Below are 144,179 nucleotides of genomic sequence, written 5' to 3'. Positions count from 1 at the left end.
ACACAAGACAAGAGAGCAGAAACCCCCAGCGTGCTGTCGAGAAAGGGGGGCCTCGGAAGTGTCTGAATTCCGGGTCAGATCTTGGCGCTGCTCCTCGTAAGTAGTTCGCACATCCCATTCCAAACTCCCTGGCAAAATGCCCACTTCTTTTCGGAAGCGCGTCCAGTTCCATCTCCCGTTTTCAAACCCCGGTACCCCCGAATGAATGATGTCCCACACCCTAGCTGGTAGCCATGCCTACAATTAGAACGTTAACGATTTTTTAAAAGTTTATAGACGTGTTAGTGGATATTAACGAAAATGCAGCGGTCTGAAGAATTAATATTTAAAATGAATGTCGAATCTGATTTGGCAGACCGGAAATAACGCAAACACTAGTGTAATTCTTGCTTACGGCTAAAATCCGAATTATAACCCGCTTCTTCGCCTTTAACAGTAACCTGGGTGCGGTAGGAGTTGTTCCAGCGCAAGTTAAGGAGGATTGCAGTCTGTCGCTGAAAGTTTCTGCTAACAATTTCCTGCTTGTTTGTAACTCCACATTTAAATCATGAACTGTCTGAAACTCTCCACCGTCCTCCTTGTCGCCTTTGTGTTCCACCTCAGCTCGCTGGACGGAGTACGGGCTGTCCCAAGCAGGTCTGTGTAATATTACTACCTCTTTTGGATTATGTATTGATGGATGAATACAATGCAGGTATTGATAATCACACTGTAATAGTAACTTATTTATAGAGCGCTTTTCATACAGACGATGTAGTTCAAAGTGCTTTACAATGAGATAAAGTGCAAACCTGAAAAAGTGAAAGACAAAAGAAAAGTTAGTTAAAAGCTTTGTTAAATTTTAAAAATGAGCTGACATTTAAAAGTATCACGCGTCTGCGAGAGTGGAGGTTTTCATGCTACTGTGCTGGGGACCTACACAGTGATTGCTCAGAAATTTGTTCTTCATTTACAATGCCAATATATCCAACTTGCTCCTTGTACCTGTGCCAGCTCAATGGTAGCATCCCAAAAGAGGAGGCATGTGCTGGTTCAAGTGTCCAAACAACTGTCATGTCAGCTTCCAATGGATGCTGTGGCACCTATCACCCGTTTAAAAAAAAGCCTTGCAAATCTCCTTTAAATTTCCTCCCTCTAACATTTGTCATCTTGTATTTGTCATTTCTGCCCTAGAAAAAAAAACACTCTGGCAGATTACCCTATCTGTGTTTCTCTTAATTTTGGACATTTCTATCATTTTGCCACTCGGCCTTCAAAGCTCAAGAGAAAACATTCCAATTGTGTCTAATCTCTTGCCTCTGCCACAATGCTTAAGCCATACCCCATGTTCAACATTTCAATGAGTGAGTACTTCATTGACAGAGGTCATGAACTGGGTAAGGTTTTAAGCACTTCCTGCCCTCCTGGCTGGCTTTAAAAGACTCCAAGGCACTCTCAAACCTGGCACCATATTATCAGACTACAGTATTAATCTCATTGTTGTTGGAGGAACTTTAAATTGTTTGTTCTCTTTATAAATGATTTCATTAGCCGAGTAACACTGAGATCAAAATAAATGTCAAATGAAATCAAAACAAAATGGAAGTTCACAACAGGTCAGACAGCATCTGTGGAGAAAGAAACAGTTATTGCTTCAGATTGAAGGTTCTTTATCAATCTTGAAATTTGGGGCCTCCCATTTTAATTCTACTTCCCGTTCCCATTCCGACATATCAGTCCATGGCCTCTCAGAATGGAGGAGCAACTTCTCATTTTCTAACTGGCTAGCCTCCAAACTGATGGCATAAACAATTCTTCAAACTTTTGGACGTTTCTCCCCCTCTCCCTTCTCTCTCTTTCTACTCTCCATGCCCCATTCTGACTCCCCTCTCACCCTTCTCTTCTCCTTGACTGCCTATCACCTCACGCTAGTGCCCCTCCTCCTACCCATGTCCCGGGTCCACTCTCCTCTCCTCTCAGATTCCATCTTCATCAGCCCTGAAACTTTTCCATCTCACATCCCAGTTTCTTACTTCGTCCCCCTCCCTCTCCCAGCAATACTTTTTACCGGCCTCCCCCTCCCCAAACATCCTCAATCTGCCTCCTTCCTTTCCAGTCTAGATGACAGCGCTGAGCATGAAACATCAATTGTTTATTCCTCTCCATTGATGCTGCCTAGCCTGCTGAGTTCCATCAGCATTCTGTGTGCAGAATCTGATGTGTTTCATTCCTGCAGAAGCATTATTGGGTTTATAAAACTTCAAAGTAAAGCTTTTTTTCTGTTTCGCCTTTCCTGGATGCCACTTGACTTGAATGGTGTTTCCAGCATCTTTCTGCCGTTATTTCAAACTTCCAGCATCTGTAGTTTTTTGATTTTTGTAATGAATGCAAATAGCTTTTTTTCTTATTGCTCCAATCTGCTGTCTTACATAAGCAGTGAATTAGCTTCAAGCATGTATATTTTGTGTGAAGAAAGTTCCAAAAATGGTGCAGCCCGGGTTTAAAATCTTACTCGTGTGACAACAGACCTGTTAATACAGTACCCCCTGGCCAGAAATACAGCCTGGGCTGTGGACCTCATTTTCCAGAGCAGGGGGCTTTAACCAGCAGTTCTCTGATTCGCTGAAATACAAGTACTGTCATGGTGATAAAGACATATCAGGGCATTCCATTGCATTTTGTTTTACTTCAAATGCTAAGTAAAACAAAATTAAGAATTGCTTTAAAATTGAGCAGGGACTTCTAGACAGGCACATGGATGATAGAAAAATGGAGGGTGAGGGTTAGATTGACCTTGGAGTAGGTTAAAAGTTTGGCACAATGTCATAGGCTGAAGGGCTTGCACTCTGTAACGTTCTATCTTCTGAGGCACTGATGTGGGGAGCAAGTTCATGTCAAACTCACAAAGGGATGCAGCCATGTTCTCAGGGTGAAGGGGCGGCTCTACCAATAGGTAGGAGATGGGACACTAAGACAGTGATACCAGACTCTGTTATCTTGGGAGGGTAAACAGCGTCTCCCTGAATCTCACTTTCCATAAATTTGCTGAAGAATTGTCTGTATCTTGTAGGAGATTTCTCTTTGCTGTATTTGAGGTAGAATAATGAATGCTTTAAAGAGATTACTTTGAGGTTTGTGAATACTTTTATCAAGGGAAAATAAAATATTTAAAATAAATTAATGTACAGGAAAATATATCTTGTATATTAAGTTTTAAATAGTATTTAAAATATCGATTGAACTACACTGGGCAATTTAGATTGCTTGTGTAATCAGGGAGAATGTCAAAAAAGATAATAATAGAACGTTTCACAAAACAGAGACTGATAACATGATACTGTGTTGGTGTGTCACACTCCAAAAAATAAACATTTTGCATTCATATGGTGCCTTTGACAACATAAATTTTCCACACTATGCCACAGGGTTAATATTAGGAAATCATTTATATTTTGTCTTGTGTAAGTTATTATAAATTATTGTAAGTTATAGAAGTCACAGAATAACAATTTTCACATCATGTGTGACATTGAAAATAAATCAGATTTTGATTCTGAGGTTAATGCTGAGCCAATGAACAAATTGTGAGTGATGGGAACCATGTATGTGATCAAATGGATGAGTTTTAACATAATACTAAGAGAAGAGAACAATAGGGAGAGAGGGTTAATGGATGGCTTTACAATGCTTTAAACCTAAATGGTTAAACACATGTTGATTAAAGAACTGAGACAGAAGAAGTGGATTTGTTATCCTTTATGGGGAAGGGCAGTTGATGGAAACTTGGATCCAATTGGACCGGAACAGAAGGCAAAATACTGTATATAACTTCCCCCCCCCCCCCACCCCGAGCAGTCCTCAAACTGTTCCCTGCTTTGCATTTTCTTATTTTTTATGTACTTTGGGATAGTTTTGTATCAGATCACCCAGAGGAAGCCCAGGCATTCATGGGGAGAATATCCAGGCTCCGTACAGACAGCAGTGGAATTGAATCCACGTCGCTGGCACTGTATTAGTGTTGTGCTAAGCCATAAATGACCATGCCATCCTTAATAACTTTTCTTATTATTTCTCATCAAATCAGGTACTCTGCGGTTCCCAGTGAGTCAGACACTGTGCTCCCTGAGTGGTACTCCTGGCAGATCCCAGTGCTGAGGAAGAGGTCTCCCACTGGCGGGTCAGCTGCATTCCCTGTGCAAGAGCCATTTAAGCCAAAGAGGTACCTTCACCACATCCTGCACCATCCTGAATAACCTTCTCAACTAGCTGCTTCCACTTTGCTCTACAGCATCCTGATGTGAAGGACCTGTAACAGCAGAAACTGAGATTACAACCAAAACATGCAGTACCAGGAGAGAAGGGTTAACATTTCAGTTCTACACTCCACTTCATAGCAGAGATGATGAAGTATATGTTTGCACATTAACAATGCAGGGGAGAGATCATGAATACATATAGACCTGTATTGTGCAGAGCTCTGATTTGCAAATTTCTGCAGAGAATGCTTTATATGCTATAAGACAGAAAGAGGCTACTGAACCTAGAGAGTCCACGTCCATTCCTGATGGAGTGATCCCACCAGTCCCATCATTGTCTCCTGATCTCACCACAATATATCCCCACCAATTTTCCTTTGACTCTATTCTGAACATAAGCTTTAAAAACCCAGAAGAAAATAGGAGCAGATGTAGGTCTACTTCCTTTATAAATACTGTACTCCCAAAGATCTACAAAACCATGTAGAAGTGAGAATTTCAGAGGTCGACCACCCTCCTTGAGAATAACCAGCAATTGAGTGCACAACTAAGATGTCAAAATGGATTTAGAGAAAGTTGCCTTTAAACTGTGAGGTGCTGTGGTTAGACCACAGATAGAAAATGCCTGTGAGATAAATACTCAAGTGAATATAATCACTTTTTAAAACAGATCCCTACCGTTGGAAGTTGAATTGATAAGCTTTCATTTTGATAACTTTCATTTTTAACAGAAACATGTTAGTTGATTTCCTTGTGAAATACAAGGATATATACGTGGAAAAAAAATCAAATGAAATTTGGGATATTAATTCAGACTAAATTGAGACCAGAACAAGACAAATACTCATCTAGAATAATGAACAGTTAATCTGATCACACACAAAGTGACTACACTATCCAAATGTTTTATATACAATTCATCTTTAAGCACATAAAAAACAAATTTCACATCAAAAAAGACTGATATTAACACCTGGTTCTAGTTTTTACTGTTCCCTCTTCCTTATGCTAAATTTCCTCTTATGCTGTCGATTCATATTATTGAGAATGTTCTTCATGTATTAATATGGTTATTTCTTGAGTAAGCACCCTGATATAACTGAACATAAGCTATATACAAGCAACACACACAAAATGCTAGAGGAATTCAGCAGGTCAAGCAGTATCCATGGAAAAAAGTAAACAGTCAATGTTTTGGGCTGAAACCCTGGTTTGTAATCCATATGGATATCTGAATATGACAGACCATTCCTGTGCTGTACTGTTCTATGTTCTATAATTAGTCTAATCGAGGGCACTTAAGTATTTAATTTATTCTTGCAGCTTCCGTGTGGAAAAGAGAATGTGCAACACTGCCACCTGTGTGACACAACGTCTTGCAGACCTTTTGAGTCGATCCAAAACGTATTTGGGTGCCTTTTACACACCAACAAATGTGGGTTCAAACTCTTATGGCAAGAGAGACAGCATCGGACTGTACAACAGAGAATTCCTCAGTTACCTTCAACGCTAGAACACAGAGCAACCCTGGGCTATTTTCTAAAAGTTAGTGGGTTGTTACTATAGCTCCCATCTCGGTAGAGGTTGAAAGTGTTCATCTGTTTTAGAATTTCAAGCAGTTGTGCCCTGTTTCACTATACCTGGCTTTTTTTTTGCATTGTAACATTGCATGGATATGATCAGGTTTATTGCTTTATGTAAGAAGTTCCCTGCATGTTTTTAATTTAAATAAAGCCACTGGTACCTCACAAATTATCTATAATAATTAAGTTATTTGGATTCTATTAAAGACTAATATTGAGAATTTTTTAAGAAGCTGGACAATGTTTGTATTTCTGTGTGGATGACCCTGTTGCAATGTGAAATACCCATTTGCAAGGCATGTGCAGAAGCCTGTTATTCAGCACTGAAATTCCCAAACCAGACAACAGAAATTGTGCATCTGCTATTCTTTTTGCTGCTGCAATATACGCTCTCTCAGGCTTTAAAATAAATTTATGCAGATAAACTTTAATTAAGAGGTGGGATTCATTGGTTCAGAAGTACGAAATGATATTTTCTTGACTGTTAGCAACTAAAGCCAACACCAAGTTTAGATAAGCTTCATTCTATTTGCTTTATCATTGGAACTAAGCAGCCAGCAGGACACTGGTTAGCTGCATCTTGCCAAATAGGAAGAACCTGAGGCCACATTTGCATGTCTCCTCACTGATGAGATGTGAGAAATTGCCATGGGTTAATAGCACTTTTAAATTTCACAGGCCTAAAGTTCTTTAAATATTGAATGATGCAATTACTCACAAAGGACTGCTTCGTTCCTGACTCCAGGAGTGTGAGTTTTTAGCCATTTAGTCCCAAAGACAGCTAGTGAATAGGTTATCAGCCTATTACTGAGCATGGATCTGAACTCTGGCTAGGTTATCAGCAGGCATGTTCTTTAGAATCCAGGCATTCCCAACTGTTCTGCACTTCACTCCATTTTATTTGGTAGTATCCTTAAGGTTTGTAGATTTAAGGAATCAATAATTTCTCAACACATGCAATTGAGATTTGGACCTGGAGTAACATACATAATTCAACATTATGTCATACAGCACAGAAACAGGCCCTGAGCCTACAATATCCATGCTGACCTTGTGCCTCTCTACACTAATTCTAGTTATACTTGTGGATTTGTACTTCACCCTGTCACGTCTGCACCCTTTTCGTGTTGCCCAGCTCACTTCCAGTTACTCTTTGGCTGATTCCTGTTGTTAATTCTTTGCCCCTTCACTTCTGATTCACCCTACCAGGTCCACCTGAGTCACACATTGCCTCTCCCCTTCAGGTACGCATGAGCTCTACCCTGCTGCATTCCTTCCAAGTCTGCCTGAGTCACAGACACTGCCTTTTTCTTCCAGTCCGCATGAGCTCTGGCCTGCTGTATTCCTTACAGATCCACCTGAGTCAAGCCTTGACTCCTGATACCCTAGGTCCACTGTGCTAGATCCAAACCCAGATTGTTTCTTCCAATTCAGATCATTCTGCTGACTCTGTGGTGTCCCCTGCCTCCCACTACTTAGGAACCCTGGAAATTCTCTCACTTCACCCTATCTTCTCAGACTGTTCATACTTCCCCCTACCCAATGTGCTGCCTCATCACCTAGCAACTCTCCACCTTCCATGGTCCACTTACTCTGCCCTACTCTGCTCTCGCCATGGCTGATAACTGTTGCTACTTAGTTACTCTACTAATTTACTCAATTCTGTCCATCCCGGCTTCTGTTTCACCCTGGATTTAGCAGTTTAAAGGATTAGACAGGAGACTCAAGCTGCTGGCAGCGATTCACTCATATTGTAAAAACTGGTTGACTGTCAATATCAAAGAAAATTACCTTAAACCTTGCTGTGTCATCTTGCCACTACGTACCCAAAAACAATCACTATTATTGGGTGACTGGAGGCATGAGTAAATATTGTATTTGAACAGAAGAAATCACTCTATTTTGAGTCCAGTGTCTCATTTATATTGAGTTGGCAAACTGTGAATAGATGGAATTTGCTGATGAAATATGATTGAGATTAAGCTCAAAGGCATGACAAGTGCTGTCAACTGAGTGAGAGAGCTGTCGGGTGGTCTCCTAGGGTAAAAGTTGGGTATCTGTGGTCAGGAGAAATAGTCTGGTCCCAGCTGTAGATACAACATACCTTCAAAACTTGCTTTGCAAACTAATCACCCAGAGCTGTCCCTTTAAGGACCAAGCCCTCAAAATATTGGTGTGTTCTGTAATTTAAGCAGAGAGTTCAGAAGCAGAATGGGAAAGGGAACAATTCAATGAAAGAATGATATGAATAATGGCAGGAATGGGAGAAGTGTGTGAGAGGGAAGGAGACAGGGATAATGAAATTAGAGACGAGAGGGGAGAAGGATTGTGAAATTAATGGGAAAGTTAGAGGGGGAGAAAGAATCAATAGGAAGGGTAGGAAAGAAGAATGCAAACAGAAATTGGAAAGGGATGGAGGAAGATGAAGAGCATATCGGAACGGAATAAGACAATTTGCTCCATCAAGTCTGCTCTGCAATTCAGTTGTGGCTGATTTATTATCCCTCTCAACATTATTCTCCTGTCTTCTCCCTGTAACATTTGATACCCCTACTAATTAAGAAACTCTGCTACGTGTGCACATAATAAAGAACTTCACTTCCCAGTGGGCAAGCTGGGTGCTTCACCCCAGAACTAGAAATGATGTTGGTCAGCTGGTCACAATGATCAGTGTGAAGCTAAAGCCATTCTGTAAATAAAATGTTCTAACGTTAAACCCACGCTAAGTTTCTCTTGATCAAGAACAAACATAACAGAACCTATTAACTTTTTAAAACATATACCCAATAACTGAGCTACCACAACTGTTTGTGGCAATGAATTTCACAGATTCACCACATTCTGTCTAAAGAAATTCCTCCTCATCTCTGTTCTAAAGACGTCCTTCTGTGCTCAGGTCATAGACACTCTCACTGTTGAAATCATCCTCTGCACATTATCTAGGCCTTTCAATATTTGTAGCATTCAATAAGATCCCCCTTCATTCTTCTAATTTCCAATAAGTACAGCCCAGAGCCATTAAACACACTTCGTACATTAACCCTTTCATTCCCTGGATCAATCTCATAAATCTCCTTTGGACTTTCTCCAATGCCAGGACATCCTTTCTTAGATAAAGGGCCAAATCTGTGAACCAGTACTCCAAGAGCAGTGTGACCCATGACCTGTAACGACTCAGCATTATATCCTTGCTTTTATATTCTAGTCCTTTCAAAATGAATGCTAACATTGCATTTGCCTTCCTTACTACTGACTCAACCTATGTTAACCTTTAGCAAATCCCACACTAATACTCCCATTTCCTTTTGCATCTTTGCTTTCTGAATTTACTCCCTGTTTAGAAAATAGTTTTTATGCCTGTATTCCTTCTAACAAAGTCTATGATTTTATTCCATCTGCCACTTCTTTGCCCATTCTCCTAACCTGTTTCAGTGCTTCTGCAGACTATCTGCTTCCTCAACACTATCAGCCCCTCCTCCTATCTATGTATCATCCACAAAGCCATCAATTCCATCACCTAGATTATCACCATATTCCCTGAGAAGTAGTAGACTTAACTCCAACCCCTGTGGAACACCACTCATCACAGAGAGCCAACCAGAAAAAGGTCCCTTTTATTCCCACTCTTTGCCTTCTGCCAGCCAGCCAGGTTTTTTGTCTATGTATATATTTCTTCAAATACAATGGGCTCTTGTTTAGTAGCCACATGTCAGCACCTTGTCAAAGGTCTTCTGAAAATCCAAATAGACAACATCCACTGACTCTCCTTTGCCTATCCTGCTTGTTATATCCTCAAAGAGTTACTACGAATGTGTCAGGCAAGCCTTCTGCATGCTGATCTTGATGTATTTTAACCTGTTCCTTCAGGTACCCTGAAACCTCATCCTTAGCAATGGGCCTTGCCAACTACTGAAGTAAGGCTAACAGGCCTATAATTACTTCTCTTTTGCCTCCCAGCCTTCTTAAAGAGTGGAGTAATTTTGCAATTTTCCAGTCCTCTGGAACCTAGTGATTGTTGAAGGATCACTACTAATGCCCCCATAGTCTCTTCAGCTACCTCTTTCAGAACTCTGGAATGTAGTCCATCTGGTCCAGATGATTTACAACTTCAGAGCTTTCAGCTTCCTAAGCACCTTCTCCTTAGTAATAGTGAATGCACTCACTTCTGCCCCGTGCCACTCTTGAACATCTGGCATGCTGCTGCAGTATTCCACACTGAAGACTGATGCAAAATATTTACTCAGCTCATCTGCCATTTTGTTGTCCACTATTATTCCATCTCCATTACCATTTTCCAGCAGTCTCACGTCCACTCTTGCCTTTCTTTTTCTCTTTATATATCTCAAAAAAGTGTCTTCTTTTTGTATTATTGGATAACTTACTTTTCTCTCAGTTTTGTTTTTTTTTACTTGCCACCTGTTTTTTAATCTTCCCAATCCTCTAGATTTCCACTAATTTTTGCTAATTTTCCTATTATACTTTTCCTATTATGCTGTTCTTGACTTCCTTTGTCAAGCTCAGTTGCCTTATCCTCCCTTTAGAATACTTCTGCTTCAGATGAAATGATTCTGCATCTTCCAAATTACTCCCAGAAACCCTAGCACTGCTGCCCTACTGTCATCCCTGCTAGTGTTCCTTTCCAATTAAACTTTAGCCATGTCCCCTCATGCATCCGTTACCTTTACTCAACTGTAATACAATACAACCAATTTTAGCTATGGGGTGAATTTTACCATATTATCACTGCCTCCCAAGGATTCTTTCACCTTAAGCTCCCTAATCAAATCTAGTTCATTACACAACTGTCTTTTCCATAGTAGCCCAATCACAAGCTGCTCTAAAAAACCTTCTCGTAGACTTTATACCAATTCCTCCACTTGGGATGCAGCACCAAGCTAATCTCCCCAATCTATGTGCATATTGAAATCACACATGACCACTGTAACAATGCCCTTTTGACATACCTTTTCTGTATGTCATTGTAATTTGTACCCACGCCATGGCTGCTGATCAGAGGCCTGTTTATAAGTCAATTCTGGGTCTTTTTGCAGTTTTGTAATTTTACTCACAAGGATTCTACATCTTCTGATCCTATGTCACTTTCTTCTAAGAATTTTTACCAACAAATCCACCTCCCCTCATTTTCTCACCTGCCTGTTCTTTAGATATGATGTGTGTCTATAAGACCATAAGATATAGGAGCAGACTTTGACCATTTTCCCCATCATGTCTGCTCTGCCATTTCATCATGGCTGATCCATTTCCCTCTCCTCTCAGCTCCAATCTCCTGCCTTCTGTCCATATCCCCTTATGCCCTGACTAATTAAGAATCTATCAAACTCTGCCCTAAATATACCCAATGACTATGGCAATGAATTCCACAGGTTCACCACCATCTTGCTAAAGAAATTCCTCCTCATCTCCATACTAAATGGACGTTCTTCTATTCTGAGGCTGTCCCCTCTGGTCTTAGACTCCCCTAGCATAGAAAACATCCTCTCCACATCCACTCTATTGAGGTCTTTCAACATTCGATAGGCTTCAATGAGAACCCCGCAGTCTTTTGAATTCCAGTGAGTACAGGCCCAGAGCCATAAAATGCTCCACATATGAAAGCCTTACAATCCCAGAATCATTTTCATGAACCTTCTCCAATGTCAGCACATTTTTCCTCAGCTAAAGGAACTAAAGCTGCCCACAATGCCCCAAGCAAGGCCTCACCAGGGCCTTATAAAGCTTAACATTACATTCTCTCATTTGCCTTCCTCACCGTTGAATCAATCTGCAAATTAACCTTTAGGAAGTCCTGCATGAGGACTCCCAAGTTGCTTTATACCTCAGATTTTCAATTTTCTCTCGAGTTAGAAAATAGTCTATGATTTTATTTCATCTACTAAAGTATATGACCATACACTTCCCCCAGTTTGTAATCTATCTGCCACTTCTTTACCTATTCTTGCCAAACCTGCCCAAAAAGCCATTAATTCCATCATCTGAATCATTGATATATAACACAAAAAGAAATGGTCCCAACACAGACCCCTGTGGAATAACTCTATTCACAAAAAAGCTTCCCTTTCTTTCCACTCTTTGCCTCCTGCCAATCAGCCAATGCTCTATCTAGGCTAATATCTTTCCTGTAATACCATGGGGGCAAGTAAGGGATGACTGTATGAGCAGCTGGTACATATCTCAAGTCCTGGTTATGCAATCACTGACGCCAGACAGACAATTTCTGATAGGTGGTGATAATGGTTGGGGGTCAGCCATCTTGTAAAGACACTGCCCAGAACAAGGCAATGGCAAACCACTTCTGTAGAACGATTTGTCAAGACCAATCATGGTCATGAGACCATGATCAATGTCACATGCCACATAATAATGATGATGCTAAATCTAGTGGGTGTGACTGCCTTTTGAAATGCAGTGTCCAGGTAACTCTTTTCCTCCCAGACGTACCACAGAATTTGAAGCCCAGATTTTAGGTCACCAACTTTGATCCTGAGTTCCTCGAACAAATAACATCTACTGCAGATGTGGTCATCAGGAACCACAAAGAGGTTCACTAGCTCCCATATCATGCAGCTACAACACATCGCCTGATCCTACATTCCTACCTTAATTAGTCGTAATTTTATATCTTTTTAGTTAACATCGATAAAGAAAACAGTAGCTGTCCTTACCTGCTACTCACCTGTGCTACTTTTCAAAATGTCTTGACTTAAAGCCTTAGCTATCAGATTCCTACACTGACACATTCATAAAATGTCTGCTCCAAAATGGCCCTTGGAATCTTGGCCTCCACCTCTTCTCGCCAAAGCCTCTTGATACAAAGCTTCAGTTCCCCACTCTAACTCTGTCCACACCCACAATGGCCCCTCCCCCTAAACCTAACTTCTTTTTAGGGGAGTGAGAGATGGTGTGAAAGGACAAGAGATGTACATAGAGAGGAGGAAATGCAGCAAAGATATCACCTGTCCTGTGTGTGATCCAGGTCAGACAGCCTGCCTCGACACCTTTGATTTCCAGCTGAGGTTCATAATGGAAGTAATGGGTGAACCTACCGAGAGAAACTGCCATCTTATTGTCTACCTGCACTGTGCTTTCTCTGTAACAAGGTACATTGAAAACTTTATCTTATATTCTGCTATTGTTTTGCCTTGTACTCTCTCATTGCATCGAGTAATCATTTGATCTGTATGAAAAGAATGTGAGAAAAGTTTTTAACTGTACCTCAAAAGATTTGACAATAATAAACCAATTCCGTTTCTAATTGCCCTCTGCTCGAAACAGTGCTGAGGACAACATGAGGACTGAGACTGATAGAAATCTTTCTCCCATTCTCTTTTACATTCATCCTTCACTCTCCCCACTCATTTCTTCATGACATTTGTTCTTGCCTCCTCTCTGATCTGTTCTCCCTCCTCCCTCTCCACACCAGAACCCTGATCCCATCCCACCAACTTCTCTGCCTCACTGTGGGTCTACTGATCCACCAACATCTAGATCCAGTCAGTATTTATTTGTGTCCTTTACATCCCCAGGGTTGAATGCTGCTCACTTTACTCAACAGCACCTGAACCATTGGAGATGTTGGATCCTGATTCTTTTAGGATCCAATGAGTCTTCAGAAGTTAAGATGAGGCATAAAACTTGTTGCTCAGAGGCATCTTATTAACATTACAAGAGCATAGAAGAACAAGAAGCACTGAGAGAACAAAGAAGAAGACAAGACTAAAAAGTAGTCATGGTCTTCTCATAGTCAGACTAGTGATAATAAACACAAGAGATTCTGCAGATGCTGCAAATCCAGAATAACACATTTATTGAGTATGCCCACAAGGAAATGAATCTCAAGGTTGTATATGTTGACATATATATACTTCAGCAATAGATTTACTATGAATTTTGATTTGGAAATTTTCTCTGGAATTTATTCACCCTCTGGATTTTGGTCACTGACCATCAGTTGTTTATGAAGCACAATATCCCTTTCCTGTCCAAATGCTAAACAAGCGACGACATGACTAGCAGATGATACACCAACCTCTGACCTATTGTAATGAAACTATGAATCTCTGAGATGTGGCAGATGGAGTTTAACCTAGAAAAATACAGTGATTCATTTTGGAAAGTCAAATTTGAAGGCAGAATACAGGCTTAACGACAGGATTCTTGACTGTGTGGAGGAACAGAGGGATCTTAGGGTCCATGCCCATAGATTCCTCAAAGTTGTCATACAAGTTGATATGTTTGTTAAAAAGGTGTATGCTGTCTTGGCCTTCATTACTCTGGGAAATGATTTCAAGAACCACAGAGTAATATTGCAGCTCTATAAAACCTGCTTAGACTACACTTGGAATAGTGTGTTCAGTCCTGGTCACTTTATTATAGAAAGAATGTGAAAACTTCAGAGAGGGTGCAGAGGACATTTACCAGGATGCTGCCTGGGCTAGAGAAAAAGTTGAGGGAGCTAGGGTTTTTGTCTTTGAAGTGAAGGAGGATAGGAGGATAGAGGATAGGAGAAGAAGTGTACAAGGTGCTAAGAGGCATAGATAGAGTGGATAACTGAAGACCTTTCCCAGGGCAGAAATGGCTAATACCAGGGGACATAATTTTAAAGTGGTTGGCATACAGTATAAGGGAGAAGTCAGAGGTACTGTAAGTTTGCTACACAGAGTGACAGGTGCATGGAATGAACAAACACATTTAAGACACACTGAGATGAGAACATGGATGATGGAAACATGGAGGGCTATTTAGGAGAGAAGGGTTAGATTGATCATAGAATTGATTAAAAGGTCAACATAACACTATGGACCAAAAGTCTATACTGTGCTGTAATGATCTATGTTATATGTTCTCATGTGTTACCAAATTATTCTCATCAATTGTCATATTTATTATGCATGAAACATATGAATAAATCAACTCTAATAAAATCTGTTTCTGAGAAATTCCAGCAAAACAATATCAAATCCGTATGATTTACCATCTTACCTGCATACGAGTTATCCCTAAATACTCAGGAATGATCTATAAGCTGAATCTGTATTGGTTCACTCTGTTTCTGACTAACACTCACACTCTCCCTGGTGATGGATTCTCTCTCTCTGTTTCATTTTCACCTAATTGCCTATTGGGAAATATAAACTACTGCAAAGTAATGTCATGTAAGAGCATGTAAATTGGGCAGCAAATCTGATTCTGACAGATCCTAGACAGGGGCATTAGGTTAACTACTCTGCAGTGGTTTTTATTATTTCACACTGCTTGTCAAAAGCGAGAGAATAATGGCTCTCTGATCTATGTGTGAAGTTTATTAACCATGCAGACAATGTTACTATGGAACCAGGTTTATCCAGCACACATCGGGGAAGGTGTTTGTGCTGGGACTGTGTAGAATGAATGAGTTCCATTTCTTGGGCTGGACTGACCATTAGACGTCAGGGTCCTGAACAGGAATGGATGACAGTCTCCAAGCCTGATATGAGGTTCATCAGTATTCAGCAATTAGAATATCAGGTCTGCTTGTAAAATAATTGAAGGACATCATCAATTATCTACTGCTTATAGTTTAGGCTTTGATAATAAAAGTTGATATGCATGCCTTTATAAAAGGCCATTAATGTTAGTGAGATTCCCTAGTCAGAAGCAACAAAAGCAAAATGGGCTGAATGGACTTGGAAGATTTTATTGAATTTTCCACTCAGTGATAAATGCACCCATTCTGTGAATTCCATAAACTTGTTTTATTCTCTGTTGCAAATATATATATATACATAGCTCCTGCTTTATTTTACTTAGCATGGAACAGGCCTTTCCAGACCAATAAGCCATTTCACATAGCAACCCAACAATTTAATCCTCATTTAATCACAGGACAATTTTCAATGATCAATTAACCTACTAATCAGTATGTCTTTCGACTGTGGGAGGAAACCAGAGCACCCAGGGAAATGTATGCAATCACAGGAAGAATATACAGATTCCCTACAGACAGCGCTGGAATCGAACTCTGATCCCCCAAGCTTTAATAGTGCCATGCTAACCACTAAATTTCTGCATTTCCTATGAGATTCTGCATAGAAATAGTTCAATCAGCTAACAGAAAAAGCTGGAGGCAGTCAGCAGGTCAGGAGCATCTGTAGCGATGAATAAAAAGTTAATGCTTCAGGCTGAAACTCTTCATCTGGATGAGAAGGGAAGGGGGAAGAACCCAGAATAAGAAGGTGGGGGGAATGCAGGTGGGAATCAAACTGAGAGGTGATTGTTGAAGCCAGGTGAGGGGGTAAAGTAAATGCTGGAAAGTGATAGGCTGAGGGAGTGGTTAAGATTTCATCATATGAACACATGTTGGGAAGAATTAGCAGTGAGGGAAAAGTGCAAGACGTGTGGGATCAATTTTGGTTGTATGTTAATTTAAACTTAAATTAGAAGTTTTTTTCTGTTTCTTAGTTTTATATGTTTTCCTGTTGTGGGATGGATGTGTAAATATGCTGTACTATATCTGCTCTATGATATGCTGTGCTGCTTTGTAAAATAAGAATAAATAATAATAAAAATTTGAATTACAAAAAAAAAGAAGGAATCTGATAGGAGAGGAGAGTGGTCCATTGAGAAAGGGAAGAAAGAGGGGCTCCAGATGGAGGTAATAGACAAGTGAAGAGAAGAGAAGGAGTTAAGAGGGATGCCGGAATGGGAAATGTAAAAAAGAGAGAAGGGGAGGCAGAGAAATTACTAGAAGTTAGAGAATTTAATATACATAACATCAGGCTGGAGGCTACCCAAATGAAATAGAGGTTTTGCACCTCCAACTTGATGGTGGCCACATCAGCCACTCTTCGTGTATTAGATGAAATGTTGACTGTTTAATCCCCTCCATTGATACCTCTTGAGTTCATCCAGCATTTTGTGTGTGTTGCTCACAATTTCCAGCATCCACAGAATGTCTTGTGTTTGATCAGTAATATTTTGTTCATTCTGTAGAGAAGTTGAAGGAAGAAATTTTAAATTTTCTCAGCATCTACATTCAGGTCTTCGTCCTCGTACATTCAGATTACACCCAAAGTGATTCATAACATCCTTAGACATATATTTTTCATAACAGTGTCCACTTTAATATCTTTGTATAGGATAGTTTCTGTTGCTTCTTAGCAATAATTGATTTCTGATCAGTAACTTGTATTGCTGAATGGTTGGTTTGCCTGCATAATAAAAATAAGTATTTTGTTGGATCTTAAATTGGTTTCTGTGGCCAGGAAATGACAGTTTTCTCCCAATAGCTCAACTCTGTACACCTACCACATCTGCCCATCAATAGTTGAGCTGTGTGTGAAAGACTAGACAAAATATTCAGTCTAAGCTTGTGAACAGATGCTTCCTCTAGTTTCTTCCCTAGATTCAGAAGTCAATCTCCAACCAATTTACTTCATTCTATATATTACCAAAATTTACTTACAGCACTGGATTCAGCAAAGGACCAGACAACATCTCAGCTGGACCTGTCCTCCAGAATGGCAGGACCTCTTGTCAAGTTGTTCCAGTACAGTTGCAATATTGACAAATCCAACAATCTTCAAAATGCACTGCAGTTCATTGCCTACCATGGACATTCAGTGGTATTTTCATCACGATCTAACCAGGACTTTCAACATGGTGAAGGAAAAGGCAGCAGGTCCATAGGAACACTCTGACACTGCCATCTGCAGGACCATCCCTCACCCAAGTCACACAGACCATCTTGACTTGGAACTGGATTGCTGATCCTTTATTCTCACTGGGTCTAAATTCTGGCCTCCTCGTCCAAATGCATTGTGCAAAGCCTTCATCAGCATGACTGTTAAAGAAGTTCAAGAAGAAGACTTATTATTTTCTCAGAGGCTTTAGAGAATGACACTAAATGCCATCTTGCCAACAGATCCCAGATCCAAAAAACTAATTTTAACAAATCTCTCATATCTCCGATCTACCACTTCTCTTCAAAACTGCATTCTGGGCTGTTTCTGTGATATTTTGAGAAGAAACATTCTGCTCATTCATCAGTGTTTTGTGCTAACTCCTCTGAATGTAATTAGTTATTATGAGTCTAAGTATCAGTTCAGACAGAAGATCTCCACTGATTTGTCTTTCATTGGTAGCCTCCAATTCCCATTTCATTTAGTCTCCTGCTCACTTTATCCACTGACTCCTAAAATTAATTTCTAATGACATTCTGTTTCTTATTACTTCCTTTCTCATTAACTCCAAGCACTCATAGAATCTACTTCGGGGAGCTGTGCAAGCTATTCCTTTCAAGGTCGTATGGAAAATGTAATCCTCTTCTTCAAAAAAGAATAAGTCGTTAGTAGACATAATGATAATGGAGAGAAATACTAATTACCGAGCGCAAGGAATCGTTGGGATAGAGGAATAGAGGGCTCAATCAATTATTTAATCATGTAGTAAATGCAGATTAAATCTGGTGTAATTGATGTGGAGTTTTTCACGTCTAGGGGAAAAGCAAAGAGATGAAAGCATAGTTAACAAAAACAGAGTACAGTGCATTGTGGGTAACACGTTGATGACTATTGGGCAGGCAACTGCTCAGGATTGGAGAAATCTGCAAGAAGTTGTAAACTCAGCCAGGTCCAACACGAGAAAATCTGCAGATGCTGGAAACGCAAGCAACTCACACAAAATGATGGAGGAACTCAGCAGTTCAGGCTGCATCTATAGAAAAGAATAAACAGTTGATGTTTTGGGCCCGAACCATTTATTAGGACACTAGCTTTCCCAGCATTGAGGACACCTTCAAGAGGAGTCATCCATCATTAAGCACAGCCAGCTACCAAGATATAACCTCTTCTCATTACCACCATCAGGAAGAAGACACAGGAGCTTGAAGACACACACAAAGTGATTTAGGAGCAGCTTCTATTCCCTTCTGCCACTGGATTTCTGATCAGTCCACAAACACTACCTCACTATTTTTGCTCTCTTTTACACATTCTTTCTTTCTTTCTTTTTTTTATATTTTGGGTATTGAAATTTACTGAGTGTGATGTCCTGACCACAAGTCTCCCCAATGTACTTCCATTACAGTACAATGTTTTCATATACGTATAAATGACGACTGAATGAACAGAGTTGCATTTGTAAGTTTGGCTGAAGACATCAAGCAAGTGACGACAGGTAACAGTTGTGAAGTGCCATTGCTGGATTTAACGAGTGGCAGGTAGTGTTCAGTGGGAAAGAGTGACATCATCCACTTCAGGGGTAAGAATGATGGAGCTCTGAATGAAGAGACAACGTAATGGGCCCCGGTATTTTAATAAGTAAAAGACAGTGGCAGATGAAAACAAGTTTTAAAGGAAATTGGGATGCTAGGCTTATTCAAGTGACTTAAAATGGAAAGGTTTGGAATTACATCTTATTGTTTTCTAGAATTCTGTTTAGAACACATTTTGTCACCACATATCAGCAGAGAAACTTACCCAAAATATTAAAATTAGAAACCAGACCACTTTTCTTTAAGTATAACAGATGTAATGACCCCTGTAAAAAAACTAAACATTATAACCATTTAGTAATTCTGTAACTACTATATCCTCTGATTGGAGAACCAAGAACAAGGACAGGTGGACAGATATACTACTAGGCAGTGTACCTGGTCAGGTGACAGGTCTCCTGCTGTATTGTCCTATGTTCTAATGAGGAACCACAGTACAATTATAGCTCGGATAGTCTGAAGTGATGTCAGGAAACGTGTCTTCATTATAAGGGCAGCAAACATCTACACAAGGTCCCTCAGAAAGTTACCATGGTAGGTGTGAACGAAAATGTCAAAGGTAAGATTGTTAGACACTTTCAGATATAAATGCAACACATTTATCAGTGGAACTGAGGTAGAGAAGGCAAAAGCACAAGAAAAAGGAGGAGCCGTAGCTGCCAGTCCCCTCAAGCCTGTCCTGTTATTCAACATGATCACGACTGATCTACCCCAGGTCTCAACTCCTCGGTTGTGGCACATCCCCACAGTCCTCAGTTTCCTAATCTTTCAAACATAAGTCCACACATCTACTTTAAATACTTCCAATAATCTGGCATCCATGTCCAGTGAGATGAGAAATCTGGAATTTTATTCCTGTTTTTATTTAGAGGAACAGCATGGTAACAGGCCCTTCCGATCCATGAGCCAGCACGGGCTAATTAATCCATGTGACCGGTAACCTACCAATCTGTACGTCTTTGGAATGTGGGAGAAAACCAAAGCACCCAGAGGAAACCCCTGTGGTCATGGGGAGAGCAGTGGGAATTGAAACTGGGTCACTGGCACTGTAATAGTATTGTGCTCAGTGCCATGTCACCATGCCACTCCTTCATCAGTGGTGAACTGTTAGAGTAGGATTATGGAACCGAATGCACTGTTACTTTGCTGTTAAATTCAAGTCCAAACAAAATCCAAAACGAGGTTCAAACATCAAATTTATTCACAGTATACATTTATATAGATTGGGCATTTGCTATGGTGTGTTGGCACTACATGCAACAAAAAACAACATTCAACAATTATAAAATTGAAGAATTATATAAACTATTGTTAGAAGTATGAACACAAGATTTATTAGAAAATTTATTTCTAAACTCCTTTCTACAAAGGATGTAAAAACAATAATATGTAGCAAATACACAAAATACCACTGATTTGCGATTGTAAGTGAATATTTTCACTTGGAGCCAAGAAGATTTATTGCTGCCTCAAGTAATATATAAAAAAAACTCTCACTGAAATGCTTAACAGTTTTCCTTCCTCAACCCTTCATCAAAATTCCTTTCCTTTTAGATTAATTCAACCTCCCTCTCAGTTGGGCAATGCTCTTTGTCATCTAAGTTGCTTCCAAGCTACGGAAATCTCTTCATGTAAACTCCCCAAAGCATATCACAGTTACCTATTTTGACATTGCTGTTTTGAGTGGCCGTGCTAATCATATTTTCCCAGTTAATGGCAAGAGCACTAAAGGTGAATTGGAGGCAAATTTTTGGTTATGATGTTGGCAGTGTTGATGCAAGTCAGATGTTGGTCAGGATTTTCAACATCTTGATTCAAAACATCATCCATCCTTTCGTTCCACAGATGCTGCATTGAGTTCTTCCAGCTGTTTGTTTTTCCCTTGTTTCCAGACTCTGCAGTCTAGTGTGTCTCTGACATCATAAATCACATCTTTTTATTTGCTTCTACTCACAGCGTCAAATCCTTGGCTTTCAGCTTAGATAAACTTGCTTCCCCCCCACCCCCATTAAAACTCTTATTTTAATGCAGCCCACACATTTAGTCTATTAAGCCCAAGCGTGAAAGATATGTTGGATAGCTGACTTACTCATTCAGACTACAACCAGACGGACTGAGTAAATCTGTACTGGACCCAAATTATTCACTATTTCAGAATCAGCAAGGCACAGAGCCATGGCGAGATACAAAATGGTAACAGGCCCTTTGCCCGTCTTTAACCACACATTTATTCTAATTCTACACTAATCACATGTTATATTTAGCGAGTGAGTTCCGTGCTCACCACAATATCAAGTTTTTCTGTCGCCTTCATCTCTAAGCCCACAGCTTTGGCAAGAATTCCTCACCCTGCACCGATGACCTCTTCTCCCATCTCCAACCCTCCTCCTCTTCTTGGACACCCTGCCCTGATTCTCTGCATGTTCTGGACCTTTTCATCTCTAATTGCCAACGAGACATCAACCAGCTCAATTTCAGTTCTCCGCTCTCCTCTATGAACCTTACCCCCTCTGAACGCACTGCCCTCCACTCTCTATGCACCAATCCCCACTTTACCATCAAATCCTCAGACAAAGTGGGTCCTATTGTACTGTAGTGAACTGACCTCTACCTTGCTGAGGCTTTGCAGTAACTCTCAGACACCTCTTCTTACCCCTTGAAAAGTACCTCACTCTGGCAACCAGAAAACTGTCTCTAACACCATCACCAAGCTCATCAACTCTGGAGAAATCCAATCCACCGCCACCAAGCTCACTGCTCCCTTACCCCATACTGCTCGCTTCTACCTCCTACCCAAGACCCACAAACCTGATTGTCCAGGTAGGCCCATTGACTCTGCCAGCTCCTTCCCCACTGAACTTGTGTCCTTATACCTTACTCCACTCTATCCCCACTAATTTAGCCCCTTTCCACGTACATCCGTGACTCTTCACATGTACTTGATCTCCTCAGCAACTTCTGATTCCCTGGCCCTGACAGCCTCATTTTCACTATGAATGTCCAGTTCCTTATATTTCTATCACCCCCCTCCCCTAACAGGAAGGCCTCAAAGTTCTCTGCTTCATTCTCAACAAAAGACCCAACTGCTTCCCTCCACCACCACCCTCCTCCATCTGGCAGAACTGGTCCTCACCCTCAAATGTTTCTCATTTGGCTCCTCCCATTTTTTCCAAAGCTATGTAGAACAGTCCATGTTCCAAGCCTTCCCTGTTAATGGTTCCAAACTCTTCCTGTGCTACATTGATGACTACATTACTGCTTCATGCACCCATGCTGAGCTCATTAATTTCATCAACTTTGCCTCCAAGTTCATTTATTCAATTTCTGACACCTCTCTTCCCATTCTCCATCTCTCCACTTTCCACAAGGATCATTCCCTCCATGATTTCCTTGTCCATTCAACCTGCCCCACAAATCTCCCTCCGGCATATATCACTGCGTCAGAGAGCTACACCTGCCCATTCACCTCCATTCAGGGCCCTAAACAGTCCTTCCAGGTGAAGCAACACTTCACTTGGGAATCTGTTGGCGTTGTCTATTGTATCCAGTGATCCTGTTGCAGTCTCCTCTTCACTGTTTATACACAGCATAAATTGAGGAACCGCTTGCTTGAGCATCACTGCTCCATCTGCCAAATGTGGAATTTCCTGGTCACCAACCATTTTAATTTCTCTCCACATTCCCTTTGCAACATGTTGGTCCATGGCCTCCTCTTTTGCCATGATGAGGCCACTCTCAGGGTGAAGGACCAGTACCTCATATTTTGCCTACGTAGCCTCCAACTTGATGCCATGAATATTGATTTCTCCTTCTGGTGAAAAAAATTCCTTCCCCCTCCCACCTTCTATTCCCACTCTGGCCTCTTATTTCTTTTTCTCATCCACCTATCACCCCCTCCCTCCGGTCCACATCCTCCTTCCGTTCCTCTCATGGGCCACTTTCCTTTTCTATCAGATTCCTTCTACTTCAGCCCTTTGCCTTTCCCACCCACCTGGCTTCATCTATCACCTTCTAGCTGTCCTCCTTCCCCTCCTCCATCCTGGCATCTTCCCCCTTCCTTTCCAGTTCTGAAGAATGGTCTCTGCCCAAAACTGCCCAATGAAGCAGTGGAGGCTACCTCAGTAAATATATTTAAGACAAGTTTGGATAAATTTTTGCATAGTAGGAGAATTAAGAGTTATGGGGAAAAGGCAGGTAGGTGGAGATGAGGCCATGGTCAGATCAGCCGTGATCTTACTCAATGGCGGAGCAGGCTCAACAGGCCAGATGGCCTACTTATGCTCCTATTTCTTATGTTCTTATGAGACATCGACTGTTTATTCATTTCTACAGATGCTGCCTGACCTGCTGAGCACTTTGCATGTGCTGTTTTATTTTCCCCACTCCTTAACAACTACACCCTCTCCAGATTCTTTCACACACCTGGATGCCTGCACACATTGGCAAATTAGCTCATATCCTTGGGACGTGGGGAGAAACTGAATCACCTGGAGTAACCCCACACAGTCACTGTGAAAAAATGCAAACTTCACAGAGACAGCACCCAAAGGCCAGGATCTAACCTGGGGATCTGCCGCTGAGAGGAGTGGGTTCAACCAGCAGCACCATTGTGTGACCTTGTTTTGAAATAAGAAATAATCCCTGCTTCCTTTCCCGACTGCACACACTTTGCACTGCACATTACAAGACTTCGCGTTCCCATTCCAACATGTTCCATGGCCTCTACTTCTGCCATGATGAAGCAAAACTCAGCTTGGAAGGGCAACTCCTCATATTCTGTCTGGGTAGCCTCAAACCTGATAACATGAACATCGATTTCTCTGAATTGCAGTAATTTCTCCCCTCTCCTTCCTTATGTCTTCTCCTCCCCCCTCCCACCGTCTTATTCTGGCTACTATCCTCATCACTTCCAGTCTAAATGTAGGGCCTCAACTTGAAACATCTCCTTCATAAATACTGACTAACGCAGCATTTTGTGTGTGTTGTTCTTGAAGTCTTGCTTCTTTCATCTTGGTCCTTAGTAAATATGAGGAGATCATGGACTACAATTTAAATCATTTGTTCAACTTCCTCTCCCACATTCACCCCTTCTTCTACTCACTGTACTAAGTTTTCAAGTTTCCTTGTGGTCCTAGTCCTCAATTAACATCATTTTCTTCTCTGAACACCTGTCATATCCTCTCCTAACTCAGCCTCTCTATGAAAACTATCTCTCACATCTTCAGCCCTATTTCCATCAAGCCATCAGCTGCCTAGCCTTTCTATGCCCCACATTGACAATATTGCTCTCAGCTTCCATTGCTCTCCTTCAAATCTGCTATCACATCTTTTCTCCTTGAAAATCACAATCCCATCTTCAACCTCTTTCTTTTCCTGAAGAAATCCTGAATTAAATAGTTTTATTAAAGGGCAACTAGAAAATCTGTAAAGGCTTCAATGCAATGAGGAGGAGAGTGAGGACAAAAAAGACTCACAAACTTAAACACTAATGATTGTTTCTGTTATCTGATACTTCATAGTGCTGGTCAGTCACAGGAAGAACCTTTGATGTCCTTGGGAAACCTCTTAAGCTATTTCAATGTAGCACACACTGAAACTGGAAGTCTATATATGGACCTAATGCTGAAGATATTTCAGTGTCCCAGCTTTTAATTGTTGAGACAAGAGAATTGAACATCTGTTGTGTATTTAAGTAATGTTTGAGTAATCTTGTATAAATATTGGTTGATAAAGCATTTGTTTTCATTTAAACAATTCATTATGGTTATATGTATAAATACATGAATTATATACATCATCATGCTACCACGTGCATGTGCGCGGCACTCAATTAAACTCTAAGTTAAACCCACATTTCAATCTCCCATGTCCTTCTTTGAATTGGTTTAATGTTTTGAAGTTACAAGTCGTAACATCTAAGCATGTCTGTTCCTATAGTGAATCAAAGTTTTAAAAGGTGCTAATTCTCTGTAATTGTTTATTTATTTGTTGAGCTAAAGCACGGTAAAGACCCTTCTGGCTCTTCGAGTCGTGCCACCCAGCGATCGCCCGATTTAACCTTAGCCTAACCATGGGAAATTTAACCTACCAACTGGTACATCTTTGGATGGTGGGAGGAAACCAGAGCACCCAGAGGAAACCCATGCGGTCACGGGGAGAACATACAAACATCTTACAGACAGTTAAGGGAATTGAACCTGGGTCACCTGTACTGTAAAGTGTTCTGCTAACCACTACAGTACCTTGTGTATTTTAATCTCTTATATTGTAAACCTGCCATAGGCATTTTCCAGTTTAAACCATTTCACCCATGCTCATCAAAATGATACAACCTAAACAGGAGCTTCCATGGAATGATGATACTCAGTTAAACTCCACCACAAAAATACTCACAATAAATCAAACCTTGACATTGATACTTCAGGACTCTTATAACTCATGTTCTCTTTCTGTGTGATTTCTTCTATATATACAGATATGATGTGGCCAATGTAACCCCTATAGTTTCCCAATTACTCAGGGTTTATTTGTTGCTGCAATCAATAGCACCACTACTTCCTCAGGAGTCTGCTGAGCTTTGGCATGTCATTGAAAACCTTAGCAAACTTCTATAGATGTCTAGTGGAAAGCATGCTGACTGGCTGCATTCGGCCTAGAATCTGAACACCTATGCCTTTGAGCAAAAATTTGACAAAGGTTTCAGCTCAGTACATACAGGTAAAACCCTCCCAACCATTGAGCACATCTACATGAAACATTGCCAATGTAAAGCAGCATCCATTATCAAAGATCCTCACAACCCATGCTCTTTTCTCATTGCTGCTATCAGGTAGAAGGTACAAGTGCCTTCCACACACACATGGATAGTCCTCTAAATCCAGAATCAGAATCAGGTTTATTATCACTGGCATGTGATGCAAAATTTGATAACTTAGCAGCAGCAGTTCAATGCAATACATAATATAGAAGAAAAAAATAAAAAATGTTAAAATAACAATAAATTAGTAAGTATATCAATTACAGCATACATATATTGAATAGATTAAAAAATGTGCAAAAACAGAAATACTGTATATTAAAAAAAAGTTAGTTATTGTCCAAGGGTTCAATGCCCATTTAGGAATTGGATGACAGAGGGAAAGAAGCTGTTCCTGAATCACTGAGTGTGTGCATTCAGGCTTCTGTACCTCCTACCTGATGATAACAGTGAGAAAAGGGCATGGCCTGGGTGCTAGAGGTCCTTAATATGGACACTGCCTTTTTGAGACACTGCTCCTTGAAGATGTCCTGGGTACTTAGTAGGCAAGCACCCAAAATGGAGCTGATTAGATTTATAACCCTCTGCAGCTTCTTTCGGTCCTGTGCAGTAGTCCACCAGCCCCATACCAGACAGTGATGCAGCCTGTTATAATGCTCACCGCAGTACATCGACAGAAGTTTTTAAGTGTATTTGTTGGCTTCCTAGTGAAGTATAGCCGCTGTCTTGCCTTCTTTATAACCGTATCGATATGTTGGGACCAGGTTAGATCCTCAAAGATCTTGACATCCAGGAACTTAGAAGTGCTCACTCTCTCCACTTCTGATCCCTCTATGAGAATTGGTATGTGTTCCTTTGTCTTACCCTTCCTGAAGTCCACAATCAGCTCTTTCATCTTACTGACGTTGAGTGCCAGTTGCTACAGCACCACTCCACTTGTTGGCATACCTCACTCCTGTGCACCCTCATGTCACCACCTGAGATTCTACCAACAATGGTTGTATCGTCAACAAATTTATAGATGGCATTTGAGTTATGCCAGTCATGGGTATATAGAGAGTAGAGCAGTGGGCTAAGCACACACCCGTGTTGATCATCAGCAAAGAGGATATGTTATCACCAATCCGCACAGATTGTGGTCTTCTGGTTAGGAAGTCAAGGATCCAATTGCAGAGGGAGGTGGGAGGTACAGAGGCCCAGGTTCTGCAACTTCTCAACCAGGATTGTGGGAATGATGGTATTAACCATCATAACAGCCATGACGGGCTATCTTCGCTTTTACAATTATAATGTAAATTCCAAACCATATGTAAATAAATACAGCAAAAGAGGAATAATGAGGTCGAATTCATTGATTCATGGACCACTTAGAAGGGAAGAAGATATTCTTAAAGCATTGAGTGTACCTTCCCCCTAAGTAGTAATCAGAAGAAGTCATGTCGCAGATAGTGAGAGTCCTTAATAATGGATACTGCTTTCTTGAACATGCCCTTAATAGTGGGAAGCCTTGTGCCCATGATGGAGCTAGCTGAGTCTATGACCTCCAGCGGCCTCTTTTGATCATATGCATTGGAGCTTCCATACTGGGTGATGATGCAACCAATCAGAATGCCCTCCGCTATATATCTGCAGAGTCTATGGTGACATACTCAATTCACAATTAATCTGATTAATTTGTAGATGGAACAAGAACCCATCCATACTAGAAGGGATAAGATTAATTGATGGATGCATGGACATGGTGAGGTAAAGGAGCAGTTTCTGTGTTGGCATACCTCACCTCACCATCAAACCTGCAGACAAAGGTGGTGCTGTAGTAGTCTGGCGGACGGACCTCTACCTTGCTGAGGCCAAATTGCAGCTCTGACACCTCCTCTTACTTACCCCTGGAACAGGACCCAACCAAAAACCTCAAACCATTGTCTCCCTTACCATCACTGCCCTCATCAACTCCAGAGACCTTCCATCCTCAGCCAAAAAACTCCTAATGCCCACACCCTGCATTGCTCGGTTTTACCTCCTCCCCAAGATCCACAAGCCTGACTGTCCTGGTAGGCCTACAGTTACGGCCTGCTCCTGCCCCACCGAACTTGCATCTGCCCACCTGGACTCCATTTTGTCACTCATAGTTCAGTCCGTCCCCAGCTACATCTGGGACACATCCCATGCCCTCCACCTCTTCAATAACTTCCAATTCCCCAGTCCCAACCACTTCATTTTCACAATGGATGTCCAATCCTTATCCACTTCAATTCCCCATCAAGAAGGCCTCAGCCCTCCACTACTTTCTTGACAATAGACCTCACCAGTTCCCCAACACCACCACACTCCTCCATTTGGCGGAACTGGTACTCACACTTAATAACTTCTCTTTTGGCTCTTCCAACATTCTTCAGACCAAGGGTGTACCTTTGGGCACTTGCATGGGCCCCAGCTATGCCTGCCTCTTCGTGGGTTAGGTGGAACAGTCTATGCTCCAAATCTATACTGGTACTGCTCCCCAACTTTTCCTTTGCTACATTGATGACTACATTGGTGCTGCTTCCTGCACCCATGCTGAGCTCGTCAATTTCATCCACTTTGTCTCTAACTTTCACCCAGCCCTCAAATTCACTCGGTCCATCTTGGACACTTCTCTCCCCTTTCTCGATCTCTCAGTCTCCATCTCTGGAGACAGACTGTCCACTGACATCTTCTATAAACCCACTGACTCTCATAACTACCTTGACCATACCTCTTCCCACCCTGCCACATGTAAAAATGCTATTCCCTATTCCCAGCTCCTCAGTCTCTGCTGCATCCGCTCCCAGGATGAGGCTTTCCGTTCCAGGACATCTCAAGTGTCCTCTATCTTTCAGAATCATGGTTTCCCTTCTGCCATCATCAATGATGCTCTCACCCGCCTCTCCTCCATTTCCTGCACAATGATGCCCTCACCCCATCCTCCTGTCACCACAACAGGGACCGTGTTCCCCTTTCCTCACCTACCACCCCACCAGCCTCCGGATCCAGCATATTATCTTCCGTAACTTCTGCCACCTTCAACAGGACCCCACCACTAAACACATCTTTCCCTCTCTACCCGCTTTTCGCAGGGATCGTTCCCTCTGCGACTGCCTGGTCCACACATCCCTCCCCACAGATCTCCCACCTGGTACTTATCCCTGCAAGCATAAATGCTACACCTGTCCCTACACCTCCTCTCTTACCATCATTCAGGGCCCCAAACAGTCCTCCCAGGTGAGGCACCACTTCACTTGTGAGTCTGTTGGAGTCATCTATTGCATCCTGTGCTCCAGGTGTGGCCTCCTCTACATCAGTGAGACCCAACGCAGATTGGGGGACCACTTCGTCGAGCACCTCCGCTCCGTCCGCCACAACAGACAGGATCTCCCGACTGCCACCCACTTCAACTCTGCTTCACGTTCCCATTCGGATATGTCCATACACGGCCTCCTCTACCACCATGATGTGGCCCAACTCAGGTTGGGGGAGCAACACCTCATATACCATCTGGGTAGTCTCCAACCCCTTCATACGAACATCGAATTCTCCAACTTCTGGTAATTCCCTTGCTCTCCCTTCCCCCATCCCACTTTCACTGCCTCTTCTTCCAGCTGCCTATCACCTCTCTCATGATTCTGCCTTCTTCTACTACCCATAGTGCTTTCCCCTTACATTCCTTCTTCACCTTTCCTGCCTATCCCCTCCCCCACCCCTTGATCTTTCCTCTGATTGGTTTTTTACCTGGCACCTTCCACCCTCCCCCCGCCTTCTTTATAGGGCCCCTGCCCCCTCCCTCTTCAGTCCTGACGAAGGCTCTTGGCCCGAATGTTGACTGATCATTTCCACGGATGCTGCCTGACCTGCTGAGTTCATCCGGCTTGTTTGTATGTGTTGAGTTTCTGTGTTGTATGGGTCAATGATTCTATGATCATTTTCTAAAAAGTGTGGGGCAAATATAGCATTCAGAAACGTTTGAGCATAGGCTGTCACACCAGCTTTGAGGCAATTATTCACGGGGTGGAGGCACAGGAGACTGAAGGAGTTGACATCTGAAACAATAAATTAGATACTAGAGGTGCTTGGAGGGTCAGGCAGCATTTATGACTGGAAATGGACAGTTGATGACTTGGACCATCTGGGAGCCATGATTCAGGTGAGATATTAAACTGAGGTCCTGCCAGATGAGTTCTTTATGATGGTCCAAGTCAATATTTATCCCTTAATGAGTAGTAATACAGATTAACCACTAAGTATAACATTGCTGTTTCTGGGAACTCATCTTGCACAAACTTCGGATTACAACATAGAAAGAGGATTTTTGACCCATTCTTCCTGTTTTATGTATGAACAATCCAGCCATTCTTACTCCCTTGCTCTCCCCCTGCAACTGGACAAGAAATAAGATTTGCTTTATTTGTTATATGTATATCAAAATACATAGTGAAACGCATCATTTTGTATCAAATCAAACAGCAACAATTGTACTGGGCAGCCCGCCATTGTCACCAAGCTTCTGGCACTAGCCTAGCCTGCTTATGATTCACTAACTGCAGCTTTATGTCTTTGAAATGTGGGAGAAAACTGAAGCACCCAGAGGAAACCCACACATGCATGGGGAGAACTTAAAAACTTCTTACATACAGCAACAGTAGCCAAACCCCCAATCTTCCAACAGTGCTATAAAATGTTGTGCTAATCATTGTGCGACAGTGCAGATTCTTAACTTTCAAAAAGTTAACTAGCTCCCACTCGAATGCGACAAGTGAATTTGCCTCCCCTTCCACCCACAGCAGTTCACTATAAACACAAGCCACTTGCCACATTTAAAAAAGACCTGTCTGTTATGCTTGTTCTTAATAAAGAAGAACTTGGTGTAGGTTTGTGTTAGAACATTTTATTAGTGAACTACTGCCCAAACCTCTGCATGCACAACCCAGTCACCATTGTAGCTTCCAGTTCCAGGTAAACCCCTCACATTGCACACGGAGAAGTGAAGTTCTTTAATGTGTACACATATAATAACACATCATCTCCCTGAAAGAAAAAACAAACACAATACTATGTTCTCATAAACCTACAAGGAACAATAATCTTTTCCAGCAAAGATGTCTTTATTCTGTAGCCAAGCTCTTTTCTCTTTTTTTTTTAATTTTCAACTGTTCAACATTTCAACTTCAATTGCAATGAGTGGAAACCTAAAGTTTGGCCAGTGGCATTAGACTAGGGGAAGACAGTCCCCAACCCCTCCAAACTTGAGAAATCTCATTTGTGTGGATGCTGCGTGATGTGTGGCCCTGTTACAAATCCGTACCACAAAATATCAGACATTACACCATATGCAATTAAACAATTCAGCTTTATAATTCTTAATTTGTCTATAGGGTTAGTAAAGAAAACAAAATGAAAAAGGGCCCATTTTAATGAAACAGTCTAATGTGAACCTTGGAGCTCACCGTTTTCCATCTATTAGTTCCCCATTGATTTCTCCGAGAAGCGTCAACTCCTGGACCTTTACTTCAAGTCCACTCCGTCCTGTGGCCTACCAGCTCTCTCTTCTCATGTCTTCTCTCTTCATCTCTCAGTGACAAATGACCATGTATACCTCCTCTCAGACACACAAGAAAGAAACAACCCTTCCCTCATTGGATGGCACATACTCAAAAGCCCCTGTTATCTCTAGTCAAAACCCAAACACTGCTGCTACAGAGAAACCATTACATTAGCAGTGAGACCTTTCCCAGGGCGTTACATGAGTAACTAGAGTCTCTTATCTACTCAACATCTTGCAATCGGTCTCTGAGGTGGTTTAATGAAACATTTTGGTCTGATTTTGTTTCCACAGCTGTATTGATTGCTTTTGCTGCATTAATATTTCTGTCTTTCTGAGAACTCTGAACAATGCGTTCATTTTCAACATATGCTGACCCCTTTAGTGTATTAACAGGTGATGTGTCAGCTATGGGTTGGAACTCATGGTCATAGATCTATACAATTCCTTCTAAGAGATGTCCCTCGGTCTGTCTGGATCTGGTAGGAATGTTGAGCTACATATCCATGCATGGACCATGTGTCAGAATCATGATCTCAGATTCACACTTGATCTCCAGGCTTCAGGACTGGTAGTGTTTTCACAGTCTTGTGATATTGTTTCTGTTTTCATTTCCTTTTCACTTTAGCCAATTTGACCTTGTGTGCTCCTTCAGGTGTTCATCGGTTTCATGCATTGGAAAGTCAGTGCATGTTAGATATTGGCTTTGTGGGAAAAACCAGGGAGTGGTAGTAGAGAGTTTCCTCTCTGACTGGAGGACTGTGACTAGTGGCGTGCCACAGGGATCGGCATTAGGTCCTTTGTTGTTTGTCATCAATACCAATGATCTGGATGATAATATGTTTAACTAGATCAGCAAATTTGCAGATGACACCAAGATGAAGGGTGTAGTGGACAGTGAGAACGGCTATCATGGCTTACAGAGGGATCTGCATCAGCTGAAAAAATGGGCTAAAAATGGCAGATGGAATTTAATGCAGACAAGTGTGAAGTTCTGCAGTTCAGTAGCACCAACTAGGGCAGGTCTTACACAGTGAATGGAAGGGCACAGAGGAGTGTGGTAGAACAAAGGGATCTGTAATTACCAGTCCATAATTCATTTGGAGTGGCATCACAGGAAGATAGGGCTATAAAGAAAGCTTTTGGCACATTGGCCTTCATAAATCAATGTACTGAGTACAGGAGATGGGATGTTGTGTTGAAGTTGTCTAAAATGTTGGTGAGACCTTATTTGGAGTATTGTGTGCAGTTTTGGTCAGTTACCTAAAGGAAAGATATAAATAAGGTTGAAAGAGTATAGAGAAAATTCACAAGGATGTTGCCGGGTCCAGAGGAACTGAGTTATAATAAAAAATTGAATAAGTTAGGACTATATTCTTCAGAATGTAGAAGCTTGAGCAGAGATTTAATAGAGGTGTACAGAATTATGAGGGGTATAGATAGGGTAAATGCAAGCAGGCTTTTTTCACTGAGGTTGGGACTACAACCAAAGGTCACAGATTAAAGATGAAAAGTGAGAAGTTTAAGGGGAACATGAGGGGAAACTTCTTAACTCAGAGGGTTGTGAAAGTGCGAAATATGCTGCCAGCATAAGTGCTGCATGCAAGCTCGATTTCAGCATTTAAAAGAAGTTTGGATAGGTACTGTACATAGTTAGTAGCGGTATGGAGGGCTATAGTTTCGGTGCAGGTCGATGGGAATAGGCAGTCTAAATGGTTTTGACATGGACTGGATGGGCTGAAGGGCCTATTTCTGTGCTGTGCTTCTCTATGACTGGTATGACTACTTCACATGGAATTCCATGACTCACAGACACAGTTTGAAGGTGATGACCACTTTGCTGGATGTTGATTGCAGTGTTGCAATTTCGGGGGATTGGTAAAACAGTCTGTTACAACAATATGATATTTCCCATTAGTCAAACAAATCCACTCTAACTTTGAAGTAAAGCCTGTCTGGTACGGGGTATGGTCTAAGTAGTTCTGCTTGCTGCTTTGGTCTACAAGAAAAACATAGTTCACATTGTTATGAATGTACCAAAGCTCTGAGGGGCCGAAGGGTGCGGGGTAGCCCCCTCCTTTGTGAGAATCGCAAGATCACTATTGATATGGGTCAGAAGACCCAGGAAATGAGAGAGAGACGTGCAGAATGTCACGTTTCTCCCCCCCCCCCCCCCCACCCCACACATAGCGATGTAAAGCTACGGGACATGGCCATTTTCTCCGGAAGACCAAGTTGTGTATTGAGTACTGTACTATTCATTGAAGCCCTCGGGATGACCAGAGTGGGCTGGTTGAGGGATTGCATCATCCCAACCTGATTGACATCTGAGACCCCGTGAGGAAGTATAAAAGAGGGTCTGGGGAACAGCCCCTTAAGACGCACCAGAAGAAACGCTAGCGATCCCGTAATAGCGGGAAGCCATTTGAAGAAAGCCACGCGCGTTCGGTCCCCTTGCCTGGGGGCTGGTGGCTGGTACCACGGAAAACGACTTGGAACTAACAACGGGGAACCAACTCCCCTGACTCAACGGATTGGCCTCATAAAAGACCTGGGCAAGTTTAAAACCATCTCTCTTAAACCCAAAGAGCGGCAGCTTGAAAGGACAGTGACTTTTATCTTTCCATCGGACAATACAATATCCCCTAGACAAACGATAGAGCTATTGCTTAATTGATGATGATTATTATACCCGCGTTTTTAGATTGAGTATTGACGATGTATATTATCTAAATGTCTGTATTAATCTTATTTTTGTGCCCCTTTATAAATAAAGACTTTTAAAAATAGTACCATCAGACTTCAACGGACCTCTCTATCTTTGCTGGTAAGTGATCCAGTTACGGGAATTTCATAACAACACGAAGCAATGGTCTGGCTGATGTCTAGGTTCATTCTTGGCCAGTGTCACTTCATGAACTCTATGTTTACATTCTTCCTCACCAAGATGCCCTTCATGTATCTTCTAGAACATTTCATTGTGTAGCGATGCTGGAATCACAAACCTGTTCCCTTTGGATGATGTATCTTTCACCACTAGCAGTTCAGCTGAGTTCTTTCATTGTTTCATCTGACCCTGCTGCTTTCCTAATCTGCTCCATTCTGTCAGGAGATTGGTCACTCTTGGCCACTGACCATAAACCACTGGTTTATGGTCTGTCTCCACTTCAAAAGCTTGTTCATAGATGTACTGATGGAACCTTTTGCATATATGCCAAAAGGAAGCTCTTTCTCCATCTGTGCATGGTTGTCTACTACTCTTGCTGAAGGCCTTATTGCAAAGGCCACAGGTTGCCACGTGTCATCTTGCTGCTGTAGCAGTACTGCTCCAAGGCCATGCTGGGACATATTAGCTGAGATCCTAGGACAGCTTTCCGAATCATAAAACTTCAGTACAGGCTCTTCACTTATGACTCTTTTCAGTGTCTGAAAACACTCTTCTTGCTCATGAGAGCAAACCATTCACTTTGCTGCTCAAGTTGTGACCTACGTATAGCTGACACAGTAGACAGTCAAGGGATAAACTTAGCCAGGTAAGTCACCATCCCCAAGAAATGTCTAGCGCCTTCTTTGTTTTTGGACATCTCCATGTTTTCAATGACTGATATCCTTCTTGGGTCAGGCTTCCCCCCCCCCCTCTTCAGTTATGATATCTCCTATGAAGATCAGTGTCTTCATACCAAACTCACATTTATCTTTATTTAACTTCAAATTGACATTCTGTGAGATGTCAAGCACTTATCTCAGTCATGTATCATGTTCATCCTTGGTGGACCCTCAGAAAATGATGTCATTCATCATGGCCTAGACACCAAATATGCCCTCAAAGATCATGTGGATAGTTTATGGTAAATATCTGGTGCAGACAGAATGTCATGTGGTAGCTGAAGAAAGCAATTTTGTCCCTGTGATGTGTTAAGTGCACACAGTCTTGAACTTGCCTCATCAAGCTTCATCTGCCAAAACCCAGGTGACGTAGATAATGTGTTGAGCTTGCTAAACATCTTGATATCTGCAAACTGGGACATGATCTTCTTTCACGTTGGCAATTCAAAATGCTCTTTCTTGATGGTGTTTTTGAGAACCCTTGGGTCTAAACATATCCACAATGCTGCATTTTTCTTTTGAACAATGACCAGTGAGCTCATCCAATCCATTGGTTCTTCAGTTTTCCATTTGACATTCATTCCTCCTATGCTTGTTCCAGTTTGTCTCTAAGTGTAAAATGAACTTTCTTGTATGTATGGACAACAGGGGTCACTGTCTCATCTATGTGAATCTTGTGTACACCAGGTTAGCATCCAAGCCCCTCAAAGACATCTGCATTTTCTTCAATGAGAGTTGTGTGGCCATTTTAGGTCTGTGAAGCCACTATGAAAGCTCTTTTTAACAGGTTGGGCATTTTACATACACTCAGTCCGAATACTGACTGTACTCTGTTGTCTACAATCAGTATCTGTAACTTTAGGTACTGCCCCTTGTCCTTGAATATATAGCCCCTTTGGACTGAAACATGCTCTGCAGTGTAGCCTGTCACTTTTAACTTCACTGGGTAAATTCTGCTCTTTACTGTGATAGTCTTGTAATCGTGCATGGATAGCAGATTCATCTGGGTTCTGGTGTCAAGCTTGACAGGAATTACTGTTTCATTCACAGACATGGAAATGACCCATTTTGTTTTACCAGCACCAGCAGTCTAGAAAAATCCATAAAAAATTCCTTCATTTCCTCATCAACCATGTACACATTTCTCTTGGTATTTCCAGCTTTGAAATGCTTTTTCTTCCCACTATTATTGCTGGACTTCCCATAAGCTGGATATGTTTTTAGAATGTGACTTTCACCATATTTGCTGTATTTTCTATTTGAGCCTTCCACTTTGCTTTGCTGTTACCTTGTCAATGGCCTTTGCACTGCCTGTTTACACAGCATGCACTGCTGTCTCTGCCCTGTGCAGCTCCTTAGCTTATGCTCATGTGGTCTCTGCTGCCTTACACATATTTACAGCATCAAATCTGTTTCACACAGCAGTCTTTCTCTAAGTCCATTATCTGGAATTCCACAGATTATTCTGTCTCTAACAAGATGGCCTGTTTGCGTGCTGTAATTGTTATATGGTTATATAACTGGTGAGTTTGTCAAATCTCCAATTTCACAGGACTTACTCAGTATGTGCAGCTGAACTAAGTATTATCCAAAGCTAATACCTTGTTTCTGGTCATAGGAAAAGAAAACTTGTATCTCTCAAACACAATGTTTTTAGTGGAAACAAAATGCTCCTCAAATTTTGTCATCAGAGTGTCCAATGTAAAAGCTGTCTCATTAACTTGAAAGCTGTTATTAATGTTCAAAGCTTCTTTGCCAACTACATGCAGAAAAATAGAAGCTTTCAATTTTCATCCCCCCCCCCCCGCCCCCTACTCTGCTTGAGTCGCTGTTTGAAGCATTTGGAGTTATCAGTTAGATTGCTGGTAAACTGCATAAGTGCAGAAGGACTTAGCTTACCCGTGACCAAAGCTCTCAATCTTTCACCTGAATCCGGTGACTGCTGAACTTTGGGAACAATGTGCTCTCTCACTTCGCAAGCCAGCTTGTCTCCATTGTAACTAGTGCCCAATCTCACTTGCTGCTAGCCCTTCTTGTACTCACGCAGTCTCTTTCTCAGTCACACATTCCACGTTTAGACCTCATGCCATCTTCTGACACCACGTTATCTTTGTTTGAATAAAGATAAAGTCAGCATGGGTTTACATTAGAACATTTTATTTCTGAACTGCTGCTCAACCCTCTGTGAGCGTAACCCTGTCACCATCGCAGCTTCTGGTTCCAGGTGAGACTTCACATTGCCCACTGGGAATTGAAGTTCTTTATTATGCACACATAATAACACATTTTCCTTATAACATTTTGTTCTTTCATCAGTCGCTTTGAATAATGTTGGTTTCTCAAAATAAATACCTGTTGTCACGCTGATACGCAACAAGTGAAAACAACACACTGAGTCAAGCAGGCTCTGGTTGAACTATTTATTGTTTCCAATCCACGCGCGCTTAAGTGCCCGCTCCCAGCATCTCCCGCTCTTTGTGGGGCAGAAGCGACGTCAGCTTCCAGGCCAAGGTCTGCCCCGCACTCAGAGCTCTCTCGGTTGCCCCCAGAAGTGGCACAAGGAGGTGCAGAGTCCACAGCCTGCACACTGTCAGCTCTTTTAGGTGGCCGGCCTCGTCGTCGTGAGGTTGGCACCGCAACCGGGCGTTCAAGGTCTAGATGCGCCGGTTTGAGACAGTCAATGGTAAAAGTCTCTTCACGACTGCCGATGTAGAGAACGCAGGTTGTCCCATTATGGCGCACCACCTTGTAGGGTCCTGCGGGGGTGGTCTATGTGCACCTCGGCAAACGGAAACATACTTGCTCTGTTGTAGGTCCTTGGGCACGAAAGAGGGTGTTGTTCCGTGATGGGACGTCGGGACTGGGGCAAGTGTTCCAAGCCGCTCCTGGAGTTTAGTTAGGACCGCCGTAGGTGTGCTCTCCTGGCCACTGGGTGCTGGCACAAACTTACCAGGAACTGTGAGCGGGGCACCGTAAACAAATTCGGATGATGATGTGGCCAGGTCCTCCTTGGGTGCCATGCGGATGCCAAGCAGCACCCAGGGAAGCTCGTCAACCCAGTCTGGCCCTTGGAGGCGTGCCATCAGGGCTGACTTCAAGTGCCTGTGGAAACGTTCCACCAGGCCATTGGACTGTGGGTAGTAAGCAGTCGTTCGGTGGAGCTGGGTTCCGAGGAGCTGTGCCAGTGCAGACCACAAACGCGATGTAAACTGCACACCCCTGTCTGAAGTGACATGGGCTAGGAGTCTGAACCGTGCCACCTAGGTGGTAATCAGGGCTCTGGAGCATGACTCCTTGGCAGTGTCAGCGAGTGGGACAGCTTCCGGCCACCTCGTGAACCTGTCCACCATGGTAAACAGGTATCTCACTCCTCTCGAAACCGGCAGTGGGCTGACGATGTCCACGTGAACATGTTCAACTTCCTATGTGTTGGCTGGAAGGGCTGCAGTGGGGTCCTCACGTGCCTCTAGATTTTGGAGGTTTGACAGTGCGTGCATGTCCTGGCCCAATAGGCCATGCCACACAAACCTGTCTGCGATCAGTTGGATGGTCGCCCGGATGGAAGGGTGGGCTAAATCGTGCAAGATTTCGAAAATGTGGTGCCTCCAAGCGGTCGGGACAATGGGCCGAGGTTGCACGGTGGACTTATCGCAAAGGAGCTCATTATCTTCGGGGCCAATGGGTATGTCTTTGAGGTGGAGTCCTGAGACTGCAGTTCGGTACGCCAGCATCTCGCTGTCCAGTCGTTGCACCTTAGCTAACGCCGTATAATCTACTGCCGGAGACAGAGAGTGCATTGATCGGACGGAGGTGTGTGACAGCGCGTCGGCTACCCTGCTGTTCTTCCCGGAGATGTGCTAGATCATGGTGGTAAACTCCAAGATGTATGACAGCTGGCATTGCTGGCAGCCTGACCACGGGTCCAACACTTCGGCAGATGCGAAGGTGAGGGGCTTGTGGTCTGTGAAGACCGTGAACTCCCTCCCTTGCAGGAAATACTTGAAGTGCTGGATGGCAGGGTACAGGGCCAGCAGCTCTCTGTTGAAAGCGCTGTACTTCAGTTTCGGGGGTCGTAGGTGCCAGCTGAAAAAAGCGAGCGGCTTCCACTTGCAGTCGATGAACTGCCCAAGCTCGCCGCCAGCTGTCGTGTCGGAGGCATCCACAGTGAGGGCAGTGGGGACGTCGACCCGGGGATGGACTAGGAGTGTGGCGTTTGCTAGCATGTTCTTGGCGTGTTCAAAAGCCACCATCGCCTCCTCTGTCCAGGTGACCTCTTTGACCTTGCTGGACATCAAGCCGAAAAGGGGCCACGTGATCCAGGCCGCTGAGGGCTGGAAATGGTGGTAAAAGTTAACCATCTCAACAAATTCCTGCAGGCCTTTAACCATGCTGGGTCTGGCGAATTGGCGGATGGAATCAACTTTTGCCGGCGAGGCACAGCTCCATGGCAGTCAATCTGGTGTCCCAAGAAGCTGATGGTCGGTAGGCCGAACTGGCACTTGGCAGGGTTGATAGCCAGGCCATCGTCACTTAGGTGGCAACAGAGCAGGCCTAAATGTGCTAGATGTTCCTGACGGGCGCAGCTGGCGGATAAGTATGTCATCCAGGTAGTTGAACAGAAAGTCCAGATCTCGCCCTACCACATCCATCAGGCGCTGCAATGTCTGCGCCGTGTTTTTCAGCCCAAACGGCATCGAACAAGCCAAAGGGGGTAATGAGGGCCTTCTTGGGTACATCATCTGGGTGGACTGAGATCTAATGATAGCCTCGGACCAGGTCAATCTTCGAAAAGATGCACAGGTTGGCCGTAAAATGTGTGGTACCGGATAGCAATTGGAGGTGGTGGCATTGTTCAGCCTTCCATAGTCATCGCACAATCTCTACCCTCCCGTGGATTTGGGCATCATATGGAGTGGGGAGGCCCACGGGCTGTCAGAACGCCGCACAATCCCCATCTCCTCCATCTTCTTGAATTCCTCTTTCGCAAGGCGGAGCTTATCAGGCAGTAGCCTGCGGGCCCGGGCATGAAGGGGAGGTCCCTGTGTGGGGATGTGGTGCCTCACGCCGTGCTTGGGGTCTGTTGAGGAAAGCTGTGGTGTGGTGACAGATGGGAACTCCGATAACACTCTGGCAAACTCGTTGTCGGAATACGTGACAGAGTCCAGGTGTGGGGCCGGAAACCTGGCCTTACCGAGGGAGAAAGTCTGGAACGTCTTCGCATTGACCAATCGTCATCCCTTCAAATCCACGAGCAGGAAGTCCGCACCCAGCAATGGCTATGATACTACGGTCAGCGTAAATATCCATGTAAAGCGGCTGGAACCGAACTGCAAGGAGATCATGAGGCATCATGCTTTGAAGATATTCTCGATGTTGTCCATGGTGGAGCTGCCTACGTTTGTAACCCTCTGCTGCTTTATCCGACCCTGTGCATTTCCCCCTCCATACAAGACGGTAAAATTGCTAGTCAGGATGCTCTCCACGGTACCTCTTCATTAATTTGCTAGAATTTTTGGTGACATGCCAAAACTCCTCAAACTCCTAAATAAATATAACAGCTGGTGTGCCTTCTTCATGATTGCATCAATATGTTGGATCAAGATAAACCCTCAGAGACGGTGACAACCAGGGACATGAATCTGCTCAGCCTTTCCACAGATGACTCCTCAATGAGGGCTGTTGTGTGTTCTTCCAACTTTCCCGGCCTGAAAACCACAAACAATTCATTGGTCATACTGACATTGAGTGCAAGGTTCATGTTGTGACACCACTGAACCTGCCAATCTACCTCAGTCCTGTACACCTCCTTGTTGCCATTCAAGATTCTGCATCCTCTACTCATACCAGCCGACATTCTGCATTCTCCACTCGTGCCATCTGAGATCCTACATTCTCCACCATTTGACGCTGATCTTCTACCTCAGCCACACTTATTGTATTAGGTCTTTATCCCTTGATTTCTTCGATATCCAAAGACCATTAGGTGCTGGCTCAGTGACTGAGCATATCCAAAAACAATATCAATAGTCATTTGGGTAGAATATTTTAATGGTTCACTACACCAGGATGAAGAATTTTTTTTTCCATCCTGAATGGAACACATTATTTTGTGACTGTGACACCAGTTTCTAGACCAGGGGTGGGCAAACTTTTTGACTTGAGGGCCACAAAGGGTTCTAAAATTTGACAGGGGGGCTGGACCAGGAGCAGATGGATGGAGTGTTTTGGTGATACACCTCATAAGAGAAAATAAAATATCATGGGATATGTAGAAAACGTGCTTTAATTTCAATTGAAAATGAACAAATGCATTACAACAAAATATCTGTCTTTGAAGTCCCATGGTATTTAGCTATGTATCGAAATGACTTTTAAAACATTGAAAATTAAATGAATAAAATACTTTTTTTTAATAGTAAGTTATTATTTTAAAGCACTGAAAATTCTGTTATCCTTCAAGATATTATCATCATCATTCTCCTCCTGACTGTCTTTATTTCAAAAAATAGGAAATGCAGGTCTACTTGTCCTGCTCCTTCTTATTCAATTGTCCCCTGTGCCAAAACTCAACAACGACCCGCACAATGACAGAACAGTGAGAGCGCGCCAGTATGTGGAGCCCGTTATTTGATCTGGAGCGCATTTTTTTATTTTGAGAACGTACGTGCACCTACGCACTATTCATGTCCATCACTTAACAGAAATGACATGTAACATGTACGGCTTATTGAAAAAAATATTTTCAAATGCATTTTTTACATAACACAATGAAGAAACTTATTTTTAATTTCAGTGGGAACAGTGTTGTTGGTCTCCCTTTTTAGACAGCGCATCAAAGTCTGGATTTAGTTTTGTTGTGGCGATTCTCAGGATGGATCTGAGGTGTTGGTCAGTTAACTTGGATCTGTGGCTGGCTTTGTTGATGTTCATGACGCTGAACGCCTGTTCACACAAATAGGTCGAGCCGAACAAAGAGTAAAGCGCAAATGTGGAGTAATACGCTGCACCTCAACAAAGGTCAATGTGTAGCGGTGTGCTACATGCAGCGCTAAAATTACGACACGGAGTCGGTAACTGCAGTCGAAGAAAAAAACTTTATTCGAAATCTCCAGCATCACTTTTAAGCCTCCTTCAACCTGCCCCCCCCCCCCCCCCCTGTGCAGAGGCTCCAAAGCTCTGTGCTCGCAAATCCCCGCAGGCTATCTCCCTTAGCCGGAACGCTGTGAGCCGGTTCGGATGTGCCAGGAAATGGGTCGCCACAAATGTATATAGAGTGCGTCATCTATTGGGAAAATGCCAGAATTGCGGGGAAAAACGTTAACAAGGTTTATTAATATAATTTCATCAAGTTCTGCGGGCCGGATTAAAAAGCTTAACGGGCCGCATATGGCCCACGGGCCGTAGTTTGCCCATGCCTGTTCTAGGCTCCCTGACCAAAGAAAACTTAGTTCCTGGTTCCTACATCTACCCTGTCAAGCCCTGCAAAATTTGCACGTTTTTCAGTGTTACTGTCTCTGATTCTCAGATCTTTAGTATAAGCCTAGTCTAATTCTACTCCATTACCAAAGAATATTGTGGAGTAGTAATGGCACAGTGACATAGCTAGCAGAGCTGCTGCATCTTCTGATTCAATCCTCACATCTGATGCTGGCTGTGTAGTTTTCACACCCTCCCTGTGACCAAAGCAAGGTTAGGGACCTGTAATTGTTTGAGTATTTCCAAGAGATTTCACAAAATTATTTTAAAATAAGATTTTCTTAATTATTTAACTGAATCCTGATAAATCATATACAAGCATGAAGGAATAACGATCACCTGAAAACAAGTAGCCATTCCGCAATTTGTTCTGTGATTCACTTTGACTTGTGAATGTGCCACTTGACTCCATTTCTGGACTTCACTCCCAATGAATTAGTTCTCCAGGCAGAAAAATTCCTTATTCCAGATTGATGATATTGAATTTCAAAATTCCATTTAATCCAAGGAATATGAGCAAGAAAACAAGAGAAATGTCTGATAATATTCCCAAACAGGACACAGATCTGGCTTTTACTCTGTAATGAATGCAATATCACCTACTTCTACTGAAAGATCATCAACTTGAAATATTAATTCAAGAGTGCAGGAAAGAACAAATAAATGAGAGAAAAAGCAGATTAGTATTGTTGGGAAAGTTGCTCACAATGGAGCAAATGGCTGACTGACTTTCTTTTGCAATCTTTAAAATTCAAAGGTTGCTTTTGATTTAAAAATATTCTTCAGTGTTATCCATCTGAACTATTTTAATAAGAACAGAACTGTATTTATGGTGCTTTAAAATGTATAGATATTTTGAGAACAGCATATATTAATGGTTTTTTTTGGATGGCCCCAACCACATTGCCAGATAATGCATTAGGAGACCTCAGGTTGAAATCCAGTTAAATAATTCCATGCCTTGAATGGAGATATCAGTTCAAAAAGATGGGCCTCTCCCATTTGGTTTCATTTAACATGATATACATGATGCAGTGCCCTCTGATGAGTCACCTGCCCTCCAAAGTGGTGCCAAAGGTTATTTGCAGTATATTAGCTGAAAGGATTCTAATATAATTACAGCTATTTATGTCCACAATTTTGGATAAAAGAATATTAACACTTTTTTCTATCATCAACCATCATTATGAACCAGAATTACTAGCAATCATCATTATGCTGTTGTGAGAGAGTACATTAGAGTTATTGATTTCCTAGAAGAATCTTTAGAGAATAGGGGAAGTATGTGTTTAAAATAAGCTATATACTCGTGCTGCTCAGCTGTAATACCAGACCTCATCTTCATCTGTGCAGGCAGCGCAATTGACTAGCTCTTTTACAAGGATTTCTGAGGGTAAAAATCTGAACCAGGAAGCAAGAAAAAGGAAAGAGTGGAAAGAGAAAGATAATTCAATCAAAGACTTAAAATATTCAATGTGATTGTAGTCCTCAGGACATTAATGAGACTCATGAACAAAGAGGTTTTACCTGAGAATATTCCTTGACATTCCTTGACAAGAAGGTTCAGTCGATAGGTATTAATGCTGGAGTAATAAAATGGATTCAACAGTGGCTAGATGCGAGATGCCAGAGAGTAGTGGTGGATAATTGTTTATCGGGATGGAGGCCGGTGACTAGCGGGGTGCCTCAGGGATCTGTTTTGGGCCCAATGTTGTTTGTAATATACATAAATGATCTGGATGACGGGGTGGTAAATTGGATTAGTAAGTATGCCGATGATACTAAGGTAGGAGGTGTTGTGGATAATGAGGTGGATTTTCAAAGCTTGCAGGGAGATTTATGCCGGTTAGAAGAATGGGCTGAACGTTGGCAGATGGAGTTTAATGCTGAGAAGTGTGAGGTTCTACATTTTGGCAGGAATAATCCAAATAGAACATACAGAGTAAATGGTAGGGCATTGAGGAATGCAGAGGAACAGAGAGATCTAGGAATAACTGTGCATAGTTCCCTGAAAGTGGAGTCTCATGTAGATAGGGTGGTGAAGAGGGCTTTTGGAACGCTGGCCTTTATAAAACAAAGCATTGAGTACAGAAGTTGGGATGTAATGCTAAAGTTGTACAAGGCATTGGTAAAGCCAAATTTGGAATATTGTGTGCAGTTCTGGTCACCGAATTATAGGAAAGATATCAATAAATTAGAGAGAGTGCAGAGACGATTTACTAGGATGTTACCTGGGTTTCAGCAATTAAGTTACAGAGAAAGGTTGAACAAGTTAGGTCTCTATTCATTGGAGCATAGAAGGTTGAGGGGGGATTTGATCGAGGTATTTAAAATTTTGAGAGGGACAGATAGAGTTGACGTGAACAAGCTGTTTCCATTGAGAGTAGGGGAGATTCAAACTAGAGGACATGATTTGAGAGTTAGGGGGCAGAAGTTTAAGGGAAACACGAGGGGGTATTTCTTTACTCAGAGAGTGATAGCTGTGTGGAATGAGCTTCCTGTAGAAGTAGTAGAGGCCAGTTCAGTTGTGTCATTTAAGGTAAAATTGGATAGGTATATGGACAGGAAAGGAGTGGAGGGTTATGGGCTGAGTGCGGGTAGGTGGGACTAGGTGAGATTAAGAGTTCGGCACGGACTAGGAGGGCCAAGATGGCCTGTTTCCGTGCTGTGATTGTTATATGGTTATATGGTTATAGTCTCCCCCCAACCGAAGAAAAGGGTGCTCTGGATAAATTGTACCATTTACCACTCCTTGCACTGTGTCTATATCCTCTAGACCATCATAATCTCAAAAGAGAGAGGGAGCAGAAGAGGAAGAGGACAAGGGCAAAGGAGAGGGACAGGGAGTGAGAGTGGGAGGAATATGAGGACGGATGGGAAGATGAAGCGGTAGTAGGAGGAGGAAGAGGGGGAGGGAGAGAGCAATAGAGGGAGAGGGAAGGAAGTGAAAGAGAGAGGGAGAGTGGAGAGGGGGAGAGAGGGGGGAGTAGTCCTGACATTTGCAAGATCAGTATCAATGAGAGAGATCTCATTCTTCTTGTAACAACATAGACAGGCCAGAGATATGTGGATTCAAACATTCTAAAAGCAAATTTTGTCAATGTATCATGCTAGTCATCTCTATGGATAACTATTTAATGTAGACTTGTCATAAAAGGTCTCCACAACGTTTCTGATATAAACAATTAATACCTCTTCAATTTAATTATTGAACCTCTGCTTCTTATCAATTTGCCATTAAAAACCTACTGATGGTAGAGGTTTGAAGATGTTGCTTTCAAATTATTCTGTGTGGGATTCCTGTTAAAGTTTATATGATCTCAAGATTCAAGTTGATTTATCACATGTACATCGAAGCATGTAGTGAAATGTGTTGTTTGCATTAAATATGCAGACAACACATGCTGGTGGCAGCCCACAAGTGCCCACATAGCAGGCTGACAATGCTCGGCAGAACACTGAACACCAGCAACAAAATAACAGCAGCAAAACCAGCCCCGTTCTGCCCTCCCATCCACACACATTCGCAGTAATTTAACCCCAGGATAGCCCTCCAGCCTCCAGGCCCCTAGTGGATGCAGGCTTGTAGATATTGGCCTTCAACTTCTCCAGTAGATTCGCAGACCTGGTTCCGTCCAATGAGCTGTGACTTCCATATTTCTTACTTGACTCTCTGGCCTTGATTCTCAGCATCAGTTCCAGGACACGCCAATCACCAGACACTAGGCTTCGAACTCTATTCTTACCGATTCATGAACCTCCTCCTCCTACTACACTATGCCCTGCAAATCCCCTTTTCATAATATTTGCTGTAATAAATATGGTTTATCAGAATCAGAAGTAGAATCAGGTTTATTATCACCAGCATGTGTCGTGAAATATGCTAACTTAGCTGCAGCAGTACAGTGCAATACATTATAACATAGAAAGAAAAAAATTTATAAGTAAATAAATTACAGTAAGTGTATATATAATACATTAAAAATGCAAAAACAGAAAATAATATATATTTTTTTAAAAAACGAGTTTGTGTTCATTTACAATTGGTATTGCAGAGGGGAAGAAGCTGTTCCTGAAGCGCTGAATGCGTGCCTTCAGGCTTACTGTAATTTTGTAATATTGTAATTAGGTAATTTTGGATATATGCTTTAAAGAAAAATTCATTTATCACAACAATGTCAATGGTAGAATGTTCCAAAGACTGCCCCTGGGGAGAAGATGTTGATAGTAAGCACAGAGCAGAGAAATGCATCTTCCCTCTCTGTAAGTTTTTTTTGTTAGTAAAGCCCTTTGTCGGTTTAATTAACTGGTTATCCTCCAGTTTTGACTGATTGATAGGCACTGAGACCAAAACTGGAAATTACAACCTCAATAATGATACTTCTAGTTTTACTGTTGGACTACCAGTGACTTAATCAGGCATTCAAATATTTTATAATAATAGAGCAATGCTCTATTATTATAATATTTGCTGTAATAAATATAATTTATCAGAATCAGAAGTAGAATCAGGTTTATTATCACCAGCATGTGTCATGAAATGTGTTAACTTCACAGCAGCAGTACAGTGCAATACATCATAATATAGAAAGAAAAAATATTACATTATTATTTCAGTGTCTAAGGATAAAGTCAACACAATTATTTCCATGTTTTAAGGAAGCTAAGAAATCTTATACTGTCCTATGCCATAAAAAGGTGTATCATCTTCTAAAATGTTGGATAGCAAATTCAAAGCTATTTATACAATTGATTTGGATCTACAATTCATGATGTAAAGTGTGGAATCGTATCTGAGGAAAGCGGAGAAAGGAGGATTTTGCTGGAGTCAGAAGCTCTCGCACCAAGTGACTGAGTACTGTTCCATCACTGATGTATACAAAAGTGCAGTCAAGGTAAACAGGCATAATTCCACTCAAGGATCAGGGCCAGCATTCTGGTACATTTCTACAGGTTAGAAGACTTTCATTTTAGTAAGATCTCATACAATTACAGCTTTAAACAGTGCACTTCTCCATCTCTCAGGACCCTATCTCTTGCTCCACATCCAACCTCCTCCACTCTGCAAACTGTGTGATATCCTTTCATAGACTCTCAGGACTCAACTGGCTTCACCTTGAGGTCACTCAGACTAAATGCTCTCATCTCATCAGTTAACATCAGTAGCATTATCCACAATCATTTGCTTAAGGCAAAAGTAGACTAAATGTAAGACAGTATGCTGTGAAACCAGATAGATCTCATGGGGCTATTGTTCCGAACCTGTCATAAGGTCTCAAAACATCAAAGACAAATTTACTTATAGGTTCCATGGCTGAGGCTTAATCAGCGAGTCTCACACTCTCTGGCAAACAGGAGCCCCAAATCCAGATGGTCACCATCACCTTGATGATAGACAAAGGGACTTTGAGTGTAGCTTGCCGTCAGTTTGACTGATCTGAACAGCAAAAGTAGAATGGGGATAAAAGATCCTGAATCTGCACATGTCTGAGATGCAATCTGTATTCACTGGAGGAGTAAGAGAGTTAATAGAGTTAAATGAGAAGTGATTGCATGGAATATTCTTACATTCCCTTGAGCATTGAAAAATGAATGATTAACTAATTTAAAAAGTTGATTTTAAGATGATATTAGGATCTGATGAAGAGGACCAAGGAAAACTGTTCCAGTATAGTGTAGAACAGAATGAGGGGATACAGCTATGAAGCTGGATTAATGTTGAGAACTAAAATGAAGATATCCTCCTTGATTGAACTGAATAGATCGTCTTCTTTTGCCATTTTAATCTGTCTAAACATAGCAGGGACAATCCAAATTACAGATAAAGTTAATTGGACTGCAGCTTTTTATTACACATTCGTAATTCAAGATGTAAATTTCAATATTTGAGATTCAAATTTATTTGTCATGTGTGCATCAAAACACACAGTGAAATGTGTTGTTTGCATAAACAGCCAACAGACCCAAGGATGTGCCAGGAGCAGCCGGCAAGTTTCGTTACACATTCCAGTGCCAACATAGCATGCCCATAATGCTTGGCAGAACATCAAGCAAGAAAACATCAACACACACACACACACACACACACACACACACACACACACACATACTAACTGGGACCTCTAGCCTCCTGTGGACTCAGGCTCACAATTATCTTGCATTGGAAAACAATGGATTTAGGGAGGCTCCCCTGTGCTTCCAAAGGGATGATTTTATCTGCCACAAGGAATTTTTGAATGAAAACATGACCAATCTGATTTCAGAATATGATTTATAGTTTATACCCAGAGAAGTTACTGTTTACCTATAGATTACAGCTGAAATAATGGATTCAGATTCCACATTAAGCAGCTGTATCCTAAAGTGAACCCAGCCTAAAACCTCACTGCATGAAGGTATGGGACTTGGCCCTTTGAATCTGTCTCTTATCAGGGGTTCAAGCACTGTATGAAATTACCCACCATTCACTCTGCGTCACCACTAAAGTGATTCCTTGTGACAATCATCCAGAGATTTTCAACTATATTCCTTAAAAAATTTACAATCACTGTTAACTCACAGAAGAACCAGCTTTGCCTGATGCCCAGAGCCAAGTTTATTTAGAGTGCCAAGCTGTGTTCATAACCAGACCACTGCACACTTCTCGACAGCCTCACAATGTAGTCCATATAGAGCTCACACTGAACATTGATACCTTTTACCTTCATACGTATTGCTGCAAATGAAATTGCCTTTACTTAACACTTCACATCATCAATGACTTGTATCTGTGGACTCGTCTCCCAGCCACCAAAGGCACTAGTACAACCATGTCTCAGGAGACATGCAAGGTATAACCAATGCCCTACACATCAAAGGTTCACAAGCCCAGTGTTACAGCTGTTAAGGCTGCCCGTCTCACAGCTCCAATGACCCTGGTTCAATCCTGGCCTCGGGCGCTGTTTGTGTGGGGCTTACATATCCTCCCTGTGACTGCATGGATTTCCACTAGGCGCTCGAGTTTCCTCCCACATCCCAAAGAGGTGTGGGTTGGTCACTGTAAATCACCCCTAGGGTGTAAGTGGGTGATAGGATCTGAAGGCAGTTTATTCAAATGTAGGAAGAATAAACTGGGATTAGTACAGATTAATGCTAAAGAGTGTTCAAAGCAATTCTGTGCTGAAGACCCTATTGCAGTGCTGTATGAGCTTCAATATCCTCCAAAGAGCAATTTCTGCTTCTACTCGGTAATTCTCAAGGTGCTGTCATAAAACTTTAAGTACAAGCTCACTCACATTCCTGGACAGATCTTACAGTGCAATTCTCACTCTCAAATCCTCAGGAATATTCCACTCTGCAATTACTGATGGATGTCACTAAATCTGTAGTCTTCACTACATTGATGAGGGTCTGTACTCCACAAGATTTCATCTACCGCTCCATCCTATCACATAAACTGATGGACTAACCATAGATATCTATTGCCATTGCAGACTTCATATGCTGCCCTCGTTTCCATTCAGAGACCACCTCCCTCCATCCCTCCTCAGCAGGAACATCTAGTTGTGATCATTGCAAACTCAATGTGGTTCCCCTGATCACTGGGCACTTCTACAGAGTATGATATAATTCACCAGCTAAATAAACTAGGAAGCACACTCTCTTGTCTCAGGGATCACCAGTGCACGTATCTGAGGAAAACAGAACTTACCAATAATAGGACGAGTGATGGGGGTTTGTGCATGTTTCCATTCAAAGATCGGCTTACAGCAGCTATGGGAACTTCAGCTTGATGGGCAGCTCAGTGGTGCAACTATCGGAGCTGCTCTCTCGTGGCTCCTACAACTCTTGTTCAATCCTGATCCTGAGATCTACCAGTGTGGAGTTTGCACGTTCTCTCTGTAGCTGCCTTGACTTCTATGGGTGCTCTGGTTTCTTCCAACGTCCCAGAATGATGAGAGTCGGCAGGTCGATTGCCTGCTGTACATTGTTCCTAGTGAGTAATTGGGAGGTAGAAATGAACAAGATGTGGGGAAAATAAAATTAATGAGTGTAGATGGTTGCCTCAGGGTCAGAGTGGATGGAGTGATCAAAGGTTAAGTTTGATATTCCTTTTCAGTGACTCTACTGTTTCTGAAACAACATGGCAATTCTGAGATGCAATAACAATGCTTTTAAATAGTCACTCTTGAATTTTACAAACCTTTTAGTGCTTTTATTTAAAAAGTGTCAGAAAAATAAGCCAAAGCCAAAGAGATAACAGATTTTAAGGCCTATGAAATGTGCTGACTACTGATTACTTTGGCACAATTGAAGTAGGATTCCTGGCAAATAATTTTTAGTCTCCCACTTTTCTGAGGAAAAGATGACTCACTTGGTCAAGGGCTGGTTAACACTGCGCAAAGAATTCGAAGTTCTATAAAACTCCAGTTAGACTGCTCTTGGAATATTGCGTTCAGTTCTGGCTGCCTCATTGTAGGAAGAATGTGAAGAGGGTGCAGATTTACCAGGATGCTCTCTGGATTAGAGAATAGGTTGAGAGAGCTAAGGATTTTTTCTCTGGAGTGCAGGTGGATAAGAGGTGACTAGATAGACATATACAAGTTAATAAGACACCTAGATCAAGTGGATACCAGGACAGGAAGTGGTTAATTTAATTTTAAGGTGAATAGAGGAAAGTATAGGGGGGGAATGTCAGAGGTAGGTTTTTATACAAAGAATGATGAATGTGTGGAATGCCCTTGGGCAAATACATTAGGGGCATTGAAGAGGCTCTTAGATAGGCACATGGATGATGGAAAACGGAGGGCTTTGTGTGAGTGAAGAGTTTCTTCCAGTGTGTTAAAGAGTCGGTACTTGGCCTGTACTGTGCTATAATGCTCTATGTTCTAAGTTTGGTCCATCTAGCATTCTTCTCTTTACACACACAAGAAAATCTGCAGATATTGGAAATCCAAAGCAACATACAAAATGCTGGAGGAACTCAGCAGGTCAGGCAGTATAAATGAAATGAACTAATAGTCAATATTTTGGGCTGAGACCCTTCTTCAGCACAGGAAAAGAAGAGGAAAGAGGCTGGAATAAAAAGGTAAAGGGAGGCTAGCTGGAAGATGATGGGTGAAGTCAGGTGAGTGGGAAAGGTAAAAGGTTGTAGATGAAGGAATCTTCTGGGAGTGGTGAGTAGACTGTAGGAGAAAGGGAAGGAGGAGGGGACCCAGGGGGAAGTGATAGGCAGCTGAGAAGAGTTAAAAGGTAAGAGTGGGGAATTGTGGAAGAGGGGAGTGAGAGGAAAGTTTTTTTACTGAAAGGAGTAAAGGATATTCATGTCATCAGTTTGGAGTGCACCCAGACAGGATCTAAGGTGTTGCTCCTCCAACCTGACAGAAGCTTCATCTTCGTACAAGAAGAGGTCATGGACCAACATATCAGAATAGGAATGAGAATCAGAATTAAAATGTTGGGCTGTTGGGAAGTTTCGCATTTGGCGGACAGAGCAGATGTGCTCAACAAAGCGGTCCCCCAATGTACAACAGGTCTCACCAATGTAAAGGAGGAAGCATTGGGAGCACTGGAATACTAAATCAGGGAGAGCGTGATCCTTGCGGAATGCGGTGGAGGGGGGGTTGGGGAAGACAGATGTGTTTAGTCATAGTATTACGTTGGAGATGGTGGAAATTGGGGAGGATGAGATGTTGGATGTGGGATAAATCTTCTATGTATTTTAGGGGGGGCCTGAATAAGTAGATTATATCATGCTACTTGAGAACATAGTTATTTTGCATTCTGTTATTGTCTTTCCTATCTGCATGGATGGCATGCAAAACAGATTTGTTCACTGTGCCTCAATACATGTGACAGTAATCAGAATCAGGTTTATTATGATGTGAAATTTGTTAACTTAGCAGCAGCAGTTCAATGCAATACATAATCTAGCAGAGAAAATGAATAATAAATAAAATGAGAACAATAATAATAATAATAAATAAACAAATCAATTATGTATATTGAATGGATTTTAAAAGACATACAAAAACAGAAATACTGTGTATTAAAAAAAAGTGAGGTAGTGACCAAAATTCAATGCCCATTTAGGAATCGGATGGCAGAGGGGAAGAAGCTGTTCCTGAATCGCTGAGTGTGTGCCTTCAGTCTTCTGTACCTCCTACCTGATGGTAACAGTGAGAAAAGAGCATGCCCTGGGTACTGGAGGTCTTTAATAATGGATGCTTCCTGAACATGTCCTGAGTACTTTGTAGGCTAGTACCTCAGATGGAGCTGACTAGATTTACAACCTTCTGAAGCTTCTTTCAGTCCTGTGAAGTAGCCCCTCCATACCAGACAGTATTGCAGCCTGTCCAAATGACAGTAATAGACGAACTGACATTTTTAAATTTAAATTTATTATTATTTCCTTTCTTGCCATTGGATGAGAGCCCTGCTAAACAAAGCAAGGTTCCATAGTGTGTAAACTTTTAAAATCACCCTGGTGGAGGAGAGCGTATCAAAGCAGTAAAAGTGAAAGGAGTAAAACGTGGTTTCATAAAGTAAATCAATTGCAAACCAAATTGCACATTTGGCCCCAAGCTCAATAAAGTTGGCGAAATGCTGTTCTCCCTGATCACAGATATAGAAAGGGTGACAAATCAGAATTAATGAGCAGTAACAGGGAAATGTCAAGAGTTCCATCATGTAAATTGCACCCAAAGAACCAATTTAGTTTTCGTACAAAGGAACAGCTAACATGAAGTGACGTGGATATGTTCATATAATAATGTTGTCAAATAGATCTGTCATGCATGCAGTAGATGGCAGTGTCATTGTCCTGTTGAAACACGAGGCTCTGTTTAAAATGACAAATAAAGTGAAATTTGCCATTATAAATTAACATAATTTCATCTAGAAGATGCGAGTTCTTCACTTCCACAGTCAGGCTGATTTTCATGAACAAAAATACATTTTAAAAGACATAAAGAATTCTCTTTAAAGATGTCAATTCTAAATACTTTTGTTTATTTTAATTGAATACAGGAAATCTATAAATATTAAACATCCAGTAAATATTGAAAGGTTATCTAGCTTGTATAGCTCCCAAAGAATCCTTATTAGCTTCCTGTTATGGAAATGAATCAGAAGCATAAACATGTCCTAAATGTTTATGTCAAATATACTCAGTGAACAGAAAAACAAATGCTTACACCCTGTTGCATTTAAAGTGCTGGAGGAAATTATTCATTGTGGTAACAATCTAATTACCTGCTCATTCAGTTCTGCTGTAGTCAAACCATAACAGACATTGTTATTTATATAAAACAACATATCCGATATAGAATCATAAATGGTAAGGCCATTATTGTATATCAACCTAATGAAAACAGATCTTCCCTCTGCAGTGGCTATTACTTCCTTCGGCTATTTTGAGTGATGAGAACCTGCATGTTTGTCAGGTGTTATGCATCTTTCCATATTGGGAAGTGTGGAGCATGTGTCGAGTTCTCATACAGCTGATATATGCAAAGTAAACATTATTATGCCAATCAGTGATAGTGTGATCAAATTAGACCTTCGAGATACAATTAATGACATGTGTTTAATTAATGTAGAACCCAACATTTTGGAGCAGAAATAACTCAGTAATAACTTCTCCCTCAGTAATAACTTCTGTATTTAAATGGATCATCAAGTGCTCACTGACTTTTGGGTTTGTTACTAGCTCACAAGCATACAATTTGAAGTCCACAGCCAGTGTCAGAGCTGTGCCTTCGTACCAGGCTTCAGCCAACCCTATATTAAAATGATATAATGATCTAGTTCAATAGCTGTACAAGATAACACATTGAAAGAGACAAAGTGTGGATCAATTAGAAAGGGAATAGGAAGATAAAAGAAAAAGATGTGTTATTGCCCTTTGTCCATGTTCTGCCTCACAATAACAATACTAATAAAAAACACAGTAAATATAACTACGTAGGATCAGAAGTGGAGAGAGTTAGCAGCTTCAAGTTCCCGGGTGTCAAGATCTCTGAGGATCTAACTTGGTCCCAACCTATCAATGTAGTTATAAAGAAGGCAAGACAGCAGCTATAGAACACAGGGCATAGAATAGTACAGCACAGTACAGGCCCTTTGGCCCACAATGTTGTGCCAACCCTTAAACCCTGCCTCCAATATAACCCCCACCTTAAATTCCTCCATATACCTGTCTAGTAGTCTCTTAAATTTCACTAGTGTATCTGCCTCCACCACTGACTCAGGCAGTGCAATCCACGCACCAACCACTCTCTGAGTGAAAAACCTTCCTCTAATATCCCCCTTGAACTTCCCTCCCCTTACCTTAAAGCCATGTCCTCTTATACTGAGCAGTGGTACCCTGGCGAAGAGGCACTGGCTGTCCACTCTATCTCTTCCTCTTAACATCTTGCATACCTCTATCATGTCTCCTCTTATCCTCCTTTTCTCCAAAGAGTAAAGCCCTAGCTCCCTTAATCTCTGATCATAATCCATACTCTCTAAACCAGGCAGCCTCCTGGTAAATCTCCTCTGTACCCTTTCCAATGCTTCCACATCCTTCCTATAGTGAGGCAACCAGAACTGGACACAGTACTCCAAGTGTGGCCTAACCAGAGTTTTATAGAGCTGCATCATTACCTCGCGATTCTTAAACTCTATCCCTCGACTTATGAAAGCTAACACTCCATAAACTTTCTTAACTACCCTATCTACCTGTGAGGCAACTTTCAGGGATCTGTGGACATGTACCCCCAGATCCCTCTGCTCCTCCACACTACCAAGTATCCTGCCATTTACTTTGTACTCTGCCTTGGAGCTTGTCCTTCCAAAGTGTACCACCTCACACTTCTCCGGGTTGAACTCCATCTGTCACGTCTCAGCCCACTTCTGCTTTAATAAAATATTAAAGTATACTTTATTAGGAGTTCGAAGAGATTTGGCATGTCAACAAATAAACTCAAAAATGACTATATTTGTACCATGGAGAGCATTCTGACAGGCTGCATCACTGTCTGGTACGAAGGGGCTACTACACAGTACTGAAAGAAGCTGTAGAAGGTTGTAAATCTAGTCAGCTCCATCTTGGGCGCTAACCCTCAAAGTACCCAGGATATCTTTAGGGAGTGGTGTCTCAGAAAGGCAGCATCCATTATTAAAGACCTCCAGCACCCAGGGCATGCCCTTTTCTCACTGTTACCATCAGGTAGGAGGTACAGAAGACTGAAGGCACACACTCAGCGATTCAGGAACAGCTTCTTCCACTCTGCCATCCAATTCCTAAATGGGCATTGAATCTTTGGACACTACCTCACTTTTTAAAAAATATACAGTATTTCTGCTTTTTGCACATTTTAAAAAAAATCTATCCAATATACTTAATTGATTCACTTGTTTATTTATTTTTTTTTCCTTTTCTCTGATAGATTATGTGTTGCATTGAACTGCTGCTGCTAAGTTAAAAAATGTCACAGCATATGCAAGTGATAATAAACCTGATTCTGATCCTGATTTTCTGGCGCCTTTCTGTATATACCTTGATGGTGGGCAGGCTGGTGCAGCAGTTGTTGACATGAAGGAAGAGTTTATTTGCCTGGCACCAAGCCTCGAGCTTTTCCACCTCCTCTCTGTAAGCTGTCTCATCATTGTTGATGATGAGCCCCACTATTGTCGTGTCTCCGGTGACATTGACAGTGTGATTACTCGGGTGTTTGGCCGTGTAGTCATGTGTGAGCAGAGTGTACAGCAGTGGGCTCAGCACACAGTCCTGCGGACACCTGTGTTAAGGATGGTAGGGAGGGGGAGCAGTGGTGCATCCTGACTATCTATTCATCAGAAAGTCCAACACACAGTTGCACAGTGCTGAATTTAGACTGAGGAGTAGAAGTTTGTTCAAGGTCTGTGGGACAATAGCGTTGAATGCCGAAATGAAATTCAGAAACAGCATTCTGACATAAGTGTCTTTGATTTCTAGTTGTGCCAAGGCCAGGTGAATGATAAATGCTGTGTCATCCGCCGTAGAGCAGTTCTGCCAGTGAGCTTATTGGTGAGTGTCCAGTGCTGCAAGAATGGAGTTTTTGATCTGTGTCATTATCAGCTGTTCAAAGCACTTCATGAGTGAAGTGTTGAAGATATCAGTGAAGACATCTGGTGTGCACACACTCCAAGTATTCACCGAGCCACTTACAGGGGTTGACTCTCTGCAGAATCCTCCTCATGTCTGCAACTGTTACAGACAGTGGCTGCTCAACTGGGAGAGAGGTAGATTTCACGGCTGGTATCGTGTTGCATGCATCAAAGCATGAATAAAGTTTAATAGATTTGAGGGGTCCACAAATTGATTGGTGGGAACAAAATGTGATAAATTGTAAAGAAATGGCTGGGATGCCAAACAGGTATTTTCCATCTGTCTGTAAAACAGAGGGCACAACAAAATTCTACGTATATTCATTTCGAGAGGACTAGAACATAAAAGCAAGGATGTAATGCTGAAGCTTTATAAGGCATTGGTAAGGGCTCACTTTGAGTATTGTGAGCAGTTTTAGGCCGGTTATTTAAAAAAGGATGTACTTAAATTGGAAAGGGTCGACAGGAGGTTCACGAGAATGATTCTGGGACTGTAAGGGTTACCATATGAGGACCCCTTAATGGCTCTGGTCCTGTACTCCCTGGAATTCAGAAGAATGAGGGGGAGGGGATTTCATAGAAACCTCATAAATGTTGAAAGGCCTCAATAGAGTGCATGTGGAGAGGATGTTTCCTGTGGTGGGGGAGTTCAGAACCAGAGAACACAGCCTCAGGTTGTCTATTTAGAACAGAAATGAAGAAGAATTCCTTCAGCCAGAAAGTGGTAAATCTGTGAAATTCATTGCCACTGGTGACTATGGAGGCCAAATCATTGGGTATTGTTAAGGCAGAAGTTAATAGATTCTGGATTAGTCAGAGCATGAAGAGTTATGGGGGAAAGGCAGGAGATTGGGGCTGTGAGGGAAATGGATCAGCTATATCTTTTAATCTTATATTAGGGAACTGAGGAGCTATTAAGATAGAGGAAGCTTATCTATTTGTATTAGTAAAACCTAAAGTGCTGGGGAATCAAATGAGGTTAACAAATACAATGAATCTGGACCTATATCCTGTAAAAGATATTGAATCAGAAACTGACACATTGTGATCTAATAAAGAAGCAGTATAGTAGCATAATGGTTAGCACAATCGCTTTACCACACCAATTGTAAGTCGGAGCTCGATTCCCCCCACTATCTGGAAGGAGTTTGTACGTTCTGTCTGTGACCAGGGGGTTTCCTCCGGGTGCTCCAGTTTCCTTCCATGTTCCAAAGCTGTACAGTTAGGGTTAGTGAGTTGAGGGCATGCTATGTTGGCACCGGGAGCATAGTGAATGTGGGCTGCCCAGCACTCTGATTTGATTTAACACAAACAACGCATTTCACTGTATGGAGGTCTGGCTGATCGCCGAGCTTGGCAAAATGCTTGCAGATATTCCAATCAAGAAGCCATCACAGTTGAGGGCATTGTCTCCTCAGAATTCCAATTTATATACTCCTCCAGGGTCCGAATGGATACTGACTAGATGTCATGATCTGCTTGGCTGGTTGAAAACACAGTGAACAGTATAAAATTCTCATTGGCTAACTTTGAGGGAGCTCCGTTGGAAGCATTTGCTCCACTGTCCAGACTCTGAGATTACATTGATCGTTGACGTTGTTGTTTCTCTTTTCCCATAAGGGTCCATACACCGGATTTACGTTGATGTGTTTGTTGATGGATCCTTCTGTAGAGAACCATGCTTCGAGAAATTCTCGTTCTTTTCATGTTCTTACTTGAGTCAAGACTCTGGCTGTCGTAGAGTTGAAATGGTGTCTTTCTTCACCTTCATGAGCTGATACTAGCGAGAATGGGTTGTGCCTTCTGATCGCTAGCTGATGCTTGTGTAGCCTAATGAATAGCTTTCTTCCTGTTTGACCAATGTAGTACTTGTCACAGTCACTACACCGGACTTTGTAGGTAACATTTGATCTATCAGTCACACTTTGTTGCGCTTTGAGATTTGGTAGGTTCCTCCTCAAATTTGCAGTCAGTTTGTGAGCAACTGTGACGGTTCGCCAAGCTCGTCAATCAACCAAACTTCCAAATAGCCAACCCAAGCTACCAATATTCCGCAGTTTCACTGTATGTTTCAATGTCTATGTTATAAATAAAGCTTATCTTTAAAATCTTCACATTTCTTGAATGACCGCAACAAGTTGCAAAACAGCAAATTGTTAGATGAATACACAAAAATTAGGTTATCATTAGAAAGTGCTAGAGTCAATAATTTGGCAGGGTACCATGGTGCAACCAGGAGAGCTGCTGATTCATAGTTCCAGTGGTCAGGTTCAATCCTGTACTCCAGACAAGAAAAAATCTGCAGATGCTGGAAATCAAAGTAATTCATACAAAATGCTGGAGAAACTCAGCAGGCCAGGCAGCATCTATGGAAACGAGTAAGCAGTCAACGTTTCAGGCTGAGATCCTACATCAGGATTGAAAAAAGTGATGAGAACTCAGGTGACGGAAGGTGACGGGAGGGGAGAAAGAAATACTATATAGTAGGTGATAGATGAAACTGGGAGAGGGGGAAGGATGAAGTAAAGAGCTGGGAAGATGATTGGTGAAAGAGATAAAGGGCTGAAGAAGGAGGAATCTGATAAAACTGTCTCTGTGTCCATGCCTTTGCAAGGTAGGTCTGGTTGTTTGCTGCTACCTTGTGTTAGGAACTGTATCTGTTTTCTGTGTATGACTCCTGGCCCCAAGTCCTGTTCCTAAGGAAGGGTCTTGGCTCCGTGTTCCGTGTCCCTCTCGACACCGGGGCTCCGTGTTCCGTGTCCCTCTCGAGACCGGGGCTCCGTGTTCCGTGTCCCTCTCGACACCGGGGCTCCGTGTTCCGTGTCCCTCTCGACACCAGGGCTCCGTGTTCCGTGTCCCTCTCGACACCGGGGCTCCGTGTTCCGTGTCCCTCTCGACACCGGGGCTCCGTGTTCCGTGTCCCTCTCGACACCGGGGCTCTGTGTTCTGTGTCCCTCTCGACATCGGGGCTCCGTGTTCCGTGTCCCTCTCGAGACCGGGGCTCCGTGTTCCGTGTCCCTCTCGACACCGGGGCTCCGTGTTCCGTGTCCCTCTCGACACCGGGGCTCCGTGTTCCGTGTCCCTCTCGACACCGGGGCTCTGTGTTCTGTGTCCCTCTCGACATCGGGGCTCCGTGTTCCGTGTCCCTCTCGAGACCGGGGCTCCGTGTTCCGTGTCCCTCTCGACATCAGGGCTCCGCGTTCTTTCTTTTTTCTTTTTCACTCTTTTTATTGAGTTTCATACATAAAAAAAACCATAACATAATAATGAATAGGTTATAAGTGCAATAGACTTGAAATTAAATTAAATTAATAATAAGATAACAATATCCTATTAAAATATCAACAGAAAAAAATAGTACATTAATCAATCAAGCCTATAATAATTATATATGAAAAAAATAAGAATAATCATCAAAAGAAAAAAAAATTAAAAATACAAGAAAAAATATATATTGAGAAAAAAAAACACTAAACTAGACTAACATGGGCAATAATAACAGTTTATATGTATATGATAGTGTCAAAAACTCCGGAACTCCATACCAGAACAAGAATAAACAGAGAGAAGGTCTGGAAGAGGCCAAATTAATTCATATGAAAATGTCGAATGAACGGTCCCCAAGTTTCTTCAAATTTAATTGATGAGTCAAAAATAGTGCTTCTAATTTTTTCCAAGCTCAGATAAGAAATAGTTTGAGAGAACCACTGAAACGTGGTAGGAGGATTTACTTCTTTCCAATTTTGTAATATAGACCTTCTGGCCATTAATGTTACAAAAGCAATCATTCGTCTAATTGAAGGGGAAAACTGATTACCATCCTCATTTGGTATACCAAAAATTGCAGTAATAAAATGAGGTTATAAATCGATATTCCAAATTGAGGAAATGGTAGCAAATATGTCCTTCCAATAGTTATGTAAAGTGGGACATGACCAAAACATGTGGGTCAATGAAGCCACATCTGAATGACATCTGTCATATTGAGGGTTAATATGAGAATAGAATCGAGCAAGCTTATCTTTAGACATATGAGCTCTATGTACAATTTTAAATTGTATTAAAGCATGTTTAGCACATATAGAAGAAGAATTAACCATTTGTAAATTTTTTTCCCATTTTTCTGTTGATATATTATATTGAAGTTCTTTTTCCAATTCTTGTTTAATTCTACCTGATATTTCTGGTTGTATCTTCATAATCATATTATAAATAAAAGCCACTAATCCCTTCTGACAAGGATTTAAGGTCAAAATCAAATCTGAAAAATCCATTGAAGTTGAATTGGGAAAGGATGGTAGAACTTTATGTAAAAAATTTCTGATTTGTAAATATCTAAAAAAATTAGATTTAGGTAACTTAAATTTGTTGGAAAGTTGGTCGAAAGACATCAAACTACCTTCAAAAAAAAGATCACGAAAACATTTTATACCTTTCCTTTTCCATATGCTAAAAGCTTGATCTGTCAAAGAAGGTTTGAAAAAAAAATTAAGTAAAATAGGGCTATCAAGAACAAAGTTTTTCAGAGTAAAAAACTTACGAAATTGAAACCCAATTCGTAATGTATGTTTGACAACAGGGTTGGATATCTGTTTATTGAATTTAACTAAATCAGCAGGAAGAGAAGAACCAAGAACGGAGAATAGAGAATATCCCTGTGCCTCATTGCATTCTAAATTTACCCACTGTGGGCACAATGGTGAATCCAAATCTAATTTCCAATATATTAAGTTACGAATATTATTCGCCCAATAGTAAAATCTAAAGTTAGGTAAAGCTAAACCACCATCTTTTTTAGATTTTTGTAATTGCCTTTTACTTAACCTGGGGTTTTTATTTTGCCACACAAATGAGGAAATTTTTGAATCAATGTTATCAAAAAAAGATTTAGGAATAAAAATTGGTAAAGCTTGAAATAAATATAAAAATTTCGGTAAAATCATCATTTTAATAGCATTAATCCGACCAACTAATGATAAGGATAAGGGAGACCATCTTGTAGTAAGTTGTTAAATTTGATGGAGCATAGGTAAAAAAAATTCAGTCTAAATAAATCTTTATATTTCTTGGTAATTTTTATACCTAAATAGATAAAGTTATCAGTAACAACTTTAAATGGTATCCTGTCATTCAATAAAGTTTGCGCGTTTAAAGGGAATAAATCACTCTTATCCAAGTTTAGTTTATAACCAGAAAAACTACCAAATTGAGCCAACAAGGATAAAATAGCGGGAATAGACCTGTCAGGATCAGAAATATATAACAACAAGTCATCAGCATAAAGTGATAACTTGTATAACTTCTCATTACGGGTAATACCAAAAATATTAGGAGATTCCCGAATAGCAATGGCTGAAGGTTCTAATGCGATATTAAATAATAAAGGACTTAAGGGACAACCTTGTCTCGTACCACGAGATAATTGAAAAGGGGCTCTGTGTTCCGTGTCCCTCTCGACACCGGGGCTCCGTGTTCCGTGTCCCTCTCGAGACCGGGGCTCCGTGTTCCGTGTCCCTCTCGACACCAGGGCTCCCTGTTCCGTGTCCCTCTCGACACCGGGGCTCCGTGTTCCGGTGTCTCAAGATCAAGTTAAGGCTTGGGGTTCTTTTCCTGTCCATGTGCCTTGTCTTGTTCAGGAGTTCCATGCCTAGTCCGGCAGTCAAACCTTGAAGAACCCAAGCCCCGCCTAGTCTGGCAGCCAAGTCTCGAGGAACCCAAGCCATGTCCAGTCCTGTAGCCATGTCATGTTCTCACCTAGTTCCGGGGTCCAAGCCTGAGTCAAGGCCCAGGTTCTGGGTCCTTTTCCAGTCTCTGGGTTCAAGTCCAAGCCCACACTCCTAGTTCCCAGTTCCTTGTCCTGGTCCCGCTTTCCTACCCGAACTCCTAGCCTAGTCTGTTCCTGTCCCAGCTCCTAGTCTGTGTCCTGTCCCATCCCTAACTCTAGTCCAGTCCAGTTCCCAGTACTTCAGTGACTGTGTCTTGCATTTAGGTCCGGTCCTAGTGCCCCCCTCCCCTTATGACAGAAGCTGGTTCATGAGCCTGTCCTCATTAGAGGATCGGAGGTAGTGGCTCAGGAACTTTAAACTACTTGGACCAGCACATCGGTGCCATTGCAAAGAAGGCACTAGATTGCCTCTGCCTTTTTAGAAGTGTGTGTAGATTTGGTATGTCATCTATAGATGTACAGTTTAAAATATCAGTTTAAGTAAAGTGTTGGTGAGTGGCCAAGTGGTTAAGGCGTTCGTCTAGTTATCTGAACGTCATTAGTTCGAGCCTTGGCTGAGGCTTGCATGTGTGTCCTTGAGCAAGGCACTTAACCACACATTTCTCTGCAACGACACCGATGCCAAGCTGTATGGGTCCTAATGCCCTTCCCTTGGACAACATTGGTGGCGTGGAGAGGGGAGACTTGCAGCTTGGGCAACTGCCGGTCATTCATTTAAAAAAATAAAAACACCTTGCCCAGTCTTGCGCCCTGGAAACTTTCCAAGGAGTAAATCCATGGTCTATCGAGACTAATGGATGCCTACAAAGTATCCTAACTGGTTGCATCACAGCCTGGAATGGAAACACCAATGCACAAGAATGGAAAAGTCTACAAAATACAGCCCAGACTATCACAGTCAAAGCGCCCCCCCCCCCACCAAAGGGCACATTTATAAGGAGCACAGCCACAAAAAGGCTTCATCAAACATGAAGGACCCCCCACCATTCAGGCAATGCTTTCTTCTCACTATTATATTGAGCAGGAGGTAGAGAAGACTTGGGTCCCACACCACCACATTCAGGAGCAGTTACTACACTTCAAACATCAGGCTCCTGAATCGGAGTGGGCAACTTCACTCACCGCAACTCTGAACTGATTCCACAGCCTAGAGTCACTTTCAAGGACTCCACAACTCGTGTTCTCAGTATATTTTTTAGTTGCACTATTTGTATTCTTTTGCACATTGATTGTCAGTGTTTGTTTAATTTTCCATAAATTCTATTGTATTTTATTTTCCTGTAAATGTCTGAAATAAAAATGAATTTTCAGGTTGTAGATGGTGACATGTATGTATTTTACTTTGATTTTAAAATGGCATGTGCTCCATTATTTCAAGGGCACTGGAATGAATGAGTATGTTTGTAAAGGTCCAAGAAAGACCATACCAATCTTGCTGTGGTTCCCATCTCAGATTCATATTTCACTGAGGCAGGATTACAACAGTTTTCTAGATTGAGGAGATTGAAATGGAATGGGCTGATATTTTCTGAGTGAAACTGCTACATAGCAACATAATGCTGAGCAATTGTTTCCCCTGGCTGGAGAGTCTGCAAAGGTTATAGTCTTTGAATAAGGAGGGATCAGAATTGCAGGTCTGTACTCACTGGAGTTTAGAAGAATGAGAGAGAATGGTATTGAAATGTATCAAATATCAAAAGGCCTAAATAAAGTGAATATGGAGAAGATACAGTAAGTCCAATAGTGGAGGAGTCTTGGACCGGGGGCACAGTCTCACTTTACAAAGATGTTCCTTCAGAACAGAGGAGAAATTTCTTTACCAAAAGGTGGTCAATCTGTGGAATTCATTGATACAAGTGACTGAGGAGTCTAAGTCAATGGCTATGTTTAAAGTGGAGGTTGATAGGTTCTGATTAGTCAGGGTGTCAAAAGTTACAGGACGAAAGCGGGAGAATGAGGTTGAGCGAGATAATGAATCATTTGATCATGTTTGATTTAATGGGCCAAATGGCCTAATTCTGCTCCTATATCTTGTGGTCTCATAGACTGTCAGTGAGAGTTTGGTGAAGGATAATCCAAAGAGCTTCTACAGGTATATTAAGAGCAAAAGGATAGTAAATTGGTCTTCTTGAAGATCAGAGTGGTCGACTATGTATAGAACCAAAAGAAATGAGGAAGACCTTAAATGGGTTTTTTGTCTGTATTTAGTAAGGAAACTGGCATGGACTCTATGGAAGTAAGGCAAACAAGTAGTGAGGTCATGGAACCTATACAGATTGAAGAGGAGGAGGTGCTTGCAACTTTGAGGCAAATCAGAGTAGATAAATCCCCAGAACCTTACAGGGTATTCCCTCAGACCTTGAAGGAGACTAGTTTTGAAATTGCAGGGGCCCTGGCAGATATATTTAAAATGCCGGTATCTATGGGTGAGGTGCCAGAGGATTGGAGAAGATAGCTCATGTTGCTCTGTTGTTTAAAAAAGGTTCTAAAAGTAATCTGGGAAATTATAGGCTGGTAAGTTTGACGTTGGTAGTAGGTAAATTATTGGAAGGAGTACTAAGAGGTAGGATCTACAAGTATTTAGATAGACAGATTAGGGAGAATCAACACGGCTTTGTGCGTGGTAGGTCATGTTTAACTAGAGTTTTTTGAGGAGGCTACCAGGGAAGTGGATGAAGGGAAGGCAGTGGATGTTGCCTACATGGACTTCAGTAAGACCTTTGACAAGGTCTCGCATGGGAGGTTAGTTAGGAAGATTCAGTCGCTAGGTATACATGGTGAGGTAGTAAATTGGATTAGACATTGGCTCAATGGGAGAAGACAGAGAGTGGTAGTGGAGGATTGCTTCTCTGAGTGGAGGCCTTTGACTAGTGGTGTGCCACAGGGATCAGTACTGGGTGCATTGTCAGTTGTCATCTATATCAATGATCTGGATGATAATGTGGTAAACTGGATCAGCAAATTTGCTGATGATACAAAGATTGGAGGTGTAGTGGACAGTGAGGAAGATTTTCAAAGCTTGCAGAGGGATTTGGACCAGCTGAAAAATGGGCTGAAAAATGGCAGATGGAGTTTAATACAGTCAAGTGTGAGATATTGCACTTTGGAAGGAAAAACCAAGGTAGAACATACAAGGTAAATGGTAGGACACTGAGGAGTGCAGTAGAACAGGGGGATCTGGGAATACAGATACAAAATTCCCTAAAAGTGGTGTCACAGGTAGATAGGTTAGTAAAGAGCGCTTTGGTACATTGGCCTTTATAAATCAAAGTATGGAGTATAAGAGTTGAAATGTTATGGTGATGTTGTATAAGGCATTGGTGAGGCTGAATTTGGAGTATTGTGTGCAGTTTTGGTCACAGAATTACAGGGAGGATATTAATAAGGTTGAAAGAGTGCAGAGGAGGTTTACAAGGATGTTGCCAGGACTTGAGAAACTGAGTTACAGAGAAAGGTTGAATAGATTAGGACTTTATTCCCTGGAGCGTAGAAGAATGAGGGGAGATTTGATAGAGGTATATAAAATTATGATGGGTGTAGATAGAGTGAATGCAAGCAGGCTTTTTCCACTGAGGCTAGGGGAGAAAAAAACCAGAAGACATGGGTTAAGGGTGAAGGGGGAAAAATTTAAAGGGAACATTAGTGGGGGCTTCTTCACACAGAGAGTGGTGGGAGTGTGGAATGAGCTGCCAGGTGAAGTGGTAAATGCAGGCTCACTTTTAACATTTAGGAAAAACTTGGGATAGGTACATGGATGAGAGGTGTATGGAGGGATACGATCCAGGTGCAGGTCAGTGGGACTAGGCAGAAAAATGGTTTGGCACAGCAAAGAAGGGCCAAAAGGCCTGCTTCTGTGCTGTAATGTTCTATGGTTCTATGATTACAGTCTGTAGCACAACATTGTAGTGTAGAAGTCACAGAAGTCATTCATTCCCAGAGGACAGATTTTTACTCTTCCTCCCTTGGTAGTCAGCACCAGCAACAAAAGACCATGCGTTCTCCACAATTATTCCGGAGGATCCTCAAGGTAGCATCCCAAACTCAGGCTGAAAATGCAATGGTTATAATTTGTGACATTCTGCTATAGTCTCCATCTTTAACGACTATGCCAGACTAATGAGCTAGTCTCTTATCATTTGTTCAACCATAAAAAGTCAGCAGAACATACAGATCATTGGCATTACTGACAGTGCTTCTGACAGACTAGTTATGTGTGAAGGAAATAACCAACATCACTTGATCTGGCCAGTTGTAAAAACCAGTATAGTGTGTATGCACAGCATACACTCAGTGGTTACTGTATTAGGTACAACTTCACACCTGCTCGATAATCACATATCTGATCAGCAACTCATTGCATAAAGGACATGGTCAAGAGGCTCTGTTGTTGTTCAGACCAATCATTAGTATATGAAAGAAATATGATCCAAGTGGTGGGATGAATCCTGGTGCCTGACAGGGTGGGTTGAGTATCTCAAAAAGTGCTGATTTCATAGAAACATAGCAAAACTACAGCACAATACAGGCCCTTTGGCCCACATTGCTGTGCCGAACATGTACTTAATTTAGAAATTACCTAGAGTTCCCCATAGCCCCCTAATTTTCTAAGCTCCATGTACCTATCCAGGAGCCTCTTAAAAGACCCGATCGTATCCACCTCCACCACTGTCACTGGCAGCCCGTTCCACGCACTCACCGCTCTCTGCGGTTTTAAAAAAAAACAACTTACCTCAATATCTCCTCTGTACCTACTTCCAAGCACCTTAAAACTGTGCCCTCTCATGCTAGCCATTTCAGCCTTCGAGGGGGGGAGCCTCTGCCTATTCACACAAATAATGCCTCTCATCATCTTATACACGTCTATCAGGTCCCCTCTCGACCTACGTTGCTCTAAGGAGAAAAGGCCGAGTTCATTCAACCTATTCTCATAAGGCATACTCCCCAATCCAGGCAACATCCTTGTAGATCTCTTCTGCACCCTTTCTATAGCTTCCACATCCTTCCTGTAGTAAGGCAACCAGAACTGAGCACAGTACTCCAAGTTGGGTCTGACCGGGGTCCTATATAGCTGTAACGTTACCTCTCCGCTCTTAAACTCAATCCCATGGTTGATGAAGGCCAATGCACTAAATGCCTTCTTAACCACAGAGTCAACCTGCGCAGCAGCTTTGAGTGTCCTATGGACTCAAATCCCAAGATCCCTCTGATCCTCCACACTGCCAACAGTAATACTATAGTCTATCAGATATTTGACCTACAAAAATGAACCACCTCACACTTATCTAGGTTGAACTCCATCTGCAACTTCTCAGCCCAGTTTTGCATCCTATCGATGTCCCGCTGTAATCTCCGACAACCCTCCACACTATCCATAACACCTTCAACCTTTGTGTCATCAGCAAATTTACTAACCCATCCTTCCACTTCCTCATCCAGGTCATTTATAACAATCACAAAGAGAAGGGGTCCCTGAGGCACACCACTAGTGACTGACCTCCATACAGAATATGATCTGTCTACAACAACTCTTTGCCTTCTGTGGGCAAGCTAGTTCTGGATCTACAAAGCAAGGTCCCCCTGGATCCCATGCCTCCTTACTTTCTCAACAAGCCTTGTATGAGGTACTTTGTCAAGTGCACTGCTGAAATCAATATACACTACATCTTCTGCTCTACCTTCATCAACATTTTTAGTTACATCCTCAAAGTTCAATCAGGCTGGTAAGGCAGAATCGGCCTTTGAGAAAGCCACGCTGACTATTCCTTATCATATTATGCCTCTGCAAATGTTCATAAATCCTGCCTCTCAGGATCTTTTCCAACAACTTACTAACCACTGAAGTAAGACTCACTGGTCTATAATTTCCTAGGCTATCTCTACTCCCTTTCTTGAACAAGGGAACAACATCTGCAAGCCTTCAATCCTCTAGAAACTCCCTCATCCCCATTGATGATGCAAAGATCATCGCCAGAGGCTCAGCAATCTCCCCCCACCTTGCCACCCACAGTATGCTGGGGTACATCTTGTCCAGTTCTGGAGACTAATCCAACTTGATGCTTTCCAAAACCTCAAGCACATCCTCTTTCTTAACGTCTATATACTCAAGCTTTTCAATCCACTGTGTCATCCCTAGAATCACCAGGATCCTTTTCCATAGTGAATACTGAAGCAAAGTATTCATTAAGTATTTCAACTATCTTATCCGTTCCATACACACTTTTCCACTCTCATACTTGATTGGCCCTTTTCTCTCACATCTTATCCTCTTGTTCTTCACATACTTGTAGAATGCCTTGGGATTTTCTTTAACCCTGCTGGCCAAGGCTTCTCATGGTCCCTTCTGGCTCTCCTAATTTCATTCTTAAGCTGCTTCCTGTTAGCCTTATAATCTTCTAGATCTCTATCATTACCTAGGTTTTTGAACCTTTCATAAGCTTTTCTTCTTGACTAGATTTTCACCAGCCTTCGCACACCAGGGTTCCAGTACCCTACCATCCTTTCCGCCTCATTGGAATTGTACCTATGCAGAACACCACGCAAATATCCTGAACATTTGCCACATTTCTGCCATGTATTTCCCTGAAAACATCTGTTCCCTATTTATGCTTCCCAGGTCCTGCCTGATAGCTTCAATTTCCCCTCACTCCAATTAAACGCTTTCCTAACTTGTTTGTTCCTGTCCCTCTCCAATGCTATGGTAAAGGAGATAGAATTGTGATCACTGTCTGCAAAATGCTCTCCCACTGAGAGACCTGACACCTGACAAGGTTAATTTCCCAATACCAGATCGAGTACAGCCTCTCCTCTTGTAGGCTTATCTACATATTTGTCAAGAAACCTTCCTGAACACACCAACAATCTCTATCCCATCTAAACCACTTGCACTAGGGAGATGTCAATCAATATTTGGGAAGTATCTGAGAAAGGATGTGCTGGTACCAGAGAGGTTCAGATGAGGCTCATGAGAATGATTCTGGGAACGAATGGCTTCAGAATGAGAATTGTTTGATGGCTCTTCACTTCTACCTGCTGGAGATTAGAAGAATGAGGGGGGATTTCATTGAAACCTCGTGATTAAAATAGACACATCTCAAAATATCGGTCTGAGTGTTTCCCTTCTCTATCACCTGCCTATCCTCCCTCTCATACTGTCTCCAAGCTTTCTCAATATGTGAGCCAACTGCCCCTTCTTCTGTCTCCAGTTCAGTTCCCACACCCGGCAATTCTAGTTTAAACTCTCCCCAACTGCCTTGGCAAACCTCCTGCCAAGATATTGGTCCCCTTGGATTCAAGTGCAACCCAATCTTTTTGTACAGGTAATGCCTGTCCCAGAAGAGGTCCCAATGATCCAGAAATCTGAATCTCTGCCCCCTGCTTCAATCCCTCAGCCACGCATTTATCCTCCACCTCATTCTATTCCTATACTCACTGTCGCATGGCACAGGCAGTAATCCCGAGATTACTACCTTTAAGGCCCTGTTTCTCAACTTCCTTTCTAACTCCCTGTAGTCTGTTTTCAGGACTTCCTCCCTTTTCCTACCTATGTTGTTGGTACCAATATGTACCATGACCACTGGCTGTTCTCTTTCCCACTTCAGGATACCTTGGACGCGATTAGAAATATTCCAGACCCTGGCATCTGGGAGGCAAACTACCATCCATGTTTCTTTCCTGTGTCTACAGAATCGCCTGTCTGATCCCCTGACTATAGAGTCCCCTATTACTGCTGCCTTCTTCCTTTCCCTACCCTTCAGAGCCACAGGGCCAGACTTTGTGCCAGCTGTGCAGCCACAAAGTTTACTGGGAGTTTCACATACAACAGTCTCCAAAGTTTACAGAGAGTGGTGCAAAAATCAAAATACACCCAGTGAGGGGCAGTTTTGAGGGCAAAAACACCTTGTTAATGAGAGAGGTGAGAGAAGAACAGCCAGACTGGTTCACGCTGACAGGATGGTGACAGTAACTCAAATAAATATGTGTTAAAACAGTGGCGTGCTGAAGAGCATCTCTGAACGTAGAACTTTGAAGTAGATGGAGTACAACAGCAGAAGACCACAAACAGGAAGTACCTAATAAAGAGGTCACTGAGGGTATTTTGGTGTGTAAGCTGCAATGAATATAAAGGGTGAAGTTTAATAACGTATTGACATCCCAGACCCCAGCTTTTAGTGCTATCCCATTTAACCTCACTCTCTTAAAAAAAAAGTCTTCCTTTCTCTTGTAAAAGACCTACCACACTAATTCAAACTTTATCATTTTGGCCAGTGTTGTGCACAAAAAAAAAGATTCAACCCGTCTAAAGAAATATTTCAGAGCACCTCTCATTTTAAAATGAGGCTCTCATACCTTTCAGTGATGTTTCTGCTCATTCCATTCTGCTGTTATTACATTCTGAGTTCTACTAATGGACGCAAATACGAACATCAGTCAGTCTTGCCTGAATAATGAAGGCACTAGAGCTATCAATATTCTCCTGAAATGGGTCACAGTATTTGTTTGCTGTCATAGAGTCTATGAAGTGGATGCTTCACATTCTATATTTATAACTTCCACATCAACAAGTGACGCTAGCACTATAGATTTGCTGCTTTTTATTTAAACAAGGTAATCAGTGCTGATGTTCAGTGTCAAAAGTGGAATAGTTATGGATGTGCAGAAATAGCAGGCCATTTTTCAAAACTTCAAAAGTTAGGCACTTTACATTGAAACTTGGAGTAACTATACCAACTGTACAATGATAACATCAAGCAGTATTTTAAACGAATTTAAGTATTTTTCTCCTGACACAAAATCCAGTTGTAATTTCCCTGTCTCGACAAAAGAGAAATGCTGTTGTACTAGTGTACAACTAAGAGCGCAAAATAGCATTCAGGTCTCTTTTACAAGTTAATTGTTGATTTAGTGTTCTTTAAGGTTATGATAGCCAGGGGTGGTAATGCAGACAAGATCCCACTACCCATTAAATGCCCCCAAGACGTGCACCACAAATAGCCTCTGACAACCAAGTCCAGCTCTTGGCCTCATGTGCGGCTCAGCTATTAAGCCCGGCAGAATTGTTTCCACTGACAGGAGAAGGGGCAAAGGCTGGTCACTAGCACTTTAAAAACAGTCACTTCGGGCAGATGGGGCTCATCAGCTGTGGTTGGCAGCTCATCTATTAGAAGGAAAAGTCTGATCTCAACCTGTGCCGCCTTGTGTCTATATACATTGACAGAAAAGGCCTAGGGAGTAAATTCCAAAGGAAAAATCCGAAGGTGGCATCCCTAAGGCAGTCTTACATTGAGTTCAATGCTGACTGGCAGCTCCTCTGATGCTGCTGTATCAAACTGTATCAGTCTCTGCTGTTCCTTTGGGTTCATCAGACGCACAGAGAGAGGGAGCTTGCTACACGGGCAAGCACTTGCTCTCCATATCATACTGCCAGGCTTACATATCCAGACAACTGGGACACAACACTCATGGTCTGATGGAGGCCTCACTATTGAACAGTGTACACTGGAACACCTCCCACTATCCTAAATTCTGGAGGTACAGGATCAGGTGGGTTGATCAGGATCATGCTCCTTTGGGGAGCATGGCTTATTCTGCCCATTGAAAGTCACTGATTCAATATTGTATTTTAACACTACAATGAGCAGGGTCTGGCTTTTTGAGGTAGAAATGCATTTCTTTAAGAGGTTATTTAAAAGAGAGGAACACCTGCCGCCCCCACCGTATGAGAGATGCAGAGTCCCAAGGTGGGCAGGTAACAGTGCAGGCTTTGGAATCTCTCAAACCTGCTGATGGATTATGGAATGCCAGTAGATTGGTCAGAGCATTTAGATTTCGCTGGTGTTGAAATGGGACACCACGTTGTTTCCATACTTAAATTGATGGGTTTTCCCAAGAGAAAGGATAGCCGGCAGGATAATTCATGGCTGTTTGCAGCAATTATAAAGCATTAACATAAAACTACAATGCCTCTTAAGAATGAAGTGGAGTACCTCAGTCAGTACTGTATTATTTGAAAGAATCACTATTGGTGACTCAGAACAGGCTACAATGTTGGAGGATAAGAATATATAGCTTATCAGCTAATGAAATTACAGCATTTAGGTGCTGCATTTGGATCATGCGCTCCCGCACCTGCTTTCTTCCTCTCAAGAAGGGGAGGAGGAGGCTCAGCAATGTGTGGTGGATGGTATCATGGACACCTTTGAGACAACTGAGGTCAAAAAATTATCCACTGAAGAATTAATGAATCTAGCGGATAGGTACAGACAAAAGGCTGAGAGTCTTTAGCCATGTGGCTATTGAGGATATGGGATGAGGGATACCAGAGTGAGCCTATCTAATAGAGAGATGGGTGCCTGATGGAGCCTATCATCGCAACACGCAAACAATAATGCCTTGCTTCCCCCGTGCATAATACATCACTGAGATTGGGTAACGTCAGCAGTTACACTTCAGTATCATTCTCTTCCTGAGTGGAATTTAAAACCCCAAGGGAATGGAGCACAGTAGAGGATGGAACTAAAGTTCTATGCCAGTGTGCTCTTATCACAGAGTTATACAACGATAGTGGTATCCTGCCAGAGAATGTTGAATTAACTTTCAGAATGATAGGATGGATCAGCCATGATAAAATGGCGGAGCAGACTCATGGGCCAAGTGCCCTGATTCTGTTCCTGTATCTTATGGACATGTGGTTATGGCAGTGGCTTCCCAAAAAACAAGGGGTAGTTATCTTTTGTAGCTCCAGCTGATGGTCATCCTCTAAGTACAGCAATTCAATTATTACACTCCAGGGTGGGACTGGTGCCCTTTTTGGGAGCAGGCTAGTATACAGTATACTGCTATACTGTAGTATACTAGGAGGTGACTATTGGGTTTACAATACTGGGGATTGTACTTCTGTTTTTTATATATAGATAGTTAGGAGTTTGCTGGAGCATACAAGTTGGATAATCATGTTTGCAACTTTTGAGTGGTGTGGTGTTCTGTGGGGGTGTGGCTTATTATGCCTATCGAAAATTGCTTTGTCATAATTGGTTAGTTTAGAAACTGCAGCTGCTTTTCCCATTGGTTAGCTGCCTGCAGTCCAGGTTCAAATATGCCGGCTATAAAACAGCACATGCAAGGAGCTTGCTCTCTCTTCGTTTGTTTAAGGCAAGCAATGCACATTGCCATTGAGAAGGTATGCTCTGCGCACAGTTTTAACTGATTATGTTTGTTGAATGTATATTTGTTGACTATTCAGCTTTGTAGCTTCTGTAACTCGGAGAACATGAATGTTTAATTGAATTTTTACTGTTTGTAAATAATGATTAACATACTTATTCGCAGTCATTGTTTTCTGTCTCACTTGCCCAACCCATGAACTTAATTCGACATTACAACCGGTCCACGGACAATGGGCATCAGGCGTGAGGCAAGACACATGGATAGTAGGTGTGATCCTGAGGGACAGTGGTAGCTGGAGACGGTAAGTGACTGGATTGATGCGATGAGTAATCCTGAACGGACAAGAGAACTGGGGTGAGAGCTTGCTGGAGTCAGTGTGCAGGAGCAGATAAAGGATGGACAGCCATACAGTCCCCAGGCTGGAGAAGTCTGCTTGGGCACTAACAGCAGTTGGTCTGGCGGCTGAAGGTGCAGTTGACAGCTTGGATGGCCCTTCAGTCCAAGCAATCCGGCAATGCCAAACTGTGGTCCTGGCAGAATGAAGTCAATCAATCGCCCATTCTTTTTATGTACATAAAGAATAAAAGAAAATATCAATTCAAATGTCCATTAGGATCTGGAAATTAGTTCCAGCCCTTCATGTTGATACAGTTCTTAAGGCACCAAATGCCTTCACTAAATGCCTTCAGCGGCAGCTGGTGCTTCCTGCTTTGTGAGACAGCCAGCTAGTTGTTCCCTTGTAGTTGACCGTAGCACGTGATGAATCTTCTGTGTTTGAACATAGAACATAGAATAGTACAGCACATTACAGGCTCTTAATGTTGTGATGACCCTCAAACCCTGCCTCCCATATAACCCCCCCACCTTAAATTCCTCCATATATCTGTCTAGTAGTCTCTTAAACTTCACTAGTGTATCTGCCTCCACCACTGACTCAGGCTGTGCGCACTCCAACCACTCTCTGAGTGAAAAACCTTTCTCTAATATCCCCCTTGAACTTCCCTCCCCTTACCTTAAAGCCATGTCCTCTTGTACAGAGCAGTGGTGCCCTGAGGAAGAGGCACTGGCTATCCACTCTAACTATTCCTCTTAATATCTTGTACACCTCTATCATGTCTCCTCTCATCCTCCTTCTCTCCAAAGAGTAAAGCCCTAGCTCCCTTAATCTTTGATCATAATCCATACTCTCTAAACCAGGCTGCATCCTGGTAAATCTCCTCTGTACCCTTTCCAGTGCTTCCACATCCTTCCTATAGTGAGGCGACCAGAACTGGACACAAGTGTGGCCTAATCAGAGTTTTATAGAGCTGGATCATTACATCGCGACTCTTAAACTCTATCCCTTGACTTATGAAAACTAACACCCCATAAGCTTCCTTAACTACCCTATCTACCTGTGAGGCAACTTTCAGGGATCTGTGGACATGTACCCCGAGATCCCTCTGCTCCTCCACACTACCAAGTATCCTGCAATTTACTTTGTACTCTGCCTTGGAGTTTGTCCTTCCAAAGTGTATCACCTCACACTTCTCCGGGTTGAACTCCACCCGCCACTTCTCAGCCCACTTCTGCATCCTATCAATGTCTCTCTGCAATCTTCGACAATCCTCTACACTATCTACAACACCACCAACCTTTGTGTTGTCCGCAAACTTGCCAACCCACCATTCTACCCCTACATCCAGGTCGTTAATAAAAATCACAAAAAGTAGAGGTCCCAGAACAGATCCATGTGGGACAGCATTAGTCACAACCCTCCAATCTGAATGTATTCCCTCCACCATGACCCTCTGCCTTCTGCAGGCCAGCCAATTCTGAATCCACCTGGCCAAACTTCACTGGATCCCATGCCTTCCGACTCTCTGAATAAGAAACTCTAGATGAAGCCTTTTCTCTTTACTTAGTGGATTTGATGGCATCAACCAAAGAGTAATTGTCTGTAACACAAGTTATTTGTAGACTGTTCTCTGGGTCACCATGGATAATTCATGCAATGGGGTTGCTAAAGCTTTTGATATATTGCTGCAAGAATTATGATGCATATGTTGATGAGTCTTTTTGGAGTTCCCCTATGTTCAGTTCCTCAAAGCCTCGAGCCACCAGGTGTGCTTTTGGCGTAATTCCTGATGGATCTGTCCTCTACAAACACACCATTATTTCTTCAACCTCTGATTTCAATCTGTTGTGAAAATTCAAATGACAGCTCCTTAGTTTCTAGGACATCTTTATCTTTACATTTCTGAGATGGTCCAGCCTAATCTACACATGGTTCAATATGAAGTCTGTCAACAATGACATTTCCACTGACCCTGCAGTGCCAGCGGTCATGGCTGATTCTGGGTAATCCAAGTTGTATCGACGTTTGTCTCTCTTAATGACTTTACCTGCTCATCCTAAGACTTCAGCTTTGTATGATATACCAGAGTCTTGGTCTAAAAAATCTTACAGGTTGCCCTGTGTTAAGACTGAAACTTCCATGTTGTCTTTGCACTTGTGATGTTGTCTATTCAGATAAGTCTGTTAAATCCCTAGCTGCACTCTCTTCAGCACTGTCTGCGTCACAGTTGACAGTTGTCTGTTGGGTCTTCAACTAACCTCCTTTCATACCGGTCTGTACTGTGTGATACTGTATTACACAGCTACTTACATAGCTGTTACTGACGTCATTCTCCATGGAGCTCTGATCATCTTCAGTCTGTGCTCTACGTAGTCTGGAATATTGCATCCCCACATATGTACCTCAAATAGCACAACTCCATCCTGACCAATGATAACTCCAGGACCTTTCCAGTCTGTACAGTCTGTTCTTTTGTAATACACTTTCGTCCCGTCTCATATTTCTCATCTGTAGGATGAAGCTGTGCACTCAATGGTCTTCGAATTCTCTCTGAACACTCTGCTTCAGTGAAAGCCTTCCTTGATGCATGCAGTGCTTAAGTATGCTTCCCAACCCATTCACTCCTTGTCCTGCCCTCTAGAGCAGACACCTTGTCAGCTAGTACAGAGAGGAAGTTTGGATTCTGGCCGAGCACCAATCGATACACTGTGTATGGTACTCTTCATCATAAGGGCCCAATCCAGGGCGGTGTTCCAGTCCCAGCCACTGCTTTTCTTTACTTACAGCATTATTTCAGTAAGTGTTTGATTGTGTCGCTCCAAAACTTCATTATTCCATAGACTGTATGCCGCTGTTGTCTTTGCTTCAAAGTTCTCCACCATATCTCTGAATTCATCACCACTATCACTAAATACTTTCCAAGGTGGACCATGCACACTTTTCCAGGAATGGATGATTTTTTCTCATATCATTGAGGGTCTCCTTGTGTTTACAATGCTACCAGCACTGAAAATTGTAAACTCATCAATGACACACTTTCAGTCCTGATGAAGGGTCTTGGTCTGAAAAATCAACAGCTTACTCTTCTCCAAAGATGCTGACTTCTGAGTTCCTCCAGCATTTTGTGTGTGTTGCTTGAATTCCCAGCATCTGCAGATGTTCTCGTGTTTGTGGAACTCAATAATGTGGAGATACCACACTCCTTGCTCCAGTTCATGTAGTCTGCGGCTAGTGTTTCATTGTATTCAGATGCAACCTTAGGCTTGGGTTTGGGCTTTTCAGACTTTTGGCATGTCTCACACCTGCCAACTATCTGCTTTAGAATGAAAAAACAGACTGCATCTTTGTTTCCTGAGCAGTTTCTGAAGTCTTATCTGTCAAAGCATGTCCAAACTGCTTGTGAAGCTTGAGCAACACTTTGCATTTCTCATCTGGGGCCATGTTTGCTGTGACATTTAGTACTTGATTCTCCCATTGATTCCCAGTAAATGTTTTTACTGGGTGAACATTCGAGATAATGTCCAGAGCTGGTGAGCTCAAGAGACAGTGGCTGTTGAAACAGCATTGCTTGGCATTTTCCATATCCAGTACTGTTCCTGCTTTCTTTAGGGAAGTTTTACTCAAGAGTAATGGAACGTACCACCTCTGTTTCAATGTAACATTTTGTTTGCCCTATTTTTGTGAGAATTTTCACTCTTTTGGTAGAATGTATAATATTTCCATCTCCAAATGTGAATGCTTTGTAAGTGTGTATATCTGTGTTCACCAGTTTATGCACTTCATTCTGGTTTAGTTCACCTACATAGCATTCAGCCATTTTTCTCCATACACTATGTGTGTGCATGCTGTACCAATAAATCTACCATCAAAATCTCTGCGTTAGTAGTTCCTTAACAAGCAATGTGATAGAGCACTCTTCTGCATCTTCAGATTTGGTATTTTCTTCAGTTAGCTTAACTTGATTATTCTGTGCAATTTCCTGTAAGTACTTTGACAAGCCACACATTTCGATCTCCTGCAATACTTGTTTAGTAGATTTGTGCCAGGTAATGGTACTCTGGACTGGTCACTCTGGGACCTACACTTGCTACTCTCTCGTTTCTGCTCAGTGAAGTTTGCCATTTCCTGACTCAAACTAATTCCAACTGTTGTCCTGGAAGCCTTTTCTACAAAATCCTCTTCAGTGCCGATTTCATAGATGCAAATATACAGTAAGTTCTGTACATGCTGTTAAGGCTAGCTGTCTGTCCTTTATGTCTCAACATGGAGTATACAACAATTTAAAAGCTAATACTGCAACAGAAAGCATTTATTAGCATATTCATACCGTCATCTTTGTTCAAGTCTCCTGACTTGGTGTGTCTGGGTAGTCTTGTTTTGTCTGGCAGATTTGGAGCTCCTTTCTGGGGAACACGCTAAGATGGTAGCGCGACATTAATATGCAGCAGCCTCTCCAGACTCTGGATTTGGGGATTACCAAATGTTATGTGGATTTTCTGGTGTAGTCTGTTTTGTCATGTGCTTTTGTGATATCATTCTGGAGGAACGTTGTCTCATTTTTTAACTGCATCGCATTTGTGGTTTCTAAATGACAATAAACTGAAACTGAACTGAAGTTTTCCACTGAAATTCTCATTGCAGTTTCTCTTACTGTTCCTGAAAGCAACAACACAACTGCAAGGGCCTGCTTCTTCTTCTTCTCAAGCTCTGTAACATGAGTCTATATTCCAATTTCATTTTTCCAGCTTTTCTAAGGCTTGCTGTTGTCAAATGCTATTGGGATCCTATAAATGGAAACCATTCTCTGTCACTACTGTCAATGCTCAAACAACAAAGACAAAATTTTCCTTTTGTTTAAACAACTTGACTTTCCCTGTTCACATTCAGTATATAAAGGCTGCCATCTTCTTACCCCCAATTCCCCTTCCACCCCTCCCGCACATGCCCATAATAGGGAAAGTGCATATCCCAACTAAGTGCTTAGATAGCTTAAATAAACAGAACTCAGCGCAGATTGTGGGACAGCTCAGCCCACAATAAACACTTCTTCCACGTGGCAAGGTTAGAGAAGGAGAGGTATCACAGAAACTGCTCCACTTGCTGATTGGCTTTTTCTAACTGACCATTAGTCTGTGGATAATCGCCAGAGCATAAATTTACTGAGGTGTAGAGGAGGGAGAAGAAGGCTTGCCAGATGTGGGAGACTAATTCTGAGCCCCAGTCCAACACAAAGTCTTAAGAGAAGCCAGGGAAGTGAGCTACATGTTGGAGAACCTGGTCCACTTTCTCGGCGGCTGACGAAAGTTTGGTGATGGCAATGAAGTGGGCCCTTTGGAGAACCTGTCAACCACTGACATGATCACCATCGTAAGGTGGCAAACCTGTAATAAAAGTCCATGGCGATGTTTGATCACAGGAGCAAGAGCATACACAAAGGAGCACCACAGACCATATAGCCCTGGCATATACATGCTGTTGTCAGGACTGTCAAATGGAGCAGGTTTGTGCTGTGAGACCTGGCAGATCTGGTTCAATTAGGGCAAGATGGGTATGATGGACTGAGGGTCGACCTCTGTTTCTGCTAGATTGAACTTCGAGATCAGACAGCCAGCTTAGTGTTCTTGGAACTGGGTCAGTAGGAGATGGTAAATTACTCAAAGGAGAGGGTGCAGAGAACCTGACATGGTTTGAATACAAGATTCTGTTGTTATGGATGGTAGGGTGGAGGTATGTCTTCACCAATGCAGCAGTAAAGCATTCCTTCCTTCCACTAGCCTGCAGGTTACACTTAGGCAAGCTGTAGGACCCGCTTAGCCCTCTGATCAGGGTCACGTGAAGCCATGGGAGAAGGTGGTGGATGGTCGCATGAGCAGCTGGTGCATAACACAAGTTATACGACCACTGATACCAGGCAGGCAATCTCTGAAGGGTATTAATAATGGCTGGGGTCAGCTGTCTTGTAAAAACACTGCCCAGAAGAAGGCAATGGCAAGCCAGTTCTGTAGAAAAACTTGCCAAGAACAGCCATGTCATATGACAGGGCACATAACGAATGAACAAACATTGTATGGATACAAGGTTCTGGTGGTCAGTCCAGATGAGGAAGGGTTTGTTGTTTCCCATCAGCTAATGTGCCCATCTGTACCACTAGGCTCAGGAATAGCTTCTGCTAAAAGACTCCTAAGCAAGCCTCTCATACAATAAAGATGAACTCTTGATCTCTCATCTCGCCCCTTGCACTTTTACTTGTCTACCTGCTCTGCACTTTCTCTGTAACAATATATCCTGCAATCTGTGCTTTTCTTATGTACTAGCTTGGTGTTCTTATGATGTGTGTAGATGGCAGGCAAACAAAAGCTTTTCACTTTACCTTGGTATGTGACAATAAAATATCAATTACCAATGTGAGAAAGTACAGTTCAGTTCATATAAATATACATCCATCAGATTATGTCTCCTCTGTCCATCTCTGAGGCAAATCCCCCAGATTGAATCTTGAGTTGTACTGCACAGAGGCAAGTCTTTTTGCCCAGCATCCATACTAACCATTGCAGCTACCTGTACTAATCCCATTTACTTGTATCAGGTCCATAGCTTCCTCAGCCCTGGCAATTCAAGCACTTGTCTAGATTCTTCTTAAATGTGAGAAGATCTTTTCAACTTCCTTCTCAGGCAACACATCTTTGCTTCCAATCACTCTGTGTAAAAGACTTCTCCAACAAAACACCTCTGAAACTTCTGACCTCTCTATTTAAACCTATGTCTCTAGACACCTCTGCATGGGGGAAAATTCCTATGTTCTACTGTATCTTTTACCTTCATAATTTTGTACGCCTCTGTCAGATCACCCTCAGCCTCTCCTACTCAAGGTAAAACAAAATCCAGCCAAACCAAACAAAACCTGTAAAATAACTGAAATGTTCTACTCCAGCCACTATTCCTTTGAATTACATCATACTGTATATTAGACCTTAAGACAAAGGAGCAGATTTAAGCCATTTGGCCCATTGAACATGGCTGATCACCCAACACCCACCCCCACCTCCACTGCTACTCTCAACAATCCATGGACTTGCACTCCAAGATATCACTGCCCTTTCCAGGACACCATTCAACAGGAATATCCCACCCCCACTGCCCTCCTAAAGTACACCACCCTGCATCTGTTAGGACCAAATTCCATATGCATTACTCTGCTCAATCTCCTAGACAAAAATTTTTCTACTCAATTGAATAAATTCCATCCCAGTATTTTGAGTTCTCAGGAAAGAGCTATATCAGTGATTTTTGTTGGCCCACAATCATTGCTCTAAAGGACCCCGCTTTCTCCCAGAAGCTCTGCTCACATTCCCTCACTTACATTGGAACACTTCATCAAATCCTTCAGGAGGCTGATAGTTTCAGTAAGGAAATAAAAAAGAACTTGCATTTATGAATCACATTTCATAACTTCAATAATCCCAAAGCACTTTATATCTCTGATCAGATCTCCAACAAGAACACAAGTAATCCAATGTTTAAGGAGACAGGAAGCTGTGCTGTAAAGCTTAATTTTTGCATACAATAACTGATCAAATTTCATAGAACATTACAGCACAATACAGGTCCTATGGCCCATGATGTTGTGCCAACTGTTTTATCTACTCTAAAATCAATCTAACCCCTTCCGTCTTACTTAGTACTCCATTTTTCTATCATCCATTTGTCTATCTGACAGATCCTTAGATGCCCCTAAAGTATGTGCTCTACCAGCCTCCTTAGCAGTGCATTCAATCTATGTATAAAGCACTTAACATTGACATGCCCCCCCCCCATATTTCCTCCAATCACTGTAAAATTAGCCTTTACTATCATGGGGAAATGGCTATCGACTCAACCTATGCCTCTTATCATCTTGTACCCTTCTATCAAATCACATCTCATCTTCTTTCTCTCTAAAGAGAAAAGCCTGAGCTCACTCAAACTTTCCTCATAAAACATGCCCTCTAATAAAGTCAACATCCTGGTAAATCTCCTCTGCATCCTCTCTAAAGCTTCCACATCCTTCCTATAATGAGGCGACCAGAACTGAACACAATATTCACATGGTTTTAAAGAGTTGCAACATTAACTTGCAGCTCTTGAACTCATTCTCCCACCTAATGATGTCTTTCTTAACATCCCTTTCAACTTGTGTGACAACTCTGAAAGATCTATGTATGTGGACGCCAAGATCCTCTATTCATCAACACTGTTTAGTGCTGAAATGACAACCAATCAACTGATTGAAAAGTATATAAAGACTAAGCATTCGGAGGACTCACCACAATCAACAGTGCACTGAAAATGCCTCTTCACATGGGGACAAAATGTTTGCAAGTAAATTGCAAAGATCAGAGAACAACTCAACCCAACCACCTGAGCTACTCATCTTCCAAATTATTTCCAACTGCTAAGTATCTGCCATAAACCCTGCATTCTGTCTTCAAGCAGCATTTCTCAACCTTTTGGTTGAGGAATGGAGGGTTATGGGCTGAGTGCGGATCAGTGAGATTAGGTGAGAGTAAGCATTCAGCACAGACTAGAAGGGCCGAGATGGCCTGTTTCCATGCTGTAATTGTTATATGGTTATATGGTTTTTCCCTGGAGAACCCTTGAAATAATTTTCAGGTCTCAGGGAACCCCTACATGAAAATTGTTATATCTAGAGTTCATGGAACATTAGTGATCAGTAAGTTATAGATATAATAATCCAAAAATAATTGCCAATGCTCTTTTGAGTGGAGAATGAAATTTTAGCCAACTTTTCTTGAAAAAAAAACAAATAGTTAAGCTTAGCTTACCTTTCATGAAATTATTCTTTCTCTTTCATAAATTTTAAAAACTCATACGGCAAACATAATAAATTTCTCAGTTCTCATTTGAACTTGAGAGAAGCACACACAGACTTCACCTTCAACTGAAATTAGATATTTCTATCTTTGCTCCTGATGCTTGTTAAACAAGAAAAAAGCTTGCTCACACATGTAAGAAGTTGAAAACTGCAGCAAAATAATCATTGCTTTCCTATGAAGGACAGAATACATTTTTTTTTCCACAGAAATTCAGAACTTGTCCAGGGGCACATCTGTAAATCTCATCTTGAGTGCATGAGCACAGTGCAGCTAACAGAATTCTTCCTCTTCTCTCAGAGTCAAGTTCTCAGGCTGAGCTGAAGATTCAGAGAAAAGGTCCTTCACCCAGTCATACACTCATGTTGAAAGGGAGCAGAAAATAAGGTTTAGTTTTGTTCTGCAGTTCTTCCCAAGTTGTTCTCAATAAGATTCAAAACTTTCTGATATCCTTCATCACTCTCAAGTCCAAACAACAGTGGAAACATATCAAGATTTCCTTTTATGAACTGATTTTTCCAAAGATTCAGTTTCCTTTTAAATTCAAGAATCTTGTCACTTGAAATCAAAACATTTTCTCCAAGGGCTTGCAGAGACTTGTTCATCTGGTTCATATGATGAAAAATGTCTGTTAAGTAGGCTAGTTACTGCAGCCATTCTTCATCTTCAAAGCACTCAGCAAAATCTGGCCTACTATTTTCTGAAAGTACTCCCATAATTCACCTTTCAGCTCAAACATCCTGTTGAGAACCCTTCCTCTACTAAGCCACCAGATTTCTGTATGTAGCAGGCGACTGGTCTGTTCTTTGTCCAGGTTTTCACCCAGTTTTTTAAACCTTCTCGAGTGAACTGGTCTTAATGCTACAAAATAACTTGCTTCCTGACTTGCTTTTACTAACTATGACTTTATTTTCAAAAGCTTTCATCTGTTTGTTTTAAATTAATTAGTTTTAAATAAATTAGTCGTTTAAATTAATCTGCAGTTTTATATGTCATCTGGCTGTGATTTGTAATTCAGCATCTTTTCAATTTGGCTGGAGCTGTTCCTACGTGTAAGTTATTTGCCACAGACTGGACACAATGGAACAGGTCAACTTGGATCACCAGTCCATGTAAAACCCTTTGGTGCGTAGTTTTCACTGTAAAGGTACAGTACCGGCTGATTACTTTAGTCCTGCCCATTGCTTTTGTCTCAGGACCCAGAAGAAGCAAGTGAACTTCTAGGGCAAAAGGAGGCATTGGGTCTTTACTTTAGTCCTGAGTCTTCAGATTGTGGTGGGCAGTCAGTCATTGGCGTGTGTGTGTGTGTGCACCCAGCTGGCAGCTCTCCGCTTGACGACCCAGCAGAATTACCTGTATGGTGACCACCCTTGAGATGGCATGCCTGGCAACGCACTTTCTCTGCCGGGGACACTGCCTGCAGGAGCTTCCAGCGGAAAGCATATGTCTTGCTTTTAGTGAGAGCTGTTGAGGGTGTGGGGTCTACTCTCATCCAGTGGGTGATAGTGCTCTATCTGCGAGGGGGACTGGCCCACATACAATCATGGTGGTGCCAAGGGGTTCACGGAAGTGGAGGGGTTTCAGCTGCACTACCATCTGATGGGTTGGGAGTGCTTGTTGGACCCAGGCCTCGAGATACTGTACCATGCAGGTGAGAGTCCTGCACAATGTGAGTCGTCTCAGGGGATGCCCACTGTGCCGCCCCAAAGCGTTTCTTGTACAGGATGCTCTTGCACACCTTTCACTTCCTTGCCTTTGTCTCCTGACCAGTCTCGCCTCAGCCATCTATTTTACCATCTGGCAGCGAAGATCCCCAGTGGAAATCTACTTATTATGTACATTGGGGATCTGGGGTGGAAGGTGTTGCATAGGACAGTACCATTCAACAGGTCTTTAAGCAGGTTCACTGACACCCTGTCCACATATCCATTCTGTGGCTGGGAGAAGTCAGTGTACCAGGCTGATATGGAGTGAGAGGCTGCAGCCCCTGAAGGAGTAGCTGAAGGGGCTGCTCTTCAGGTTCCGGTTGTACTTCAACCCCGTGCTCCTTATATACGGCACCCAGTATGGAAGGGGATGGGTCTGAGGAGTATCTCCTGGTGGGCTTGGCCAAGATGACCATTCATGGGTCTAGATGGTAGAATGTTGAAGGTTCTGCCGGGGCCGACTGCCTGCCCCTCTTCTGAGGATACATTCGTGCCTGGCTGCCCTTGGAGAGGGAGTATGCCATCACAATGGGTACAGTGGGGATTTCTGGGAACAATAGTCCTCCCAAGGAGTTGATTGTTTTATTAACAGTAGTAATCATATTTTAATTTGAATTTATTCACTGTCATGTAAATACTTAATGTTTGTACTTTATGTATTTGTTGTGTACATAAACTTTTATAGTTCTATAAAACACAACTGACATTTTTGTATCACTGGTGCAGTGAAGTGACTCGGAAGATTGTAATTTTTCATCACTAACCTTATCAGAATTGTCCCTGGGCCTAGGCCTTCCTCCTCTTCAAAAATCACAACACTGGGCCATGTTTAGAATGAAAATTTACCCCCAATTTTCTACTACACCATTAAAGTTCGTTCACTCCCGTAAGTCAGTCGGCGACTCGTAAGAGGAAGATCCCTGCAGAAGTTGGGGAGGTAATTTGTGAGGGAGAGGCTGCAGTCACAGCCCAAGTTGGGTGAGTTCATTCAATGCTTGGAAAACACACTTCACACTCCTCTTCCGTCCTTCCCTCCATGCAATACATTCGCTCGCCAATTATCAACAGCCTCCCTTACCTCATGTCAAAAACTGAGAATGGACTCAACCAAATAAACATGGTCCTACTATGCACTGCCATAGTGGGCTGAGAGACCTCAACGAGATTGCTAATAGGACTGCTCGGTCACTGCGAGAGTTAGCATCAAGTTCAAAAAACAGTTTTTTTTTAAATCATGATCTCTCAAGGAACCCCAGTTGGGAAACCCTGTTCTAAAGTGAATTGCTTCACACTTTGAGGTTGAACTCCACCTGCCACTTCTCAGCCCAGCTCAGCAACCTATCAATAACCACTGTCCACAACTCCACCAACTTCATACCATCTGCAAATTTACTGACCCAAACTTACACTTCCTCATCAAAGTTATTTATAAAAATCACAAAGAGCAGCGGTCCCAGAACAGATCCCTGCAGAACCCCATTATGTTCCAACTGCATCCAGCCCCTGCCTTCTATGTGCAGACAAATTCTTCATCCTTGCTGCAGTTTTCCTGGACCCCATGACTCCTAACTTTCTGAATGACCCTACCACGGGGAATATCAAGCACCTTACTAAAATTCATTGTATAACATTCACTACTCTAGTTTGATCAATGTGCTTTGTAACACCCTCAAAGAGTTTAATCAGGCTTGTGAGGAATAATCTGCACCTCACTAAGTAATGTTGACTATCCCTCATTCGATTAAGCTTCTCCAAATGCTTGTAAATCCTGAATCTAAGAATATTCTCCAATAATTCGCCCACCTCTAAGTAAGACTCAGTGGTCTACAATTCCTAGTCTTTTCCCTACTCCCTTTCTTGAACAAAGGAATACATTTTGTCACCATCTAATCATCTGGTGCTATTCCTGTGGTCATTGAGGACACAAAGATCATTGCCAAAAGTGCAGCAATCTCTTCCATTGCTTCCTATAGGGAATGGGGTATATCCAGCCCTGGGGATCCTAATGCTAATGCTTTTCAATAGCTCTAGCACACCCTTCTCATATATCAGCTTGTTTTGTGCTGTCCTCAAAAACATTAAATTCCCTCTTGTCAAACCTGCAGAGGCAGGCACCTCCCAATCTCCACCAAGCTATCAAGATTCACCTGCCACTCATTTCCAACTCAACTATTTAAAGCCATCTCTCATCCACGGTCATTGTTCACCCATTGGACCAGCCAGCCTCAATTAATTGTCTCTAGCCTTCAACTACCTTGTTATTTTGTTGTGTTAAGTATCCATTCTCCTTGTTTTGTAACCCCTTGTGGCTTGATATTTTGCAGTTTGTTATTAAAGTTTGCTTGCATAAAGGAAGTCAGCTACTGACACGAGTACATGAACCAGAAACAGCAGGAAACCATTGACCATCTGCTCATCGCTCTCAGCCAATTCTCTGTCTCATTACACCAGACAACCTCCTCCCTCGAAGCCTCAGATTCCAGTGCCCAACAGGTCCCCAACCCGATGTGGCAACTTTCTGTCCCAGTGCATCTTATACTTCGCGTTGCAGCCACCTCTGTATTCTAAGGGCTGGGCCAAGCCAAGATCATCTTTGTCATCTCTCTCTTGACTTGGCGAGCTCTATCCTGGACCGCTGCTAACTGGGACAATAAAGCCACCATCTGCAATGAACATAAGGAATTCACCATTGAGATCCGCTGGGTTTTCGACCATCCGGCAGTGGATCGGATACTTCCTCGATATCAAGGCCCATGCTTTGTGCTGGATTACGCCATGAAATTCAGGACTCTGTTTGTACAGGAGCCTCTGGTGAATTCCAACATAGCAGACAACTTTCTGGACCAGACTATGAGTGAAGCTTATACTTCTTACCAAATCTATCTCTCACCGCTTTTCCATTATGACCACTGGCAGGTGTCATTTGGGGTCTAAGATAGTCAGAGCACACACAAGACCTGTGCACGTGAGCATTGAAGAGCACCGTGAGTCCATCTAATGTCTCCTTATCAACTCACCAATCACTTCTCTCATCTTGGGTTACCCCTGGCTCTCCTCTCACGACCATCACTTCACCTGGTCATCTAGTTCACTGCTGAGTTAGGGATCCACCTGGTGGACAACCTGCCTGCAACCTCAGTTGAGCTTACCCTGTAAATCCTTGGAGATGGAGGAAACCCTCAACCTCACCAAACTCCCGCAGGAATACCATGACTTAGCCATTGCCTTCAATAAAAGGGAAGCCAGACTGCATGATCAACCTCTTCCCAGGCACTACCATTCTCCAGTTGTCTGTTCTCCCTCTCCCCTTCAGAGACCCAGGCCATGATGACTACATTACTGAAGCACTACAGCACAGCTTCAATTGACCATCTGAGTACTCAGACGGTGCAGGATTCTTTTTCGTCAAAAAGAAAGATGGGAGTCTCCCTCCCTGCAACAACTTCCGTGACCTCAACAAAATCACTACTAAGAACCACTACCCTCTCCCATTGATGGACAGCATATTTGAAACACTCCGGGGACAAAGATCTTCCCCAACCTATATCTATGGAATGCGTACAACCTGAATTGCATCTGCCAGGGGGTTGAGTGGAAGATGGCATTCACAACATCCACTGGCCACTACGAATTCTTGGAAAGTCCGAATGGCATCACCAACAGTCCAAGCCTTGATTCAAGAGATCCTTCTAGACATGCTAAACAGGTAAATCCTCATCTTCTCCAAGGACCTCCAAGATCACATCTGTCATGTTCATTCACTTCACTGTCTACTCAAAACCCATCTGTATTGCAAGCTAGAGAAATGCCATTTCCACACCTGGTATTTCCTTCTTAGGTTACATCCTTCCTCCCAAGGCATACCCATGCACCCAGAGAAAGTGTGTACCTGCACCGTGCCCCGACCACGTTACCTCAAACAACTACAGCAATTCTTAGGCTTCTCCAACTTCTACCACCATTTCATCAGGAACTACAACCAAACCACTGTTCCTCTCACCCACACCCCCCCCCCCAACACATCACCAGCCTCACAGATAACCTGATCTGCTGCCACAGACCATGCTTTTGAGGAGCTTAAGAGACACTTCACCAACACTCCCATTCTCCACCATACAAACCCCTCCAGACCTTTTGTAATCAAGGTCGGTGCATCGAATGCAAGTGCCAAGGCCATTTTCTTCCAGCAAAAACTGAACGAGAAGACGCACCCTTGTGCCTTCTCACTCAAATTCAACTCTACACAATGAAGTTATGGGGTATGAGACAGAAAGCTATTTGCCATTAAATGGGCCTTGGAGGACGAAAGACATTAGCTGATTGGGAACTCTGAGCCCCTCCTGATCTGGACTGACCAGCAGAACCTCATATCTATTCAAAAGCCCCACCAACTCAACCCACATCAGGCTCGCTGGGCCTTCTTCTTTGAGCAATTCAACTTCACCATCTCCTACTTACCTGGCTCCTAGAACACTAAAGCAGATGCCCTGTCACTAAGGTCTGAACCAGCTGAATCAGAGATTGACCACCAGCCCATCATTCCTTCCTTGCATGTCCTCACCCTGATTGTCTGGGATCTAGGGGAGCAGACACAGCAGGCCCTACAGCCTGGACCTGCTCCGGCCAACTCACTTGATGACTGCTTGTACGTACTGGCAAGAATTTGCACTGAGGCACTCCAGTGAGCCCAATTCTCATCGATCTCCAGCCATCCAGGTGCACAATTCTCTGGATTTTCTGTGATGCCATTTCTGTTGGCCTACAATCACAGATGTGTCTCTGTTTATCACTGCCTGCCCTCAACATGCCAGGTCTAATTCTTCCAACCAGCAGTCCATCAAAGTCCATGTTCCCATATTACCATGGATTCCATCATAGAATTCATGTCCAGTGAGTCACCATGATCATGGTAGGGGTGGACCAATTCTCCAAGGGTGCTGACTTCATTCCCTTCCCTAAACTTGCGTTAGCTCCTGAGACTACGGACCTGGTTCTCCAATATGTAGTTCGCCTCCATGATTTCCCTCAGGATATTGTGTCAGTCCAGGACCCACAAATCGTCTCCTGCTTCTGCAGAGCCTTCTTTTCCCACCTCAGTGAGTTTGTCCTCTGGCTATCATCCACAGAGCAGCGGTCAGTCAGGAAGAGCCAAACAGCAAGCGGAGAGGCTTCTGCAATGCTTTGCCACCTCTAACCCTTCCACATGGAAGAACTATCAGCTCTGCACCAAGCTATCCTACAATCTGCACACCACCTTTACCTCCAGTATGTCACCCTTTGAAATGCTTCACAGCTACTGACTCCCTTTGTTCCCTGCAGAGGAGCAAACTGTGGAAGTTCCGTCCACCAGAGTGCTGGTTTGCCACTGCCAAAACGCTTGGAAGAGTGCAGACTGGACCATCCTAGACGCCAATCGTGCCTACTGCTGTCAGCGCACAGCCAGACTACTCCAGCCCAAAGACCACGTTAGCTGTCCATCCAAGATCTGCCCAGGCCCATCAGCTCCCACAAGCTCTTGCTCTGGTTCATTGGTCCCTTAAAGGTCATCTATCACATCAATCCAGTCACTTACCATCTCCAGCTGCTACCATCCTTCAGGATCACACCTTCCTTCCACTCAATCCACTGGAGACTGCACCTCCAAAACTTAGGATGGTGGAAGGTGGTCCAGTGTACACGGTTCACCACTTGACGGATTCATGTCATCATAACAGGAGTCACTTGCCGTTCATCTCTAATTTATCACATGCAGCCTATTTAAACCCAGCTCTCATCCAGTCCTTGTTCACTTGCCAGCATCAAGCTGTTGTTGCTAGCCTTCAGTCATCTTGTTGCCTTGTTGTATCAAGTATCCATTCTCTTGATTATGGCCCCTCATGGCTTGTTATGTTATAGTATATTATTAAAGTGGTCCCTCACTGCTAAATCGTCTCCACTGTTCTGCATCTGGGTCAGGCCTGCTCTGTTGCCTGACACTTCTCTCATTGGTACAGTGCAGAGTAGACGCAATGGGCCAAGTGGCCTAATTCTTCTCCCATGTCTTATGGTGAATACTGAAACAATGTATTTATTTAAAATCTAAAGACCTCCCCTACCTCCTCTGACTCCAGGCACATTTCCTCTTCTATGCCTAATTGTCCTACTCTCGATTTTGTCATCCTCATGTTCTTCACATAAAGTATAAGCCTTGGTGTTTTCCTTAATTCTGCTTGCAAAGGCCTTCTCATGTCCCCTTCTAGCTCTAACTCCATTCATCAGCTCTATTCCGCCTACCTCTGGAGCCCTGTCTGATTCTTGCTTCCTAACCCTTAAGTAAGCTTTCTTCCTCTTGTGTAGATGTTCCACATCCCTTGTCAACCATTTTTCCTTGCCTCAAGGGGACAACTCTATCTAGAACTCCCTACAAGTTCTCCTTAAATAGCCTCCACATTTTTACTGTGCATTTCTCTGAGTACATCCATTCCCAATTTATGCTCCCAAATTCTTGCTAATGGCATCATAATTCCTCTCCCCCAATTAAATAGTTTCCCATACTGTCTGTTCATATCACACACCAAGGCTATGGCAAAGGTCAGGGAATTGTGGTTACTGTCTCTGAAATGCTCACCCACTGATAGAGCTGACACCTGACCTGATTCACTGCCTTGCATCAGATCCAGTACGGCCTCTCTCCTAACTGGCCTATCTACATATTATGTCAGAAATCCTTTCTGGACAACTAACAAATTCCACTCCTTCTAAACATTTTGCACTAAGGAGGTGCCAAATATTAAGGAAGTTGAATTCACCCATGACAATAACCCCGATAGTTGTGCACCTTCCCAAAATCTGCCTCCTGAGCTGTTATTGAGGTGTCTATAGAATACTCTTAATAGAGTGATTGATCCCTTCCTCTTTCTGTCTTCCACCTGCACTGATTCAGTGGACAATCCCTCCATGACATACTCCCTTTCTGCAGCTGTGATACTATCCCCAATGAGCAATAACACTCCTCTGTCTCTTTCAGCAGAATTGCATGAGAATCAATAAAACTTTAAGCAAAAACTTTTAAAAACAAGCTCTGGGGATAAAGAAAAACATATTATGATGAAACATATGCAACTGGCGTATGTGATGGATGTATTAACCAAACAAATAGTGGAACATCCAACATAAACATTGTTTTTCTAATCTAACCATCTGTCTCATCCATTAAACTGTGGTCAAGCTGTTAGCAAGACTTGCAAGTCAATATGAGAAGTAACCACCATGATCCTGCTAGATGTGGTTTATCACCACAGCCTTTGAAAATGATCACAATGGTACATTTGTCGGTATGAAACCCACTGAGAAAATTTTCATCATGTTGGTAATCTTTTCCTCATGAAATCAGCAGTTAATGATAATACTTCAACCTCAAACAATACAATTTCTCTTTGAAATGACAATTGACTAATTCACTAAGTCAACCACTTTATGAACTGACAACAAACAGCAGGGTTAAGGTGGTGCAATCAAGAGTTGTATCAATCATTACTAGCTTAATGTTTCTTTTTGCATTTTGAAGTTGTGCTTTTGTGGGGCCAAAGCAATGCAAATTGAAAGGGAACTGGAGAAGTATTTGATCATCTGCCCATGTGGAAACAGATTCAGAGTGACCACCGGATGAATGGTATTTGAATTCCAACACGGTTCTTTAAAATGTGTAAAAGTGGATTGCCATCACCCACGTGGGCCCCAGCTATACCTGCTTCTTTGTTGACTACGAAGTTCATGTTCCAAGCCTTCCCCAGTAATGCTCTCCAACTCTTTCCCTAATACATTAAAGACTGCATTGGTGTTGCTTCATGCACCCATGTTGAGTACGTCAATTTCATCAGCTTTGCCTCTAACTTCCACTATGCCCTTAAATTCATTTGGTCGATTTCAGACACCTCACTCCCCTTTCTCGATCTCTCTGTCTCCATCTCTGGAGACAAACTATAAACCAACATTACTATAACCTACCAATTCCCAGGGTTATCTTGACTATACTTCTTCCCTCTGTCTCCTAAAAATGAGACAGTTGCTTCGTCTCCACTGCATCTGTTCCCAGGATTCAGATTTTGCTTTCCAGAACATTAGTTCTTCAAATAGGCTCCCTTCCTCTACCATTGATGCTGTCCTCACCCCCATTTCCCAAACAAATGTGCTCACCCCATCTTCCTACCACCTTAAGAGTGATAGAGTTCCTCCTGTCCTTACCTACCACACTGAGGACAATTAAACTACCAAGATATTTTTGAAGTGTGAGAAGAACCCCAAGAACCCAGCGGAAGCAGAAAAAAGGCCTCACAGAGAACACACAAACTCTGCACAGATCAAAATTAAACACTGCGGTAACAACGTTAACTGTTGCATCATCGCATCAGATGAGGCTATTATTTTAATGACAGTGGTTTAAACATTGATGAGAACACAAGGGAGAATTCAATTCCATAGGACTTAATTTTTAAATCAGTACAGCTGAGGCATCAGACTGAAGGTTCATCTGAAAGAATGCAGCTCTGAAAATGCAATGCAAATCATGAAGGGTGTATATAAGGAGAAATCATAGAATCATTTTCTTTGGGATAGAAAGTTCAAAGTAATCTTTTTATCAAAGTACATAAATGTCACCATATATATCTCTGCATTTTCTTGCAGGCATATTCAATAAATCCATAATAGAATAATAACCATAACAGAATCAACGAAAGACCACACAACTGGGCATTCAACCAGTGTGCAAGAGACAACAAACTGTGCAAATACAAAAAGAAATAATATCGAGAACATGAGATGAAGAGTCCTTGAAAGTAAGTGATGGGGCAAGTGAAGTTATCCCCTCTGGTTCAAGAGCCTGATGGTTGAAGGGTAATAATTGTTCCTGAATGAATAAATTCTTCCTGGGCTTCCACAGACTATGGAAATATAGGAAAGACAGACAGTAGTGAGGAGTTGGAAGGATCGCCAGGATCCTGAAGAAATACCAGATTAACAGCATCCACTAACACGTAAGGAAGTTCAAATCCCAGTTCATGCGGGTCAAAGATGACCTGGGGAGTACTTTACCTGCGACAGACCAAAATCTAGAGTGCAAAGGATTAAGGTGAATGGAAGGGATTTAAAAGAGACCTGAGGGGCAACATCTTCACTCGAAGAGTGAAGTGTGTAAGGAATAATCTGTTAGTGAAAGTGCTAACAATGGCTAGTACAATGACATTTAAAAGATAGTTGGAAGAGTATATGGATAGGTGGGGTTCAGAGGGATACGGGCAAGTGGTAATACACTAGTGGTCAGCATGGATCAGTTGGGCTGGAGGGCCTGTTTCCATGCTGTATATGACTGCATCACTGTCTTTCTTGCTATAAAACTCACTGAGGGTCATTTTACAATCCCAATAAACTTTTCTTCATGAAACACCTGCATAATAATGGTTGAACTATAAACAGAATGACATTTCCTGGAGATTGTCAATTGACTAGTTCAGCAAGTCAACCTAGATTTTTCTGCTCAAGTCTCTGAAATGGGTCAAACCACTTATTCAGAAACAAGAACATAGCCATTTGTCTAGATTTTTGACAAAACTACCAGCAATTCCCTCTGTTAACAGCAAAGTAATGGTTATCATGTCACAACCTTTAAAGCCATAGCATGTACCTATGAAGCCTGAATTGATTATTCTAATAGAGAATCTGGTGAATTACATAGCAATCACCTTCAATGATGTGGGGTTACTTTGAAAAATTCAAATAGTAATGCATGAAGTTATTTGTCCTAAGCAATAGAAATATCAAAAATTGTGTTACAGTCAGTCTAATACATTCACCACTTATCATGTCTTTGAATGAGAGCAACAACTAGAAAAGAGAAATGAGAATTTGTTTCCATATTGCACTTTGGCAAGTAATAGAAAGTGAGATCTTTTTCTTGGTGTGATGGCTGTATTGACCTTCTGGGATTTAAATATTGATTTATTTATAGCTCAGTTAAACAGTTTACATATTTAAACAGTTGATTCATCACAGAACTAAATAAATGTCAGTTAAATTTGCCAGGAAAGAAACCAATCTGAAAATTCTGAATCAAAATATTCTTCATGACATTTAAACTCATGGATGACCAGATGTGTGGGAAGTACTATCAAGACTTATCATGTTACTAATTAGAGTTTATAATCCAGTAAAACAATTACTGTGAAATACAAAGAGTGCTTTAAATTGGAATTTAGAGGTGAGATAAAACATTCTAGAAAAATAGTTATGTGTTGTTGTTATGGTACATTTTAAAATGTGTAACCAGTAATATTTTTCTCAGTTCTTTATTAAAGATTAATTTTCCACAGTGGTTATTGGAAAAGTGAAATATAGGCACAGAAGCAACAACTACACAATATAGAAGGGACCCAGGCAAAATTCAAATTTCAATAAATGACATTTTTCACATAACAAAAATTTCACTACCCATAGTTCTCTCAAGATCCTTCCTCTGTGATCAGACTGTCTGTAATATCCAAGCACTTCTAACTATAGGCCAGATGCAATATCGCTCAACAAAGGAAGAAACACTGAAAATCAGAATCATAATCAAAGTTTTGGATTTATTTCATAAGTGTACTTCATTCTGTATTCAACAAATCAGTGAATCCTTCTGTGTTCAGAACAAAAATAGTCATTTCCTCCTATTGAATGAGATCATCCAGTCTTGATTTCATTATCAATTGTACCTCTGAATGCAAATGATGCCTGTTGTTGCCTTACCAATAGCAGCAGAAGGTAATTCAAAATGTCTGTGGAGAGCAGCATGGAGATTCTGCAATCACAGAACTGGTTTGCACTTTTTTAAATAACTTAGACACAAAACAGGTTGCATCATTTGAAAAGGTGCATATTAATTACATAACAAACATTGCTAAATTAAACTTTCTAATATTTGCAAATGCTGCACCAATAATTCAATTGTATTTCTGCTGGAATGGTCAAAACTTAGAAGTCACTAATATGCATAAATCAAACAAATACCATAGATGCAATTGAAGAACAGCTAGATGAGTGCAGTGCACAAGACAAAAAAAAAGGATAATAACAATCAAGGACTTGGACAAACTTCTGGTCTCTGAAATGCAGATTTATTTATCACATACATCAAAACCTACAGTAAATATTTTGTGTTAACCATCAACGCACCCTAAAGATGTGTCAGCACACACACTGGCACAAAAGTAGAATGCCACGATGCTCCATAGAACAACACAGAACGCATTTGCAAACTGTGGGTTCGCCGAGGTGTGGAGGAGGATGGAAGGGGCAGTGTCGAGGTTCATCCCCAGCAGCTGCACAACAGAGGACTCTCTGATCTACGGGCTGTTCCCGGGGACGCACACCGAGACCAACATCCGGTGCTGCTGGCAGATCATCAACTCGGTAAAGTCGATTTTTGGGCGGCCTGAAACTTGATGGTCTACCAGCACACGGAGATGTCCATGGGGGAATGCTGCCGATGGGCACATTCTCGGCTGCAGAAGTATTGCTGAGGGACGCACTCAAACTTGGTGCAGCCAACACAAGGGCCCGGTGAGGAAGGACCACAGTCTAGGGTTCTTCTCCCGCGGGAGTTGAGGGGTAGGGGGGTTGGGGGTATAACCCCTGAATGTAAATATGAAAGAACAGAGTGCCACGTGAGTGGCAGAAATTTTGAAAATGTACAGACAGTAATGGAAACAACTGTAAAGTCATTGAATGGTTTATTGTATATAATCTTATTTTTGAATAAAGTATATTTTGATTAATAAAAAAAAACACAGAACGCAACAAGGCATCAATAAATCAGGCACTTTGCCTCCCTCCCACCCACACACGTGGACAGTTCTCCAACTCTGGGACAGGCCTCCACAACTTCAGTTATCAGGCTATGATTTCCGGACAACCGTCAGGTTTCAGTTTTCGAAATGATGTTGTGGAATCCTTACATCTGTTCTATGGTTGAGCAGTTTATTTTTATTTCAGAAACAATTATATCTATTTATCAGCTCTGATGCAGAGTCTGGATTTTAACATCAACCATCCATTTGCCTCCACAAATACTGGTTGATGTGCTGTGTTCTTCCAGTAGTTTGCTTTTCTCTCCAGATACAATGATCTGCAGTCTCTGGTGTCTCTAATATGATATTTATTTTTAATAATTATGGAACAAATAGAAGCCAAATAATATTGCAAACCCATTTAACTTTTTTTTTTCTTTCAATGAATTCAGAATTATAGAGTAAATTTTGGTTGTAGGTCTGGCAGAGGATAGAATACATGATCTGGAAAACTCTGCTCTCCAAAATGCAATTAATCTACAAATCCTAAACTTCATGGTTTAAATTTTTTTTCTTTTCTATTTCTACTCCTAATCTGGCCTATGCAATAAAGAATTTGGTTATGCATAGTTAACTGTGATAGCTACTAACTGAGAAGGTCAACCCCCCCATTATCCGAATCAAGGTCCTGGAATACACAAAGAATCGTAAGGTCATTTTGGGGAGCAACCTGGCAGAAATTGTATCAATAATGGTTAAGGTTTCCTTTCTTTTGAACCAAGAGGAAAAGGAAAAGAGAGAAAGATTAGATTTGTTTGTCACAGGTACATTGAAGCATACAGTGAAATGAATCAGTTGAGTCAAATCAAATCAAGGAGTATTGTGCTGGGAGAAGCCCATAGGTGTTACCATGCTCCCGGCACCAACATAGCAAGCTCGTAACTTATGAACCCTTAAACTTAACCAGTTTGGAATATGGGAGGAAACCGGAGCACCCAGAAGCTCATGCAGCCACGGGGAGAACACACAATCTTACAGGCAGCAGAGGGAATTGAACCCCAATGGGTGATCGCTGGTGCCGTACAGCAAATGCATTAACTTCTATGCTACCGTGCCACTGGTTTTGCTACTGTGCTGCCTACTACATATTCTGCCACCCAATGCTGTATAAGAACATATAACGTATGCTTTTGCTACTCTGCGCTACACCACAATTTAATTCTACCCCTTAGCCTGAATCTAATTTCATGCCAACTACCAGGAGGAATGTTCACCTCCATCAATTACTTGCTAATAAACCTAGACACAATCAGTCAGCTGCCTAGTGATGAGCTTTATTGGTCAGCTAACCCAAGTTAAACTTTACACCTGAATATTCAAACCAATGCTAATATTGTCATATAAATTACTGCTCAATAGTGACCTTTTACATCTGTCTCTAATCACAGGTTTAGTGTTGAGGGGAAACTATCTCCGTGCTAATGCTATGGTTGAATGATATAATATTTTCAACTGCTGTAGGATTAATCTACATTCTTTTGCACCAGGGCTTAAGTTATAGTCTAGATTTTAAATTTGCTATCTTTTAATACAAAACTCTGGTTGATATAATTTCTCTGGTATAATCAGAAATTCTTATAACTTTAAAAGCAGCTATGGTGTACGGCTAGTTGAGGAAGATTAAACCTGACATTGCTTCTCCATCTTTGCTGCTTAATGACCTTGCTGATGTACATCGAAACGTACAGTGAAATGTGCTGTTTAGCATCAAATCAAATCAGCAGGGATTGAGCTGAGCAGCTCACAAGTGTCACTACACTTCTGGTGCCAACAGTGCACATACACAACTTACTAACCATTCATCTTTGGAAATGTGGGAGGAAATTGGAGCATCTGGAGGAAACCCGCAGAGTCAAGGGGAGAACTCCTTACAGCCAGTGGGAGGAATTGAACTCCAATCTCACAGCTGGTACTGTAAATCGTTGTGCTAACTGCTATGCTACCATGCCACCAAATTCAAACTATTTGGAGTCACTTTTAAAGAGGCTGACAATTTTTCAGTTCACTGTTATTGAATTACCTCCTGCACCAATAATAGTTATCCATTCTCATTAGGGTCATCCTTTTTCATGATCTATACAAGGATGTGATGCTTTTACCTATTCATTTATTGGGATAAGGCCATCGTGTAAGGGCCGGTATTTGCTTCCAGTCCTAAGTGCGCCAGAGAAGGTGATATACACAGCAGCCACTGTGCACTAGTGGCGGAGCAAGTGTCGACTGGTCGATTTGGTGCCAATCAAACAGTCTACTTTGTCCTGGATTATGTCAAGCTACATGATATTCCTTGGAGTTGCACCCAGCCAGAAAATACAGAGCACTCTATTCTCTTCCATACTTGCACCTTGTTGGCCACACTAAGTGTCAGGAAATGTATCACTCAAAAGATCAACTTTCTCCTCTAACTATAGAATTTGAATTGAGTTTCAGCTCAGAGGTGAACACTAATTTATTTTTATAGACAATAGGTGCAGAAGTAGACCATTCGACCCTTCGAGCCTGCACTGCTATTTTGAGATCATGGCTGATCATCTATCATCATACCCGGTTCCTGCCTGGTCTCCATATCCCTTGATTCCCCTATCCATAAGATACCGATCTAGCTCCTTCTTGAAAGCATCCAGAGAATTGGCCTCCACTGCCTTCCGAGGCAGTGCATTCCAGACCCCCACAACTCTCTGGGAGAAGAAGTTTTTCCTTAACTCTGTCCTAAATGACCTACCCCTTATTCTCAAACCATGCCCTCTGGTACTGGACTCTCCCAGCATCTGGAACATATTTCCTTGCCTCTATCTTGTCCAATCTCTTAATAATCTTACATGTTTCAATCAGATCCCCTCTCAATCTCCTTAATTCCAGCATGTACAAGCCCAGTCTCTCTAACCTCTCTGTGTAAGACAGTCCAGACATCCCAGGAATTAACCTCGTGAATCTACGCTGCACTTCCTCTACAGCCAGGATGTCCTTCCTTAACCCTGGAGACCAAAACTGTACACAATACTCCAGGTGTGGTCTCACCAGGGCCTTGTACAAATGCAAAAGGATTTCCTTGCTCTTGTACTCAATTCCCTTTGTAATAAAGGCCAACATTCCATTAGCCTTCTTCACTGCCTGCTGCACTTGCTCATTCACCTTCAGTGACTGATGAACAAGGACTCCTAGATCTCTTTGTATTTCTCCCTTACCTAACTCTACACCATTCAAATAATCTGCCTTCCTGTTCTTACTCCCAAAGTGGATAACCTCACACTTATTCACATTAACCGTCATCTGTCAAGTATTTGCCCACTCACCCAGCCTATCCAAGTCACCCTGAATTCTCCTAACATCCTCATCACATGTCACACTTCCACCCAGCTTAGTATCATCAGCAAATTTGCTGATGTTATTCTCAATGCCTTCATCTAAATCATTGACGTAAATCGTAAACAGCTGTGGTCCCAATACCGAGCCGTGTGACAGCCCACTAGTCACCACCAGCCATTCCGAGAAACACCCATTCACCGCTACCATATAACCAAATAAAAATCACAGCATGGAAACAGGCCATCTCGGCCGTCCTAGTCCATGCCGAACTCTTAATCTCACCTAGTCCCACCTACCCGCACTCAGCCCATAACCCTCCACTCCTTTCCTGTCATTATACCTATCCAATTTTACCTTAAATGACACAACTGAACTGGCCTCTACTACTTCTACAGGAAGCTCATTCCACACAGCTATCACTCTCTGAGTAAAGAAATACCCCCTCGTGTTTCCCTTAAACTTCTGCCCCCTAACTCTCAGATGTCCTCTCGTTTGAATCTCCCCTACTCTCAATGGAAACAGCCTATTCACGTCAACTCTATCTATCCCTCTCAAAATTTTAAATACCTCGATCAAATCCCCCCTCAACCTTCTATGCTCCAATGAATAGAGACCTAACTTGTTCAACCTTTCTCTGTAACTTAAGTGCTGAAACCCAGGTAACATCCTAAAACACCCTTTGCTTTCTATCTGCCAACACATGCGAGTGAGGCAAGGAACAGAAAGATTATACAGATTAATATCTGGCTGAGAGGATGGTGCAGGAGAAAGGGCTTCAGATTTTTAGATAATTGGGCTTTGTTCCAGGGAAGGTGGGATCTGTTCCGAAGGGACGGTTTACACCTGAACTGGAGCGGTACTAACATTCTTGCAGGGAAGTTTGCTAGTGCTTCTTGGGGGGGTTTAAACTAAATTTGCAGGGGGCGGGAATCCAGAATGTGAGAGAGGATGGCGAGAGGAAGAATAAAGGAAAGGTGGGGACTACACTGTTCTGGAATATTAAGTGTGTAGTAGAGAAAGGTGAGGCGGAACAAGCAATAAGGAGGACACATGTACAGAGGGATGACCTGATAGAACATGGAGTTAAATGTGCAGAAAGAATAAGTAAATTTAGGAAGGACAACAAAATTCTAGGGGCGTATTGCCCGATGGGAGTTCGGGGAGCTGGGTTAAGCACAATAGGCAGTGATTCAAACAGAGAGAGTAGAAATGGGCTAGAAATTCTATATCTGAATGCACGAAGTGTCAGAAATAAGGTGGATGAGCTTGAAGCTCAGGTGTGAATGGGTAACTATGATGTTGTTGAGATAACAGAGACATGGCTGCAGGGAGATCAGACCTGGGAAATGAATGTACAAGGGTATACGTGCTATCGTAGGGACAGAAATGTGGGCAGAGGGGGTGGGGTGGCCCTGTTGGTGAGGAATGAGATTCAGTCCTTTGCAAGGGGGGACATAGGATCAGAAGTAGAGTCTGTGTGGATAGAACTGAGGAACAGTAAGGGCAAAAGGACCCAAATGGGTGTTGTCTACAGGCCACCAAACAGTAGCATGGATATTGGGTGCAAGTTGAATAGGGAGTTAACATTGGCATGTGGCAAAGGTAATGTTGCAGTACTTATGGGGGATTTCAACATGCAGGTGAACTGGCAGAATCAGTTTGGTGCTGGACCCCAGGATAGGGATTTTACTGTAGAGTGCCTACGGGATGCATTCTTGGAACAGCTTGTACGAGAGCCGACCAGGGACAAGACTATTCTGGATTTAGTGTTATATAATGAACAGGATTTGATGAGCGATCTTGCAGTAAAGGAGCCATTAGGAGGTAGTGATCATAATATGATAAGTTTTTATCTGCAATTTGAGAAGGATAAGGGCATCTCGGAGGCGTCAGTGTTGCAGTTGAACAGGGGAAACTATGGAGCCATGAGGGAGGAGCTGGCCGAAGTTGACTGGACGGATATCATAGCAGAAAAGACAGTGGAACAGCAAAGGCAGGTATTCTTGGGAATAATGCACAAGGTGCAAAATCAGTTCATCCCCCGGAGAAGGAAGGATTCAAAGGGGGGAAAGGGGCCACAGTGGTTGACAAAGGAAGTCAGAGATTGCATAGCATTAAAAAAAAGGAAGTATGACAGAATTAAGGTGAGTGGGAGGACAGATGATTGGGAAGTTTTTAAGGAACAACAGAACTTAACTAAAAAGGCAATAGGGGGAGAAAAAATTAGGTACGAATGCAAACTAGCCAGGAATATAAGGGAGGATAGCAAAAGCTTTTTTAGATATGTGAAGAGAAAGAAGATAGTTAAGAACAATGTTGGGCCCTTGAAGAATGAATTGGGCGAAACTGTTATGGGAAACAGAGAAATGGCAGAAGAATTTAATAAGTACTTTAGATCTGTCTTCACTAAGGAAGACACAAGCAATCTCCCAGATGTATGAATGGGCCAAGGACGTAGGGTAACAGAGGAAATGAAACAGATTGACATTAGGAAGGAAACGGTGATGAGTAGACTGATGGGACTGAAGGCTGACAAATCCCCAGGTCCAGATGGTCTGCATTCTAGGGTACTAAAGGTGGCGGCCCTGGAAATTGCGGATGCATTGGTAATCATTTTCCAGTGTTCCTTAGATTCAGGATCAGTTCCTGAGGATTGGAGAATGGCTAATGTTATCCCACTTTTTAAGAAAGGAGGGAGGGAGAAAACAGAGAACTATCAACCTGTCAGCCTGACATCGGTGGTGGGGAAGACGCTAGAGTCCATTATTAAGGATGAAATAGTGGCATATCTAGATAGCAGTGATAGGATTGGGCCAAGCCAGCATGGATTTACCAAGGGTAAATCATGCTTGACTAATCTGTTGGAGTTTTGCAAGGATGTAACCAGGAAGTTAGACGGGGGAGATCCAGTGGATGTAGTGTACCTCAATTTTCAGAAGGCATTTGATAAGGTCCCACATAGGAGATTGGTGGGTAAAATCAAAGCTCATGGCATTGGGGGAAGACATTGACATGGATAGAAAACTGATTGGCAGATAGAAAGCAAAGGGTAGCAGTGAATGGGTACTTAGCAGTACTAGTATCACTGAGCATCAGTGTAGGTGATTATTCAACATCAAATTAATTACCAAAAAAAATTTGGTGTGGGTGTGTGCGCGCATATACTATCCTGAGATTCAATTTCTTGCAGGCATTTGCAGGAAAATAAAGAAAAGGTATACATAAATACTGACAACAAACTAATGTGCAAAAGACAAATTGTGCAGATAAAAAATAAATCATATTGAGAACATGAGTTATAGTTCTTGAAAGTGAGTTATGGAATCAGTTCAGAATTGAGGTGAGCAAAGTTATCCATGCTGGGTTCAATGGCCTGAATCTGGTGGTTTGGGACCTAAAGCTCCTGTACCTCCTTCCTGCCTGATGATAGTAGCGAAAAGAGAATAAGGCCTGGATAGTAGAGGTTCTTGATAATGGGATGCTTTCTTGTGACAGTCCTCCTTGCGTGTAGTGCGTAGTGGTGGGGAGGCCTTTGCCTGTGATGCACTAGACTGTAACTAATGAAAGTTTGGGTAACGTCTGGCACTTTGGTGGCCCAAATGTTACTTGCCATTGACTAAATCAAGCCAAAAATGTTCATGTGGTCATGCAGTATACACAAATGAACTGTTTCATTTGCACAGCAGTTGCAAATATAATGGAATGTTGTGCAAACATCAACAAACTTTCCCTAATTATATAATGATGGAAAGAGGTTGAAGCAGTTCAGATTACAACAGTCTTGGCTAACTCCAATCACCAACAAGAGAAAATCTGCAGATGCTGGAAATTGAAGCACACACACATAAAATGCTGGAAGAACTCAGCAGACCAGGCAGTATCTATGAAAAAGAGTACAGTCAATGTTTCAGGCCGAGACCCTTCAGCAGGACTGATGAAGGGTCCTACTGAAGGGTCTTGGCCCGAAACGTCAACTGTACACTTTTTCCAGAGATGCTGCCTAGTTTGCTGAATTCCTCCAGCATTTTGTGTGTGTTGTTTGGGTAATTCCATCTTGGGCTCAGATGATTGAACAACTGCCTTGCCTTGTGGACAATATGACTCCAACTTGTGCCTTTTCCCCTCGATGCCCACTAACTTTGACTTTATGAGCACCCCCTTCATGCAAGGTACTTAGTCAAATGATGCCTCAATGCTAAGGCAGCGACTCTCACCTAGCTTCTGGAATTCAGCTCTTTGGACTATGCTTGGGTAAAGTTGAAATGAAGTTTGAAGCTGAGTGCTCACAGCAAAACCCCAGACCAGGCAGCAGCGAACAGTTTAGAGGACAGTAACCTAGAATATTTAAACTTCCATTTAACAGGCTTCCTGTCAGTCTGTTGATTAAAAAAGTTCATCATACGGTTAAGGCAGTAACCAGCCATTCAACTGATAACCATCTACAACTGCCCCTTCCTACACTGCTGCTTCTATGCAGTGTCCCAATGTTTGCAGCCAAACTGATGGGATGATATCTCAATTGAATTTTGTTAGTTGGAGACAGCCATGCATTCCAACTCGGAACATATCTGATTCTGGAAATTCAGACATTGCATTTATTTGGCTGAGGGGCTGCTGCTGTTGCACGGATCTGAAAGTCAAAGCAATGCGAGCACAAATATTATTAGGTGTGGGTCTTGCTGTGAATAGACAGGCTACTGTGTCCTCTACATTACCTCTCCTTAAGTGTGTGATTTGCTCCCTGCCACAGTATGGTGGGTATTCCCGTTCCTCCCACTTCCCAAACATGTGCTGATGGGTAGGTTAATTGGACGTTGTAAATTGCACTTAGTATGTTGTTGAGTGGTAGAATCTGGGGGTGCGAGGGTGGGAAGGGTAGCGAAAAGAATGTAGATAGAATATAAAGTGAGATTAATATTAGTATAAATGCATGGTTAATGGTTGGTACAGACTAAATGGGCCAAAGAGTTTGTTTTTGTCCTGTATCTCTTGATGACTTCAATGGTCCTTTTGGTCATCCAGAAAAGAGTGAGCATTGCACAACCAAACACTTCCCTTTCGCTGAATTACGTGACCTCGGCTTGCTGAGGGGAACAGGCCTACGTTCCTCGGACTGATGCTGGTAGCCGGAGATGGAGACGTCGAAAGCGATCGGCGAGGAAGCGGAAGCAAGGCAAACGGGCAGGGGTCCGTGCCAGGCTAAAAGCAAACCCTAGCCGGCCGGCTCACCCGTCCGTTCTGCTCTCCAATGTCCGCTCCCTGGACAATAAAATGGATTACATCCGATTCCAACGTAATACTTGGCGGGAGTACAGAGATTGCTCCGCGTACGTCTTCACAGAGACATGGCTCACTGATGGGATTTCAGATGCTGCCATTAAGCTAGACGGGCTAGCCTTGTTTCGTGTGGACACAGATGCAGCTCTCTCCAGTAAGACTCGCCGTGGTAGCTTGTGTGTCTACATCAACACAGAATGGTGCAAGAACTCTGTGCTGGTTTCCAGACACTGCTCATCACCAGTGGAGTTTGTGCCTGCTAGATGCAGACCATTTTATTTGTCACAGGAATTCACTTCTGTTCTTAGACTCGGTGTCTACATTCGCCCCCCAGCACTAATGCTAAGGAGGCGCTCTATGAACTGTATGGGGCTATTAGCGAACTGCAGAACGCACACCCTGATGGTCCGTTTATTGTCGCCGGCGATTTTAATCACGCGAATCTTAAGTCAGTGCTCCCCAAATTCCATCAGTATGTGGACTTTGCAACAAGCGGGGAGAACGTGTTGGACCTGGTTAACACAAACATCCCCGACGCATACTGGGTAGAGCCCCGCCCCCACCTCGGATACTCAGACCACATCTCTGTTATGCTAATCCCAGCATACAGACCACTCGTCAGGCGCTTCAGACCAGTTCAGAAGCAGGTGAAAACCTGGCCAGCAGGAGCCATCTCTGCTCTTCAAGACTGCCTTGAGTACACTGACTGGCGCATGTTCAGGGAGGCTGCAACCGATGGCGACTCTACCAACATAGAGGAGTACACAGCATCAGTGACCAGCTACATCAGCAAGTGCATCGATGACGTTACTCTGTCCAAGACCATCACTACACACACTAACCAGAAGCCATGGATGACTGCGGAGGTGCGTGCACTGCTGAGGTCCCGCGACTCCGCCTTCAGAGTAGGCGACAAGGCAGCTCTAACAACAGCAAGAGCCAAACTGTCCCGAGCCATCAGAGGGGCAAAGTGTGCACATGCCCAGCTAACCAACAGCCACTTCCTGGACAGCGACAACACGCGGCGCATGTGGAAGGACATCCAGGACATCATCAATTACAGGATGAAAATCACCTGACTGTGCAGGTGATGCCTCCCTCCCAGATGCGCTGAATAACTTCTACACCCAGTTTGAGGCGGAAAATGACATGGCGGCGAGGAAGTCCACTCCTCCTGCGAATGACCAGGTGCTGTGTCTCTCTGTGGCCGACTTGAGAACCCTGTGCAGGGTCAACCCACGGAAGGCTGCTGGACCACACAACGTCCCTGGTAGAGTGCTCAGAGGATGTGAAGACCAGTTAGCAGATGTTCTCACTGACATCTTCAACATCTCCCTGAGCAGTGCCACCATTCCAACGTGCTTCAAGGCCGTCACCATCGTCCCCGTGCCGAAGGAGTCTTCAGTGTCCTGCCTAAATGACTACTGTACCGTTGCATCTACATCCATCATCATGAAGTGTTTCGAGAGGCTCATCATGAGGCACATCAAGACCCTGCGGTCCCCCTCACTGGACCCCCTGCAGTCGGTGTACCGTCCCAACTGCTCAACAAAGGACACCATTGCCACCACCCTCCACCTGGCCCTAACCCACCTGGACAAAAAAAGACACTTACTTTCAAATGCTGTTCATATACTTCAGTTCAGCTTTCAACACAATCATCCCTCAGAAACTGATTAGAAAGCTGAGCCAACTGGGCCTGAACACCTCCCTCTGCAACTGGATCCTTGACTTCCTGACTGAGAGACCTCAGTCAGTCCGGATCGGGAGCAGCATCTCCAACACCATCACACTGAGCACAGGGGCTCCCCAGGGTTGCGTGCTCAGTCCACTGCTGTGCAATCTGCTGACCCACAACTGTGCTGCAGCACACAGCTCGAACCATATCATCAAGTTCGCCGATGACATGACCGTGGTGGGTCTCATCAGCAAGAACGACGAGTCAGCTTACAGAGGGGAGGTGCAGCGGCTAACGGACTGGTGCAGAGCCAACAACCTGTCTCTGAATGTGAACAAAAGAGATGGTTGTTGACTTCAGAAGGGCACAGAGCAATCACTCCCCACTGAACATCAACGGCTCCTTGGTAGAGATTGTTAAGAGCACCAAATTTATTGGTGTTCATCTGGTGGAGAATCTCACCTGGTCCCTCAACACAAGCTCCACAGCAAAGAAAGCCCATCAGCGTCTCTACTTTCTGCGAAGGCTAAGGAAAGTACATCTTCCACCTCCCCAATCCTCATCACATTCTACAGGGGTTGTATTGAGAGCATCCTGAGCAGCTGCATCACTGCCTGGTTTGGAAAGTCACCATCTCGGATCGTAAGACCCTGCAGCGGATAGTGAGGTCAGCTGAGAAGATCATCGGGGTCTCTCTTCCCACCATAACGGACATCTACACTACATGCTGCATCCGCAAAGGAAACAGCATTATGAAGGACTCCATGCACCCCTCATACAATCTCTTCTCCCTTCTGCCGTCTGGGAAAAGGCTCCAAAGCATTCAGGCTCTCACAACCAGACTATGTAACAGTTTCTTCCCCCAAGCCATCAGACAGCTCAATACCTAGAGCCTGGACAGACACCTTGCCCTATTGTCCTGTTTATTATTTATTGTAATGCCTGCACTGTTTTTGTGCACTTTATGCAGTCCTGCGTAGGTCTGTAGTCTAGTGTAGCTTTCTCTGTGTTGTGTTTTTTTAAACGTAGTTCAGTCTAGTTTTTGTACTGTTTCATGTAATACCATGGTCCTGAAAAACATTCTCATTTTTATTATGTACTGTACCAGCAGTTATGGTCGAAATGACAATAAAAGTGACTTGACTTGACTTCTACTGCTGGTCAAACCAGCCAATTGCATTTCCTTGCCTTACAGGTTACCAACAGCTAACTTCTGAACACTCTGCACATAGAAACAAGTTTTTTTTGAAACTGGTAGAATGTACAGCGATAGATGTGCATCCCTGTGCTGGGTGGGAACAGGGAATTCCCATCTGCCTTCTCTCCACTCCTCCTCCCCCTCAAGTGGCAGCAGCTAGTCTGGGTGGAACTGAGCAAACTCAGTCAGTGAGGCCATTCTTCCTGCACCTGCTCACACTCCCGTTACTCCTGTTCCTGTGATCCTGTCCCCAACACTGTTTACATTCATTTCTGGCTTGCGAACAGAACAATTTTAAAGAATAGCTTGTATTTATTATAATTGCCATGTGTACTGAGATAAGGTGAAGAGCCATTTGCATGACATCAGGGCAGCTAATAATACTATAAATCTGCACACTTCATCTAGTTATTTAGATATACAGTGCAAGACAGCTCTTTCTGGAACGAAGAACCACACCGCTCAGCAACCCTAGCCTAATCACAGGACACTTTACTATGACCAATTAATCTACTAACTGATACATCTTTGGACAGTGGGAGGAAACCTAGACGCTCACAGGAAGTTCTCACTAACCTTACAGATGTTGGAAATGAACTCTGGGCTCCGACACCCTGAGCTGTGATTGTGTTGCGTTCACCATTGCAATCCTTTGGCGCCCGCACTGAGAAGTAAAATGAAAAACAGAAAGCAGAATAAGCGGGACACTTGTACAGAAGCTATAGTCTAGCCAAATAAATAAAGTGCAAGGGTTGTGACGTTCAGGAGTCTGTTGACAGCAGGGTAGGAACTGTCCTTGAGTCTGATGGTTTGTGATCCCAAACTTTTGTATCTACTGCTCGACGAGTGGGGGACAAGAGCGAATGGGCGGAGTGGGAACAGTATACAGAACTCTGTTGTAACTCGAGGACTGACCCAAAACCTAACAAGAAAACAGCTAGCAACCTCAGCTTTTGCAAAGAGAATTGAATTTGCTGACCACAACACACGCACTGCTGGAACCAGAACCAGATGATGGATCTCGACCCATAACGTCGACTGTCTGTCTTCCTCCGTAGATGCTATTTCCAGCTTTCAGGGTATTCTCCTTGCCCCCTTTTCCATTATACATACCAGGAGGCCATTCAACCATCGAATCCATGCAGGCTGATCCTATCTACCTTCTCTCTGCACACCTACAAGCTTTATCAGGCATCCACCCTCAGCAGGGGCAAACACAGAAGCTAATCAAACTACCAGCGTGTCTTTTGGACGTGGGAATGGGAAATCCAAGTTTTCCACCAACATCATACCCAGGCCACAGTATAAATGCCTTCCTCATACGGGCTTACGCTGTGATCCGGTGCCCAAGGCTCGCAGGTCAACTTCGAGAGCTCAACTCGCCGGCATCCACATGGGAGAGAGTGGCGCATGCGCACGCACCCACCCCTGCAGCGGCGGCTCGCTCACGGCGTGTAACGTCATTTCCGGGTAGCGCAGTCCGGCCTTGGGGAAGGGGCCACCCGAAGGTTTGAGGCGGCGCTGCCATGGCGACAGCGCGGGAACCCGCTCGAGCCCGTTTTGCCGTGGTGGGGGGCGGGGTCGCTGGTGTCACGTGTGCTGAACAGGTAGGGAGGGTAGTTGAGTGAGTCAATGGAGAGGGGCAGGTTTGGGGAAATAGGGATATGGGAGTGTTGGGGTGGGAGATTTTAATACGGTGGGTTAGTGAAACTATGGGTCGCGGAAGTGGCGTTATAGGGGGTGTGATAATGTTGGCTTATGAGGTTGGAAGAGAGAATGATATGGAAGGTGATGTAAGTGAGTGGGAGGAGTAAGGGATGATTGGAGGTTGAAGGAGGGATGGAGAATAGAGAAGTGTTAAAAGTGTGAAAATGAGCCGAGTGGAATTGAAGTTAATAGTGTGGAGTGGATTAAATGCATAAATGGAAACTGGGATAGCTTAGAACTAGAACTTGCTTTGCCTTTCAGTTAGTTCTACTATTGGTTTACATTGCTTTCTTGCTCATCCCCCATAACCGGTAACTCATTTGTTATGTGCTACTGTGCTTTGCACCCTGGTCCGGAGGAACATTGTCTCTCACACACAGTTAAATGACAACAAATTTGACTTGTTTAAACATCTGTCAATCTCTGCCTTTAATTACTAGGGACAATTATCTGACATAGAGAATTACAGACTCACAACTCTGTCAGAGAAGAATTTCCTCAACATCTCCATTTCAAATAAGTTTAACCTTCATCACCTAGATCTGAATAAACCCCATGAAGGAAATTAGCTTCTGAATCTTATTTGAATGAGTTCATCTAGCATTTTTTTTTTCTAAACTTCAAGGCGCATAGGCCTAACTTTTTCTGAACATCAATAACCTAGAAATCAACCTTTTCTGCATTGCCTCAAACCCAGGTCAACCATTTATACATGGACATTAAAACTGTATGGAGTAACCCACCTTGCAAAAATACATCAATATTTCTCCCCTTTCATGCCTTTTGCAACAAAGGCCAGAATTCCAGCAGCCTTCCTGGTTGCTCTCTCCAAGTGAATGCAAAAGCCTTTAACGAAGGCATTTAGCATAGCCTAGAGTGTAGAGGAAGAAGGGGAGATACAATGGATGTGCACAGAATGATGAGGGGTAAATGCAAGCAGGCTTTCCCACTGAGTTTCAGTGAGATGAGAACGAGAGGCCATAGATTAAGGGTGAAAGGTAACATTTAAGGAGGACCTGAGGGTGAACTTCACTCATAGGGTGGTGTTGATATGGAATGAGCTGTCAGTGGAATAGGTGGATGAGGATTCCATTGCAACATTTAAAAGAAATTTTGATAAATATATGGTGGGCTATGGACCAGTTATGGGATAGTGGGACTAGGCAAAATAGTTCAGCACGGACTAGATGGGCTGAAGGGCCTGTTTCTAAGCTGCAGTGCTCTGAATTCATGCTCTGTGACAAACTGCGTCATATGAACTCAGACCCCTATTGTGTAGGCTTGATCTATTTAAATATTTTTTTCCATTATTCTTTCTTTCAAAATGGATCATGTCAGATTTTACTACATTATGCTCAATCTGCAGCCATGTTGCCGAACTGCTATTTATAATCCATTTGCTAGTTTTGAGCCCCCCCCTCACCACTTGCAAACCTATTCCATATCCTTAGAAAATCTGCCTACAGTACACTTGCCCTTCATCCACAGCATATAAATCTGTGCAGAAGTCTTAGGCACATATATATAAAAAATTAGGATGCCTAAATATTTTGCACAGTAATGTAAGCTGTTTGTATATCATTTCCTGCATGGGTTTATTTTGATTTCATTTGAAGTGCCTGGTGGAAAGACATCTATTTCCCTCCTCTATTTGCCCTTGAAATATCTGTGAGTCTTAAGTTTTAGTTAATATTGGTGAACATTTAGTAGATACAATACTGTGAAAAAGGATCATTATAGATTAAGAGACCTTTTTGGGAGATTAGTGATGATCATAGTGCTTGGGCTGCAATTACATATTTCACAATACAAATTGCCGATTTCACTGAAAGGATCATATGTGACTGTTTACAGTTTGCTAATGATGGTGCAAAGAAGCTTTAGAAAAATGTTGACAAGCTGATAAAGTAGGCAGTAGTGTGGACGATGGAGTACAGTGGAGTGAATTGTGGGGTTACCTTTCAGTAGGAAAGTAAATGATATGTATTTTTTAAATGGTGGCAAATTGAGGAATGTTGTTTGAAGGGACCTGAGTGTCTCTATATAAAAGTCATTGAAAGCTAGTGCACTGATGAAGCAGAAAGACAATTAGTATGTTGGCCACTATCACAAGAGGATTTGGGAACAAGAAGATTTCAGTACAATTATCCAGAACCTTGGAGTTCTGGATTGCTGGAGCAATCATATTCCATTGCTGGAGCCCATATTCTCTCACACTGTACCTTTTCAGTATGAAGTAGGTGTCTAATACCTTCCGTTGCACTCATTTCACTCCTGGTGTCAAATGTCGATGTAGGAACATTCTGTCAAACCTCCTGTCAGTATGAAAATGGATTGTTAGGACCACATTCATGATTTTAGTAAGCTCTGTGAAATGAAACACACACAAAATCCTGGCCTGCTGAGTTCCTCCGGCATTTTGTGTGTGTTGCTTGGGTTTCCAGCATCTGCAAATTTTCTCTTGGTGAAATGAAGCCTTGTTGATATATAGTACAGGGTATCTTTTTGACATTTATCAATTATAACTGTAATTTGCTTAAACTGCATTTCTTTGATCTGAAATTGTGGAATTTTTTTTTTTGCTTTTATAGCTTGCTGGACAGTTTCCAGGAGATGAAATTCTCTTAGTTACAGCATCTCCACTTATTAAAGCAGTGATGAACTTCAAACAGGTGTGTATAATTTCAGTTCCCCTGAAAGCATCCTTTTCATGATGCTTTCCCATGTAATCACTCAAGATGCATTGCTTGACTTTTTTAACAACACCTTTCCCACTGAGCCAAACATGGCTTCCAGGTGAAGCAGCAATGCACAAGGACTTCTTCCAAATTAGTGAATCACGTTCAGTGTTCTCGATGTGGTCTCCTCACAAAGCTTGTGTGAGTGTTTTCACAGAATACTATCATTCAATCTGCAAGGTTGATTCTGAGCACCTGTCATGCTAATCCTCCGTTCCACTCTCATTCTGACTTCATTGGGCATTGTGGAACGGATGAAAGCCCATGGAGCAGGACCTAATCTTCTTGGTAAGCAGGACTCAATCTGAAATTTAACAATTTTCAGCTTTTCCTTCTTTGTATTAGAATATTCAATTCTAACAGAAGATCAACCATGTCCTCTTTGCTTCAAATTTCAGCAGCTGCTGAGTCCTACATATCATAGTCACAATATCTTTTTTTCCTCTATCTCTCTTTAAAGTGACCCATTAAATTAGACAGTACTGAAAACAATTATATTACCTGAATAACCCTGGTCTTCTCACACTTACACATATCCTCTTGAACCCTTCTGCTCTGCAACTCCGAACAATTTGTTTACTCATATTGTTAATTCTTATAGAAGATAATTAACATGAACGATTGATTCTGTTTCACTGCGAAGATGCTGCCTGATCTGTTGAATGTTTCTAGTATTTTTTTTGCTTTTGTTCCTGGCTTTTGTGAGACACTTCTGCTTTTTATAAACTTAAATTTATATCAGGGCTGATTGAAAGTTTGTATTTATGTTCTAAAGGTTTCTAGGACCTTGGAAGAGTTTGAAGTTGAAGAAAGACCAACCCACTTGCTGAAAGAGCACTATCCCAACATTGATGTGATCCATTCTGCAGTTCAAGGACTGGATGCTGCACAACATGTAAAAAAATAATTAAGTTGCAAATATTTCAGCGTATCAGTTACCATCTATGGGTTCTTGGTGATTAGATTTATAAAGATTATTTAAAAAAGGAAGTTATATCCTACTTTGCTCTCTGCTTGTCCTGAGTCTAGGAATGATTTTGCAGTTGGAATGTGCAGAGTAATTTTAGTGAGAGTTTAAATCTAACATAGGCACCATTTTGAGCACACATCTGATGAGTTCAGATAGTTGTACCCATCGAATAAACTTAGCCTCATCATCCTTAATTATAATTTATAAGACCACATTGAGCTTTATAGCTAATCTATTCATAAGGAAGTTTATGGACTGAAGGTCATTTAATGAGGTAAACCGTGCTTACAGTTAAATTTATTGTGCATTTAGGGCAATGAGCAAATTATGTCATGGTTCGTAAAAGAAGAGAGATGCGAGGATTCTCAGAATATATTTTGCAGTTGAAAAGTTATTTTTCCCATCAAAACATAGAAACATAGAAAACCTACAGCACAAAAACCCACAAAGTTGTGCCAAACATGTCCCTGCCTTAGAACTTACTAGACTTACCCATAGCCCTTTATTTTTCTAAGCTCCATGTACCTATCCAAAAGTCTCTTTTAGACCCTATTGTATCTGCCTCCACCACTGTTGCCGGCAGCCCATTCCATGCATTCACCACTCTTTGCGTAAAAGACTTACTGGACATCTCCTCTGTACCTACTCCTCAGCACCATAAACCTGTGTCCTCCTGTGGCAACCATTTCAGCCCTGGGAAAAAGCCTCTGACTATCCACACGATCAATGCCTCTCATCATCTTATACACCTCTATCAGGTCACCTTTCATGCTCCTTCGCTTCAAGGAGAAAAGGCTGAGTTCATTCAACCTGCTTTCAGAAGTCATGCCCCCCATCCTTGATAAATCTCCTCTGCACCCTTTCTATGACTTCCACATCCTTCCTGTAGTGAGGCAACCAGAACTGAGCACAGTACTCCAAGTGGGGTCTGACCAGGGTCCTATATAGCTGCAACATTACCTCTTGGCTCCTAAATTCAATTCCACAATTAATGAAGGCCAATACACCGTATGCCTTCTTAGCCACAGAGTCAACCTGCGCAGCTGCTTTGAGTGTCCTATGGACTCGAACCCCAAGATCCCTCTGATCCTCCACACTGCCAAGAGTCTTACCATTAATACTATATTCTGCCATCATATTTGACCTACCAAAATGAACCACTTCACACTTAATCTGGGTTGAATCCTATCTGCCACTTCTCAGCCCAGATTTGCATCCTATCAGTGTCCTGCTATAACCTCTGACAGCCCTCCACACTATCCACAACATCTCCACCCTTTGTGTCACCAAATGCAATTATTTATATAATAAACTATTTCTTTATGATAGTTTGTACTATATATACTGAAAAAAAATTCTTCATAATTTTAGTTGTCTAATAATTTGTCTTCCATATTGACCTAACATTATGCTATGCACAGGAATTTCCCACATTACAGAACATCTAACTTCCAATTCTGTAAATTTTTAAATAATTTTTAAGGTAGAAAAATTAGTTATGGAAGTGTAACAAGTGCATAGTAAGAAGAATGAACAGCCTGTGCCTTTTGCATCTCCTCAGTTTCCTCTTTATTTCATGATTAATCTACTGTATCCCCTTTATTTAATGCAAATAGAATTGGTAGTTTTGCTATCTCAGCCAGTATTTGGAAGTGATTGCTTTGTTAGCCTATCAAGTGCAGTAGCATTAAAATATTTTATGGTATTCACTATCAATTGAACACAGTGTTTGCTGAATTACATTAATTATGGAAAGTACTTGGGTGAATGTAGAAGGTATTTGAAATGGAAGAAATTAGAGGAAGCTTTTGTAAAGTGAATCACTAGAGGTAGTTATAGAAAATAGACCGGTCCATACATAAAATATTCGTCAAGTGTGGGAAAATAAACAAAGTATATTAGGACTGGGAGACTCAACTATTTTGGGCAATGGATTTTATCTTAGTTCGTTTTTGTATAACAGTTATTAGGAAAAGAACTCCTGTGTACTCTCCCTGTACTTTGTTTCCTGACTTCATTCATTTGACTGCAGCATGTTAAACTGCAATCAAGCAAGAGTAATTTGCGATGCTCAGGGAAAAATATTATACACGAGTGCTCAACACGCAAGTACAAATACATTAGGCCACTGGCCTCTGGTATAGATTCAAATTTTTCTTACATTTCTGTGACATTTTTGTTCATGTTCTTCCAGAAAATCCATACAGAAGATGGGAAGGAGTTTATTTATGAAAAGCTATGCATATGTACTGGAGGCAGGCCAAAATTGATTGTCAGAGACAATCCATATGTTTTAGGAATTCGGGATACCGACAGTGCAAAGGTAATATAAAACTTCGAACAAAATCATAGTTTTCACATTTTCCTGTATACAGCAAACAAATAGTTATGTTCGGAGAGAAAAATATTCTGGATCTCAGAAGTCTAATTCCATAATATTAGTGGCACTGTGGCTTACAAGTAGAACTGTTGTCTTATCTCCGGTGTGTGGGTTCAATCCTAACCTCCAGAGCTGTCTGTCTGAAGTTTGCATGTCCTCCCGCTGACTAGAAAGTCCTGTTTGCTCCTAGATTCCGAATATTTGTGGATTGAAAATTACTCCTAGTGCAAAGGAGAGTGTTAGAATCTGGAAAACATTATTGGGAGTTTGTGGGAAATAAAATTGTCTAGAATAAGATGAGTGAAACTCAGTGTTTAATTGTCAGTGTGGGCCGTGGGGGTCCTTTTCTGTGCTGTACATTTATCATTCTAAGGTTGGCAAACATGGGTAACTAAGACTAGCTCAGATAGACATCTTGGTCAGTGTATGGGAGCCAGTTGGATTGGTCGGAGATGGAGTCTGTTGAAGCAAATTAGGTCAGAGTTGGGTCTAGGGGAATGGATGCAAAGTAGGCAAGATAGAAGACACTTTCTTCCGTGGAGTCTTAGTCCAGCATCCTGCCTTTAAAAATAGTTGTACAAATGTTCAAAGAGTCAGTCTCTGAAAAACCTGGACTAATATCCCTAGCAAAACTCCAAAAAGAACAGTACATATAGATTGATGTGATTTGATGTCTGTGTTAAGCTGAAATCAAAGTCAGATGTATGAATGACTCACTCCAAAAAATGCCTAACTAAATTTCTAGTCTTGTGAAATGACGTGAATAAAGCCATTATTGCATTTCACTCTGAAGAAGGCTTTATTAGTTGTTGTTTACAGTATCACGTTCTAATTTCAAAGTTATGATTTTCAAGAGTTTTTTACAAATTTTTTATCACTGATAAATTAATACCAAAAACTTTGAGAATCCTGTGATAATTTTACTTAACCCGATTTGTCAAAATTACCTTAAAAATTAAACACCTGTCACTACTAATGTTGTGGTAATTTTAAGGTTTTTGCAATTAAAATGAACCACATTATTCATGGAATATCTTTAAAAAATCTATTTCTATCTAATCTGATATATATTTATATTATAAATAAGCCATTGTATAAGGGAAATATCAGCCATCTCATTCTAGTTAGAGGGTCCTCTGTAAAAAGTTAAGGGACTGAATGAGGAAAATCTTCATTAGGGACTTGGAGTATTGAAGACCACTGAGCAGTCCGAACTTGCTGGGTGCATCCCTAAGTATCCAAGGCCTAGTTTCCCCAAGGTTTGGATGGAGGGAGAGGGAGGAGAGAGAGTTGAGCAGTTAATATTCTCTACACCACATGAGTTTCTCAAATATAGTTTCCAGCTCTGACCCTGAATGATTCTGATAGCCAGTGAGAGCCTGGCTCCAGGCTTGCTGAGTGTCAAATTAGTAGCATCGATTGCTCAAAATATAAATTTTCTTCATGCTAATGTCCACAGTCTGAAATTGACCCCTTTGAACGTTGAAATAATAGAGGAAAATTGGCAAAGAAATAAATGTAATTGCTTTGTAACATAGTGATTTCAGGAGGTATTTGGAGTTGGCACATCTTTTATTTAACTTTGTAATAGTGGAAAGCTCTGAGTTTGACTTGAAAATGGTTTCAAATTACATGCTTGTATAATTTTTTAAATGTGTTAAAGAAGGTCTGTAGCTGTCACGTGCCAACTTCCATCTGATCCCTGAGCTAATTTCTACACAATGGGCTCAACGAAACCTTTTGACAATCTTCAAGATTTACAAAAGATCTGAATATAATTTGATAGAAAGACTTGTAAAGTAAAATACATTTTGATTTTTGTTTTGAGTAAAAACAAATATCATTTTAAGTAAAACATTCCCAATGAATAACAGAAAGAAAACCTCTTCTAGTCAAATTGGAAGCCATTGCTGCTTCAGTTATTTTAAAACCAAAGGGATGGATATATGGGAGAGAGGATTGGGTTGAAGGGCTGGTTTAAAAAGTACCAGTCTAGACTGTTTGAAAATCTCTTCATCTCCATTGTACTTGTTAGAGGGGAACAAATGCACAGAGTCCTCAGCAGATCTGAGTGTAAGATTCCTACTCTATCTAGGTCACCAAGGTTTAATGCCAACTTGTTCATATGCTGTTAATTAATACACTCATCTTCCCCTCCAGTCCATTAAAGCACTCAGCTGTTTCTCAAATGGTTTGAATTGGCATCTTCACAATTGCATCAGAAAGAAAAGGGTCCTCCCCAGCTATAATTATTACTCTATCATCCACAGTATCAGATATCACAAAGAGTTTCATAGTCACCCCCAAAGAATGAATAATTGCACCATGATTATGCAGTGATATCAGTAACATTAGTTTTCTTGCAGATTAATCATGAAAATCTTCCATTTACTTGCAGTGAAACGTATGGCATAGCACCCAGGCTCCGTATTTTTAATTGATCTGATGATGATTCAAATAAGACCCTCACTGTGATAGTTCCCACGCTGTTCCTGGGATTTCATTTATTTGGACTTAACCCCTGCTGTTCCCAGAATCTGAGTGAAACAGGCCCACCAACCCCAGAGATTCATTGAGACAGAATCAAATCCTTCCTTCCATTTCCCCAAAGTGGTGGCCTTTCACCCTTCCCAATGTGGAAAAGGAGTCATGGGGGGGGAATAAATGCAGCATAAACCAGAAATGCAGAAAAAGCTTTTTCTGTGGAGTAAACTGTTTCTAAAAATGTTTAATCACTGACTCTGCAAGAAATTGTTAATCAGTAGTAAATTATCAAGATTGATTTCCATGCTTTTGTAATATCTCAATAAAAGGAATTAAGAATTGGACTACCTGGCATGTGAAGAGACTAGCTTGCCCTAATTCCAGAGGCAGCATAACTTGTCTATGCCTGCTTTTCAAGATAGCTTAATCTTGTTAGATCAAAATCTAAAATTCTCCAGCTTTTGTTTTCAACAGTTCCATTTACCCAAACTTTCCAACCATCACACCATCTTGATGAATTTTAATATTGCAGCAGTATCTTTTTTATCATAACTTACCATAGAAAACTATTCGAAAGAGCTCCATTCATGGAGTTGGGTTTGATTTATTGGTGAACCTGAGGAGCTGATATTGGGAGGGATAACAAGATGTTGATCGTATAGATACAGTATGTTATAGGTTTTACGTTGCAGTGGAATTCCAAAAAGTGGCATATTAGGGCTCTTGAGAATAATGGGAATAGAGCTTATCACTGAACATTCATTGTGCTTCCCTCTAAACCATTCAAATGAAGTCATGAAATGACAATCTGAGGAGGAGGCACTTAAGTATTTAATATGGCTAGTCAAAGACATTGAGGAAAGAAAACTGTTCAGATGTCATCAGTGAGCTGGATAAGAGCTTTTATAAGCATGACAAGAATTGGAATCTAATTGGGTAGATTCAGACATGGGAAGGATGTGCTGTGATTTGGGAAATGACATGAAATTCAAGAATATTAAATATAACAAAATTCAAGAACACAAGAACAGAGTTGTAGGCTTTACAGTGGGTTTGATTTCAAATAGATGGATAATAATACCTAACTGAATCAACAATGCAATGTCTGTACACTGTGTAAGAGTGTAGAGTTCCAATGCCTGCAAGGTGCAACCTTGTTCATTAATGTTTAGCCTATTAAGACAGGCTTTTGTCTGTAAAATGCAAAATATTTGCTTGAGCAATATTCAGAAAGCATTATGATGATGAGAAAGCCTGCTGAAATTTGATTGTACATATTGAATACTCTTTTTCTTTGCAGAAATTTCAAAGTCATTTAGCTAGAGCCAAAAGGATTATCATTGTAGGGAATGGAGGTATAGCACTGGAACTAGTGTAAGTATATTTTATTACTGTGATGTCTTAAATGATGAACAAAGATACTCTGATTCTATTTTTCTATTTTAAGTGATTGAGCTTTTGGGAGATGGGAACCTGGATTTAGAGTGGTTCAACATGAGTCATTTTCACTTATGTTTCTCACTGTAAACAAAGGAATGAGTTTGGGCAGTCTTGTGTGGGTTTCAGGTCACCATTATCAATCTCTTGTAGGTAGGACTAATAGGAAACTGAGAGACATAGCATAAAATTGGAATGTTCATGAGGCACTGTTTGAGGCTTATTGTTGGGATAGGTGTGGGGATCCGTGTTGCTTATGATTAGGGAGTCCTCAATGTTGAACTTAAGGGGCCTGAAATAGAAATACTGGTGTTTCTCTGCGTTGGCAAGTATTGCCAAAATTCAGTAGTTGCTTTCATAGTCCTGAGTCCAATCTCCATATATTGATGTCTTTCTATATTCCTTTCCTGTTCAGCTTTCCTTGGAGTTGCAGTATCACTGTGGATGTAATTCCAGTAGCAATTTCTTCAGTGATGCTACTGAAAGATTGAGCTAAAGAGTGACTGTAAGTCAGGTTATCTATAAAGTGTTCATCTACAAATCTAGAACCTAATTTTTTTTTTAAAGTCAGTACCCAAAATTGTCACAACAGATAGATCTGTGATTTATTTTTAAAGCTGAAGAATGGAATACAGTATATTGACTATTTGATCCATTAGCAGGCAGTATCTTCTTTTAAACTATAAGCAAGGCTATATGAGTCTTTGTTCATGTACTCTATATTGTTGCTTCTTTTAAAATTAAACTGTAGAACAGTAGATACAGCTCAGTGCTGTTGAAGCAGGAAGAGGAAGTGTTATTAAAGGTTCCAAAAGAAATCTAATAGTATTTTATGTTTTTTATTTACAACCTATATTGTAAGATAATAATCATTACCAACTGGTCAATTTGCAGCATTCCCCACTTTTTTTCAGAAGTGATCCAAAGGATGTGGGATCTGAAGAGGCATTCAAGAGTCCAGAAATTGGATTCAATAAAAAGACTGGCTAATCTGAAAGGCAGTGCATGTGATCAGTGCAGTGGACTTGACTGATGAGGTCAAGGCCCCAAAATTAATGATGAAATAATTTATGGGAAAGGATCTAGATTTGTAAAGGGACACACCTCAGGTAACCTGTCTTACAGTCACCAATGAAAGAAGAAGTTAAGTGTTCTTTGTAGCGTGTTGAAAGAACCATTGTGCTTTTTGCCAAAACTGGTACAGGTGAGGCCTCTGCTGTTACTCATTCCCCAAAGAGTGAGTTTTATTTTGAGTGCCCAATGACTAAGAATATTCTAAAATTGTTATTCATTTGTGTTTCTAGCTATGAAATTGAAGGCTGTGAGGTCATCTGGGCTATAAAAGATAAAGCAATTGGAAACACTTTCTTTGATGCTGGAGCATCTGAATTTTTAATTCCTCAACTCCAGGCTGATAAGCCTGAGGCTGCTCTCACTTGCAAAAGGACAAAGTACACTACAGAAGGTAATTGCAATGATGCAGCTTTTATGATCCACCTTAAAGTGAATGATGTGTCAATAACTTGAGCAAATAAATCATTGTTAAAGCTGCATTAACTCACATTTTTGTATCTAATTATGGAATATTTGCTTCCTACCCTAATGGAATAAAGTTAACCTGAACTATATGTAAATTCCTTTCATTCTTGCAGTCATCTTTCATTTTACAAGGATAACTTTCAAAGATTAGTGCTCTTTAGTTTATTCCAGGGCTGCTTTGCATTAAGAAAAAGCAAAATGTCAAGTGTAAGTGTTTTACTCCTCCTCAAGGTTTCTGTACATTACTTTAAAATAATGTTAAACTGTGATTTATAAAATCTGCAGCAACTGCATAAACTCAGTTAAACACCAATAGACAAGCTGCATAAAACTAAGAATATCTAGAGTTTTGAATCAAAATGGAATCCATTGCTTATGTGACAAGTGTTTGGTTGTTCAATGCAGGTTTTGAAAGGAAAAAGAAAAGTGTTGCTGGAAGTGAAGCACATGGTAGTGCATTGGGACCTGACTGGCATGAAGGCATGAAGCTGAAAGGGACAAAACAAGTAAAGTTGCTACAATGCTAATTCTAGTGCGTTTTACTTTTTGAGGAACTATGCATTTTCTAGTCTATTGTACTGAGACAGTAATATCTGAGCAAGCACAATTCCTTTAGGTGATGTTAAATCAAGAACCTCCCTACCGCTGGGTGGATGTACAAGTAATCATGCTGTTAGTTTGAAGTGCAAAGATGAATTTTTTTTCATTATTCTGGCTAGTATTTATCTCTCGACCAGTAACAAAGATTATTTGATTGTTGGAACATTGCTTTGTCCAAATTCGTTACTGTGTCTGACAGTAATGTTCAGTGACTGCACCTGAAAGAAAAAGTGCTTAATTGAATGTGAAACACTTTGCATCTGCTAAAGTAGTTATTAGTAATTGTAACGTATCCTGAGATACAGTGAAACGCTTTGGTTTGCTTCCTATCCAGATGGATAATTCCATACATAAGTACATTGAGATGATACAAACTGTGAAAGGCGTCATATAAATTCAAGTCATTTCTTTCAGGCTTCACACAGAGTTCACGTTGAATATGAGTGTGAAATTGATCAAATTTACCTACAGGAAGAGTTTATATCATTGCAAAAAACAGCATTAGCATTCCCTGAAAATATATCAGTAAAAAGAAAAGCTCAAAAAGATGACGGTATGTGGTCAAGTGACTTTATTTTTTAACCTATACAAGTGATGATTTTTTTTAACCTGTACATGTTTTTTTATAATGCCTGTTAGCTACAAGAGTCAGAAAACTACCAAGTTATGAAGACCAATAGCTAATAGATATTATACAAAGTTCATTGCTTTAATTTCTTAATTTTAGTCTTATCTCCTTAATACTGATTGGTTTCTGGTAAATGTAATTATTTAGTAGCTGGCATAATCCCAATTTCACCAGCAATACTGACATCCATGTGTTGGACGGCAGTTATACTTACCAGAAGTACTTCATTTCTGTCTGTCGTTTAGATTGTTAATGACGCTGTCTTGAAAATTGCACTACTGTGTAAAAATAATGTTGATCTTTCAATATATAATCTCAGATGCAAGTACTAATGCATCTTAGCTGATTGGGTGGTGGTACCGGCAGGTTGTGGATGTAGTATTTTGTCAAACTGGTGTATCCACTTAACCATGTTTAAAATTCAGCTAATTTTTTAAAAAAGTAATTGAAGAGGTTAAAGTAGAAAGCCTATCTGTAACTGTATTCAATCTTAGTTGAACCTTTTGCTTGGAGGTCATCTAATGGTATTAAAAGAGTGTGGAACACTTAGCTGGATGTAAGTAGCTGACTTTGTAAAGACCTCCAAAGTAATGGCACTACATAAATGTAATCGGAGCAAGAGGCTGAGAGTGAAGGAGTAAGGAATCTCAGAGAGAAGCCATTTTTTTTACACTGCTCGGGGAAAAAAGGCTGAAGCGCGCAGGCGCCTGACGTCAGCCAGTAGAGCGCCAAAGGTTTAAAAAGGTGACCACCGTGTCCAGCGGGCAGCAAAGTGAGAGGGAACAGTGTGGGATGGCTTTGGCTCAACAGGCTTCGGCGTGAACAGGCAGAGGCGAGGGTAGGTTCCAGTAAGTTTCTGTTTGTTTAGAGAAGAGAGAATGCCAGGCAGGATGTTGGAGTGCTCCTCTTGCAGGATGTGGGAAGTCAGGGAGACTTCAGATGTCCCTGACAATGACACCTGCAAGAAGTGCATCCAGCTGCAGCTCCTAACAAACCACGTTAGGAAACTGGAGCAGGAGCTGGATGACCTCCGGATCATTCGGGAGAATGAGGAGTTTACAGATAGTTGTTTCAGGGATGTAGCTACGCCAAAGGAGCAGGGCACAGGTAATTGGGTTATCGTCAGGCGAGGGAAAGGGAAAGGGCAAGCAGAGCAGGGTTTCCCTGTGGCCATTCCCCTCAATACCAATTTGGATACTGTTGGGGGGAGTGATGACTTACCTGGGACAAGCTGCAGCAGCTGGATCTCTGGCACTGAGTCTGGTTCTGCAGTGGAGAAGGGAGAGTGGAAGAAGAGGAGAGTGGTAGTCATAGGGGACTTGATAGTTAGAGGTACAGACAGGAGGTTCTGTGGTCGTGACAGAGATTCTTGGATGGTTTGTTGCCTCCTGGGTGCCAGGGTCAGGGATGTCTCTGATCACATGCACAGCATTCTGAAGTGGGAGGGTGAGCAGCCAGATGTCATGGTACACATCGGTACCAATGACGTAGGAAGAAAGAGTGAGGAGGTCCTGAAGAGTGAGTATAGAGAGCTTGGTAGGAAGTTAAAAAGCAGGACCTCGTGGGTGGTAATCTCAGGATTGCTGCCTGTGCCACGTGCCAGTGAGGGTAAGAGTAGGATGCTCTGGCGGATGAACACGTGGCTGTGGATCTGGTGTAGGGGACAAGGTTTCAGATTTCAGGCTCATTGGGACCTCTTCTAGGACAGGTGGGACCTGTACAGGAGAGACGTGTTACACCTGAACTACAGGGGAACCAATATCCTTGCAGGGAGGTTTGCTAGTGTCATTGGGGAGGGTTTAAACTAGATTTGCAGGGGGCTGGGAACCAGAGTGCCAGAGTAGATAGTGGAGTGGGGGTGAAAAGAAATGATGTTAAAAGTTCATGCAAAGTCACAAATAGAAGGTTTGTGTGTGGTGGTAATAATCTTCTGAGGTGTGTCTATTTCAATGCAAGAAGTATTGTAGAGAAGGCAGACAAGCTGAGGGCGTGGATTGAAACTTGGAATTATGACATTGTAGCCATTAGTGAAACTTGGCTACAGGAGGGGCAGGACTGGCAGCTTAATGTTCCAGGGTTCTGATGTTTCAGACATGATAGAGACAGAGGGATAAAGGGTGGTGGGGATGGTTTTGCTAGTCAGGGAAAATGTTACAGCAGTGTTTTGGCAGGACAGATTAGAGGGCTTGTCTGCTGAGGCCATATGGATGGAGCTGAGAAACAGGAAAGGTATGATCACATTAATGGGGTTGCATTATAGACCACCCAATCGTCAGTGAGAATTGGAGGCGCAAATCTGCAGAGAGATAGCAGACAACTGCAGGAAACATAAAGTTGTGATAGTAGGGGATTTTAACTTTCCACATATTGATTGGGACTCACATACTGCTAAAGGTCTAGACGGGTTAGAGTTTGTAAAATGTGTTCAGGAAAGTTTTCTAAATCAATGTATAGAGGTACCAACTATAGAGGATGAAATATTAGATCTCCTATTAGGAAACGAGTTAGGACAGGTGACAGAAGTGGGTGTAGGGGAACACTTTGGTTCCAGTGATCATAACACCATTAGTTTCAACTTGATCATGGATAAAGCTAGATCTGGTCCTCGGGTTGAGGTTCTAAACTGGAAAAAGGCCAAATTTGAAGAAATGAGAAAGGATTTAAAAAGCGTGGATTGGGACAGGTTGTTCTCTTTCAAGGATGCGATTGGTAAGTGGGAGGCCTTCCAACTGAGAAATTTTGAGAGTGCAGAGTTTGTATGTTCCTGTTAGGATCAAAGGCAAAGTGAATAAGAATAAGGAACCTTGGTTCTTGAGGGATATTGGAACTCTGATAAAGAGGAAAGAGATGTATAACATGTATAGGCAACAGGAAGCAAATAAGGTGCTTGAGGAGTATAAAAAGTGCAAAAAAATACTTGGGAAAGAAATCAGAAGACATGAGGTTGCTTTGGCAGTTAAGGTGAAGGATAATCCTAAGAGCTTCTACAGGTATATTAAGAGCAAAAGGATAGTAAGGGATAAAATTGGTCCTCTTGAAGATCAGAGTGGTCGACTATGTATGGAACCAAAAGAAATGGGGGAGATCTTAAATGGGTTTTTTGCATCTGTATTTACTAAGGAAACTGGCATGGAGTCTATGGAAATAAGGCAAACAGGTAGTGAGGTCATGGAACCTATACAGATTGAAGAGGAGGAGGTGCTTGCAATTTTGAGGCAAATCAGAGTAGATAAATCTCCAGGACCTGACAGGGTATTCCTGTGGACCTTGAAGGAAAAGTGTTGAAATTGCAGGGGCCCTGACAGAAATATTTAAAAAGTCGGTATCTATGGGTAAGGTGCCGGAGGATTGGAGCATAGCTCATGTTGTTCCGTTGTTTAGAAAAGGCTCTAAAAGTAATCTGGGAAATTATAGGCAGGTATTTTGATGCCAGTAGTAGGTAGATTATTGGAAGGAGTACTAAGAGATAGGATCTACAAGTATTTAGATAGACAGGGACTTATTAGGGAGAATCAACACGGCTTTGTGCGTGGTAGGTCATGTTTAACTAGAGTTTTTCGAGGAGGTTACCAGGAATGTGGATGAAGGGAAGGCAGTGGATGTTGCCTACATGGACTTCAGTAAGACCTTTGACAAGGTCCCGAATGGGAGGTTAGTTAGGAAGATTCAGTCGCTAGGTATACATGGTGAGGTAGTAAATTGGATTAGACATTGGCTCAATGGGAGAAGACAGAGAGTGGTAGTGGAGGATTGCTTCTCTGAGTGGAGGCCTTTGACTAGTGGTGTGCCACAGGGATCAGTGCTGGGTGCATTGTTATTTGTCATCTATATCCATGATCTGCATGATAATATGGTAAATTGGATCAGCAAATTTGATGATACAAAGATTAAAGGTGTAGTGGACAGTGAGGAAGGTTTTCAAAGCTTGCAGAGGGATTTGGACCAGCTGGAAAAATGGCAGATGGAGCTTAACACAGACAAGTGTGAGGTATTGCACTTTGGAAAGACATACCAAGGTAGAACATACAAGGTAAATGGTAGAAGACTGAGAAGTGCAGTAGAACAGAGGAATCTGGGAATACAGATACATAATTCCCTAAAAGTGGAGTCACAGATAGTTAGGGTCGTAATGAGAGCTTTTGGTACATTGGCCTTTATAAATCAAAGTATTGAGTAAGTGTTGGAATGTTACGGTGAGGTTGTATGAGACATTGGTGAGGCCGAATTTGGAGTATTGTGTTCAGTTTTGGTCACTAATTACAGGAAGGAAACTAATAAGGTTGAAAGAATGCACAGAAGGTTTACAAGGATGTTGCCAGGACTTGAGAAACTGAGTTACAGAGAAAGGTTGAATAGGTTAGGACTTTATTCCCTGGAGGTAGAAGAATGAGGAGAGATTTGATAGAGGTGTATAAAATTATGATGTGTTAGATAGAGTGAATGCAAGCAGGCTTTTTCCTCTGAGGCTAGGGGAGAAAAAAAAAACCAGAGGACATGGGTTAAGGGTGAAGGGGGAAAAGTTTAAAGGGAACATTAGTGGGGGCTTCTTCACACAGAGAGTGGTGGGAGTGTGGAATGAGCTGCCAGATGAAGTGGTAAATGCAGGCTCACTTTTAACACTTAAGAAAAACCTGGACAGGTACATGGATGAGAGGTGTATGGAGGGATATGGTCCAGATGCAGGTCAGTGGGACTAGGCAGAAAAATGGTTTGCCACAGCCAAGAAGGGCCAAAAGGCCTGTTCCTGTGCTGTAGTGTTCTATAATTCTATGTAATATTGCTATCATACGTATTGTAAGTTAGAAGTATTTAGTTTATGTAGTAATATGGGCAGATGTATTAGAACATTATGACTTCCCTAGTGGAGCTTGCAATCAAATTCAGCACAAAGTTACCAAATTCCATTTCCTATGAGCAATGGCAAGAGTATGAAGTTGAATATAATCAGTCCAATGTATACTAAGATTAGAATAATTGGAAAAACACTTAAAATTTGCTTAGTTACAAGCAACAGTTGTTCTCAGTATATGACCAGTATATCTATGATCTTTTGTAAAACTGTGTTGAGAATGTTTCACAGAACTCTCAATGTGCAAATAAGAGTTTATTTTACTTTTCCATTCCTTTTAGAGTCTTGGCCTGTATTTGTACAGTTGACAAATGGGAAGATCTATGGCTCTGACTTTATAGTGAGTGCAACTGGAGTAATTCCAAATGTTGAACCATTTGTCACAGATAACCCTGTAAGTACTGTATAGAATTCACGTCTGCCCTTGAGAACTAGAACCCAGAATCACACCTTGTCTCGGTTTTGTAGATTCATTTCCAAAGAAGTGAAAAAATGAGTCAGAATCATGATATTTAAGATAGGAATAAGAGAAAGAGGGAGAAGTATTGAGCAGGTCAGGCAGCTTATGTGGAGAGAAAAATAAATAGCGTTATAGATCAAAGACTTCGTGAGTGCTGTAAAATGCTACATTTTAGATCTAGCAAATGGAAGGAATAGATGATTAGAACAATAAAGGAAATTTCTGATAAGTGAAAAGACAACTAAAAATGATACAAAGTGAAAGGACCGCTAAAAATGATGCAAGGATACTAACAACAACAGGTTAGTTTGAATGAAGCATAAATGGCAGACAAAGAATCATTATCTAAAAGTATCAAGGGAAAATTCTAGAATATGGCTCAATGAATGTGCTTGAATTTATTATCTTGCACAAAATCAAATGTACTTTTTAGTTGAAAAAAAGAATTCAGCTCTACTCAGATTTTCACAAGGTTCTCCTAAAATTACTACCAACTAAATTGCAACATTATTGTAAATAATGTAAGTAAGACAATTAGTGCCTTGTAATATTTCTACTTTGCAGAATGAACTGAGCTGGGGACAAATAGACAATAAAATGCTCAATGAAATTGCAGGCAAATTGATCCATGCTGTACATTAATTTATTAAAGTTGTGTGTAGAAATTCACTAGATTGTGGCTGTTTTTGCGTTGAGACAATTGCAAAAGAGAAGATGACAGCATGTACCACCTAGTGGCTATTTACATCATGACAACCAAATGTTTTGCCTGTTTGTTTCCATGAATCGATTAGATCAGCTTTATATGTCACATGTACATTGAAACATACTGCATAGTGAAATGAGATGTTTGTATCAACGACCAACACAGTCTGGGGATGTGCTGAGCAGCCCACGTTTTGCCATGTTTCCTGCGCCAACGTAGCATACCCGCAACTTACTAACCCTAGCCTGTACGTCTTTGGAATGTGACAACTAGAGGAAGCCCACACAATCATGGGGGGAATGTACAAACACCTTGCCGACAGTGGTGGGAATTGGACACTGATCGCTGATGCTATGAAGTGTTACGTTAGCTATAAAGCTACTGCAGTATCCTATTTCTTCCCCCTTCACCCACTCTTGCCCATCACCGAGACACTCCACCCAGTATGTCCTCTGACCCAACTATTCCTATCTGCACTCACCACCTCTCTTATTTGGTTAAATGCTCTACCTTCCTCTTCCATCAGATTCCACTATCCACAGCTCTTCATCACCTCCACTTGTCACCTTCCTGCTTCTATTGCTTCTTTCACTCTGTCCTCCTCCTGCCTCTCACCTCTTCTCACTTGGATCCACTCATCACCTGCCAGCTTCCAACCCGCACCACCTCTCCTCTTCATCTTTCCATCCAGATGAAGGGCTTCAATCCAAAATGGTTCTTACAGAAAAGGCTGTCTCTTCTATTTGAATACTCAGTGGCCAAAGGTGTACAGTTTAAGATAATTGTTGAATAAAAAGAGATACAAAATATATATCTTTGTTGTGGAATGCCTTGCCATGATTTAGAAACATAGAAACTTAGAAAACCTACAGTACAACACAGGCCCTTCAGCCCACAATGCTGTGCTGAACATGTATTTACTTTTAGAAATTAATTAGGGTTACCCATAGGCCTCTATTTTCCTAAGCTCCATGTACCTATCCAGGAGCCTCTTAAAAAACCCTTTTGTATCCAATTATCAGCTGATTTGTTGCTGATAATTAGAAAATTATTTTTTGACTTACTGAATTACCACTTGAAAGTGATTTTAGAAATTAAACTACTAGATAATTTGTAGGTGTGAATTAATGGGTTCTTGTCATTATTTTTCAATCAATTTAGTTAAAACACAGCATTCATAATTGTATCTAAACACAAACTGCTGGAGATACTCAGCAGATAAGTCATTCTCGTGAATCTCCTCTGGACCCTCTCCAATGCCAGCACAACTTGTCATAGATAAGAGGCCCAAAACTTCCCTCAGTACTCCCAAGTTCAGTCTGTCCATTGCCATCTAAGCTTCAGCATCATATCCTAACTCTTATATTTTCATCCTCTTGAAATGAATGCTAACATTGCACTTGCCTTTCTTACCACCACCTCAACCTACCAGTTAACTTTTAGCGAATCCTGCAAGTGGACTCCCTAGTCTCTTTACTCCACTGATTTTTGAATTTTCTCACCTTTTAGAAAATAATCTATGCTTTTATTATTTCTATAAGAGTGCAATAAAATACACTTTCCTGTACTATATTCCATCTGCCACCTCTTTGACTATTCGTCTAATCTGCTTAAGTCCTTCTGCAAACTCCCTGCCACCTACCTTTTCACCAATCTTTGTACTTCACCTTCAAACTTGACCACAAATCTATAATTTCTGTCATCCAAAACATTGATCTACAACGTGAAAGCAAATGCTCCCATTACTGACCCCTGAGGAACACTACTATACACCGCCAGCCAGAATAGGGCCCCTTTATCCTGATACTTTGCTTTCTACCAGTCATCCAATCATTCATCTTTGCTAGTAATTTTCCTGTAATACCGTGGTCTCTTGTTAAGTAGCATTGCGTGCTGTCAAAGGTCTTCTGAAAGTCCAAGTAAACAACATCTACTGACTGTCCTTTGTCTATCCTGCCTGTTATTTCCTCAAAGAATTCTATAGCTTTGTCAGGCAAAGTTTTCCCTTAAGGAAACCATGCTGAATTTGGTTTACTTCGTTATGTGTCTCCAAGTACCCCAAAAACCTCATCCTTAATAATGTACTCCAACATCTTCCCAACCTCTGAAGTCAGGTTAACTGGCCCATAATTTCCTTTCCTCTGCCTCCCTCCCTTCTTAAAGTATGGTGTGACATTTACATCTAGAGTTACAGTCCTCTGGAACCATTAAAGAATCTATTGACTCATGAAATATCATTACTATTACCTTCACAATCCCATTAGCTATCTCTTTCAGTTGTGGTCCATCTGGTCCAGGTGACTTGCCTACAGACCTTGGAAATTCCCAAGCACCTTCTCCTTAGCAATAACAACTACATTCACTTCTGCTCCCTAAAACTCTCAAATTTATGGCATACTGCAAGTGTCTTCCATAGTAAAGGCTGATGCAAAATACTTATTAGCTCGGTGACCCAACTTGTTAATTCAGGTTCCCATTGCCATTCCTACATGTCAGCCCATGGCCTTCACTCATAACACAATGAGGCCACCCTCAGCGCAGAGGAGCAACACTTTATATTCTGTCTGGGTAGCCTCTAACCTGATGATATTAATATTGATTTCTCTTCCAGTTTAAAAAAAATTTGCTCCCCCTCCCCTCTTCTATTCCTTGCTCTGGCCTCTTTCCTCTTCTAACCTGCGTATCACCTCCCGCGGTGCCCCTCCTCCTTTTCCTTCTCCTGTGGCCCACTCTTCGTTCCTATCAGATTCCTTCATCTCCAGCCCTTTATCTTTCCCTCCCGCCTGACTTCTCCTACCTATCCTCCTTCCCTCCCTCCCCATCCTTTTATTCTTGCACCTTCCCCCTTCCTTTCCAGTCCAAAATGTTGACTGTTCATTTCTGTGGATGCTGCCCGACCTGCTGAGTTCCTCCAGCATTTTCTATCTATTACTTATTCAGCTCATCCGCCATTTCTTTGTCCCACTTTACTACCTCTCCAGTGTCATTTTCCAGTGGTCCAATATCCACTCTTGCCTCATTTACTCTTTACATTACTAAAAAATCTTTAGGTATCATCTTTGATATTGTTAGCTAACTTTCATATTACATTTTTTTGAGATACTGTACAGAATAGCCTCATTACAGGACAATTTACAATGATCAATAATCTACCAACAGGTACATCTTTTGAATGTAGGAGGGATCCAGAATACCCAGAGGAAACCCAATGTCTTGTACAAGTTCAATATAACATCACAACTCTTGCATTAAATTTATGAAGGCCCATGTGCCTAAAGTTTCCTTTATGATCCTATCTGCCTGTGATGCCACTCCTTCATCTTCGGGATGTATCTACCCTGCGCTTTCCGAATTGCCCAGAAATTCCAGCTATTGCTATTCTGTCATCATCCCTGCTAAAGTCCCCTTCCAATTAACTTCGGCCAGCTCCCTCTCATGCCTCTGAAATTCCCTTTACTCCATTATAATACTGATACATTTGACTTTATAGCTTCTCGCTCTCAAACTGCAGGGTGGATTCTATCATGTTATGATCTTAAGAGTTCATTTACCTTAAGCTCCCTAATCAAATCTAGTTGATTACACAGCACCCCGTCCAGAATTGCCTTTCCCCTAGTGGGCTGCTCTAAAAAGCCATCCTGTAGGCATTTTAAAAATTCCCTCTCTTGTGATCCAGTACCAACCTGATTTTCCCAGTCTACCTGCATATTGAAATCCCCTCTTGTAACATTGCCCTTTCTACATGCCATTTCTATTTACCATTGAAATTTATATCCCACATCCTGGCTACACATCGGGGGCCTGTATGTAATTCCCTTCAGGGTCTTTTTATCCTTGCAGTTTCTTAACCCTACCCACAAAGATGCTACATCTTCAGATCTTATGTCACCTCTTTCCAAAGATTTGATTTCATTTTTTACTAACAGAGCCACCCAACCCCTCTACCTATCTGCCAGTCCTTTCAATACAAGTTGTATCTTTGGATGTTAAGCTCCCAGCTATGATCTTTTCAGCCACAGCTCAGTGATGCCCACAACGTCATCTCTGCCGGTCTCTAACTGCACTACAAGATCATCTTCCTTATTCCATATACTGAGTGCATTCAAATATAAAACCTCCAGTCTTGTATTCATATCCTTTTTTAATTTTGCCCCAATGTTACAGTTCAACTCGTCCTACTAACCAAGATTTTGCCCTATCCTTCTCCACTGTCTCATTGCATCCACTTGTATACCAACTGCCCCATCCTCAGCCCTATCATTCTGGTTCTCATCCCCCTACCAACTTAGTTTAAACCCTTCCCAAAGCTGTAGCAAACCTGCCTGCAAGGAAATTGGTCCCCTTTGGATGCAGGTGCAACATGTCCTTTTTGTACAGGTCATATCTTCCCTAGAAGAGAATCCAATAATCCAAAAGTCTGAAACCCTGCCCCCTGCACCACTTCTTCAGCCACTCATTATCTATGCCGTCATCCTCTTCCTTCCCTGACTAGCATGTGATACTGGGAGTAATCTAGAGATTACTTGGAAGTCCTGCTCTTTAGCTTCTTCCCGGACTCCCTATACTCACTGCGCAGGACCTCTTCCCTCTTTTTACCTATGTCAATGGTGCCAATATGCACCACCATCTTTAGCTGCTCACTTTCACTCTTGGGAATCTTCTGCAGCTGCTCTGAGATATCCTGGAACCTTGTACCTGGGAGGCAGCATACCATTGCAGCCACAGAATCTGCTGTCTGTCTCCTTAACTATCAAGTGTTCTATTGCTGTCACTCTGCCTGACTTTACCCTTCCCTGCTGAGCCTCAGATCACCTCAATAAAAGTCTCACCTATTAATGTTTCAGCCTTCCAGATGGTCCTGAACGCAGCCAGCTCTAGTTATAACCATAGAACAATTACAGCATGGAAACAGGCCATCTCGACCCTTCTAGTCCGTGCCGAACGTTCCTTAACCTCATCACTCTGAAGTTGGGTGCACTAATTGCAGATGTAGTCATTAGGGAGACCATTAGGTACCCTGAAATCCCACGTTTCACAGGAGGAGCATTCTACTGCAGGAACTACCATCCTGCCCACACTTGCTATACCTCTAACTTAGCAAGTTTAAGTTCTAACCTACGCCTGTCCTCACCCAAACCTGCTGATGTAAACTAAACTATCAGAGCGAGGGTGAACAGAGGTAGAGAAACTAGAACCAATACAGGAACTGTGAGATATAGAACAAAAGTATGGCGTGAAGGGAACTTTTGGAAAGGAACAGTATCTATTCTGAGAGGAAAAACTGATCAAAGTCAGAACTATCTGGGGATAATGGGGAAGGTGTTGCAAGGGGAGTACAGATGCTGGAAATCTGAAACCAAATCAGGAAATGTTAGACACATCAGCAAGCCAGGCAGCATTTATAGAAACAGTGTACCAGGTCCACAACTGACCACCATGAAAATAATTATCGATCAGAATCACCAGTCATGGACATTGCCTAAATTATCAGGCATTTTCTGTATTCCTTGCTCTTTCACCAAACTTGGCCTGTTCTAGCACAGACAGAAAAGGCTAATTTATCAGAAGTTGCGGAATTCATTGTTGGGCCCCAGAGTTTGCAGCATGTGCATATAACATATTGCTCCTTGGAACAGTGCAAGAGGCAAAATACAGTTTCCATTATTACGTTTTAGCTTCACCTTTTGAAATGCAACACTTTCTGCACAGATGCTGCCTAGTCTGTAAGACCATAAGATATAGGAAAATCCATCAGACTTTCCTAGCATTCTCCTTGATTTCAGCTTTTCAGCAACTTCACATAATTCAGTTGTTATTTGCTTCATGCTCTTTCTGTTCACCATGTACACATCCTCTGGCCACTGTTAATTGACACCATTCTATCTTATCCATTTTCTCTTGGTCTCCACCAAAGGGAAAATGGATAAGGCATTCCTTTTCTTCTCCCTATCGTTCTGTCTTCTCTGCAACATAAAATATGTCTGTTTTCTGGTTCTGTAGGAACATAAAAAAACTGAAGCAGTAACTATTGATAAATTGTCTGTAATATTTACCCTTGTTATAATTGATTGTAGAATATTTTGTAATACCATGAGCTTTTTGGCTGGTGCCATATAAATGAAGGTTCTTTAGTCATTGTTTATGTAGTTTTACTTAGGAAAATCAACATGACCATAAGCAAAAACAAGACCCATTTAGCCCAATCTGTCCATTCCTTCATTTTTGCCCAGCTTAGGGCTCCTACTGGCTTTCCAGATTTATTTCTATCATTAGACCCCTCTCTCCTCTTCTTCCTCATGTGCTTGTCAAACCTCGACTTAAATATATTTTATCCATTTTCTTCAACAGCTTCCCTATTGTAGAAAGTTCTGCATTATCAGCATGCTCAACGTTGAATTTATCATCTGCACAAGAAAAGGTGCAATGAAACACTCACTTGAAGTGGTATCACAGGATAACATTTTTTCCCCCTGAGCTCCTTACTGGATTTCTTAGTAACCATTACTCCAGCAGAAACACTTTCAATGCTATCAAAACACTTCGTAATTTTAAAGACGTTGGTCTTCCCCAGACTTTTCTGATGAGTAAAAATATTCATTCTCTTCATTCTACTTTGATGTATGCACTTGTGGATCATGCTTGCAAATCTCCTCACCCTCTCCATTGCCTTTCTGCTTTAAATAATATGAAACTGGGTCATGTTTTAAAAAGAGTCTAACAAAGATTTGATACACATTCACCACATTCCTTCACTTCAGTTCTGTCCATCTAGAAATAAATCCTAGTGCTTATTTTTTTTCAACCTATGGCGCAGCCTTTTTAGTTATTATTACTTATAATTGATTATCTCACTGCATGATTAGTACTTTGGAATCCTTTGTTGCTTTACCCCTTCCAAATATTGTGATCCTCCTCTTTCAATCAAAATATTCTAGCTCACCCGGTCTGTGATGTAATTTATTGTCCTATTATTTTACCATTCTATAAGTTTATTAGTTCCCTCTAGTAATTTATTGCAGATCTTGGTACTGTAGATGAATTCAAATCAGAGAGGATCACCAAGTTGGAATTCATGTTTTTAATTCCAGAATCCAATTCATAAATATAAACTGAACAGCAGTTGTTATAGCTCTGATCCTTGTGAAATACCATTATTTCCTTCCTTTCACTGTGGATAGCTACCCTTTAGCCCCACTCCATGTCCTGCCCTGAAGCCATTCTGCTGCTTGGCCTCAATGACCTTTCCCTGAATTACTGTATACTCTATTGAAAGTGTTTCAAAAATCTGGACAAATTACACCCACTTCTTAAGGCTATAGAAAAGGTAAAGACCTTTTAAAGGAAAAGTGATAAATATTATATCCTTGTAGACCACAACATAGGAACAGGGATGTGGAATAAGTGAGGAGCCAACAAAATTCTTTCCTTGGTCTATGAAAATCTATTTCTAAACAAGTAATGAATATGAAATGAAGGGAAAAGGCAAGACAGGTGGAAGCATTTATACATTGCAGCACTATTTTAATTGATAAATAGTAATCATAATGTTTCTCTTTTTTTTACATAGTTTGATGTGGCAGAAGATGGGGGCCTTAAAGTAGATGAGCTGATGCATACCTCAGTACCGGATATTTTTGCTGCTGGTGACGTCTGCACTGTATCTTGGGAGCCTCGAGCTCTTTGGCATCAGGTACTGTAGGTGCCATCTGTCACAATGTGTTTTCCATTAACGTTAGAAAATGCAATTTGTCCAGTGATTGCATTTTGTTTTTCATTTGCACAACCTAACAGATGCGACTGTGGACCCAAGCTAGACAGATGGGATATTATGCAGCCAAGTGTATAGCAGCAGAAGTATTGGGGGAACCAATTGAATTGGACTTCTGCTTTGAATCATTTGCTCATGTCACCAAATTCTTCAATTATAAGGTAAGTTTGAAAGGAGTTATTACAAAATGGGCAGAATTTTGAAGCATTTTGAACCCAGTGATTTTTTTTAACTAATTCTGAGCTGAAGTACAAACTATAGTAGAAAATTCCCCAGGTACTACTTCCAAAGTTACTGCTGTTTATACACAATAAATGTAAGGGTGAAATGGCTGGCTGGCGATTGAAATGAAATGACTCACTATGCTGTAATAATTCTGCTCATTAACTGTCTTTGCATAAATATTTTACTTAACCTGCAGGTGGTGTTGTTAGGCAAGTACAATGCCCAGGGTCTGGGGAGAGATCATGAGCTGCTTCTGCGATGTACCAGAGGCCAGGAATATGTGAAGGTTGTAATGCAGAATGGAAGGATGAAGGGAGCTGTGCTCATTGGCGAAACTGATTTGGAAGAGACCTTTGAAAACCTCATTTTGAATCAGATGGACCTTTCTGCATATGGCGAAGACTTACTTAACCCTCACATTGACATTGAGGATTATTTTGACTAAGACGTGTCAGATAATTTGCTTTTTATTATGTAGCCTGTGTAATTTGGCCCAACAGACATTGAAGCTGCACCTGCCTTCCTAGGTGGTTGTAAAAGATGGCATGGAGTTCCTTGAAGGTATTCAAAGAGTTCTTCATGTCTTCATCCCTCAACTGATACCAGTACAATTATTTTGTTAAATGCAAATTGGCTTCTGTTAGTTTACATCACAAATTGACTGCAACAAAAATAAATTAATTTACTCTTAGGCACTCAAGCACATCACTGAGCTTGTGGAAGGTTATGGGTAGTTTAGAGTGGTGATTGGTACATTATGTTGCATTTTCTAACATTCACCCAACTTGAAGACTTTTTCCTCTCCCTTGCCTTTTCCAATACCAATACATCATATTTTCTATAGGTAAATGTTGGAAATTATGTTTGGTGTTTTATTGGTATTAACTCATCCTCAGAGCTGTTCTTTCAGTGACTTCTAGCCTTTCATTTGGAGAAACGTCACACCAGCTTCAGAGGGAGACTATCAAAATCTACTCATCATATGATAGCTAGACATAACAGTGTATAACCAGAATTTTTCAGTTCTGCCTACAGGCATAAGGAATTTTTTTTCTAAACTGCCATTTACCTCATGATCATGACATTTGGGAAAAGGAAGCTATTACATGTAATGAATGCTTCAGAACATGTTTAAATTTACACATTTTAAGTTTCAAATATAAGACATGAAGCAAATGCGAATGTAAAATTTTATGCAGTAGGTAATTATGATCTGGTACTTTGCTTGCAATGATGGCAGAAGTGCAGTAAGTCAGGGCTTTAATAGGAAATTGGATGGCACTTCAAGAAAAATAATTTCCCAGGCCATAAGGAATGGGATTGATCAATGCACTCAAATCACTGGCAGATTTCAGTGTACTATGTCTTAACAATTTTATAAATATGCACTAAGTCTGTTATAAAGCAACCTACAGAGCACTGGAGGAACTCAGTGGGTCAGGTAGCAACTATGGACAGTTAATGTTCTGGCTCAAGACTTTTCTTCTGGACTAGAAGGAAATAGGGGATATAGCTAAAGTAAATCGTTGACTGTCCATTTCCCTCCGTAGATGTTCCTGACTTGCTGAGTTCCTCCAGCAATTTGTGTGTGTCTCCTGACTCTAGCATTTGTAGACTTTTGTGTCTGTGTGTGTGTCTCTCTCTCTCTCTCTCTCTCTCTCTCTCTCTCTTTTTGCTGCTTTAATGTAATTAATGGCAGTTTAAATCCACCATGTCATAATTTTCATAAATTACAGCCATTGAATATGCTGTTGATTTAGTTTGTGTATCGAAGGAATCTATAAGAAAAATAAAGAGTAAATTGCTGATGCTGGGAAACAGCATGACCATAGGCATATCCTAAAGTCACTCTTAACAAATTATCAGAATTCAGACTAAAACTGTCATTACTGCAATCCAATCATGTACAGTTTCTCATCATCCATCAACATGAGAACTTTTCCCGTTTGTATCCAGTATCCCATGTCAGAGGATTTTGTCAAATGGTAACAATGTTGGATTTGTGATCTTAAGATAGAAACCAATTTTAATTCTAACCAGGATTACTGACCAAGAATTATCCCTTTTATTTTCTCCTTTTCTGAATTTGATGGATTTTTTTTACACAGGAAGCCATACATTGCATTGTGCTCATGCAGGTCAAAGTGGAACCATCCATTCTAATCCCGCTTCCCATGATGTAGCCTGCAGCTTTGTAAATCACATCTCATCATAAGTACAAGGTTCTGCAGATGCTGGAGATCCAGAGTAAAAATACTGGAGGAACTCAGCATGACTAAACAGTCAATGTTTTGGGCCGAGACCCTTCATTAGGATGCATTACAACATATTTTGTTCTAAATGCACTGAGCCTTCTTGTCTCTAGTTCATTCAACACACTGATACCAGTATCTTAAAGCTTTGTTAAAAGGTTAGTGAACTATTAAGGAAAAAATAAACTTTTGTTTTTATATGTAGGACAGCTGTCAGTTTTATACACAACAGTTAATCTCTGCTCTTCACCAAAGAAAACATTTCCAGCCTGGCCAGCTTTTCTAATCAACTGAAGTTCTCCAACCCTGGCAACTTCAACCTGAATCTGCTTTGTACTCACTCAAGTGCTGTATGATTCATCCTGTGTTGTGGCAACCAGGGCTGCAAGTAACTACGCATTCACTAATACTCTATATGGTCAGATATGATCTATCCTTAATAAATCCATGCCAACTATTCTTGATTAATCTCTGCCTGGCTAAATACTTATTAATATTGTCTCTTAGAATTTTCCCAATAAATCTCTCATCAGCTTAGATTGTCTGTTGATTGAGCTTACCCTTTCTCTGTGACTAGGTTTCCTCCTATATCCCAACATGTGTGGGTTGTTAATTGAGCACTACAGATTCTTAGTGTGTGAATGAGTGACAGAATGGGGGGGTTGTTAATTGATGGAACAGTGTTCAAAATAAAGAGGGATTAGACAATAGACAATAGGTGCAGAAGTAGACCATTTGGCCCTTTGAGCCTGCACCGCCATTTTGAGATCATGGTTGATCATCTACTATCAATACCCGGTTCCTGCCTTGTCCCCATATCCCTTGATTCCCCTATCCATAAGATACCTATCTAGCTCCTTCTTGAAAGCATTCAGAGAATTGGCCTCCACTGCCTTCTGAGGCAGTGCATTCCAGACCCCCACAACTCTCTGGGAGAAGAAGTTTTTCCTTAACTCTGTCCTAAATGACCTACCCCTTATTCTCAAACCATGCCCTCTGGTACTGGACTCTTCCAGCATCTGGAACATATTTCCTGCCTCTATCTTGTCCAATCCCTTAATAATCTTACATGTTTCAATCAGATCCCCTCTCAATCTCCTTAATTCCAGCGTGTACAAGCCCAGTCTCTCTAACCTCTCTGTGTAAGACAGTCCAGACATCTCAGGAATTAACCTCGTGAATCTATGCTGCACTTCCTCTACAGCCAGGATGTCCTTCCTTAAAAGTGGAGACCAAAACTGTACACAATACTCCAGATGTGGTCTCACCAAGGCTCTGTACAAATGCAAGACGATTTCCTTGCTCTTGTAATCAATTCCCTTTGTAATAAAGGCCAATATTTCATTAGCCTTCTTCACTGCCTGCTGCACTTGCTCATTCATGTACAGTGACTGATGAACAAGGACTCCTGGATCTCTTTGTATTTCTCCCTTACCTAACTCTACACCATTCAGATAATAATCTGCCCTCATGTTCTTACTCCCAAAGTGGATAACCTCACACTTATTCACATTAAATGTCATCTGCCAAGTATCTGCCCACTCACCCAGCCTATCCAAGTCACCCTGAATTCTCCTAACATCCTCATCACATGTCACACTGCCACCCAGCTTAGTATCATCAGCAAATTTGCTGATGTTTTTCTCATTGCCTTCATCTAAATCGTTGACATAAATTGGAAACAGCTGTGGTCCCAATACCAAGCCCTGTGGCACCCCACTAGTCACCACCTGCCATTCCGAGAAACACCCATTCACCGCTACCTTTAGATTTCTATCTGCCAACCAGTTTTCTATCCATGTCAATGTCTTCCCCCCAATGCCATGAGCTTTGATTTTACCCACCAATCTCCTATGTGGGACCTTATCAAATGCCTTCTGAAAATCGAAGTACACTACATCCACTGGATCTCCCCTGTCTAACTTCCTGGTTACATCCTCGCAAAACTCCAACAGATTAGTCAAGCATGATTTACCTTTGGTAAATCCATGCTGGCTCGGCCCAATCCTATCACTGCTATCTAGATATGCCACTATTTCATCCTTAATAATGGACTCTAGCATCTTCCCCACCACCGACGTCAGGCTGACAGGTTGATAGTTCTCTGTTTTCTCTGTCCTTTCTTAAAAAGTGGGATAACATTAGCCATTCTCCAATCCTCAGGAATGGATCCTGAATCTAAGGAACATTGGAAAATGATTACTAATGCATCTGCAATTTCCAGGGCCACCTCCTTTAGTACCCTAGGATGCAGACCATCCAGACCTGGGGATTTGTCAGCCTTCAGTCCCATCAGTCTACTCATCACCGTTTCCTTCCTAATCTCAATCTGTTTCATTTCCTCTGTTACCCTATGTGCTTGGCCCATCCATACATCTGGGAGATTGTTTGTGTCTTCCTTAGTGAAGACAGATCTAAAGTACTTAATAAATTCTTCTGCCATTTTTCTGTTTCCCATAACAATTTCACCCAATTCATTCTTCAAGGGCCCAACATTGTTCTTAACTATCTTCTTTCTCTTCACATACCTAAAAAAGCTTTTGCTATCCTCCTTTATATTCCTGGCTAGCTTGCGTTTGTACCTCAGTTTTTTCTCCCCGTATTGCCTTTTTAGTTAAGTTCTGTTGTTCCTTAAAAATCTCCCAATCATCTGTCCTCCCACTCACCTTAGCTCTGTCATACTTACTTTCTTTTAATGCTATGCAATCTCTGACTTCCTTTGTCAACCACTGTGGCCCCTTTCCCCCCTTTGATTCCTTCTTTCTGCAGAGGATGAACTGATTTTGCACCTTGTGCATTATTCCCAAGAATACCTGCCTTTGCTGTTCCACTGTCTTTTCTACTAGATATCCGTCCAGTCAACTTTGGCCAGCTCCTCCCTCATGGCTCCATAGTTTCCCCTGTTCAACTGCAACACTGACGCCTCCGAGCTGCCCTTATCCTTCTCAAATTGTAGATAAAAACTTATAATATTATGATCACCACCTCCTAATGGCTCCTTTACTGCAAGATCGCTTATCAAATCCTGTTCATTACATAACACTAAATCCAGAATAGTCTTGTCCCTGGTCGGCTCTCGTACAAGCTGTTCCAAGAATGCATCCCGTAGGCACTCTACAGTAAAATCCCTATCCTGGGGTCCAGCACCAAACTGATTCTGCCAGTTCACCTGCATGTTGAAATCCCCCATAAGTACTGTGACATTACCTTTGCCACATGCCAATGTTAACTCCCTATTCAACTTGCACCCAATATCCATGCTACTGTTTGGTGGCCTGTAGACAACACCCATTTGGGTCCTTTTGCCCTTACTGTTCCTCAGTTCTATCCACACAGACTCTACTTCTGATCCTATGTCCCCCCTTGCAAAGGACTGAATCTCATTCCTCACCAACAGGGCCACCCCACCCCCTCTGCCCACATTTCTGTCCCTACGATAGCACGTATACCCTTGTACATTCATTTCCCAGGTCTGATCTCCCTGCAGCCATGTCTCTGTTATCTCAACAACATCATAGTTACCCATTCACACCTGAGCTTCAAGCTTATCCACCTTATTTCTGACACTTCGTGCATTCAGATATAGAATTTCTAGCCCATTTCTACTCTCTCTGTTTGAATCACTGCCTATTGTGCTTAACCCAGCTCCCCGAACTCCCATCGGGCAATACGCCCCTAGAATTTTGTTGTCCTTCCTAAATTTACTTATTCTTTCTGCACATTTAAATGGTCTGATGGTTCCGTCAGACCATCCCTCTGTACTTCTGCCTCACCTTTCTCTACTACACACTTAATATTCCAGAACCGTGTAGTCCCCACCTGTCCTTTATTCTTCCTCTCGCTATCCTCTCTCACATTCTGGATCCCCGCCCACTGCAAATTTAGTTTAACACCCGCCCCCCCCCCCCCAAGAAGCACTAGCAAACTTCCCTGCAAGAACGTTAGTACCGCTCCAGTTCAGGTGTAAACCGTCCCTTCGGAACAGATCCCACCTTCCCTGGAACAAAGCCCAATTATCTAAAAACCTGAAGCCCTCTCTCCTGCACCATCCTCTCAGTCACGTATTAGTCTGTATAATCTTTCTGTTCCTTGCCTCACTCACACGTGGCACAGGTAGCAATCATGAGATTGTTACCCTGGAGGTCCTGCTCTTCAGCTTCGCACCTAACTCCCTGAACTCCCTACACAGGACCCCCTCACTCATCGTACCCATGTCATTGGTCCCTACATGGACCACAACATCGGGATTCTTGCCCTCCCTCTCGAGATTAACCTGCACCCGATCTGAGATGTCTCGGACCCTGGCACCAGGGAAGCAACAGACCATCCGAGACTCCCGATCTTCCCCACAAAATCTCCTATCCGCTCCCCCTGACTATAGAATCCCCTATCACTACAGCTCTCTTCTCTTCCCTCCTCCCCTTCCAAGTCGAGGGTCCAACCTCAGTGCCAGAGACAGGACCACTGCAACTTGTTCCTGGTAGGTCATCCTCACCAACAGTATCCAAAACAGTATACTTATTTTTGATGGGAATGGCCACAGGGGTGCTTTGCTCTCTCTGTCTGCTCCCCCTGCCTCTCTTGACTGTCACCCATTTGCCTACCTCCTGTCTTTTCGGTGTGACTATCTCCCAATAACTCTTACCTATCTCTGCCTCTGCCTCCCGAATGATCCGTGTAAAAGGATTTTAATAGTAGACTCAGTGGACTGAATGACCAAGTGAATTGTCTGTAACTCTAAACTGAAACCTAATAAGGATTCATTGCTTCTGCACCTCAGCAATTAACCTGCATAATAGCTTTTCTGGTTTACAGCAAAGGGTTATTTCTTCAGCATTTTGACCAGGGCATGACTGCGCAAGCAAGTATATTCAGCCAGTGAGAAGAGTTTAAAAGGAGACAGTTATTTCTTCAGTGGTTTGATCGGGGCATGACTGCACATGGACATCAGCCAGTGAGAACAGCGAGAAGAGTTTAAAAGGAGAAAGCTTTATAGAGTGGGTGAAAGAGTAGAGGGAGATAGAGTAGGAAGGTTTTGGCCATAGCAGGTCAAGGCGAGGTAGGTTATCTGTGTAGATTACAGACAGGAAGTATATGTGTGAGGCCGGTGTTCTGTGCTCGGTGTCAGATGTGGGAAGTCCAGAAGACTTCCAGCCTCCTGGATGACCACATCTATGCCAGGTGCGTTCAGCTGAAGCTCCTTAGGGACCACATTAGGAAACTGGAGATGTAGCTCAATGACCTTTGTCCGGTCAGGGAGAGTGAGGAGGTGATAGACAGGAGCTATAGGCAGGTAGTCACACCGGGGCCTGGGGAGACAGATAAGTGGGTAACAGTCAAGAGAGGGAAGGGCAAGAAGCAGATGCTAGAGAGTACCCCTGTAGCTGTACCTCTTAACCATAAGTGCTCCTGCTTGAGTACTGTTGGAGGGGACAGTCTACTTGGGGAAAGCAACAGTGGCAGTGCCTCTGGCACAGAGTCTGGTCCTGTGGCTCAAAAGGGTAGGGAAAGGAAGAGGATGGTGGCAGTGATAGGGGACTCTAGTTAGGGGGGTCAAACAGGTGATTCTGTGGATCCAGGAAAGAAGCATAGATGGTAGTTTGCATTCCAGGTGCCAGGGTCAGAATGTTTCTGATCGCGTCCAAGATATCCTGAAGTGGGAAGGAGAACAGCCAGAAGTTGTGGTACATATTGGTACCAATGACATAGGTAGGAAAAGGAAAGA

The 144,179-nt window shown here is 42.0% G+C and overlaps 2 protein-coding genes and 1 long non-coding RNA gene across 4 annotated transcripts in view; 2 read left to right on the top strand and 1 right to left on the bottom strand.

Annotated features, from left to right (window-relative positions):
• The window catches only part of LOC132403876 (islet amyloid polypeptide), a 6,272-nt gene extending 58 nt beyond the window's left edge, over positions 1-6,214 (top strand). Inside the window, exons 1-4 of one of the 2 annotated variants that reach the window (XR_009515381.1) lie at positions 1-96; positions 437-636; positions 4,064-4,198; positions 5,559-6,214. The exon at positions 1-96 is cut by the window's left edge and continues 58 nt beyond it. Coding sequence is in view for 1 of the 2 variants with exons in the window: in XM_059987651.1 (XP_059843634.1) it covers positions 548-636; positions 4,064-4,198; positions 5,559-5,748 (414 nt within the window). In the remaining variant the exon portion in view is untranslated. Of the gene's footprint in view, positions 97-135; positions 637-4,063; positions 4,199-5,558 lie in introns of those variants that run through there. The other variant, XM_059987651.1, reaches the window with a different exon arrangement.
• Positions 6,215-59,627: 53,413 nt separating this feature from the next.
• LOC132403875 (uncharacterized) lies at positions 59,628-109,097 on the bottom strand. The gene is made up of 3 exons (XR_009515380.1): positions 109,004-109,097; positions 108,288-108,375; positions 59,628-59,813 (listed from the first exon to the last, which is right to left on the bottom strand). It is a non-coding gene; the product is annotated as an uncharacterized LOC132403875 (long non-coding RNA).
• Positions 109,098-109,180: 83 nt separating this feature from the next.
• On the top strand, positions 109,181-138,922 carry pyroxd1 (pyridine nucleotide-disulphide oxidoreductase domain 1). The gene is made up of 12 exons (XM_059987650.1): positions 109,181-109,318; positions 112,010-112,090; positions 112,932-113,051; positions 115,321-115,449; positions 119,291-119,364; positions 120,732-120,892; positions 121,372-121,472; positions 121,981-122,119; positions 127,325-127,437; positions 135,777-135,899; positions 136,001-136,138; positions 136,399-138,922. Exons 1-12 carry the CDS (start codon positions 109,238-109,240, stop codon positions 136,645-136,647), a joined length of 1,509 nt encoding a protein of 502 aa, XP_059843633.1. The 5' UTR covers positions 109,181-109,237; the 3' UTR covers positions 136,648-138,922.
• The last annotated feature ends 5,257 nt before the right edge of the window (positions 138,923-144,179 follow it).

Source organism: Hypanus sabinus, chromosome 13 (genome assembly GCF_030144855.1).
Source record: "Hypanus sabinus isolate sHypSab1 chromosome 13, sHypSab1.hap1, whole genome shotgun sequence".
In the NCBI taxonomy this organism is placed as follows: Eukaryota; Metazoa; Chordata; class Chondrichthyes; order Myliobatiformes; family Dasyatidae; genus Hypanus; species Hypanus sabinus.
This window is presented reverse-complemented; position numbering and strand designations above follow the sequence as displayed.

What these genes read in the sequence shown, in the direction of transcription:
- pyroxd1 (XM_059987650.1), top strand. Translation starts at nt 109,238, where the DNA reads ATGGCGACAGCGCGGGAACCCGCTCGAGCCCGTTTTGCCGTGGTGGGG. An exon ending in GTGTCACGTGTGCTGAACAG is followed by an intron (nt 109,319 to 112,009) that starts GTAGGGAGGGTA and finishes TTGCTTTTATAG; the next exon opens with CTTGCTGGACAGTTTCCAGG. An exon ending in GACTGGATGCTGCACAACAT is followed by an intron (nt 113,052 to 115,320) that starts GTAAAAAAATAA and finishes ATGTTCTTCCAG; the next exon opens with AAAATCCATACAGAAGATGG.